Source organism: Amblyomma maculatum, chromosome 1, assembly GCF_055883805.1.
Source record: "Amblyomma maculatum isolate TAMU_Amacu chromosome 1, ASM5588380v1, whole genome shotgun sequence".
NCBI lineage: Eukaryota > Metazoa > Arthropoda > Arachnida > Ixodida > Ixodidae > Amblyomma > Amblyomma maculatum.
This window is the reverse complement of record NC_139344.1, coordinates 209,998,843-210,120,709: the sequence shown is the minus strand read 5'-3', so window position 1 is coordinate 210,120,709 and position 121,867 is coordinate 209,998,843. Positions and strand designations below refer to the sequence as shown.

The 121,867-nt window shown below is 46.7% G+C and overlaps 1 protein-coding gene across 2 annotated transcripts; it reads left to right on the top strand.

The window, feature by feature from the left end:
• The first annotated feature begins 11,834 nt into the window (after positions 1–11,834).
• Positions 11,835–105,384, top strand: LOC146205496 (T-box protein H15-like). 2 transcript variants are annotated; one of them, XM_084590214.1, is made up of 7 exons: positions 11,835–11,991; positions 73,725–74,169; positions 97,382–97,655; positions 99,400–99,570; positions 100,314–100,390; positions 102,487–102,596; positions 104,258–105,384. In XM_084590214.1, exons 1-7 carry the CDS (start codon positions 11,835–11,837, stop codon positions 104,707–104,709), a joined length of 1,686 nt encoding a protein of 561 aa, XP_084446340.1. In that variant the 3' UTR covers positions 104,710–105,384. The 2 variants fall into 2 exon arrangements, with proteins under 2 accessions (XP_084446340.1, XP_084446339.1); XM_084590213.1 differs by having other exon boundaries at positions 104,255–105,384.
• Positions 105,385–121,867: the final 16,483 nt, after the last annotated feature.

The following is a 121,867-nucleotide window of genomic DNA, read 5'->3' as shown; positions in this document are numbered from 1 at the left end:
ATTCTTCCTTATTTCCCGTGATTAAAGTCGAAGCCTATGTATTGCAATGCTTCAAAAGGTCTTCGTCGCTCGTATGCTTAATAAAACGTCAGCCTCATATTTCACCAGTTAAAGTACAAGACATTGTATTCGGCCAATAAATGAAAGAAAAAAAAACCCAAATGATTTTAGCTGGTTCCAACTGGTTTCAGTTGGTTTCACCTGGTCCCAGCTGGTACTAAACTGGCATTAACTGGCTCCAGATGCCTACCAGTTAGAAGTCAGCGGGTGTCAGTTTGTTGTCGAGTGGAATCAACGGGTTGTAGCTGGCTTTCAGTTGTAAGTCAGCTCGTACGAGCAGGTAAAACAACCTTTCTCGGCCATTTATGCTGTTGAGGTCAGCTTTGTGTTTTATTAATCTAAGCGTAAGCAGTGAAAGCTGTGACGAAAGCAATAAATGTTTAGTTAAAGATTGACTGCTCATAGCTGACAGCCGACTCAGTAATTTTTCGCACCGGGAGTGGAGGCGCGTGATTCTCAAGTTGGTCAATGTTGATCTCATCAAGAAACCCCCTCAGCTAAAGGCTCGAAAAAGCTTAGAGAAACGTAAATGTCTTTAATGACTCGCATAAAAGTGGAGGGGAAAAACTAGCTGACGCGCTATACGCGGATACACGTCCCACTCAGAAGTTGAATTCCTGTGAAATATTAAAATTTATTTTCATCATTGTGTAAACGTGTGATGTTCCTGTTAAAAATTAGAAGGGCACTTAAGCTTCGCCTTGTACTAGACGCTATAGTACGGCTTAAGTGTTCACCCTATTTTAAAGGAACGTGCACTTACACGAACGAGGATCCGCAAGGGGAGCCGGCAAACGGAAGCCATAAACGCTGTCCCATAATACACTTAACCACCACTGTCGATGGCAGCGGTGGCTTCCGGGGGGAACGAGCTTTATAGGTTATTTCGCAAAATGTAAGTTTATTCTGAACAGTGAAAGCGGAAAACGCGGTAAATGCAAAAGTGCATCTTTTTGTTTTAAATGTGGAAATTATGTGTAAAATGTATACATAATGCCTTCGTAAAGGGAGACAATCTGTATGAATGCGAATATTTAACATGACTTTTAAGCTTGTTAGAATTCTAATTTTGCAAAATTTCGGCAGCGATGTCATTTTGTACAGGCGCCACCATTTCGAAAAGATTTAGTAACCCGCAGTATGACAGAGCTCGGAGTAATAAGCATTATTTTCCGTACTTCAAGTCAGCATATATAATATAATATCGCAGTTTCTGTATGAACACCACCGTAGGTGAGCTTCGATTAGTCTTGGTGAGTGAATTCACAAAACTATTAAATTATTGGTAGCGTATTTACGATAAAAATTTTCAAACAGCTTGCGAACAAGACCCATCTTACACGTAGCCAATCATACCTACAAGGATTCAGATTCAGCCAAAAAAAGAAAAAAATCACTCAAGAAATGTATCCATCACGAATGCGCAGTTTGATTTTTTGAACGAGGATGTTGTGTGTCCTGTAATTTCCTGAATCATTCAGTCTATAGATGCCAGTCTGCCCGTGTGCTCTACGGCAAGTATATGCTCAGGTGATGTTCATAAATGGCCCGCGGAATCTTCGAGAAAATGGGGCGTGTGTCTCTAGGGCATTCTAAAGTGCTTCCAATCCATAACAAATGGGGGGGGGGGGGGGGGGGGGGGCAGGTAGAATTAGTCTATAGTCAACTTTGGTGGAGGGTTTAGGTCCCTCTTAACTTTTTGGAACCGGACCCCCATATCTGTTAATCCGCCCCTGCTGTCAGCATTTCAGGTATTCATGGCTCTAGTCATTAAGTTATTTTCTTCGTTGCTGTTGTCTGCACGAACAATATTCCTTCCACTCTACTGGGATGCGTCGTTGCAGCATGAGATATAAACCCCAGAAACTCTTGGGAAAATTCTAGGAAAGAGTTTCTGAGCAGCATTTGTTTACATATGGTGTAGCTCCACAATACCATTCAATATATCTTTAGATCCTCCCTCGGCATAACTGTAGCTTTTTGTTAGATATTTTTAAAAGCGGACCCCATTTTTTATGGCCGTCTTAATTACTCGTTGCGAGCACAGGACGAATTTCAGAATCGAAATTTTACTGGGCATGGGAAACTTAGAGCGTATTAGTAATTCACGATATTGTGCCTCAATTTATTGCTAAAAATGCGCCCTTTGATTTTTTCTAGCAGTCTTAATTGCTCTGTGTGAGCGCAGAAGCTCAGAAGTAAAACTTAATTCGCTACTTATCGCGGAAGCTTAGACCATTTATATCATTATGTTCATCAAATTACCTTACAATATTCCGCAGCTGCCTATCAATAATTTTTAAAATCGCAGCCCAATGAATTTTCAAGGCAGATTTATTTACTCGGTGTGAGCGCCAGAACAACCTTAAAAACAAATTTCTGCTACTCATTGGAAGGTCATTACCACCCACATGTGCATAACAGTACCTGACAATACTCAACAGTTGCTTCACAAATAAATGGCGTCCCGAAAATCTGTACTTGTCAATGTGACCAAGACGTCTCCAACGTGTTGAAAAATTCGCAGGGCATAGGTAACTGTCAAGGGAAGGAGGTATGGTTGATCAATGAATGATAAAGACGTTACAGAACACTACATAGGGCAACGCATAATCAGATACAGATTCATTTCCTTTGAATGTACAGCGGAGTAGAACTCAAGTAAGTTTACTTCGCTTAGTCCAGCTAAGTTCCGAAAATAATTACATTCGGTGTACACTCTCGTACAGGTTTCAACAGGTCTGCATGTGGCGCAGATTAAAATAAATCTTCAACGTAGGCAGAAAGGAACCGCCAAAAGAAACCTGCTCTTAAAAAAAAAAAAAAAAAAAAAAAACTGTCACATCAGTAGAATTTTGGGGGCGAAGGAATCACCAACTTCCAGCCATTTCAAGTTGTTTGGCAGAGAACCATTCCTGGCGCTGCCAACAGTGACGCTATAGCTTATACGATGCATATGAAACCATGTCGGCTTGAAAGTTTTGGTAGCGAAAAAAACCCTTCCAAAAAAACCCTTCTTCAAGTGCTGATCGCATCAAACAGTCTGGATACTTGCAGGTTGTTTTGTACAACGAAATGGCTCTTGACATTACACTACCGGCTTTCTCGCTCGCCGGAATAAAATATTCTTCGATATCCCCTGGGTCACCTGTCCTTGTTTAAAGCAGTGGCGTTAGGATCCTATACGCACCAGTTGCGGTCAAGTGGTGCGCGAAATACTTGGGACCTTTTCGATTAAGAAGAAAGACAGCGCATGGATTAGCAACGCGGCTGCAACTCTTTAGAGAAAATAAATTTATTTTCTTGAAACTTTTTGAAGACATGTAGTAAAGAAAAATCATTTTTTGCCGTTCTTAAGCCTCGGACGCCGCTAAGTTGGAGCTTTTTGCTGATTATTCTCTGCTGCTACATAATTTTATTCTTTTTGTTTGTTTCTGTATTTAATTTTAAAGCTGATTTTGGTTTGACTGATTATACTGTATTTTACTTAGCCATGCCTGACACTTTTTTTGCTAAGAAATCTATATTATATTTGATCAGAAAACGGTAGCAGTGCCTTATAAGCGCAGGGGACATGAAGGGTTAACGGATTTTTTTTTTTTTTTTTTATCTACGGGTTCGAATGATATCGCGTTCCCGGCGGAGTTCGGAAGGATATTGTGAAGGAGGAACTGGTAGGCTATAGTTGGTTGCACATGTCTACGCGATCCAATCTCACAAAAACACAACTCTTTGTGGTGGCTTCACTGCCTGTCCTTTCTTACTGTGGCATGCTGTGATATTAGATATGATATTTCACGCGTAGGAGCTTATTGTGTATATTTATGCCTTTTTGTGCCAAATAAACAGACGGTGGTGTGCGCAAGCGTTATCTTGAGTGCGTGTGTGCGTGTGTGTATGTGTGCGTGTGTGCGCGTGTGTGTGCGCGTGTGTGCGCGCGTGTGCGCGCGCGCGTGTATGTATGTATGTATGTATGTATGTATGTATGTATGTATGTATGTATGTATGTATGTATGTATGTATGTATGTATGTATGTATGTATGTATGTATGTATGTATGTATGTATGTATGTGTGTGTGTGTGTGTGTGTGTGTGTGTGTGTGTGTGTGTGTGTGTGTGTGTGTGTGTGTGTGTGTGTGTGTGTGTGTGTGTGTGTGTGTGTGTGTGTGTGTGTGTGTGTGTGTGTGTGTGTGTGTGTGTGTGTGTGTGTGTGTGTGTGTGTGTGTGTGTGTGTGTGTGTGTGTGTGTGTGTGTGTGTGTGTGTGTGTGTGTGTGTGTGTGTGTGTGTGTGTGTGTGTGTGTGTGTGTGTGTGTGTGTGTGTGTGTGTGTGTGTGTGTGTGTGTGTGTGTGTGTGTGTGTGTGTGTGTGTGTGTGTGTGTGTGTGTGTGTGTGTGTGTGTGTGTGTGTGTGTGTGTGTGTGTGTGTGTGTGTGTGTGTGTGTGTGTGTGTGTGTGTGTGTGTGTGTGTGTGTGTGTGTGTGTGTGTGTGTGTGTGTGTGTGTGTGTGTGTGTGTGTGTGTGTGTGTGTGTGTGTGTGTGTGTGTGTGTGTGTGTGTGTGTGTGTGTGTGTGTGTGTGTGTGTGTGTGTGTGTGTGTGTGTGTGTGTGTGTGTGTGTGTGTGTGTGTGTGTGTGTGTGTGTGTGTGTGTGTGTGTGTGTGTGTGTGTGTGTGTGTGTGTGTGTGTGTGTGTGTGTGTGTGTGTGTGTGTGTGTGTGTGTGTGTGTGTGTGTGTGTGTGTGTGTGTGTGTGTGTGTGTGTGTGTGTGTGTGTGTGTGTGTGTGTGTGTGTGTGTGTGTGTGTGTGTGTGTGTGTGTGTGTGTGTGTGTGTGTGTGTGTGTGTGTGTGTGTGTTCGTTACGCCGCCGTTCTCTAGCAATATGCACCAACGTATCCAATAGTCGTTATTGTGATGTACTATATCGATGTTCAAGAATGTTAAATAAATATGTCAAAAGCGAAACTTTTATATATCTGCTCTTAAGCCTATCGAATCTGCCTTTCATATGTTCGCATGCACGCTTATATATTTTGCTTCGATCGTGTAATTTGAAGACCAGCACTTTTTAAAAGAAAGTTGTGGCTCACACAGACGCGAGAGGATGGAATACAAGCTAATCTGTGATGATATAGAATATGCGAGCTTGCCAATAACAGGCTAAATGAAGGCATCGGCGGATTCATAGGTTACTCTTGGAGGAGATGTTCAGGGATGCAGCCCTGAGCATATGCATGCATGCATGGTAGTCCCACTTGAACTATTTATCGGAATGTTTGGTGAAAAAATGGGTTCAGTGTATAGTTTTCCTAAGTGAACTTTCTCGCTTGAGAAAGAAAGGGCAGACCTGCCATAGTCTCCCCCCCCCCCCCCTAATCCACCCCTAACTGGATTCTAATCCTAAGGCTTTTGCTTCTCTTATGAATTCCATATTTTCACAACCATGATAGATAGGTATAAGTACCTTTGGACAAGTTGCAATTTATTGCTTCAGAGAGATCTACACATAGAAAATAACATGTATTGGCCAATCGCATACCATCTTATATAACAAATGTTTTACACTCATCTCGTTGTATACTTAAGAGCGTAGACAGCGGATTCGGTGCATTTATTGATAAAGCGCGATTTTATAGGTGGATCGCTCTGCAGTAAGAGAACACTGAATATTTTTGTATTTTCAATATTTATGTGGGAAGTTGCCGCACATATAGCTGTCGACGTGAGATATTGGAACACGGGTGTTACTGAACCTATTTTTATCCGCTTATATCTGGCTCGTTCAACATAATATTTCTCCCCTTCCAGCTCACTACAGTCGGCGTCCTTGCCGCGCGCTTTGTCTGATGGAGGCACTGGTTTATAAAGTTAGTGCTGCTTTCAGGCTTTCTTCCAATGACCTCGTGCGCCGCTTGGCGTTGTGGATGGCGATACAGCAGAAATGATGCGCTAGGCTTGCATTCCGAAATATACCATGACGCTCCTGAGGCTTGCCTTGAGAGATTGTTCGTCGTGTACTGTGCCCAGCCTCACGTCAACATGCTCCCCTAAGCGGCGAGCGCCATTTTGGCCGCCAAGCGTTCGCGCAGGCCTATACTTTGGACTTGCCGTGAGAAGTTACGGGCTGCTCTTTGTGATGAGTTTGCGTTCCCCCTTTTCGCTTCGCAAGGTTTCTAGTCGATCCCGCACGATCGCTTTCCTGTCTTCTGGGTGCTTGCGCCATCGTACGTCGCGCTCATCCGAGGAAGTCGTCGGCCCTGATATAGCGACTTCTTCGTGGTGGCCGCCTCAATATAAAATCACATCGAGTTGATAGCTCGTGCCCGGCATCTTCTCGGGCTGGCTCGGCGCTGCATGTCGCGCTTCTTGAGTTCCTTTTTGACGGTGAATGCCGCTATCATTCCCCCCGAGTTTGGATACCAGTGATCCAGGAGGCGATTAGGATTATTTGCACAGTAAATCTGCTCTTTAACTGCATAATCAAATTTTCGAAAGATTGCTATGTATACCCTAAAGAGCGCAGCCTATTTGGAGAACTAACGGTTTGCGTGAGCTATTGCCCGATGAGGATACGGGCCACCAATATAAGCAAAGAAGGGCTTATCAGTTTACACAAAATCCATAACAGCCAAAAAACGGAGCCCTTGAAGATATGAGCTGCGCTTTCATGTGTAGTCAGATAAGACATGAATAGAGGGCGCTCAAATACCGTTGTTCGGAACCATAACCACGCCTCGCAACAAAGCTGCTCTCTATTCACTGCCCACGAACGTAAGCAACATAATTAAATAAACAAATAAATGCAGAGTCAGACCAGTGCTGCCTTTGTCATTCCTGAGCGTCACTATATCGCTCTTTTATACATCATCCGTGCCCCTTACAGCATTTCATGTCACCTTCACGTGCGGCTCGTCGCTATATATAGTAATAACCACTTATTACGTCTGAAATCAAGTTGAGAAAACTACTAAAATGTCGTTTGCACCGACACTTTTAAACTTCCTGTAGATATATAGATACCACGAGCATTCAGGAGAGGTCTCTAAATAAAAGAAAAAAAGAAAAAAAGAAGTTGCCGCTCACATCAAATATGGAGACGGTCTTCATTAAATATTTGTGACCTGATCACTCGATATGAGAGAATAGGCTGTTTCGGTGTCAGAACACCCATAATATTTTCGTAGTTCGGCATCCCCTTCCCTCTCCTCCCTCCCTTAAAGGGCAACTCCGGGGGTTTTTTCACATTCGAATATTGTAATAAAAATTTTACTGTAGATTCTCCTCTTCGTCCTGACGCATTCTACAAAATTTGGGCGCCGTACGATAATCCGTTCGCGCGCAACACGACTTTAAAATATGCTGTTTTTATGGCTTAAGTTGAGACTATTTCTGCCGGCAACACTGAGTTTCTGACGTCACAAACAGTATACCAGCATTACTGTCCCCTTCCCGCATGATTATGAAATTGTGAGGCTTATATTGAACTACCTCAGACATTTTATGCAATGCTTCATGATGTCCATACTTTATTTTCACCATCCAACGCACGTACGAGTGTTTCTCTAATACTGAGTGTGACGTCACCATTTCGCCACCTGGGACGTCGTTTCTGGCCGTAAAAGCAGTTTCGGTTTCGATTTGATGTTTTTTCTCTTTAAAAATACTTGTAATTGGAATTTCGAAAAACGGTTTTTTGTGTTCGAGTCAGGACGCGCCGAGGAATGTAATTCAACCAAAAACACAGAATGATGGAAAAACCACCGGAGTTGACCTTTAAGGCCTTTATTTCGCCTTTTTTTTTTTTTTTCGACCCGCGGTGTATGCATAACACCCCCTGAAAATTATTTGTCGCTGCGCCACTGCTATACGAAGAACCCCAGGTGGTCGAAATTTCCGGAGCCCTCCACTATACGGCGCCTCTCACAGCCCGAGTCGCTTTGGGGCGTTAAACCCCGTAAACCACACCAACCATGAAGGGTAGTATTATAGTGGCTGCTAGCGAACTGATTTTTATTATGAACAAAATTCGATGCGATAACAGACACGCTTGGAAACTGAGCCCATCTGTGAAGTTAAATCTCTCAAAAACAATAGTCTGTACCACATTGCAAGCAAGCGCAGCAGGTTGTGTCTACAAGCCAATAATATATTATCCAATGCATTAATCTTTATTATATCAGAGTCGCGCATGTAAAAAAAAAAAAAGGAAACGAAAGAAAATGTATGAAGTTCTCGTGCGTGTATGACAGTTCATTTAGAAGGGAGGTTTTCACAGATGGCAAGAAATTATATGCAGGGGCTGACACATGTGTGCGCATGTCTGACTTTGTGCCTGGGGAGGTGCTATAGAGCTCTATAGAGCTATACCACTCCCTGAAAAACAATCATTTACCCAGGCGTCTATTGATGAACGGCGTTCTATCAAATTAATATCAAATTAGGATATTCTTTCCTAAGACTTTGGCTCAAGGCACTCTCAGAGACTGCATAATTGATAGTTGCCTGTATACATGTGCCCTCTGATAAAACTGCAACCGTATAAGCTTGATTGCAGAAAAAAAAAAGTAGAAGCAAAACAAACAACACAAAACACGTAAATACGTGGTCCTCAATTCCTGTTTAAAAAAAAATTTAAAAAAAAAGCCACAGCACACATCTTTGCACAGGCCATGTCCAATGCTTTTAAGCATGAACGAGACTTTTCCTGTTGAGGCAAACAAGCCGATGGTGCCTGTGAAGCACGAAAGGAAATACGCGCAACAACGCCTGAGGGAGGCTAATGCTGTGCATTTAATTTTACCAACTGCAAAACCAGTTCGCGAGCCAATGTAGGCCTACCTATAGTTCAATCATATGCTTAACAAAATATTATTTGTGATTAAGTTAGCTGCACTGAAACTGCGCACGCATGCATGCGGTAATGCAGAAGATGGCACGGCTTGCAATAATTGTACATAAAATTCTTCTACACTTTAATGAAGAGTTTCAGTTAATTTCGAAAATTCTCGGAATCATCTAACATCCCGGTTAAAAATCATAATGAACAAGAACAAGAAAAAGCTTTATAAACGCTTTATGATAAGAACAAGAATGTAGCGCATACCAAAGAACACCGCAGGCTTTTCTTAGGCCCGAAACCTTTAGTTTTAATTCCTGCAGCTGGTACATCCACTGTATGCAATGGTTTATTCTTTCAAAACGTAGAGGTCAAAGCGCATAGAACTTGCTTTTTTTTTTTTATCATTCGAAGCCTAGAAGGTGACACAATTTCAAATGTGAGTAATGTATATGTGGCCAGCACCAAACTGTTTAAGTCTTTAAGAAAAGGTATATGTTTTACTCCTTTCACGCGTCTAGTTTAGGCAAAAAGTTGGAGCGATACGAACGCTCCTGTTTTTGTTCGAAAAAAGGCAAAGTAACCAAATGAACACTGTATCTTACGGATCGTTAGAACGTCAACAACTGAAGAAAAGCTTTCAGGACATTTGTACTGGCATTAAAGCGTTAGTTTGTTTTTCTCAGCCCAACATATAGATAATCTTCCGCATATGTGCAGCTCATGCTCTAGTTGCGAATGAAGATTGAGGCAGGTGTTTTTCGGGCCACTATCGGTGGAAGCCACCAAAGGAAGCGTCGTTAAAATGGGCTGAATTAATTCATAACGCGAAGGCAAAGCTATTGTGCACGAATAAATCGGTTCGTGTATCGATGCAGCAAAAACGGAGTTCCTTAAGGCTGCATCTTCGGGAACATCAATTATGCCTAACTCCTCCAAGGCATTAAAATTAACACTGTTCCGCTCTAACACAATACTGCCCTTACATGGTTTTTGTTCTTCACCCCTAAAGTTGCACAATAAACGGACAAGTGCTCGCATAGGTCCTCCCTGCAAGGAATTGAAAGTTTCTTTCGAAGCGGCGGCGTACGGCCAAAGTGAAAGAGGCATTGTGATGTTGGCTTCAGATTCGTGCATGCATAATAAAATGCATATTTATGTAAACACTGAAGGAACTCTGAGACACGAATAGCCCAAAAAAGCCTATCGTAAATCACTGCTTAAAATTACAGAACTTTTCAAATGCGAAACATTAGCGTTGATTAAGTTTACGTTGCTCCAACTTGCAAGTGGGGTCGTCATTGCGCATATAACAACAAAAAGCTGCCAACAGCGCCAATCTGTGCGCTCGCTCCTCACGCGACTCAGTACAGAAAGTGTCCATTGCACACCAGGGAATATAAACTACAGAACGCCAAAAAAAAAAAAAAAAATAGAGCACTCAGTCTGGATAAATGTGAAGAAGGTAACAAACGATTATTAACTTTGCATGATTGATTTTCAGTGTTCCCTATGCGACCATGGAGGGTGAAAGAAATCCAGGGAAAAAAAAAAAAAGAAAACAAAGCGACACGAATAATTTGGTAGAGACATATATATATAAGATTGTAAAAGAAAAGAGGAACGAGCTGAAAAATAAAATCCTCCGGGAGCAAACAACTGAGCACGAAAGAACAATGGAGCGAGCCTTCCGAATCGATACGGCACAGACGTATAGATCGTTAAGGAGCTGACTGGGAATGAAACTGCAAATGTGCGTCTTGAAATCCCCTCTGTAAACCTTCTTTGTATACTTTTCATCGACAAACCGAGAATTGATTTTGCATTGAAGTAACAGAACGAAAAAAATAGACAAGTGAAATTACGGGTCGTGTAACACATATCGTTGTGAAAAAAAAGAACTGCCCTCTATAACTGGCAGACTTTAATGCTGTTCTGGTGGTGTGAAACACCGCAGTCAGATAACAAAAAATATGCTGTTGAGTATATCTCCAGGTGAGTTTCCATTTGCAAGAGACAGCGAGTTTTAAAGAATACGAAATATTAATTCTAACTCACGTGAATGCCACAGTAGGAACGCCTTAGATGTCATACGCACACCCGCAAAATGGAGTCGAAACCCAGACATTGTTTCAGCCTTGCAGCCAGCAGTCTTGTAAACAAAATTCGATTATTACCGATGCTGAAGCTAAAATGCGGTAGTGTAATGAAATATGAGTTCACTCAACGTTCATTACACCGACGCATGTTTGGCTGCATCATTTTCTTCAGCTTGAAAACTGCTACCCTGGCAGTTTATTCAGAACTGTGAAAGTTAAGACAGATGTGGGACACAAAAGGCCGCTAAATACTGAACACCACAGTGCACTTCGTGTAGCTTCTTACTAGAGCCGATGGTTTAGCATATGAAAAATACAAAACAAAAACTAACGTTAATGGGGGCGTAGGTGTCTGAAGCCAAAGCTGATGGCCAATACTGGGCTCGTGACAACGTTCGCAGCTGCATGGCAGTGGGACCGTTCGCCCACCGGGCGGAGGCGGAAGGAGCAAGTTCGAGCACCACGGGTGGCGCGCGGTGCCAGAGAGCCGCGGTCGACGATAGAGACCGCCGGCGCGCGCGCGCACGTGGTCGCGCGCGGCCTGCGGCGGAATCGCCGCCGGGCACCGCTGGCGGCGGCTTCGATCAATAGAGCGCGGGTGGCTGCGGCTGCCCCTGCCGCCAGGCCAAGGGCCCCTCGCCATCGTCGGTCCAATGGGCGTACGCGGCGGTCCGCCCGCCCCCGGCGGCGGGGAGGGGCGAGCGGCGCGCGCGTCCCGCCAGCTCGCTCCCCTCGGTCTCCGGCCGGAGGCGTTGCCCAGAGCCGCTTGGGGCGCCACAAGCGGACCCCGGCCGAGCCCCGCGGCGTCCGCGCACGGATACGAGTCAGCCGGCCGCCGGACTCTATGGTGGCGGCGCACATGGAACCCGCCAGAGCCAGCCCCATGTCGGCGCGGGCCAAGGACTTCTCCATCGACGCCCTCATCAGCCGCCGGCCCTGCGACAGCTCCAACGACGGCTCGGACGCCGATACTCCCGGACCGCCGCTACTGCTCGACGCCGGTGAGTACACGCAGCAGCTGTCAGTGACCGCGCTCCCCGCTGGGGGCTCGTCGGGGTCATGGAGGCCCAAGTGGGGCGCGCGCGCCGGAGACCACCCGCGCACGGGTCCTGCGGGAGGGCCTCTCCCACGTGACCTCGACCTGTCGTCTGAAGACAGGTCGCGGGCACCTGCGACAAAGCCCGCTCGGCGGGCCTGGGGAGCGCTACTGGCACCCCCCACTTGGGAGCACTCCATCGGATTGCGCTAATGACGCCTCGGTATGGGTCATTAAGACCTCTCAACGCAACAGGCAGGCAGGCTGGATGGCCCCACGCGTTTTACGCGTCGTGTTATTTATTGTCAACAACAGCAGCGTGTCATTACGCCGACGCTGTCAGTTTATACGCGGTGGTACGAACGCGCGCCGCCTTGGCTTTTGTATGCCTGCCTCTCAATGCCTACCTCACGAAAAGAGCAGCAGGAAATAATAAAACGAAACACTCGCCAGCGGACTTCACAGTTTACACAGGCGTGGACTTGTGCATTACGGTTTCGACAACAGGAGACGTTTGTATGTCGGCTGACAATACGAGCATGATAAAGATTTCTTGGCACTTTTTCTTGACAAATGGACAGCTGTAATATCGCGTATACTTCTCGTTCAAGGGCTGGTGGTACTCGATTCTTGATTTGTCGCAATGAATGACTAAAACGCGCATTAAAATGGTTCATGAGCTGCCCTCTTATCTTACGGGCAGGTCGTCCGAACCGCTCGACAGGAATACTTTTTGTTCAACAAGCGTGGAACGACAGACTCAAGAAATAGAAGAGACCGTGCAATGCATTTGATAAAGCTTGCATGTTCTGCCGGCTCCCTGAGGGTTGCATGCAAGACGAGGGCTTCGTCCTAGTAGAGAAAAGAAAATGTACAAACTTAATGTCGGGTGATTTGAGACGTTAGTTTATATCCATGGGAGGATTTCGTTTCGCGGTGGGACGCGAAGCTTTACCCGTGCAGTTTGCCAATGATGCAGCTTATCGGCTTAGGGTGTCGCGGGTATACAGCTCGAACCGTAGTTTCTTTTCGTGAGTTCACTATGGTAGCATCGTTTCTGTCGGCTCCGATAAACATAAAATCGCTCTTTCAATCCCGAAATTGAAGCTGCAGTATACTAACTTTAAGCGCGAATTATGTGCGCAAGTAGAGTATGAAACATGTGTTTATTCTTTGTCGTCTCTGAATGCCCATGGAGCATCAGAAGTAATGCGGAGGGTGTAATTTCGAAGAGCACTATTTTATGAACATACTATATATATATATATATATATATATATATATATATGAACGGGGCCGCGTGCGAACTGTCCTCCTCACCCACTGCTGTTATACGATGCTGCCTTGTTTACACATACAACCTCTCTCCCAAACTCGGCCGTATACGGAGGATGTCATTCTAGTCTGCATGGCTTAGGTTTCGAAGCTCGTTCTCCAAGGCGTTCGCTTTGCTACCGTTCATTGGAATATTTCCCCGTTCAATCCATCCGCGGCACAGCTCACGCGCATTCGCTCAATAATTACACGCCACAAAATTGTATGCACGCGCTGTACATGACAACCTCTGTTGTCATTTTTATTTCGGCGTTCGTTATCCATACCGTACGAGAATGGTCTATATATGCATGCAGTCCAACAAGCATATATACGGCGGTTTCTTTTTTTTTTTTTTTTGTAATTACAGTGAAAATAACGTTGCACGTGGTGAAATTCTGCCTATATAGGTAAAGGATGCGATTTCGTGGTGTGTTTACTACCGTCTTGTTGCGCCCGGTCAGTCAATGATCAAGTTATGTGTGTTACTTTTTGCCATATATGATTGTAGCTGTTAATTGTCACGGGCAAAATACGTTTTACTCACTACACGCTGGTAAGTGAAAAAGTTTACCTGGTGGGCCCTTTATATACTGTTGGCACACCTGCAGGTGTGCAAAATGAGGCGAAAGGGACAGATTAAAAAAAGATGAAAAACGTTAATCTGTGTGAATTTCGTTTTAACGATAAAGCAGCACTGAGTGGTAAAATTGGTGTGGGTACTAATCCAGATTAAAGAACACTGGGAAATTTTATGTAGTTTAAAGGAACGCATAGCATTGAACAGTTAATCAGGGTACTAACTATGAAGCTATCTGGTCCTGTACAAGTCTGCCCGTGCACATGCGTGGCAAAATTACTTTTGAAAAGGAATTACGTTATATTGCTAATTACTTCGCTGAAAAACGCAGGAAGGTAATTAAATTACACTACTCATTACTGCTCCCAAAGAGTAATGAAATTACATTGCAATTGCTTCTGCTGAGTAATTCAACTGCTTTTAAATTACTTTCTAGTTTCCATCCATGCAAAAACAAAGTAAAGCTAGTAAACTAAACTTGTTCTCCAGACGCGAAGCACGCACATTCTTTCATCTTCCCGCGAAATTCCGTCTGAGAGAGCTATTCCTTCCGTCTTTCCTACAGCGCTTGCCATTACAAAAATAAGACAATCGCAAAAAAACAACAAAACAGAAGCATAGTCGAATGGTCGTGAAATGAGCGGCGATCCCAGCGTCTTGCTGGCCCGTATATATTTGTCTTCACCATTTGAAGGGCCCGAAGAAGCTAGGTTATTTATTGATTCCGCAGTCCCAAGAATCGACGTCGGCACCTTGCACTCAGTAATGTTCATGCCACGGTGGCTCACTTCATGGACCCTTCCGCCTGTCTCCCCCCAGCCACCCTCCCTCGCCCCGTGGTGACGAGTGTAACCAGGCACCACTGTGCCATAGCCGACGCAACAGGGAGTGCCCCTGCGCCGCGCTCCCAACTAGTTTTCAACTCCGGCCTCTTTGCACCATCTGCCCCTTCGGTATTCCCTTGGCGCCCTGTATATACTGCTGCTTGGAGAATGGTTGCCATGGGATAACCGCACTAAGTGACCCTGCTGCACAGAAGGTTTCAGACGCACTGTTCTGCTCAATTCTGTCTCCTTTTGCCGATCCGTTACGCTGGCTTCGGTTTGCCGCACGTCACTCCTGCTTTCGCGGCACTCTACTTTGTTGTCTATTGAAGGAGTAGTGGCGCACTTTAGTAACTTCGAAAGTTACTTTTGCTGCGAAATTACTGTCAAAAAGTAATTCATTACATTACAAATTACCGGAAAAAGTAATCAAATTACAGTAATTCCATTACTGTAATTCCCTCCTTCTGTGCAGCAGCATCACTTAGCGCGGTTGTCCCATGGCAACCATTCCTGTAATTCAATTACTGCCATGTCTGCTTATGCAGAACAGTCTTGGTTCAAAGGAATCAGCTTGTGCATTGTCTTCTAAGACAACAATGTTTCATGAAGCCATCGAAGGTTGGTTGCACAATACATCGGTTTGGTTTGTGTGGTTTAACGTCTAAAAACGACTCAGGCTATGAGAGACGCCGTAGTGGAGGACTCCGGAAATTTCGACTACCTGAGGTTCTTTAACGTGCACTAATATCGCACAGCACACGGGCGCCTTGCTTTTCGCCTCCATCGAAAAGCTGCCGTCGAAGCCGGGGTTCGATCCCGAACCCTTGGGAACAATAGTCGAGCGCCGTAACCACTGCGCCACCCCGGCGGGGCCACAATACATCCTTCTCTATGCATTGTTGTTTTCACTGACTGCAGCATACAATACGGGTGCACAACAAAATGGGTGTAATAAAGAAAGAGGTCATATTACTCGGCATATGCTGTGCCATCAAACACGATATCTTTTTTTTTTTTTTTTAATGCTCTTTCTGAGAGACATCTGAAGAATAATCGGGGCTTCCTCAACCCAGCTGGCTCTATCAGTTGTCATACAGTGCACTATAACAGGACTCACGCTGATAAATATATCCGTCTGTCGGATTTATCTCGACATCTCAGGGCTCTTGACGACGTTTAAAAAAAAAAAATCTGAGAAATTCCACTTTGCACTTCATGCTTCAAGCACTTTTCTTGCTCCTTATCTGCGCTTCACGCGGGTTGTATCATTTATCGTATTTATTGTATCGTGAAGGCATGCATTGCGCACACAGGCTGGCAGAGGCCTTTCCCATAATGATGTTTTCCCTTAGACCCAAACATATATATATATATATATTGCATGGATCTTTCCCTGGAGCTCCAGCAATTTGAAAAAAAAAAAAAAAGACGAGCATTTTTGTATAAACATTCCGTTTTCAGCAATGTTTTTTTATTTGTTTCTTCTAAAGTTTTCCGAATGGAATATCACTGGTATCGCACGGGTGACTACACCATTGTTGTATAGTTTCCATTTCAACCACTTTGACGCCTGACCTAGTGCTGCACACGTGCTTTTGTGGGAAGTTGCCATTTTAGTGTATGTTTTATATTTATGCCACATATACCCACCTCGCCTCTTTTGCTTTTCGCTGCCATTTTTGTCATTTTTATTACCCTGACGGTTCTGCCCCATGAAAAATCATAAGAAACTTATTCAGCATAAAATGCCTGATTTCAAAGATCTTATTCGCACCACATAAACATCGGAGGAGACCAAAAGTTATTTCGCATTTGTCGCGCTTGTAATCAGACGGTCAGGAGAATCTGGTTCACATTGTGTGTGATGTCCCTCTGTGATGCCTCGAAACTTCGATAGCTGTCGTCAGTGCACTCTATCCGAGCTTGCTACGACATTCTGTATACGGTGTACTTGAAAGAATACTGCGGCATGAATGAGGGACATTTGTTCTGTGCGTGCTGTTTGTTACCGGCGACCCACAAACGCCAAACGAGACAGTTTCGTTTTTGTGCGGTCGTCGCTGCTGCATGCATGCCCGCGTTGCAAGGTGCAGCCGAGCATTGTGCACAAAACGTCGCCTCTATTCCATGCAGCACCACAGCGGGCTCCGGCTACTCTGTTGTGTTGCAACTCGGTGACTTCTGTGTCCAATACTTGCTCAGTTGCTTGCTCTATTAATGTAAACATTGCAGAGCGTTGTGTAGAAATGCGCTCCCTTGAACGATGCAGTCAGCAGCGACCCGGATTCACTTCTTGCCGCGGCGGCAGTGTCACAATGGAGAAGAAACGCAAGGCGCCCGTGTACTGTATACGCGATGGCAGTGCGCGTTAAAGAACTATAGGGGGTCGAAATAACCGGGGCCCTTTAGTACAGGTTCCTCATAGCCGTTGTTGCATTGGGACCTTAAACCCAAGGCGCCTTTCCTATGGCCTTAAATTCATGCAAATGCGCCCGCTCCGTGCATCAGTATCAGGCGACTTGGCCGCGAGTTATCACTGAAGTACCTGAGCACACTCGTAAAAAGTTAGCTGACGGCTGTTCAAAATTTCATGAACTCTGCCATGACCAAATCGGTCACATGAATAGATGGCTTCCATTTTAAGATAAATCTCTCAACATCATGCTATAGCTGTTCGCAATGCATCCTAAATCAGTCGTCGTTATGATCGAGTGGGGCATCAGTGTAATTAATGCAAGTCCTACCTTGCTCACATTGGACGCTTACACAGAAACGCTGGTGCGCTATAGCTTGTGAACGGCTGGGCATCCTGCTTGCTTATAACCTATTGATATGCATTTATCTCATTCCCGATTCCGTGCTGCATTTTAGGGGCGCTTGCAAAGTGATCCCTATATTTATATGCACTGCATGCGTAAGTCGAGAGATGCTTTTTTTTTTTAAACAAACAGCCAACGAACGCAGTTTTATACTGCGTAAAAGAAGCTTTTCGTAAACCAAACAAACCAAGGTATACGAAAAAAGCCATCTGAAGAGCACCTCCGAAGGCGATATGCCTCTATATGTATTACAGAACTATGTATTACAGAACTATGTATTGGAAAGGCCTGTGTATACAGACGAAAGTTTCCAAGATCATCACGGATAAGCTCGAAATCCACGATGTCAAACACTCAGAGTAGGTCGTTTGATGTGACTGACTTCAAATATCCCAATGTATTTAAAGAAAACCTTCAAGGTGGAGTAGATTTCAACCAGGAACTAATTACTAATTCGCGTTCTTCTCAGCAGTCATATGGGTACAAAAGAAAAGGGAAGCTTTCCTTTACGCATGCATGGCTGCGCTTATAGGTGCACGCTAACGGGTAATCACTCCCTAATTTACCTTAACTATGTTACGCAACTCCTCCAGTGTTTCACGCACGCATGCTGTTTTCTACAGCGCTGTAATGCACATAACAAGCAGCCTAAACACATAGCTAATTTATGAAGGCCAAAGTAAAACACTAGGGCGCGAAGAGTAAGGATAAAGGTGTTTGGTTCAGTAGGGCAGGACATAATAACAATAGCATGTACGTACAGAGTTACAGTTGCAAAACCAACATACACCGAATATGGCCTATAAGAAGGACATAAGGGCTCCCAAAACCTCCCAGTGTACCCTGTTGATATTTCACAAAGCATATTCTCAATGTGTATTGTGTATGCTTGTATTACCTATACTTAGTTTATTTTGTACCTGTAAAATGAAATGTCACTTTCTATACTGTGCTCTTGGCAATGGTAAACTTGCAACTTGGGCACCACGGGCCAGAACAGACTGAAAAGCACTCAGCGGTCGGTGGCTTGGGAAATGGCGGCTGTGCTATTTATGCATAAAACACTTCGCCCTCCTCCGGTCACAAAAACTCCCCCAGAGACAACTACAAGGACGTCATCAGCCACAGTTCTCCTTGCTGCGGACAAGTCGTTTGTCGCGAGGATTAAACTACTGCAGTTAGCCCCATTTCACCCGCACTTGGCGTTTAGAGTGTGGCTCTTGAAAAAATCCGCGCCTTTCTGTCTTGTGCTATATATAGTGCCACCTCACACATTTCCTGCAGCGCAATACAGATATTCTTGCGTGCATAAGCCCGGTGAGATTTCATTCAAGTAGAAAAGCTCCCAGTTATTCGTACAATCTCTTGCTCGCAGCAATATATATCTATACATATTAAGGTAATGCAGGCCTTCCAGCCTCACGCACGTTCCCGTATATCTATATCTTACGCACGCAGAGACACCAATTGGTGACAAAGCAACAGAAGAGATAATACTTTTTGACCAATTTCAGCGTATACGTCTTCGTCGCTTCGACGCACACGGGTCTGGGAATCAGCACAGTGGAGAAGTTCAGACGGGGATGTCCTGCATTCCAGCACAACGAATATGAGATGCAGTCTGTTCATCGGTTGGCAACGCCGTGAAGGCGGAACGCGCTTGAACCGATGCAGATTCCTCAAAGTTGATTACGAAATGGCTTATCTGACGTAATGTTAGCCGCCGTGGGTGATGCGGTGTCGAGGACCGTATACACCTGCGCGCGTGGACCATTTGTAGACGAACGTCGCCGAGCGCGTACAGCCGAGTCCTTTGGTGCCGAGTTAAAGGGGAAAAGAAAGAAGAAAAAAATGGAAACAGGCAGTGAGGGAAAACCGGAGGGGACGCTCGAGGGATACAATGGCGACCCGCATGCATGTGTGCCCCCGTGACGAGTCAAGGCGAAAGGAAGCCGTTTGTCGCCTCTTCTCAGCGGACAATGCTTGCCGGGGATTGGCGAAGCCCATATATATGCCGGAACTGTCGTGTCTTAATAAGGCCTGTATTCACATCTTTCGGGGGATGCTGGCGAAATGCGCTTCGCCGCGGCGCGCGCCCGTGGAAGCCCGTTTCCCAACGCCGGGGCGCCGAAACCCATGAATATGCACGCGCTGATCTAGCCAGGTGCCACGCGCTGTACAGCTGCGCGCCTAGTGAAGCATGCGTAGCTCGCCCAGGCTGATTACAGATCGGGGACAATCGCGCAGACAACAGGATGTCGCGCACGGGGGCGTGCATGCAGATACAGGCGTGTACGCGGCGAGAACGAGTCGCGGACACGGCTTCGGCGCCCTGTTGACACGGGTTTCGCGCGCCGTTCATTACGGACGCTGGGGAAGCGTGGACAACGATGACGGCGCCCCCGTAATGGGCGCTGCCGAGCGTGCACCACCTATCGGGGCATCGATGGCGTGTCTCGCTATCATCTCACCTCTGCCGCCTCCGCGGCCTCTTCACGCCCAAGTGCGTGGACCTCAAGGAGTCGCGTGCGGCTCATCCCGCCTTCCGAGACAACGGGCAGCCACTGCGGCGTGCGCGCAAATTTATTACCACAGTCACGCAGGCGCCGAATACACAGCGAGGAGTAGCGGGCCTTGACTGCTTGTACAGGTGGCAGCGATGCCAATCCAGCCATCCGGGTATACATACACTATGTAATCAGGTAGTACATGCAGAGTCCGAGTCGCGTGCAACACAGAGGCGGTGACATCGGCGCGTGCGAGTTACGTGAACCGCCCCTTTATGTATGCCATATCGCCATATATAGCTTTAAAGCCTTTTGAGTGTCCTCACCGAACCATATACTTGAGCACTATCTCTTGCAGAACGCATACAGACCGAGAGATTTGTGTGGGGAAACGAGAAGCGCTCGACATTCTGTCGTTCCCATTGAGACGTCTCGGTTGTTGAAAGTAGAAAAGGATGGGCGTATATATATGCGTTCTAGCTATTCACTAAGATTGGACCACATACTTCCCCACTCCTCAGTTCCCGTCTCTCTTGAAGAAAGCTAAGGTTGAGATTTTCATTTGGAAAGCTGTCCGAAAGAGAAAGTGTGCACAATGGATATATTTTTGGGCAACGGATGAATATGGAAGATGTTCTCAGGCGTTTCTTCAGCAGTGACTTTTTTTTTTTTTTTTTTGTACTAGTCTTGTCGCTATCACAGTATTCTCTATAGGTGTCTTTCAAATGCATAAAGTCGCATGAGCTGAGTTACAGGATTCAATTCAATTTATTTGCTATCGTGGTACAAATTATGGCGCCAGCCCAGAGTAAAAGCCGTCGTTTGACAGCTCGACAAAGCCACGGGCCCCCACTTTGACAGCAGTACAGTACTGAAACATATGGACAAAAAAAAAAGTATGGGGCTCAACATAAGATCTGAGAGTTTGACTGGCGCAAGGTACAAGTCTTACACAGCGTCTGCAGGTCTACCGTTATTGCATCTTCTTCAAAATGCTGCATTGACAGAAATATATCCTTCCGATGTTTCGGTACTGCTCATGACGTCACCATACTGACGCTGTTTATAGTAGAGTGTCTTTACGCAAGAAGTGTAGGCAAACTTCAACTAGGTCCATCCATGGCGCGTGTAAGGATTAGGACACCGGAGATGCGCGGCCTGCGCTGAAACCGACACACTGACACTGTGGAATAGGCCTCTCGTACTACAGGGCTTCTGATTACTGCCTCTCCGTTCCTCGCGCAACATCATGTCGAAGGTTTCGTGAGCTAAAAGAAGTGCTACCACTCCACCCTCTCGTTTCGACCTCCCTCAGGCAACAGGAAGTGTGACGTTTTCCACGGCGCACTATAGACCTTGTCACGCAGTGAGACCGCAATGTCCGTTCTTCCAACTTTTCTGGAAACTGATTAAGAACCTCATCTGTTTTTATCTCTGACTTCGACATCGAACTAACAGTAATGTACGGCTGCAGTGCCCTATATTTTGGAAGGCGTCCGTCGTACAAAGAGAAATCTTCTAGAGTATTCGATACTTTGGCTCTCTTTACGGAGTAACTGTATATGGGCTCACGTTTTCTTCTCGAAAGGGACAGCCGATGGGAGGCCGATGAGTCAAAGTGAGATCTCATAACATAGGAGGATTCATCGCTCGCTCTTTGAGGGACTGGTTGAGGGGTGTCCACTTCAACTATGTTTCCGTTGAACTTTTATAACCGCAAAATGAGCTTCAATATGGTTTTCCTACGGACAATTTCTCGCTTAGGAGGAGGGAGGGGACTGTTAATCTTTCTCATCAAATGCACGCTAACTCTGGTGTAAACTCCTCAACTCCCCCCCCCCAACAACAATCTCTGTAAAGGACTATACGCTCGATTGTTAGTAAGGGCGGGGGGGGGGGGGGGGGGAAGGGGGAGGGGGGCGCGAACCCAACCCAGAATACACTTACCTTATTAAAGTCTAGTACCCGAAGTACATCATCCTGGCAGAACTTCACGGACGTGTTGCCGCTTCAACATATACGCGTCATGCCGCTCTCCATGGAGTGAACATACTTGAGTGCATGCCGCTATACATGCAAGGACGCAGGAAAAAGCAATGTGCAGGTGAACGCTAGGAGAAAGGCAGGAGAATCGATTTTTTTTTAACTGTCACCTTCGTAAGGAGGGAAGTCCGATGACCAACGTTCAGGCGAATTGGGCTTGTCTTCGTCATCTCGCCAATATATGACCAGCAGACTGAAGCATGCCTCCGTCCAAGTTGTTCAAATCAATAACGTACTTTTGCTCCTCGTGTTACTGCGCCACATAGGAAACGCTCTTGTACCCATACAAATCGAAAGTTGCTATCTTTTAGCGTGAGCAATGGGGACAGCATGCCGAAACCGTAGACAGTTTCTGAAAAGGTTAACGCTTCTTTACTGCACCGCAGAAATTGTGGCATACCGTTCTCAAGCCGTGTACATATTACTGCAAGGAACTGTAATAGGATGTAGTATGATGTCAACATATGCTATGAAAAGCCAACAGTTTCTGGTCAAAATGTATGACTTAAAAATCTGTGAGGAAGCTATATGTGAAAGAAAAGAGGAAGCTTCCAGCCAGCGTCCCAAAATTGACTTCTCATTTCCTGAGAAATCTTTTGGGGGCACAAAAGTACAACTGTTGGATAAAAATAAGTTTTTCGGCTTGTATATATGCATCCGAGTTAGTTTGATATCTTTTTTTTTTTTTTTACACAACTCAGACTGTGCTCAAAACTGGCCGATTGTTAGTGGTGTAACTAATTGGTAACATGCCGATTTATAAAATTTTAAGGACGCTGGAACAGAATTTTAATAATGCCTTTCGAATGTGGGGATATCAGCTAGAACACTATGGCAGCATTTATTTATTTTTTTCTTCCATTCGTTCATAATATCTGCATTAAAGGGTTAACGTCGCGCGTGCCATGCCACGCGGAAGGGGCTACACTTGTGAGGCAATTTTATAACCGGCATATATAGCAGAACGTTCGAGGGGATAACACCGCCCACTTTCAGGACCGCAGAGTCGAGAACCACTCGCCGATTAACTGCGTCTCAGCGTGTCAGCCTTCATCGCCCAGCGTAAATTTCGATAGAGGGCCGAAACCTTCCCAGCAGCGCGAAGGGCAGCTCGAGGAAGAAAACGGCAGCGCACCGAGCGGTGCGAGGAAGCCGCTTTGGCACGCGAGCGATTCTTGATGATACACATTGCGCGCCGGGGCGCGACCTGGCCTGCCGTGCCGCCTGCGACAGAGTGCAACGTGTGTCAAAAAGACGCTGCCAGCCGGACAGGCCGCTGGACTTGACCCCAGTTCGAAATGACTGTTTTTCGGGCTTGCACCGGGCCGCGCTGCGAAACCTGTCGTTGGAAGCCGCCTCGCCGCGATGACCGCGTGGTATATTTCACAAAACTGTCTGCGATTGCCTCGAAAAGCTTCGCCGGGTTGTCTCGCAGAAAGGCCGACTCTGTCGGCTATTGACCTGCGAGCGCCTTGGGTCTCGCTCAGCAGAAAAGGCGAGAGGGAGAGCCCGTTCGGCATTTTTTTTTTTTTTTCTTTTTCTCCTCCGTTTCTTTCCCCTTTGGGCTTGCGCGCCTCGTCTGCCATTCCGCCCTTTCGTGTTTTGCGCTCCCGGCAGCATCTAGTTTCTGCGACCGCCGTCTTCGGGAGGCGCTACCGAGGGCTATCGACAGTTGTCCCGGCCGAGCAGCTGCCTCATCGAAGCAAATCTACGAGCTCGTATAAGCGGCAAGGAAAACGCGCTCCCGCAATCGCGTGATGGTGTTGAACTGTGAGCGGTATTTCGATGTGACGCGCTAAAGCTGCTGTTATTTTCGGCAGCCTGAGAAATAAATGTGGCTGCAAGCGTATGACGCGGTTCTCATAACATGCGTGAGGTCTCCGCCGTTAGTGTGGAGGGTGCGCTTTAATTATGCGTTCACTGTGGGCGCCGATATTAGCAGCCGCTGGTCACATTAAGCGCAGTTTCCTAGAAATCGTTTCCTCGGAGGAGCGATCGGGTAAAATTGAAATGCCTCTTTTATGTCAGTGCACGTTAAAGAACCCCAGGGGGTCGAAACTCCACAACGCCGTCTCTCATAGCCTAAGTAGCTGTGTCGCTTTGGAACGTTAAACCCGATGAACCAAACCTTCTTTTCTATTTTCTCAATCGTAGCTAATTATATACGTAAAAAAATGCTTCGGGAGTATGAAGCATTTGAGTTCGGCTTAATTCGCATTGACAGAAGCGTGCGTTCCGGGTCTCTTGCACAATAGCTGCTTTGGGCACTGTTTGCATTTTTATTTCCAGTCATACTTGTTATGAGGCGTGTTTGCATTTCTTTTTCGTATGCTTTTGCTTCTGTTAGCGCCAAGCATGATTCCGTTGGTGCCTGCGCGCGCCCGGTCCAAGATACCGTGTACACGAAGTTTCAACGCACCCTTTTGCAGGGTCTGTCGCATAATGCTGACCTGTTGTAGCTTTGCGTCCATTACCACTGATGCACAGTTCAACCGCATAACCTGAGCCCATCTAGTAAACGACATACGATACCTTGTGGTTGGCCACAGCGCACAATCGTAAATTTTTACCGCCTTACGAAGATGATATGTAGAAGATGTTAATCGGCAGACAACTGACTCACTAAATCATAGTACGGCTCATTTGGCCATGTTAGGGCGAGCATAAAAAACAAGCGTCCGGCGATTAAAGCAGAGTGGTGCTCGGCATCACGCTCGGTATCGCTTATGGATGCCACGAAATCCCTTGCCCCATTATACGGCACTTTGAACTGTTTAGCAGCAGAAAAAAAGAATAAAAACACACACACACACACACACACACACACACACACACACACACACACACAAGAAAAACAAGATGTCCATAACAAACACATCAGAAGCATGGAGGTAACTTTCATAACCGCCCAACAACACGAGCTCAAGAGGCCCGCATATCTCGGCTCCGTTTCCAACGCAGTTTGGCGCAAATGCTCGGAAAATAAGGGGAGCTTTGTTCATTCGGAACCCCTCGGCAGGCAGGGAATTCCTTACCAGCCATCTGCGGCGGAGGCGCCGCGCCCCTCCTTTCTGGGTGCTCCTGGCAGCGGGCTCCGTTTTGCTCCCCACCAATATCGAACCGCACCGAGCCGGCGACCGACCACCGCTGCCTCGCGTCGCTTTTGAACTGCAAGCAATGCTAAGCAACGTGGTATGTGGCGCCACCTGTCGCCACGCTGCCACACTAACCGCTCCGATGCACCACTCGTCAGGCGACGTTCCTCGACCGAAGTAACTGAAGCCAGGCCGGTCAAGTACTGTGGGGTGCGTATTAAGGAAAAATAGCGCTGAAGAAAAGGAAGTGACGTAATTTCTCTTCGTGTCTTTACATTTGGTCATATTCTGGAACAGGTGCAAGATTTTCAGCGTTTGCTTTCAAAAAACTTGAGTATGCGCGTGCATTTTGCGCCGATTAACGACCCGCAAATTACCGCCTTGAGTTTCTGAGGCTGAATCGCTCACTTTCCGTTCCTGCCAAGGCTCTGTGGAGCGCCGGACACAGAGCATGAGCAAAGGCGGAGATAACTTATTACGAAATGCGGACAGCAAATAATTATACACGCCCTCCTAACGGCACCGCACCATTAGCCCTCAATCTCTTTTTACTTTTTTTTTTCTGGAAAACCACCCCTTCTGCGGCGTAACTGTGTGGTTGATGCCCGTAACCGCCTACTCAGTCGCTGCTATTTCAGAGGCCCGTCCAAGACAGGGGCAAAAAAAAAAAAAAAAAGTCAGTCCAGGTTAAGCCCTTTGTGAACACAAAGGGCAGATGAATAAAAGAAAGTAAATAACCCGCTTCCCCCTTTTCCTTATTCAGTCTGCGATCGACTCATTGATGGTAATATTTGTGTGTTCGTGCGGTATATGGTCATGTTCAGAACAAACTGAAGAAAGTTTGATAAAGAGCGTTTGGAGGAAACTTGCTTTAGTGTTTTTCGTCTCTTAACAGCTTCATGCTCCATTCTGTGGGTTGGAAGGCAGAGAGAAGGCACGTCGTCCTCCAGCAGTATAGTGAGATGCTATAAGATAACTAGCTCAAAGACCCTCTTGTCGAGTCTGATTCCCGCTGAGGTGACAACTCCCTCCCCTTCAGAAAGAAGCTGGTGCACGGGTATACGCATATGCAGCCAGGGTCATTTAGACTGGCGTGTTCGTGTCACGTTTACTGACTGATGCAGTCAGTGGTCACCTGCATACGAACAGCTTTGCACGGCAACTGCATGCGAGCAGGGCAACCGTATTTCCTTTCTCCTTCGAGGCACCCTTCGTTGTAGCGCGCGCGCCCAAAGGGCATAGAAAAAAAAAAAAAGAAAAGAACAGGACAGAAACGGACGGGAAGCCGAACTCGGCGGTTGTTTCAGCTACGATGCAAACAAGCCGCGCGCTTTGGTCCGCGCATCTCTGTGGCGAGCATAACAACGGGTCCCTGCGCGCACTTTTCTCGTCGTCCGCGGGACGGTGTCATGGACGCAGATCGGTCACTGCAGCCGCGCTGACAGGCCGTCAGACTGACAGCGCCTAGCGGGGCCTGCTTCTGTGCGGCGGCTGACCCCGTGCACGGTGGGCGCTGGCTGCTGCCCGCCTCGCCACTCGGCTTTGTCTCAACTCTGTCAGGCGGACAAGGCGGCTCAGGGGCTAGCCAAGCGCGGGCCATGAATCAGCCACTGGGAATGCTCGCAGCCTTCTTTCGCTCTCCAACGGTCAGCAGCGCGCGCGTGTAAACCTTGCAGAAGGCTCCACCGAGTGTTCTTATACCTTCTCGTACTTAATACAATGTACTCTCGTCTATTCGAACTCGCTTAATTCGAATATTCGTTCAATGTTTACTGATCCTTTGGTCCCGTTATCATCCAGTGTTTGAAATACTTTTTGCTTAATTGGCAGCCACATGAATCAAGCAAACTTTTTTTTTTTTTTTTCATGTTTCAGTTTGAATTGTTGTCGAGATCAGACTGCCCATAAGGCCCTCTCACGACACTGCATTTTTCACCACTGAAATATAACGCGATCATTGTCACTGACGCCAGTCATTTTAAACGGTAATAGTACCACCGTTCAGAGGCTCTGCAATGGCGCCATCTCTGCTGCAGCTTTGTATTTTAGTATTTAATGCATACATTTATAATATGCCTACAGTTTCCGTTCTCGTTACACGCGCATATTTGTACGCCCGTCCTCGGATTGGCGCGATTCACACTGGAAGGTGGAGAAGACAGATTCCAATGTTACACAGCCTAAGCTTGGCAGCTGATAGCCAAGATAAGGGGGAAAAAAGGGGTCGATCGCAGAGTCTGAAGTACATGCTTATTTAATTCACACGAACCTTTGAGTACAGCCGCACTTGATTACATAGACCGAACCGAAACTTGAGCCACTTGCAAAGCTGAGAGCTATTTGCGCCCATACCAAAAAGTTCAGTCGGAAGAATCTGCTGGAAAAGCTGCACAGAAAGCCTTTCTCTTTTTTTCTTCTCTCTCTCTCTCTCTCTTTTTTTTTTTTTTTTTTTTCAGCTGTCTGAGGCTCGGTATCTCACGTGCTTGCAAGAGCTTATCGTTCTGCTTACGTTGAACAAACACGAAGATGGCGACATTTTTAGATGATTTGATGTCGTCCCTCAGTCTTCGACGTCTCGTACGTGTATGTAAGACATGCTCTATTATCCTGCATGATGCAATACTAATTCGTGACGGTCGAATCGAGCCAGCGATTGGAATAAGTATGCATATACGAGTATATTATCGCACCGTACACATGTGCTCAGCATCCCATATCAAAGCGCAGAGAGGCAATCTTCATTTCTTTTTTAACTTTTCAGATAATCGTGTAGAGGTCAGTGATATAGTGCCAGCGCCCGGTGGCGGTGATTCCTTGTGATAATACAAAGGCTCACGGTATCGACCGAAGCCGTGAACAGGCGTAAGTTGATGAGTGACGACTGGAGTACAGTGTACTAAAATACTTTGGTATTCTAGTACACTGTAACTGGAGCGTTTTCAGAGGCGACATTGCCTTTGTTGCAGGCCTGCAAACAATCGCGCTGCGGGCATGGGCCCCCCTGCCGAAGGTTCCATGAGCGTTCGAACTTCGCTACCGGACAAGTTAGTGACGCCTTTGAGCCCCAAGACGGCACGTCGAGGCTGCCGGCCAGGCCCGTGTAGAAGAAAGAAGAGGCATGCACTTGCTGGGACGGAGTTCGTTGCATGCCGTTTCGGCAACAAAAACGGGCTCATTGGGGCGAAAGTCACCGACATGACAGATTTCGGGAGGACCGGAGTGCCAAGGCGACGGCGACTTATCGCGGTGGCGCGAAAGAGTTACAAATTGACGTTGACAACCGTAGCGTTGAAATGACCAGGTGCGATGTCAGACGGTATAGGTGTAACACGTGCACGGAGGAAGGGAATGCAGTGTTCTCGTGTGTGATTTCCCCCTCTCTGCAAAAGAGGGTTTTGCATATGGCGAAACGAAGAGGCGTCCGTGTGCTGTGCGATGTCAGCGCACGTTAAAGATCCCCAGGTGGTCGAAATTACTCCGTAGCCCTCCACTACGGCTCCTCTTTCTCTCTTTCCACTTTCACTCCCACCTTCCTCCCTTCCCTTACGGCGCGGTTCAGGTGTCCACAGCTACAAGTGTGACAGATACTCCGCCTTTCCTTTCCTGTGAACCAATTATTATTAAATGCTGTGAAGGTTATGGCACCGAATGGCTAATCTGGGGGCCCTATGTCGTTCGTACGTCGTACCTAGTTGGACGCTCTTTTTGCTATATGTACAGCCTTTGTCAGTAGAGCCCGGGGGGTCTGCTTTTGAGCAATGTAGCGGCGCTGATTTAGCGTTAGTGGAGGTCTTTCCAGATGGAAAGGGTGGGACAAAAACTCTTCTTACCATCAACTGATTCTGAACACTGGAAATTCATTACATGCCGCAAGAAGTGCATCAGAAGCAGACCCCCTGGGCTATACACTTTTGACAAAGACTGTAGATCCTGGGAGAGAGTTGGTAGTATTAGTTAAGGCGAAGGGATACGTATGGCAAGTAGCAAGGACCTGTCACGTTGATGCTTGCGGCAACTGGACGTGCTCAGACTGGGTCCCGAGGCATGAAAACTACGCCCGAGAGCCCAGTCGACCGTTTGGAGCTCTGCATGGTTTGATGTGTACATGATAGGCTATGCTGAGCTATCAGAACCATGTTTTATTTTGCACAACCTTGCTGTAAATATTGTATTTGCACATAAACTTCAGTCAATGTCTTTGTTCCTCGAGAACTGCCGCTATCCTTATTTCATCGTCTCTCATCCCCACCTCGGATGAGGCGCACTTCTGGTGCAAGTTTCTACTTCTTCGAATCATCGATCGAAAAGAACCTATACTATACGCCTCGAAAGAGTCCGAAAATTGCTTACTGCTTTGTACCGCACACAAAACTGTTGACGTCATAGTTCAGTTTTAGCCCTGAGGCTATACTGTAGCTACGGCGGACACCATCAAGAGACAGAAGGCTTCAATTAGTTCGCATGTTGTATTTGCAGAATTGGAGCTCGTCCTCTAAATTGTAAAAAAAAAAAAAAAAAATGTAGCGCTGTAACGCGCATCACAAGGTTCATTTATTACTGTTACACTGTGTTACTGTGTGGAGTTGCCTGTCTGGGTGACATTTAAGTGACCCAAACAGGCAACTCCGCACAGTAATAGCGCCAGAGGGCTCGCCTGGCGTAAATCACTCGGCCAATGAATGATTTTAAGGCCGGACTGCAAGCGCAGTGACTGTGTGCACGCATTGAGTACCGGCACGGCGGCTATCAGCGAGACCGCGGTCGAAGCTAATTGGCCAGCAAGCCGCCGCGCGACCGTCTGGCACTGAGGTGATGCCAGCAGTGTGACGAAATCGCTAGGTGGAGCGATCGACGTCACAGGCGCTGTGTTACTCTATGAAAACGCCTAGCAGGGTGACATTTTCGGGCCTTGTAACGAGCGCTAAAAGTTTTTTTTTTCTTCTTTTTTTAATTTTCGTTTCGCGGCGCTTCCAATTTGGAGGACAAGCTCCAATTCTGCTAAAGCAACAACTCCTAAAAGGAAAATTAAAAGTTAACTAACGCATTTAGTGTATTAGCAAACTAATTCAAACATTCTACCTCTTACCTGGTGTCCGCTGTAACCCCCAATACACTCCTTGGGCTAAATCTATATATATCAAATTACCTTTGTCTTAAAAGTTTGGATACGCGCGCACGTGTGTGTGTGCGGTGTGTGTGCGCGCGCAGTCAATGATATCAATACAAGAAAATTTTTGCGGAGCCAGATGTTTTGAGCTGCGTGCTGAAAGTTAGCACATTACTGCTATATAAAGTTAAGCGCAGATATAGTTCCATACGAAAATTGGCTGCGCATATATTTCTATTTATTTTCTGTGCCTTTCGATGGCCGAAACGTGTATTTTATAAAAAAAAAAAAAAAAAAAGATACGTTTATACTGAGGGAAACTGTTTATAGAGGCAAACTGGTGGTATGGAATCAGTTTGATAAATCTGTTGTCTCCCTGAATAACTTTGAAAAATTTGTTTCTGCGATTGTAGCATGGCATGATATGTGTTTCTTTTTTCATGTCATGCTGGATCCTTATGACATTTTACGATAGTTTGTGCTCAGCTGCTTATAGTACTACTATATTGTCACTTTTGATATATTTGTTTTCATTTCTCTTTTTTTTTTTTTTGTCTTGTAACAATGTATTTCCCACTCTGCTCCTTCAGGAGTTCGCAGTATTGTAAATAAATAAATATCATAAATTAATAAAAATTTCAGGGGTGCACTTAAGTCGTCTTAGGTGCAGTAATGCGAGAGCATTGCGAATTCTGCCACGCCGCCTGTGGATTTGCCCGACACTACGCTAGCGGACCTTGACCGCGCTCGTGACAGATAGCGTATGTGTATGGCGTATTTACCTAGGCTAAATGAAGGAATTCGGCGCAGATAGAGCTTTATGAAGACAACGATGTCCACTGCACAGCGTGAGACTGTTTTGCAGTTGGAACAATTGACGACGATGCTTACTACACAGAGAGAGATAGTGTTGCAGTTTTACACGAGGCGTGATCGGCTGCGGCGATAATATAGTTGCCTCGTGCCTGAGCCAACACTATTAATCTGATTCCACATACATGTTAAAAGTTAAAAGTGGAACTTCCACTTACAACTGGAACATTTTAACACGTACGTGGATCTGGATTAAGAGTTAAGGAAGCTGATCTATTCTGGTGGTGATTCGATTCTTGGTGGTGACACGGTTTTTCTTTCTCAGTGTCGCTTCTTGCCGACACTCTCTGGTGACAGGGGTTGATGACGGGCTGCACACGCCACTCACAAGCCAAGAAATGCTTTCGCAGTATAAAACCGTGCTACGCAGAAGCGAACATCAACATGCACTAGGGAAGTATTATATAAAGGTACAAATTAATATAGCTCTAGTTCTGACCGCACCACAAACGTTGCTTCCGTCTGTGTTGCAGTATACAAGTCTGACATCCAGCGAATGTCCACATTCAATTTTCTCCTTGCCATTTTATGAGCCGCTTTCTGTCTCTCACCAAGAGGTCTCTTACTTGGCAGCATGGTGATAGCAATGCACGTGCTTGTATGCGAGTGCCTTTTTTATTACGTACGTATTCTGATGCGTAATTATTGGTAGTGATACGAGTTGGATGGCGGACGCGCACCTATAGAGCGAGCAGTATATATACCATGCATCCCCGCATCATAAATGCCGTCCCGCGGGGCAACCAGCCCTTTTTGGGCCATCTTGGACCATTTCCTATATATCTCGGCCAAGGATGCCGCTCCCTTTTACATGCAGCCCAGCCTAATTAGCACCGATTCGTGCATCCCCCCACTTTCTTACGAAGCGTGTTATGCAGCAATCCGGCATAAGTTACCCATGGTAGAGCGAGAATGAAGAGAAATAATCGAAATCCATTTCCTTTTCCGAAAATTGACTGTCTTTTCAGCCCGCTCCACCTCCACTTCCCTGAAAAAAAAAATGAAAAAAATACAAAAAAAGAGTCGGCTCGCAGTAAATCTCTACCCAATTGCTTTCGCAGAAATGCCGCATCAGCTGTACGATCATTTCGTAGTCGTCTTCTTTTATTTTTTATTTATTTATTTATTTTTTTAGCTAGGACACTCACGGCCTGAGAACAGGTCATTCATTGACGGCAGACGATAAATGAGGCGTTACAGAGCGTTCGCACACATCCAGTACTGTATGCTGAAATCTTTCGTGAAGCACCTCTCGAATTACCTGCCCTCCGAATTCAATCCCCGCACCCGGATTCCCGCGTGCAGATACAGTTCTCCGCATATTTGTGCGCTTCCTTCGCGGTGCACTGCGTGGACAAAGTGAATCCCTCCAGTCGATGAAGAGCGGCGCCTGCATGCCCATGGGAGTGACGCTGCGCGCGCACGCGGCGTGTTCCGGCGGCGCGCACGCGCCTCGGCCGCGAGCGGCAGTCGCAGCGCCGACCGCACGCTCATCCATTCTGCTGGTTTGTTCCGGAGCAATTGGCGTAATGTCACGAAACACAAAGATTCGAGCGTGGAAAGCGGGATGGGCCGATGGCGTGACGCAGGTGCTTGCCGAATCGTGGGCTGGCGGAAACAAGCGAACATCCTGCGCGCCGCGGGGCCACTGAGCTTAGGGCCACGCTCCCGTGGCTGCATGTGCGCCGCCGCCGAAAAGCTGCGCGAGATGGCCTCGTCCACTAGAGAGGGATGTGGCGCTGTCGACCGACGCATCTTGACGTTGCGTAGTACCTGCAGTCTGTGCCCCGTATATATGGAGGAAAAAACGAGGCTATAGTGTCCCTCATTGTGGGATGCACAATGCGTCCAATTTGACTAAGCTTATCGCACAATGCGTATTCAAGGCATGACGAAATAATTCCTAGATTGACGGCTCCCTACTCGCTCGGGTTAGAAAGGTTTAACAAGAAGCACTAGTAAAATTATTCAAGGGCACTGCTCAGTGAAATCTGTACTGCCGTAGTTCTTGTCTTCAAAGGATAAATGGTGCGTGGAAATCACATTTTGATTTTTTTTTCCCCCTTTCAGTCAGTTCGCTCGATCTGCCGCCTCTTTCTCTTTGCTCTGTATACTCTGCCTAGCTTTTTTTGCGTTGAGGAGTACGTGCCTGACGTTCGTCGACCCCATAGTAAACCAACTAGTATATTCACTCGCGTTGTGCATTTAAAAATTCCAGTTTAGCCAGTTTCCGTTAAGGTATGATGTATATCAAAGGCTGTCGTAACATTTTAACCTTTGTTTTCTGTCATTCCCCATTCATATACACCGACATAAATGAACACAATATTTAGCTGATCTCCTTTTACTGCAACCAGAAGCTAGCTGGTTTCGTAACTCTTTATTAGTGTATGCGTCGGGCTGGAGATAAGCCGGTATTATGACCCGTTCTCTCTTCTTACACAAATGTAACGGTTTTTCTTCTCTTTTTTTTTTACGAATTTTTGGGGAAGGGGGACAGCGCTGAAACGGTTGCTTGAGTATTTAATCTTGCCGTTTTGATTGGAGTGATTGCCTTTATCTGTTACTGAACAAAAGACATCCTTAGCATAATGGCCTACAGTCTTGTTAACAACGAATTTATCTTCGATAGCTGGCGCACAAGATAGGCCTTCCTGAGGTTTTTGTGTTGACAATACCCGCGGTATCAGGAAGCGATGAACTGTAGACCTTGACAAGAAGAGGCCGGAGGGCGCCGCCCTATTCGACACAAGCTGCGGGTGACACCTGTTAGCACCTGCTCATAAAACAGAGGAGAGTTGAAGCGTAAAGCTTCGCACGCTCTCCCCATGCATAGCCCTAAAATCCCAGCTACCCCGAGGGCCATGAAAATTTCTATTTCTTCGTCTTTTCGTCTGGCGATTTCGCTCAGTGATAAGAGAAATCGGCCAGTTCATGCGTGCTATGATTTCGCTTTTTAACAGCAAAAAGAAATGAGCGCAGGCACAAACTGCGACACAGTACAAAGTTGATGTTCTGCGAAAGTGCCGTCCTCGGCGGCGCCCCTGCCGCGTCGTGAAGCGGCTGCATGCAGTTCCTGCGAGGAGGAAAGCGCTCCGCACCATCCAACGGCGGCGCTGCGCGCGCAAACAGAGAGCATCAAAAGCGCCGGGGCTCGGCATGCGGATACGTGCGTCGGCCCCAAATAAGCGCGCGCGCCGAGGAATAAAAGGCAGCGCTGATTTATCTCGGCGCAGCGCCCTTACAAGCGCTGGGGCCCCTAACGAGCAGTGCTCTACACCCGTCAGGCCCATGTATCAGTCGTCGCTGGAGGCGTCCGGGGCGCTCGTTACGAGACAAAACATAGGCGCGCGGCGTATGAGAGGACGCTGAGGGCACCCAGGTGGCGTCGGTGGGCCACAGCCGCTCATTGGCCACATTCCAGAAAATAACAAGTAAAGCGGAGAGCACGCGTCGGGAGCTAAAACCCGCTTATCGCGCAGTCAAGCGGGCCGGCCGCCTGGCTATCGGCGTCGATAAGGGCCTGCGGCGTCAATCCGGCGGCCGCCAGGAGGTGCCCGCAATTAAGGCGGCTGACGGCGCAGGCCGCCCGCCCACGGCGTAGACAAAGGCCCCTCCTCCGTGTCCCAGAAACTCGTCACGTGCCGCCCAAGAAACGCCTTCCCGGTCAGATCGCGCACCTACCTGACTGATAGCCGCTGCGATGGCTCCGTGGATTCTCGGTGCGCAGTCTGCAAAGGCCACTCGTCGTTCGACGGAGCACCGCTGAGCCGAGGTATAAGTGCAGCTACACTGCCTTGCTCGCGAGTGGGGGACGCTGCTGTCCCAAAGTGCGGAAAGTCAAACGGTGAAGCCACCCCATCGTAGAGAGAGGAACTTTTCGGTTTACGTGGCCTGGCCACAAGGCAGCCTCGGCGAAGTGGATGAAATCGTGCATGACTGCTGCAGGTGTTGTTGAAAGCGGTTATGGACTGACGCCGTCCTGCTGCTGTTCTAGGCTTTTTGGGAGCATGGTCTGGATCTGAAGCGCCGGCGAGCAAAGCGACGGCCGCGCCTTACGTGGAGGAAGTAGACCCGGGAGTGGAGCCAGCGCGCCTGTCGCTCGTCGTTTCTTGAATTTTGTTTATCGACGGCGCTTACATCGCGACACAAGCATCTGTTGTTGACGCTCCGTGAAACAAACTTCGGGTCATCTACGCTCAAGAAAGCGCCTCAAACCGGATTTACGTGCGCCCAGCTCGGCAGGCAACATGACCGAATGCATACTGTTTAATCACTTTCCTTGTTAAAGAGCCATTTTATTAATATCTCGTATATTCATATCAAAAAGTACCTATTTCAAACAATCGGTGCGTTGCCATGATCCAGACGTTCGTTACCATTTCCGTTTAGGTATATATATGGTGTCGCAGCTGAATAATAACCAAGTTTTTAAAGATTGTGTATAAGTTGAGCCCTTGCCCCAGTGAAACGTGCTGTTCAGAGTCGCCTACCATAATCTGTGTGTTTTTTGTTTTGTTTGCCAAATTTCATTAATTAGTACAGACTAATTCACTAACTTTTTAAACACTGTATTGAGGAAGAAAGTGCGAATGAAAGGGTTGTAGATGGCCTCGAGAAACTGCTAGCTATGTTGTTTCCATCACTTTATATGATTTACGTAGCGGCCTTCACAAAACGCTGCCACGTAAACAGTTACTAGTTAAAATCACTCTTCCAGTGCACACGCAAAGCTTCATCGGAGAGAGCGACCCAAAGAAACACGGATTTTGTAATCTGGGACTCGTCTCGCGACTTTGAAGGGGCACTGCTGTCAGGGGGAAGCTTTTTTCCTTTAAATATTTTGCGTAAATGTTAACATAATGGAAACAACGACGCTAGCCGTTTTTCGAGGTCTATAAAGTTAACATTTACAGCTTTTCCTCAAGTCAATAAATAAAAAACTTAGGTAATTGGTATTTACTAAATGATTTTCGCGAACGAAAAGAATACTGCCCTTACAAAAAAGCTTAATGAGTTTCTGATTAAATGTTAATTACATTTCTCATCATGCACATTAACATTTCTATACATTTTCTTGATGCATATTTAATGAGTTTCACAAGAAAGTTGGCCACCGTGCTTCTGGTTGGTACCTAATGTGTGCATTTCTTGTGTGTTGACCAATGAGCGCCTCATGGCTTTCACTTTTGGATAAAAAGTAAAAGCTAAAACATAGCGAAGCCCCTCAACTACATTAAAAAAAGCTAAAAAATAAAAAAAAATGAAAACTAAGTGAAAAAAAAAAATAACTGCACCTAAGGCGCGATTCGAACTTGGTACCTCTTACTCCGTTGCTTTCTACGCTAACCACTCGGCCACTCGAGAACTGGTGACGTTGGTACCGTACTTGCTTCTTATGTCTGGACTGCATTCATAAGATTGGGACTTAATGTTTCGAAGCATGTTTCGAAGTGTACAGGCCATTGGGGCTGCTCTAACAATTACAACTTCTTGACCATTAGAACTTGCATCTAATGTTCTGGATACCTATGCGTACTATTTTGTCCACTGGAGTCATTTTAACATGTCGAGTTTGGCATCGCTGGCAAATTTATCAGCGCTGGCTCTTCGGTGGTTGCTACCTTGGGCGTAATTTTCGCTGAACACGGAGCTGTAGCACGAACCTTTAAGGAAAAAAAGTGCGACCAAGCTTCAATACCGGCAAGCGCAGCAGCGCCAACACTATTTTACTGGTAACTAAATCTTATTTGTATCTAAACATTTCGGGAAGCGATGCGATGACTGAGGGCTCGGCTAATCTATACGCAGAGCAAGAAGGAGCTCGAAAGCTTAAGAAACACGCAAAATATCATGCATTATAAAGAAGGCATTGCTTCTCGTGCCCTGGTCGCGCACATGCTCCCAGGACGGTCCAGTTCCGAGTCAACGAACGGCTCGGGCTACGTCCGCGCGTCGTCGTCGGCGCAGGCCTCTCCAAAACGGCCTGCTCGCAGGTGCGAGGAGGCATTGGAAATGGAGCGGCCTTGCGTCCGTTTGCTTGGAGGCGGTGTGGCAGTGCGTCGGTTCGCGTACACAACAATATCCTTGCCCGTAACACCCTCAAGCATATTGTCCAACCACAGCACCCATTCGCTTGGCAAGAAGTGATTTGCAATGGCACAACCCTTACAAAAATGCTTAATGAGTTTCTGATTAAATGTTAATTACATTCCTCATCATGCACATTAACATTTCTATACATTTTCTTGATGCATTTTTGATGAGTTTCACAAGAAAGTTGGCCACCGTGTTTCTGGTTGGTACCTAATGTGTGCATTTCTTGTGTGTTGTTCATGAGTGTTGACCAATGAGCACTTTTGGATAAAAAGTAAAAGCTAAAACGTAGCGAAGCACCTCAACTACATTAAAAAAGCTAAAAAATAAAAAAAAAATTAAAACTAAGCGAAAAAAAAAACTGCACCTCTGGCGCGATTCGAACTCGGTACCTCTTACTCCGTAGCAAATTTCTACGCTAACCACTCGGCCACTCGGGGATTTTTTTTTTTTTTTTTTACTGATTACGTCGGCAACATATTTGCTTCTCATGTCTGGACTGCATTCATAAGATTGGGACTTAATGTTATGAAGCATGTTTCGAAGCGTACAGGCCATTGCGGCTGCTCTAACAATTACAACTTCTTGACCATTAGAACTTGCATCTAATGTTCTAGATACCTATGCGCACTATTTTGTCCACTGCAGTCATTTTAACATGTCGAGTTTGGCATCGCTGGTAAATTTATCAGCGCTGGCTCTTCGGTGGTTGCTACCTTGGGCGTAATTTTCGCTGAACACGGAGCTGTAGCACGAACCTTTAAGGAAAAAAAGTGCGACCAAGCTTCAATACCGGCAAGCGCAGCAGCGCCAACACTATTTCACTGGTAACTAAATCTTATTTGTATCTAAACATTTCGGGAAGCGATGCGATGACTGAGGGCTCGGCTAATCTATACGCGCAGAGCAAGAAGGAGCTCGAAAGCTTAAGAAACACGCAAAATATCATGCATTATAAAGAAGGCATTGCTTCTCGTGCCCTGGTCGCGCACATGCTCCCAGGACGGTCCAGTTCCGAGTCAACGAACGGCTCGGGCTACGTCCGCGCGTCGTCGTCGGCGCAGGCCTCTCCAAAACGGCCTGCTCGCAGGTGCGAGGAGGCATTGGAAATGGAGCGGCCTTGCGTCCGTTTGCTTGGAGGCGGTGTGGCAGTGCGTCGGTTCGCGTACACAACAATATCCTTGCCCGTAACACCCTCAAGCATATTGTCCAACCACAGCACCTATTCGCTTGGCAAGAAGTGATTTGCAATGGCACAAACACCCAAGACGCAGGGTGTAAGCGTGTTTTGAATGAAACAAATGTCCAAAAAGTTGTTTTTGTTTTTACAGTGCATGCTAAACAGAAATGAAAACATAGTAAAGAATATACATTTGCTTAGTGATGTATAATTTCCCTCATTTGAGAAAGTCAATGTATTTCCACATTAGCTCCTATACAAAAATACTGTTGTGTTTTCCAAGTACAAAACTTCTTGCGTAATCTCAAATGAAAGTCTGTTGCGGATCTCATGTTAAAACACATAAAAATTGTTTCTTAGGCAACATCCTACATATGCTAATCAGAAATGAAAACATAGGGCTCTGAAAGTGTGCAGTTAACAAGGAAATAATATATATTCACTTAGTGATGTATACATTTCCTCATTTGAGAAAGTCAGTGTATTTCCACATTAGATCCTACCCAAAAATACTGTTGCGTTTTCCAAGCACAAAACTTCATGTGTGATCTCAAAGGAAAGTCTGCTGCGGATATGATGTTAAAACACTCTAATCTTGAATCTCCTTTGAGTGGTTGATGACTCATCAAAAACACATTACGTGGGTAACAGAAATTCAATATCCATTTTTGTAAGGGAAACACCCAAGACGCCGGGTGTAAGCGTGTTTTGAATAAAACAAATGTCCAAAAAGTTGTTTTTGTTTTTACAGTGCATGCTAAACAGAAATGAAAACATAGTAAAAAATATACATTCGCTTAGTGATGTATAATTTCCCTCATTTGAGAAAGTCAATGCATTTCTACATTAGCTCCTATACAAAAATACTGTTGTGTTTTCCAAGTACAAAACTTCTTGCGTAATCTCAAATGAAAGTCTGTTGCGGATCTCATGTTAAAACACATAAAAATTGTTTCTTAGGCAACATCCTACATATGCTAATCAGAAACTAAAACATAGGGCTCTGAAAGTGTGCAGTTAACAAAGAAATAATATATATTCACTTAGTGATGTATACATTTCCTCATTTGAAAAAGTCAATGTATTTCCACATTAGATCCTACCCAAAAATACTGTTGCGTTTTCCAAGCACAAAACTTCATGTGTGATCTCAAAGGAAAGTCTGCCGCGGATATGATGTTAAAACACATCTAATCTTGAATCTCCTTTGAGTGGTTGATGACTCATCAAAAACACATTACTTGGGTAACAGAAATTCAATATCCATTTTTGTAAGGGTGTAGACTACAGGGTGACCAAAAAGTACTGTAACGCTCTTTGTAAGTTAATTTTTTTGCTACTTTGTGAAAAAATCATTTTTGGTGCCTCTTTCCAGTCTAAAATTGATAGTTTTATTGTCACTGCAAGGTGCGACGTTGTGGAGGAAAAATGGAAGAAGTGCATCATCGCCACCTCCAACAGGCTGAAAGCGCCGATTGTCGAGGTCGTATGCAGAGACGTTGAAGTTCCGTGCCGTAGCCTATATATATATATATATATATATGTGTGTATGTGTGTGTGTGTGTGTGTGTGTGTGTGTGTGTGTGTGTGTGTGTGTGTGTGTGTGTGTGTGTGTGTGTGTGTGTGTGTGTGTGTGTGTGTGTGTGAAGAAAAGAAGCCAACAGTCGGCGCGGCCAAGGAAAGCGTTGGGGATTGTATTTTATGTCTTTTTTTATTTTTACTTGGATAATCACAGAAATTAGTAATGTAATCTACTTAGGGGGAAGATAATTAAACACAAAGTAGAAGAAAAAACAACGTGCCGACGGTGGGGACCGAACCCACGACCTCCGAATATCGCGTCCGGTGCTCTTCCAACTGAGCTACATCGGCCGCTGTCCCCCCTGCTACTTTCTTGGGTATTAATGTTTGTCTGTATACGAACCTTGAGAGTGTTCACCAGCGCCACCCTCAGCCATAGCGGCGGACGTGGAACGTCCTGTGTTACCGCCAGCGTCACGTAGAACGTGATCAAGAGCGAGGGCGAAAGCTGTGCTAGAACCCTCTTACGCTACCTATGGCTTCAAGACTGCCAGAACCGAGACCCCCGTAAGCTACAAGCAGATAAATGAAGGGGGAATGAGGGTGCTCGTTATAATACATGAAGAAAAGAAGCCAACAGTCGGCGCGGCCAAGGAAAGCGTTGGAGATTGTATTTTATGTCTTTTATTTTTAATTTTTACTTGGATAATCACAGAAATTAGTAATGTAATCTACTTAGGGGGAAGATAATAAAACACAAAGTAGAAGAAAAAACAAAAAACAACGTAACGTGCCGACGGTATATATATATATATATATATATATATATATATATATATATATATTCAGAATCCATGGCTGTCTCGAATGACGCGAAATTTACAGCTCACGACCGTTGTTACAAGTGCATAATCGATGCTGAATACGGCTAGTAACGTAACAATTTGGCTCGGGGTAAATCGAGACAGGCATTCATAGGCCTTTTTGGTCCGTGAATGAATGCACAATCTCTATAGCGGAATATGCGGAGCAACGAACCAAAAAGCGTGTGAGAATGGCTCCATTGTAGTTCCGCGTATCCATGTATTTCTGCCTTTCCAAACTCCCAATTCCTTTTTCTGCCGAACAAGCAGATGCTATATGATGTTTTGAGAGCATATACGCATATGTCTATAGTTAACAAGCATTTCAGATATACACCACACAGTGCATTCGCATTGCACACGACACACGGAATTCTGACAAATGCCTCGAACTAGAACAAACTATGGGCGACAAATGCTTCGCTACAGCTTGCCTACATTCCTACAATCTCTTGAAACTCTATAGGCACAGGTATTCTGAACTCAACAGTGACGTATAGTTGAAATTCTTCCTTTACACTCAAATCATTTCTCCAACAGTCTGTCGTAAGAAGTGAATGTCTGATGCTTTTTCACTTTTTTTTTTTAAACTTCACTCTTGTGTGGAGAGCAACAGTCCCGGGATGTTTTCGAATAAAAACCGATAATCTCGTTTCTTTCTTCGGCGTGAATGTTTCAGTGCTGTAATTTATCATTATGTATTATAGCCTAAATTTACTGGGTGTACATGGTTAGAAATAGCCATGTAAAATAACAAAAACATTGTCCTCACCACCCTCCAAGACCATGCGTACATCGCTTCCGTAGTGTTACTTGTAAGGGGGGTGGAGGTCCCCGCCTCCACAAGCTCTAATTTCACCTTGCAATGCAGGCATTTTTCACGCCTTGAACTTCGTCAGCCCATTTGTCGGACGATGCATCTCATCATTCCATGTTATGACATTACTCGATGATGCACCCTAGTACGCATTTAATGACAGCAATCTAAATCCCCCTTCTTTATTTCAGTTCTTTTCCACGCCGCTGTGTTTCCGTCTTTCTCTTTTTGATTCCCTTTCCCACGCAGAGTAACGTGTAAGCGAATTCTAAACGCCGGATAAATTGCCTGTTTTTCATTAAAGCCTTTCCTCTCTCTCTCAAGCTGCTTCCATGCAGCTTTATTTATTTTTTTTTTGTCGCCCCTCTATATATTTACGAAAATAAACAATTGAATGTGTAATCTTAGGAAGTGTGAGGTCTTGTGCCATGCGGTTTTGTTCTTCTGGCGTGGCAGCTCAATTCTCAACCTATTCTTCATGTATACCTGCAGAATTAACTGTAAAATTAATACCGGCACGAGCATTCCCGAGCAGTCAGAAAATGGCCAAAAAGAATTGAATGTCACGCCTTACGGAATATCTAAGTGAGCATCATTAATTGTATACGATGTGTAACATATACCTCGATCCCTCTTTGAGCCATAACACAGCTCCAAGCTCCAACACATAACTCAGCTTCAAGAAAAGCCGAATTGGTCGGTTTATGAGGTTTATCGTCCCAAAGTGACTCAGCCTATATGAGAGACGCCGCAGTGGAGGGCTCCGGAAACTTCGGCCATCTAAGGTTATTTACCCTGCCCTGAATATCGCACAGTACACGGGCGTCTTGTTTTTCGCCTCCATCGAAAAGTGGCCGCCATGGATGGGATTGAACCCGCCTCTTGGGATGAACAGTCGCCACGGCGGGCCGAAGTCGAATACCAGTGCGTGGTGGTACCAAATGTGTACCATACAACGAAAAAAACAAAAAAAAAAAACGAGCAAGACCGCGCAGATGTATTTCTCTGAGATAATTCTCACGTGCCAAAAGAAAGGCAAGCCATAATGGAAATGAAGAATTTCGGGGCCCGTAGTTCTTCATTTTTATTATTACTTTTTTTTAATGCACAAGGGAAGTCTCGTTACAATTGCATTTTTTCATTTGGCTGAAATGGAGCCTCAGCGGCCGGGATTTAATTTGCTAACTCCTGCTCAGCAGATGAAACTGATTGATAGAGAAGAACTGACTACAGGAGGTCATTCTTTTAAAAGCCATGCAGCTGTTCCTGGCGCAACTTTAGTATAAGTTTTGATCAACGAAAAAGAGCAAATGATCGTTACGCTTATGAAATTGGGATAAAATTCCTATGCATGCTTGGGGTTATGGTTGGGAGATCGATACGCTCTCAATAAGAACACACAGGATATCCTGTCTTCGTAATATATAGCGTCCTGATGCAGGTGTGTGAAAAATGAAAGGGCCAAAGAATTGTTGAAGTGCTGTTAAGAAAAAAAAATGCGTATTACTCTCTCTCTTTCAGAAATACAGCACAGATTGTGTTAGATATTGTCTTTTCTATTTATTAGAACATGTTATTAATACTAAAATTCAAGTACATTAGGTCAAAAGTACTAGAAACGCATCAGAGCACGGAGATTTCACGTCGTCCAAAGCATGCCACAATTACCCACAGGATTGCAATGCTGATAGCGAACTATATTACCTATTACCTGTCACGATTTCTGGCCATTTATTTATTTATTTATTTATTTATTTATTTATTTATTTATTTATTTATTTATTTATTTATTTATTTATTTATTTATTTATTTATTTATTTATTTATTTATTTATTTATTAGGAACTATAGCGTTATGGAAATTATGCAAGCAAGCGTGTCAATAATACTTGGTGATACTTTTATTCGTGTCTTCAGAAGAGCTTAGTCGCAGCTGGGCCAGACTTGATCAGAAATATCGCGGCGCCACGGTGCTTATACTGCATTCATTGAACGTGTCCAATCCAGCATTCTGCTCAGAAATGTTTAGCGGCCCATTACAGCGCATGGATTGCGCTTTCAGGTGGCATTTTTTAAACTTTGCGGGCATTCACTTTTGAGGAAAAAAAGGGCTTGCTAAGGCTACTAATTTGGAAGCGCCTGGGTCACACCATTTTCGTGGCGCTCGACAGCTTTCCTATTGCAACTACAGCGTTTACAGTCATGTTTAAAGTGTTAATTACTTAACGACGGCTAATTGTCCATTGGGTGTAACTAAAAAATAGAGCCGGTACTTTCGATAAATCATACCAACATTCGCTTGAGTTCTGTTGAGAAGAAGCGTTAGTTTTTTATTAAAATATCAGTCCATGTTACTGGGAAACCCTGTACTGCGCACCTAACTTATAAAGGCGACGTGATCTCCCTAGCGGCCACCCTATCGGCGGCGCGGACGTCCAGAGTTGGGTAACTGGTGGAATTTTGAGCATGCTACAGTGAGTATAGTGAAGTTCGTCACGGAGGTTTTTTCGGGTACCTATGGCCCCCAAATAAAACTATCTAACTGCTGTGTTGCTGCTTTTTACAACGCTTATCGTATTTCGCTGTGGACCAAGAAAATGAGATCAGAACGTCGGAGACGCTGAACTCAACTTGTCCGATCTTTGTCTAGATTAAGCTCCAGTTGTAGGCATGGCTGGATTCAAAAAGCTTAAAGCCATAAGTCAAGATTTCACCTCTAAAGAAACTTGTCAGGCCACTGACTGGACGAAACTCCGCTGCGTTTAGAAACACAAGGGGCACTGCGCCGTAAAAAAAAAAAAAAAAAAAAAAAAAAAAAAAAAAAAAAAAAAAAAAAAAGTTTTTGATATTTGGCTATACCAAACAAGCCAGGCGCATCGAAATTTTTGTGGTTACAGTTTGTTACGATGGTAGCTTCGCATTTAGGCAACCAGAAAAGCTTCAACAGCGGACTACTTTCTGTCGCGGAGGAATTGTGTAAGGCGGTTATTGTACTGTTGAATTGTTCCGACAAACGTTGTATCCGATTGTATATGGTGCACTCGGATTTTCTTCTCAAAGGGATCATATCACATGTACACTGTGAAATCATGAAAAAAAAAAAAAAAAGTGGCTTTAAAACTTTTGTCTACATGTATTCCTATGGGGCACCTTCCTGCTCTGGACGCAAATCTGGCGGCACCTCGCGGGTGCGCGGGGATTGCATAGTTCGCGTTTAGAACGAACAGGCATTGACAAAAACTGACGAGATGCAGGCTGACGGAAGGAAATTTGTTTCTGCGCAGTGTGACAAATCAAATCAATATAAAGCATAAAAGCATGAGAGACATGCGTACACCGTCTGCCGAAATGAATAACAGCTGACTGACTGGGCAACGCAGAGTTATTTTTGCTTTTCGCGAACCCGCATCCAAGCTGAAATTTTGTCTGTGACTGGACGCAGGTAATCGAAATTTTGCAGGGTTACTGTTTTTTTCGCCCGCTGAGGGCACCTCCATCCGAGAAGCACCGATATGAAATGGTTTGGTTCGGTTTATGGGGTTCAATATGAGGGGCGCCGTATTGGAGGGGTTAAGGTAATTTCGACCACCAGAGGATCTTTAACGTGCGCTGACACCGCACATTACACTTGAGCCTTGCTTCTCTCCTCCAACAAAACGCGGACGCCGCGGCCGGGATACAACCTGGTTCCCCCGTGGCTCAGTAAAGTCTAGTGCCCTGACCACTGAGCCACCGCGGAGGGGTGGCCAACGAGGTCTTAAGAAAAAGTTTGCAAGATGAGATAAACTGAAGAGAAGCATGGAAAAATAATTGAAACAAAAACAGAGCGCAAGGCGGGACGGAGAAGTCTAATGTTTTTTTTTTCTTTTCTATACTGAAGTGCGCACATGGTTTACAAACGGCTCGAACGAAGACAAGCGAAAATAATTTGAAAATGAGTGGAATTGGCAATGAGCAACCGAAAAATGCCGGTTCTGTTATCGCTCAGTGGTGCAGTTCTTGGCCAGTTGCACAAAAAGCGCGAAGACACACACACACATTTTAATAGCATCGTTGAACCAGGTGGCTGCTATGCTTCCAGTATATCAGCAAGAGTTTATTATTATTATCATCATCATTATTATTATTATTATTATTATTATTATTATTATTATTATTATTATTATTATTATTATTATTATTATTATTATTATTATTATTATTATTATTATTATTATTATTATAAAAATTAGCTGGCTACCCAGCATTCACGCATCAGTCTACTACCGAGGCTTTTGAGTATTTTGAAGTACTCTATCTGGCGAGTCTTTCCAGGCGTCCCTCCTCGGGCCCTTAGCCTGAACGAAGTCTGTCGATAAAAAAATCCGCACGCAAACGATCCATCGTCTGCATACGAAGAACAACTCCCCTCTGAAGGCGGTCATGCAGATGTCTTCGCGACAAGCGCCCCGAGCGAAACTGCAGGTCGCGGCGCCACATTGTTCGTCCGCGGGGCTCGTGAGCGGTGCCCAGGCGCCGACGGGAGTCGCGCCCTCCGCGCTGCATAAGCGCCAGCGCCGCGGGCTTGACGCCTGCAGGTCGCGTGTCTGCCGGCTGCTCACGATAAGCTGAGGCGCCAGCGACGAGGGCTTCAGCACACAACCGGCCTGTCCGTCGAGTGCTGCCCCAAGTCGTTGTTGTTCTCGACTTTTCGGCGGCGGCGGTGGAGGAGGAGAGGCGCCGGAGAAGAAGAAAAAAGAAAACGTTTGCGCAAGATACGGGGAGATAGCGCGCCGAACGAATATCGCGCACGCTAGTTGACCGAGAAGCAATTAGCGGCCGCAGTTGGCCTCGAGAGACGCCCGAACGGCCCATATATATATATCTTGGCGATCCTCCCAACAATCGATCGGGAGAATTCTTTTTTTTTTTTTTTTTTTTGCTTTCCTCTTTCGCGCATGTGTTCGCGCGTGAAGTAACGCGCCTCTTTGAATGATACGAACGGTATCTCCGCTAGCAGAATTTATCGCGTTCGAGTAGGTGAAAAGGCGCAGCGGGACTCGCTTTTCCTCTCCGGCAATGCATAGCACTTCAGCGGCTTTTGCCTGGGGCTGCAGATTGCAGTGCTAGATTAGGTGTTAAGTGTATGGTGGCAGGCATTTTTTCTTATTGTCAACTGGCATATGCTAAACAGGCTTTATCTTCCGAAAACGACCAGAGTTCGTCGTTAGGACTGCTGTTGGTAAACGAAGGGAACTAGTTTCGTGCACGCGCTGGGAACTGTTGGCCATGCTCACCCAAGCACTGGACATATATGTCGCTAACTGCGCGCGGCCGTATAAGCTGCAGTAACAACGACGCAACTGGTTTTTCACTATGTGCGCCATATATGGTTCAGAAGCGAAACTCGACAACAGAGTCAATACTGCGCGGCAGATAACTTCGCAGGGAGGAAACAGCTGCAGTGTCATTTCCCATCTGCTCAGCTCTTTAATACGTTCCAAGTTCCATCGATGAAAATTTCTTGGCATTTGCGAGTAGCTTGTTCGAGGGAGTTTTTCTTCTACAACGGTGTAAGGGTGTAAATGAAACGGTATCCACGTGTTTACACCGTCTTGATAAGGCGCATAGCTGTTCGTTTGAAGAAACCTCGCGTTCAGCAAGTGCTTGGTCCTGTATCATCGAAGAACTCCTGTCTCTCAAAACCATCAACTATAGAAAAGTAATTTAACAAAACTTGAAGATGGACTAGATGGTGCATTTCAACTTGACGAAAGGTAAAAGCGCGCAGGAAGACACACACTCGAGTGAAGACGGCGCGCTGTGTCCTGTGTCGCCTTCACTCGAGTGTGTGTCTTCCTGTGCGCTTTTACCTTTCGTCAAATAGAAAAGTAACTCTACAGATACAAAAGAGAAGCCTTTAAAAGACGCAATGTGCGCACTGCGACGCTTCCCTGAGCTCCTTTCTTGTGCGGTAAATTGAGAGGGCGGAATCACGGAATCGTACACCAGAAAGCTGCTGCCGGTATCCGCGTGTCGCCAGACGCGGTTGCGGGCACATCCAGCGCCTGCAGCACCTGTATAGTGTTACTTGCCGCGTTCAGCGCGGTTAGCGGTGCTCCCGCGATGCGTCCGTCATTATGTCTCGCTCGTCTCGCGGCGCTGGTGAATCCGTTCATAGCGATGGCTCGTCGTCAGCGCGTCGGCTTATCGCAGAGAGGGGGCTTGGCCAACGCTGGCAGACTGCGACAAAAGGGACGAGCACTTCGTCTCGGGCTCGTGTTTGCGCTGCTCGTGAGCCTGTCGTCGCCTCGGTATCATTGGAAACTGTTCGCACGAAAGCGTCGCCCTCCAGCAAAGGGTCCCGGTATTATCATAACATCGGGCCAGAGTGTCGCCACTAAGATAAATGCCGGGAAAGCGGAGCTACCGTCCTGCTGGCGTTGAGGGCGGCAAGAGGGGAGAGATAAGAAACACATACAGAGGCAACCGCAACCCTCTCTACACCCCTTCGTCCTCGTCGTCACATTTAGACAGATGTCAAGGGAAGAAACGGGCATCGCTGTATAGACAATGCGTGACCACCGCGCAGCGTATTACACAAACGAAGCGACAGTCGTTCATGCAACGCATGTGATAGCGATAGCTAGAAAGATGAAAATTTTATTAGATATAATAATTAGCAGGAGGTAGATTGTTTTTTTTTTTTTTTTTAAGTTTTAGTGGGAAGGCCAAAAATTACTTAAATGTCACTGAAATATTATGAAATTGGCTTGGCTGTTTCATGGGAAGCCATGCGTTCAACGTTTATGCATATTATATACTGAACGACCGTGAATCTATTTCGTCAGTTTTGTTCGTAATCGACTGAGAGTTAAATAGTTATCTACAGCTATACGCCGTAAAAACTATGCGCGCTTGAAACGAAAAGGCTAAATTCAAGTTTTCGTACACACAAGGCGTTGCTGGTTGGGAAAATCTGCACAGAAGTATATTCCCTTGTGTGAACGTGGCGACCAACATATATGTATGTAGGAATGCCTCGATGCGCTGAACAACAACAACAAAAAAAAATCATGCATTATCCATGCATGCAGCGTCGTGAACAGTGGACCGTCTGGAAAAATAAAGCGGAGACGGCATCATGCATGGGGCGTGTATAGTGGCTGCTGCTTGGTGCGAAATTATCGAATAGCAGCACTTTACACCGACCTTGGCTATACACGAAGCAAAATAAATAATAAGGTATCGCTAAGACATTTTCGTTATTATTTGGTGCTCTCACATAACGCCGACAATAAGCCCTGCAGTACACTGTTTTGTGCAGAAGAACACGCCAGGCTAGACAAAGAGTACGCGAAAAGCAGGAGGTTAACACGCCGCAGCCCTGTTGTGCATAATTTCAATTAGGAGGACGCTTAAGATTCGTCTTAAGATTATACGCGATAGCGCCTTTAACGCCGCACTTTAGTTCTACGAATTGGTGGTTCAGTGGTTACGGCGCTCGACTACTGTTCCCAAGGATGCGGGATCGAATCCCGGTCTCGGCGGCCGCTTTTCGATGGAGGCAGAAAGCAAGGCGCCCGTGTGCTGTGCGATGTCAGTGCGCGTTAAAGAACCCCAGGTGGTCGAGATTTCCGGAGACCTCCACTAAGCCGTCTCTCATAGCATGTGTCGCTCTGGGACGTTAAACACCATAAACAAAACCGAATTATGAAATAAATCTTGCTTAAATTTTTGTACTTTTAAACTTATTATTAGTCTAACATCAGTACACATCCCAAACGCACGTTAGTGTATGCACCACAATGCGTTCACTACAGTGCCCCTCTAACACGTCTGGTGGCAACGGCCCTTCGTGGCCTATGCGGTGATTGCCCGCCTACCTTGCTGCCTATTCCGACAAATGTATTGCATTGAATTGCTTTTTTTTTTTTCTGACACGTTTCTGGAGTACCGCAATCACTTCTGGTCTGAATCTATTGCGTCAGGACGGATAAGGACTTAGAGTGAGAAGGATGCACATGAATTTCACCTACCCAGAAGAACCGAGAACCTTTCTATACAAGCGGCTCCCGCTCAATACTGTTGACGTCAAGTGTCGCATAGGAGTGTTTCGTGGCTTTCCGCGGCTGATGAAATGTGGGCACCATTCCCAGAATCTTGGGTCCGTATGCAGTCTATAGTGTGGCCAATGCGCAACCTGCGATATGAAGTTTGCCGAGAGGATAACTGCGCCACAGCCCCTAACCTATAACGGGAAAGGCCCAAGCATTTTTGCACTCGTATACACTGTATATGACTTTTCTGCGCCACCTGTCTGCGCTTATATATGTATAAGATTCCACGCTCTGTCAAGTAACACGTGGCTTCCACCAGCTATAACTGGGCTGCGTCGAGAGGCAAGTAATTGATGTTGTCATCCAAACCTATGCCTCAACAGATCTCCCCGGATGAGGTCTCGGATTTTCCGCGATTCAGGCCGCTAAAGTCAGCAATAGAGGTTGCAACTAAGGTCAAGAATGCACAAGCGACGACCCGAGTTTTCAGAAGGGTCAAGCGCAGCAGAGTACGTGCGGCTGAGTGCTTTTTACAGGTGGATTAAGTCCGCGCTCGCATATTGGTGCGTCTGGTAGCTGCTTCAGTGAGGTCGTCGCCGATAATTGTGTTTTGTGACACGGTGGCATTCGGAAAGTGATACCCTGTTCCGAAAACACGTTGGTGATGTGATTAATGGAGCCTCATATTGGGCCAGTAGAAAGTTTGGCTGTAAGTGATGCCGCGCTGGGGTATGCCGCGCTAATTTCGACCACTTGGCGTTTTCTCAAGCACAATAAAACACCTGCAAACATGTATGTTTTATTTTATAACTGCTTCATGAGAATAGAGGTGCAATTATTAATTACGAACGGCTTATATACACAATTATGTTCACATTTCCATTATCACTCATGAAATTCACGCTGAGAGCTGTCATGTTTTCCCTTCTTTATGATGAAATACAACAATGTTAATTTCTTGGACGTCTGATGTATATGATAAATGTTTTGTTAATGTGTTGTGTTCGGGCTTTGTTTATGATTTTGTTCGAAAATGCGAACTTATACCGAAGTTTATACTGTGACAACTGTTGCCTTGTATGGGCCTCCAGGCACTTTTCGAGCTGTCATAAGACAGCTTTTTATCGCCTTTCGCAATTCAATTATAAACTAGCGTCAGGACAACTGGAATTGTTAAAGGTGTGCAAAAAGGACATCAGAATGCAACAATTCAGAAAAGGGGCACGAAACGAATATTCTTTTGACTACAGGAACCACTATAGGCATAAAACAGGTAAGCTTTGTTTGAGGAGGTGAGAAAGTCACAGTCTGTCAATTAGGCTAGTTAGTCTCTCTTAAAAAGAGAAGAAGTGCTTTGTAGGCTTTGAGCGCAGATGATTTTTGTGGCCATGGTCCCAAGATCTTCCCTTTAATTCCGCTTCCCCAGTGCAGGGTAGCCAACCGGAATTCATTCTTTCTGGTTAACATCCCTGCCTTCCGTCCTCCTTTTCTACTCCTCTCCTTGTTTGATTTAAACAAGCAACTAGTGAAAACGTCAACGAACTCATTATTATTTTTATTTTTTATGCGACGGTGGTTATCAGATTGAGGCCGGGGTAAGAAAATATGCAATCAGTGCCCCAAAGAGATGTCTTCATAAGCACGCAGTTTCCCTCGGACATTGGCTACAAACCAAGGCAGTGAGTTCATCGCGAAAAAAAAAAAAACAAAAGTATTCAATTGGAGAATTTTTGATAGGCGCATTATAGAATTGTAACTTTGAGGTTCTGATCTTGTATAGATACTTCTCATACCAAGCGCAAAGCCTCGATGCCCATTGCAAAAACGCCGATGCATTTTTGGGTCGATCGATGAGTATATACCGATGGGCCGCTGCTCCATGGGCTTTTTCGGACTTCACGAGGAAGCCTTGAAGTAATCGTGAACTTTTCTGCACACACATATTGCATGCGTGCCTGTCGAGCGTTTTGGTGCATCGAGCTTGTAGGGAGCTAATATAATTATGCGAACGAATTTTAGTGCTAAATACAGCGGCTCGTAGATTGAAAGCCCAGTTCGTGCGCTCACTATACAACATCTTAAGGAATGAAAGAAGTCGTATGCACGGTGAAACTCGGGTCATCCCTCTCGCTGGCATGGCCAAGTTTGAAACAGCCGGTTCCGCAAGCTATAATCGCACCGGGACCGTTTGCTTCTCGAGTGAGTGGCGCGGTACGGTATAGCGTTAGAGTCACTCGATAGTAGCGTATACAGAAAGCGACTCTTGAGGCGAAAGCCCTCTCTCCGGAACTTGGGTTCTAGTGCTCTTTTGAATGGGCTTCATTCACGGCACCCGGGGACGCAGTTTGCACGAGCCGAGGACGTTCACTCTGGCGTCGGAAGCAAGACGATAGAGCTGCCGATAAGCCCAGCGGCCCGTGGGTCCGCAGCCGGCTCCGGCGCGGAAGCCCTGTTTTCCTCACAGTCATAAAGCACGTTTTCGCCGCGACGGCGCCTGCCGAGAGAAAAGGAGACCGGAGAGGGGTGATAGGGACGGCCTCTTACGCGGCCTCTGTTCCTGGCGCCCCTGCTTTCCTTTGCTCCGAGATAGCACTGCGGCTGATAATTGCACGGCGACCCAGTGTGCGAATCAAAGTTTATTCACTCACTCAACCGCTGCCGCCGGGGCTTCCCCCCTTCAGGTTCCAGCATCGACCTGTTGACACACATAGTCGGCCATCGCTGCATGTTTTCATAAGCAAGTAAGTTGCCGAAGCAGTTGTCCTTGGCACTTGAACATCCTCCTACAAGGTAATCTACTACAACTTGTTGTTGGGCTCGTCAGTGTACCATTCGGGTAACAATTGTAAGCAGTACAGAACGTTACCGCTGGGATAAAAAAAGTCGCATAAAGGCCATTTGGGTTCAAAGGGAGGAAATATGAAAACAGCACACCCTTTTTTGGTCTGTGTACGCTATCACAAAAGCATCCACTTGTCTCAATTCACCACGTCCCGTCCCTCTGTTATTCCAAAAATTTTGTAAACGAGGTTTTACTTTTCTATCCTCGCGAAATACTCTCCTGATCCTATGCATTTAAGTGCGAGGTCATAGGTTCGATTCCTGGCAGAGGAATTCACGGCGATTAATCTGGCGCCCTTCGCTACGACGCCCCCATAAAGGTCCGGGTATGCAGTTCTGGCGCGTATCGCACATCTTTTTTCTCTTTTCCTTGCATACAAAGAATTCTCCCGTTTCATGGTTTCACAATACATGCAAACAAAGGGAAAATAACGAGAGCCTGCAATTTCCACATCGACAAGCAAATAACGTCGTCTCCGCTGTCACAGGATCCATCTATTGGTCGGTTTCTCAAAAACCAGTGTCACCCATAAGAATTTTTTCTGCCTTGGTAGAGAAAATTACACAGTGGGGTCGACTATTATTTACCCCAATGACATTCACATTGTTTGTGCATTTCCTAACTATAATCTAGCTTGCGTCACTTGGCTGTGGTAAATTATACTTCGATATTTATTTACTCTATTCCCCAGCATTTCCCTATTCTTATCGTTAATTTCTTGCCTGTCTCCTTTCTGCTCCATTTTTTTTTTTTACTTCACACCAGGCTTAAGTACAATTGTAACATACTAAACAATTTCCCGGTCCATTTCTTTGGCGTTTATCACGTTGTGACGCTTGTTGACCGTATCGAATGAACACGCGATTTGTTGCCTGCATTGATTTCCTTTTGATGACAGATACACACGAAGTGACAGAAGCAGTCATCGTCGTGTCTGACTGTTTTTGTTTTAACAGCGATTGTGAACATCTAAGGCCGCAGTGTGCATTGATGCTTCGTGAAGTTAGTTGCTCTGTACACAGGACAGAAGCGGTTAAGAAACAAATTTTCACGACACGAACGTGTAGTCGAGACCCATAGCATATTCAGAAAAGATACACCGAAAATATCACTGCTGGCAACGCCGATGTGAATGTGCGTTTCTGACTGGCCATCATCGAACTTCGGCACCGTTTATCGCAGCTCTGGTGGCTCTGGCACGAGCAAGAGGTGAACGGGTATTCTATCCTGACGTCACGACGAATGATCGTCACGCTTTGTTGTACCGTCGTCGTTTTCCGACTTCGCGAACCGTTTCGCGGTCCGCCGGGCGAATCGAAGGCTCAGCGCGCGCCCCGATCTGCTAGCTAGCGCAAACGAAGGGGCGAGCGTCCGTCTAGCTCGTCAATTATTCCGAGCCAGCGCGGCAGAACCGCGCGGCGCGCACACGCCAACCGCGCGGTGGGCGCAGTTGTGCGTTGTCGACGCATAATCGCTTATCTGCGTGGCCACAACGGGCGAGCTGCCCATTGCCGGGATGTCACCAGGCGAAGCCGGCACGCGAGGCGAGCCATCGATCGCGCACAACAGCGGCCGAGCCCAACGGCGGCCTCGATCTTGCTGCGTTCCCATGTTTGCATGGAGATTAGCGGGCATCGTGGAAGCATCACGCACGCCGGCAGCTGCCGCTCGTCAGGTGGAACCGCGCCTTCGTCGTAGCGCCGCGTGCGTGACGCGCTCGACGGAAGTGGTGCATGGGAACCGGCGCGTCCCAAAGAGTTGCCGCCTCCTAGCCGTCTCGGAATCGGCACACGCTCAGCATCCGCTGCAATAATTCTTTACCTGCCTGTATCTGCGAGAAAATAACTGGTACAGAACATGAGAAAAAGTGCGTCAGATGGCTCCCAGAACGTGGAGCCGCGCTCCAAACATTCTTGCGCCGTGCCGTTAACAGGAAGACAGTATAGATAACGGCTTATCTCGGCATACAGTGCGTGGAGGACCCCGACACTCGTCAAACAGAACTCTTTTTCAAGCAATTCTCGTCCTCGTGGCTGCTTTTTCTGCCCATCGGGAAGGAGGGGGTGCGCACGAGGGAGAAGCGTGCACGTGGAGTGCGAAAGAGGCATGGCGTTCAGTGGCGCCAGATGCATCCAGCACCAGGGATGTGCCAGCGTCTGAAAGAGGCATGCTCGGCGGATGCCTCGGCCACAATGGGCGCGAGAGCGGAACGGCCCTAACGGTCCGCTGTGGGAAAAGTAAGGCGCTGACAAAAGGGAGAACTCAGGCTGACCACATACCCAGCTGGTCCGCTCGCCGTGCTTGGCTGGCGCATCCCGCGGACATCACGGAAGCGTTAAACGCCGCCGTCCGCTGTCCTTGGCAGTGGCCAGAGGAAATGCCACCGCGGAGCCTTCTGCTCGCCGGCATGCTTCTCGCCTGAGCACGTCCCAAATCGCATCAACCGCCGCGTCGGCGGATGCTTCCACGTCTGGTGACGGGAGCGTCATGCCGCTACGCTATAGATTCTTTTCTGCAAGTGATCCAGACGCCGCGTGCGTGGTCAGGCACGCATCTTACAGTCATGGCAGCGCATGGTGACATTCACATGCAGGGCAATGAGCTTCGACGGTCGAAGCGAACGTCATAGTGGCGAGGCAAGCGTTGACTGAGCACCTGCTATGAAATAGCTGCGCAATGGCTTTGCTTTCGTTTTTCTATTTTTTTTTCTATATCATGTTCTTTCAAAAGTGTCATATTAAAACAACTGCGGTGAAGGTCCTGTTTGGTGGAAAATGTAGCGTCGGGGCCGTGTTGAGAAAAATCTTGACTGGTTGAGAGGAGCGTGAGCTCAGAGCAAAACAAATTTACTGAATAGAAAAAACCTATTGGTCAGGTGCTCCAATCGAACCTCTATGTTCCCTGGTCACGAGCCGGGCGCTTGGCCACCAGGAAACGCTGGTCCGTAACATTAGTAATGTGAACTTCAGTGTCCCACAGTTTTTTTTTTTTTTTTTTTTTTTTTTGTTCCCCTTCGTAACCTCAAGTAAAAAGATGTATTTTGTGAAACAGATAATCTGCGAGTCTAAAGCCCCCCCCCCCCTTTTTTTTTTGTTTGTTTATAGCCTCGACTCCAGCACTATCAAGGTTTAAAGGCCATTTAGTCGCAAAATAAAATCTGCTGCGTTCAATCGACTTTAACCAGAAGAGCACGTCGATTACACTGGGGCAACAAAGTGAAAGTTATATATCACACAGGTGAGCTGCTCGACGTGCTAATGAAAGCAGAGTTGCTGCGGATACCAAGCCATCAGTTGTCTCCCACCTTGCACCGGTGGAGTATGCCTTGCCTTCAAAACCAGTCTATCATCCCAACTTTCAGGTACATGGATTCCGGCTCCGTACCGCCCTCGGCTTCGTCTTCTGCATATTTCATTTTTCTCTGGCTTCCAATTAACTATACACTCGTATATCAGTGGATGGTGCACACGTGTGTATGTCACAATATTTGGTGGGTCAGCGACTAGTCGCTGGCCATGCCTGTGCCGTGCACCTTTCCCATCTGCATATCTACCTTCCAGGGTCAAAGGCTGAGGATGGTATGTTAAAACACCCCTCCGGTTTTCTGCACTCATGGTCACGGAAACCTTTTCTGTGCTGTGGCGTGAAGAAATTCTTTAACGGAGACAACGGGCGTGCTTTATCATCAATTTCCTATCGGCAACAACCTTCGCAACAGGTATAGGTAAAACCCGTCCGCCGCGTCAGCAACAAGTCCGCATGTGCTCGGAAAATCATGCACAATAGTGTTATGAAGACTGTGTGTTCCTTAGCGAACCTTTTGGACTGAGACTACACTCAGGTTCTGCACCGTGTTCGACACAAACGCCGATCCATCTATAAGTCATGTGAACGCGGTGCGGCCGTCAAGAGGAAGCAGGTCACGGCGTAACTCAAGAAGTCTCAAACGCCTTGCCAGCTAAGTGAGTAACTGTCATACGGTAACAGTTCGCCGCGGACATTAGTGCAAAAACAACTCACTTATAAGCCGCGCGGTTAAATCGGCTCATGCTAGCGTTCTGAGAAGCCGAATGAAATGCTACTTGTAGCGGAATCAATACGTGGCGTCTGTTACGTATATGCAAAGCACGATTTCTTCAACTGTGGATAATTCAATTCATTGCTTTCCTGCAGTGGGCTTTGCATTCTTTTTCGTTTTTTTTTTTCTTTTTTTGCAAGCAAGTTTGAATTTTTTATTTATTTATTCTTTTTTTTTGTGAAGCATATTTGCATGCATGCTGTTTTATTTCGCATATTGCTGGCGTTGTCCCTCCATCTCCTGTTTTAAACAGCGCCCAGAGAAGCGCAGCTGCGCGATGAACAACTTGAAGGCAGCATTAACAGCTATAAACGGGAGCACCACTTTGACTTTCGTTCCAACTGTCGTGTAAAATGTCAGTGCCGACTAAATGACGTGAGTGCCATGTCCGCTTGATGACACCAGCCGCTTTCTGCACTCCGAGTCAATGTTCACAGAAGCGCATAGCGCGGCTTCGAGGGTTCTGGCATCAGAGACCTTCGCAGCTTGGCGAACCAACCCATGACGCCGCAGCTGATGTTATACACCAAGCAACCTCTGAAGTTTCGATATCGCGGTTTCGGATTTGAGCATTTTGGCGTTTTAAAATTATTACCTCGTTGCTTTAGAAATTTCGGAATTGCAAAGATTAAAAGGCAGGTTCTTATGAAAACGCTAAACTGCAGCTAGCTCGGAAAGGTATAAAAATCAACGAAGTTGCCTTTTAAACGCACTTAATGCCCGAAACGCAGTAAATACAAGAAAAGTTTTCCATGTAAAACTTCTTCAAGGATCTTTCAGGCATAATTATGCACAACTACAAGTGTCATGATATCTGCCTACGGGGTTTTCAAGCTACAAGCTTTATTATTAGAATGTAACGAATTTATCTACCATACCTGCATGGTGTATATATCTTATCCGAATTCGGCATTGCCGGTTCCATTAGTGATCACAGCGCAAAACAGGCTCAAGCAGTCCCTACAGGGAATAATATCTCTGGAGCAGTGATGAAGGCGACGGAGGTGACGGTGTCACTGAGACCGTTAATCTCAGCAGTAGATCGGCCGACAGAGGTGACCTGCTGCGGTTAGAATTTGTGGGCCATCCCACTGCGTGGTAATATGGCGAAGTCGGTGAGTTAGCCCTTCATCCACAACGGTATACATGGTCTGCACTGATGTCAGCGAGGACCGTGGCGCCGCAGTCGTTGATAACTACGACAGCAAAAAAGCGACGCGCTCTTCCTCGGAAACAGGAATGAAATGATTTCTTGAACTTGGAAAGGCTATCAGCTCTGAAAGAAAAGGTCCAAATTTACAGATTAAGTTCACTGAAGAAAACATTTGTAGCAGTCCAATAACGCACAAACCTGCTCCAGTTTGAAGACCTCGCAGAACAACGTCAGCCTTGATCAGGCCATTTTACTGCACCGACCACACTACCTGGATGTGGCACCTTGTGACAAGTACTTCTTCGGAACGATGAAAAATGGTCTCAGTCATGAAACCTTTCTAGGCGCTATATAGCTCTGAAAAGCAAGCTCCCATTGTTTCACGATGTCCACGTATACGTCTACACCAGTGCGTCCGCTATAATGTGAACATCACCATATGTGGTAAAAAAAGGGGGATCAGGGCAGGAGGAGACAGACGTGAGTGAAGTGCCAGTAGTTGAGGCGGATCAGCAGGCTGAAACGTCGTGTGCTATCACACGCATGCCACTGATGTCGTCGACAACCAATAGCACGCGTGCGGCATTGGCGCAAAAAGACGCGCTATATACCGCACGGCCCGCCGGCATGCCAAATTATTTGAACCAGTTCAAAGACCCAGTGCGCCAACTTTTCAGTGCATGCAGTCATAACGAAAACACTGAGGCTCGAGATTTGAGGGTCTACATATCAGCCTGTCCGTTACCGCTTTCGTGGTTTGCAGCGCGAGGCCCACCAGAACCTATAGAATTTCGCGCTTGCGAGGAGGAGGTGCGTGGAAACCCGAAGACTCTTTCTTTGTATGCATGATTCAATAAAACCTACTCGGAATTCCACATATAACAAGCTGGTGCTCACGTGGCGTTCGTTAATTCCTTCCTTTTTTTTTCCCACGATCTCTTTTCGTGCACGGTAAGCAGCAGGCCACTTACGTTGATTACGTTGGCTTACGTTGACTCAGACTATCATCAGTGAAGCACAGAGGCTGGAAAAAATGCACTGCCAATGATGGGGACAACGTAAAAAAAGAAACTGCTTCACTTTCATGTTTCACCTCGACAAACTGTTCTCGCGCTGCTCACTTTGAAGGAAATTGGCATTTTCAATGAATCGCGAGAAGGCATATATTCTCCGAGCAACCGCAGTCTTGGCAAGCCCATAAAAATAACGCGAGCAAGGTACAAATATTTCAAGATCCGTCCGAACAGTAGTGGTGGAAAATGCTAGCTTTTTTTAGGATTAAAAAAAAAAAAAAAAGAAGGAAGAGGGTATAGCAAGGAAGAGAACCTTTCACAAAGAAAAACAGCGGTCAGTGATCCCGATAACCTTCAGCCGCCCTGTTCCCACGGCGAGCGTCCCGTGGCGGATTCCGCCTCGTCTCGATGTAGCACATCTCGCGATGCGTTAGGCCCGAGGCATACAATTGTTTCACATTGCATCGTTGGGGCAAAAAATCGCGTTCTGCACGTCCCTCGAGCCAAGTGCGGAGCCACTCGACACTGGGAAAGATTTCCGTGACCACCATCTTTTGCGCGCTCCGCAGACACGCATGCATTCCGGCGCGCATCCAGTAGCCACGGAGGATTCTCTTCGGTGAGCATCGCGCGCGACACAGGGCGCGGGGAGAAGTCGCACCGGGCAGCTCCGATTCCACGGCTTGTCAGGCCCTGAGTGACAACGTCGCGCGGATCGTGGGAATCCTCCTTTTCCATTTGGGCGCCCATTTTTTCGCTCTCCGTCCCAACGGCACTCGGTGGAGCGTCGCAAAGCGGCCGTTTTGCCGAACGTGCGGCTGAGATATGAGAGGCGACCAAATTACAGGGCGGCCTGGCAGGAGCTGCCGCCTCGCCGCCTGTAATTTCGACGTCCCGATTCAGCAGCTCGCCCTCAGCGTCTAAAAGGGTTTTCGGAGACATCTCCTCAAGCGCTGAATACTAAGAATGCTGTTGGGAATGGCATTGAGGCGGAATTCCGCGAGGCCGGCTCCAGACCGCGCGGCACTTCATTACACGCGCGCAGTAAATCTATCGGGCATCAAATTCCGCTCTCCCGTTTTCCTCTTCAATCGCGGCCATTGGTCGTGTTTGACGAAAGAACGCTCGGGGCCATCCCACTGTTCACAAACATCGCGTGCGCACAACTCTTTGTCGTGCTGAACTGAGGTATCGCTATTTATATACGGCCATCGGGCTGTTATTTTCGCTCTAAATTTCAACAGAGTGACGCTGACAGGCTGCAGTTTACTTTTGTATTTGCCATCCAAGGCTGTTTCGAGTGAAATAACGAGTTACGGTGCAATAAATAGCCGGTAGCCTCATAACTACGATTCCTAATTAAATACTAGCCGCAAAATCTACGGCATTCCTAGCTGCTCTGTTAATTCCCCGAAGTGTCCCCAAGGTATGAGATGGGATTCGTGCAGTGTTTGATAACACGAAAGGAAATAAACTGAACCAACGGACGGAATACACTTCAAGCTACGCAAAACTGAAGAAGTAATTTATATCACCATCATCCGAGTTGAATATAACTCCTAATGGCCACTAATTATTTCTTCCTTGCGCTTGCCGAATGCTCGTTATGCAAACTGATTCCCGGAACGGACTACTACGCCCCACCTTCGGCCGTCACGTTTTCCTCCTTTTTGGTATAGCTACTGTCAATTATACACAGTGCATTCCCTGCTGGTCAGTGCACTTTTGTTCTTTAATTTCAGCTAAAACATCCCCATCAGCCATAACTGCGGCTCTAAAAACACATTCACATTAGGAAGCCTCGTGTACACACAAGACGAATGCTGCATAATATGAACGAGATTCCATAGCGCTGCAGTTTTTTCCCAAAGCTCGTTTTACCACAATATCCCCCTAACTCGGGCTTCCTCCCTCTAATCATGCTGTTCTCTCTCTCTCTCTGTTAATGTCACATCTGCTATTTTCCTTTCCATCGTTGGTTGTACTGCTTCTATTCGGCTTTCTAGGCTTTTTTGTTGTTTTTTTTCAGCCTGCAAGAAGTGGCCTCGCTAGCGAGTTGTGGCAGGATACATCGGTCAGGTGCTTTCATTTTTGAAGAGTTCAGTTATGCTGTAGCCTTCTATAATACATTACAATAATCGCTGCTGCTCGAGTCATACAGCTCCAGTTCACTCCGAGGAACAAAGAGCGGTCTGAAGAGGATGCTGCATGGTGCATGCTGAGATGAAGAATCTGCATCCCAAGATTCATTTTAGTCGACGCGGACACGAAAGGCAGCTCCCCCCCCCCCCCCTTTTTCTTTTTTTTCTTTTTTCTGCCACTGCGAAGAGAATCGGCAACACCACACACATTCAGTAATCAGTCTCTGTGTAGACCATCGAAGCCTTAGCTTCGTTCCAAGCTGATTTTACGGCAGCTGCCACAACACACACGCACTACTTTTATGGATAAAATGTGCGAAATAAGGCGAGAAGTGAATCGAGCAGAAAATCACACACGCAGAAAAAAACTTTGTGCGTACGCTGGCGGAAGGGAGAGGGTTCGCGATTAGCACAACAAAACCACGCCTGCTAGAGCACCGCGGCTGTGGTATGGGAGGCGGCGGCCGAGCGTGTCCAACGCGCCTCGTCGGCGCTCTCACGCGTGCGCTGGCTGCCTGCGCTTTTCTGATGCTGCTGCTCGGCCGCCTCCATCACCGGCGGCCTTTTTTTCTGCGCTCAGTTTGCACATCTGAACGAGAAATGGGGGTGTGATGCGCGCTTTCTCTTTCTTCTTTGCCTCCTCCTTTTCTATCCTTGCTGTCTTAGCCAGGGGCATCGTACGGATCTCCGTTATAACGCTGCGGCGTCGCAGAGGTGGTGGTGCGCTATAGCGTCGACATCGGGTCTGGTTAAAAAAAAAAAAAATAGTTGTGGTTTACCTCTGGTAACTCTAGTTAAACTGCGATAGCAACTGCGGAAGCTTCTTTTGCCTGCTACATTATTCCCCTATCACGCCCTATCAATGTAAGGTGCTACATTACTGGGGACACGTAAGCTCATCCTTTAAGAGTATGACTCGAGAGCGTAAGTTACCAGTCTTCTTCTTCTTCTGCTCCTCCTCCTCCTTTTCCTCCACGGCTGTTCAAGGTCAAGCGTGGCCTCTGCCGGGACCACGCAACGGCTCGAAACCTGGCGCTAAGTTCAGCTCTTGGCGCGCGAACCTTGCCGGCTTTGCAAAATGCCCGTTGGCATTCCGCATTTCGCTGTTCAACATCACACGAATCCCAGCTGCATCAGCGTTCTTAACACAGTCAACAAAACCTATTAGCGATGACAACGGATTATGGGCTGAGGGAATTCGAAGCACAGCGCACCACCCGAGCGACGGGACACACAGCGCCCAACAGCGAGGCGAGGGTATTTTTGCGCACCGCAACAGTGCGCGTGTGACACAGTCATGAAGGAGGTCTTCTTGCGATCCGAGGCGATATTCGCACGCTAGAATACGTTGCTATAGTTTGACACTCAGTTTAGTTGCGAGCTATTATTTACCACCGTTACCCGTTGTTGCTGACATTTCAGTGAAGCTGGCTCCCGTTTTGAAGTTGCAGTTGAGAAAGGCCGCGCTGGCAGCTCATAATCTATGTGCGGCTTCTCGGGATTTAGTTGGCTCAAAATAGAGGTGTGCACGGGCCGAAATTTTGAGTCCGAGCCCAGCCCGTCCCCATGCTACAGATCCGAGCCCGGCCCGACTCTGAAAGTGACTAAGCCCGGCCCGGCCAGACATGCTATATAATTTCAGTTGACGAGATGAAAGAGAAGAAAATGACCCGTTTATCCAAGATCTTGAAATATTGAGTTCTTAAGTTTGAAATGACCAATTTGCTGAATGTATAGAGGCACAGCGCATACGTAGAATTAAGTTATTGTGTAAAAACAAGTTTACATTGAACTGAGGAATATGCGGCGTTCCTGGATAATGAACCCGGTAGCGCCGAAGTTCCTTGCTACAACTTGTGGCTTGAATAACTAAGAGTGCGCTAGCTCTAAACCTAAACAAATGATTGATTTTGTGACCAAGTACTCGGTGAGCTCGCCTGGCTCACCGTATGCCTTTCACCTAAACATCAGCGCCTGTGTTAACAAAGCGGAGATGCGATTGGATTGCAAAACATTTATTTCGTCAGAAAAGACAGGAACTATACAATAAATGGCCCACAAGCGGCCCCTCTGCTCGGTCACTGACGGCTACCAAAGGTCCGTTCGCGGCGAGGAGGCGGGGAGGAAAGGCGATTCGACGCCGGGAAAGAACTCGGAAGCTCTCGCGGGGGGAGAACGCAGGAAAATGCTGTGCATTCTAGATGCTTATCGCACTATGGCCGCATTCGAGCTTTCGAAAAAGTTGCATGTGTGCGTGATCAGGGTGTCCGGCCCGGCCCGGTCCGCCCGAGACAAATATACATTTGCCCGGTCCCGGCTCAGGGCCCAGGTAGAGAGCTTCTGAGCAGCCCGAGCCCGTGCACAGCTCTAGCTCAAAATGCCTCTAGCATAGGCTGCGTGCACTGCCACCGCACTACGTGGATTACTCCGATTAAAATATGCTCATTGCGTTTTAGATATAGACATGAAAAAAAAATGAAAAAAAGTTTTAGAGTAAAGCGAATTTACAACAGTGAAAGCAAATGCCCACTGCTTATTAAAGGACTATAGACATCTAATTTATGAGTTCGTGTATTATCATTTGTAATGATGATGAGGACGTTACTGTACACGGATCACCACGTCACATTCGCCTACGACTCCTCAATATTTTATAATCGAATTTCTTTTCTCGCCTGTTTCGGTTTCGCTTTCAACAGCCGAGCGATGGCGGAGGCGTCACAGTCAAGTCTAGGTCACGCGAGGGAGGAATACACAGCAATATAATCATTGCTGTGTCATTTGATTTCACTACAATGATAAAGCCAGCCTGCCTCAAGAACAGGAAGTGAAGAATAAGCGATTATATCGCTGTTTTTGTTGCGCGCATAAAGACATGATTGTGATGTCACAGCCTTCTCTCGGCTGTCTAAACCGAAACTGGTGAGAAAAGAAAATTCAATTATAAATTATTTAGCTGTCGTAGGCGAAAACTGCGTGCGGATCTATATACAGGAATGACTTACGCATCATTAACAAGAAAAATGCCACCAAATTTTGGTGTCTATAGTCTTTTAAGGCTTTACTTGCTTCATGAGTGGCGTGATCATAAAGTGTGGGCAGGAAGTGGCAACAAAAATGTCGCGTGCTTTCGTACCAAAATTGTGACGCAATCATTCTTTGTGCTGCGTTCAGGGTGGTGCCATATACCATTTCGCTTCCCACATAGCATCCATCTGCTAGTCAAGTTAATTTTCTACAGGGATACCAACCGACGACATAGTTACCTTCATTGTGTGCCGCTAATTGTAAATGCAGGTGTCCATCGAGATAGGAGACACATACCGTGCCTTCCTTTCGCGAAAAAACCAAACCAACTAAAGACGTTTAACGTTGTGCCGAACTCTGTGCCACTATCAATGCTTAGCCAGGAAAAACCATGCCAAAACATCTTAATCGGTTTAGGTGGAGTTAAAGCCCATATATATATATATATATATATATATATATATATATATATATATATATATATATATATATATATATATATATATATATATACACACACATTTTTTTTTTTTCATTTTTTTTTTTACGTGAACACCCGAACAAAGGGCGGCGCTTAGATTGTGGAGCTTGTTTGGTGTCACTGAAGCAGCTATAAACCAAATTCAATCGAACCTGTGTGTGATGGTGAGAATTGCTTCTACGCTTGACAGGCATTAGATCAGAGCTTCCAAGTGCTCGGAATATACTTTATTCCTTGTCGCGCATCTTAATGTCGCCTATATATAGTTCAGTCAGCTACAACTTAGCCTTCGGCAATCAAGAGATTCCCGCACGCGGAACTTTCTCCCAAATTGAAGGCACGCCTCTTTCCCTGTAGTCGGCTCTGTAGTTCAGTTCCGAGCACACCATGGCAGTACTGCGATTCTTGATAAGCTTGAGAGATCTAATGGCACACGAAAGACGTCGAAATTGAGCTCGCAATAGAAGCGAAGGTTACTCCCCTGGTAGGCTATATAACATGCTATAATAGGCAGCATCGCCCTGGACAGTTTCGAAAATTATTTCGCGTTTCTCTCTTTCAGCCATCTATGTGCGTTAAAAAAAAAAAAAAGAGCAGGGCAGAAGGGATGTGCTAGTTCGGCAGCGCTGACGCGCCCTCTCGTGTCGGCAGGCAAGATAGGCCTCAGTCATGTCGCTACCTCTCTGTTCGTCGTATCAACGAGTTCGTGAACTTGCGATCGCTGTCAGTGGGTCTGGTGCCCAGAGCACCGCACGTGTATAGTTACCCTGGTCGGGGCTGATTTTTCCGCGTAAGCTCGATTGCAAAAGCGTCCACAAAAGAGCGCCCCCTCAAGGCGCGCAAATTGGCCGGCACTTCAATTAAAGTGAGCGGAGAAGCAGGTACAGCCGCCCTGTTGCACCGCCGCTCTGGCAAGGTATCTCCTCCAGCGGGCGGCCCCCCTCGGCCAGGAAGCGCGATACGGCCGCAGGCGCCCGGCGCTCATTTTTCGGAGTGCCGCGCGGGAGCGCGCAGCGGCGTAATCGGCGCGCCAAACAAGAGCAGCGTGCGCGCCTGCAGCACCCGCGGCACCCGGGCGCGGTTCAACCCCTTCGCGCCTTCCGAGATTTCACTATCACGTCTACGCCTGTATATTACACAAGGGCCCGGACATATCGCGTCGGCTAACCTAATTTCGGGAGCGCGCCCGCGAAAGCAGCAAAGAAGAGGAGCGGCGCGGGATGATCCCCATCAGCGTATCACTTTACCCTGATGGTCTGTAAACGGACCTGTTTTATGCGGCGGCCCTCGCCGCCCCCCTCGCACGAAGCGTCGAAAGCGCGCCTCTCGGGCCGCAGTCGCACTGTTGGTAATCCGATTTTTGGCCGATTGATTCCGCCGTTCGCTGAAAACGCGCGCGGTCTGGCATTATTAAATTTCAAAGCCGTCGAGGCTCACCCCCGCACGGAGACGGGCGTGCAAACGCTATCAGGGAACGTTTAATTCCCCCGAGACATAGCCCAGTGCCGCGCGCAATGGCTGCCAACGGCGAGCTGCGGCGTTGGCCGCCGTGTCATTTTCTGCAGCGGCGCGGTTTTCTGTTCGCGCCCGGGATTCGTTTTGTTTCTTCCAGCTCGTTTTGTGTCCATTACTTCCGTTTTTGCGCTTCCTCTCTGGCTACGCTGATAATGTTCGGCACCCGCAACGCGCGCATTATACGCGGGGAATAGAGTGTCGAAGTGGCGCTGCTTACACGGCAGATACGGTGCTACGCCCTGCATCTCAACGGAGCCCATCGCCGCGCCCGAACGCGCGAGATGTTTGCGTCGGCGTCGAGCGTCGACTGGAATTGCCGGGTCGAATGGCTGTGGAGAAAAGAGAGCGCGTTGACGGCTGCGCGCGCATATACGCGAACGCGCTACAGCGAGCGCCGCAACGTGCTGCCAAGCGTCCCCGTGTAGCCGGCTTGTCAGATTGGAGCTCCAAACGAAACATAAATTATCGATCCGGCCCGGCAGACTGCGCAAAACGATGACGACGGTTTCGGAGTGCCGTCTCGAAGCTCGGCCGAACAACTGTCCAATCATGTCTGAATCATGACAGACGGCCCCGCGCTCTCTGTCGATAGAGAGGGAGCCCGGCGGGTAGCGAATAACAAACTCTTCGGGGTCCATTAATAACCGCCATCAGTGGAACTGATCAGACGATTGTTGGCGAGTGCGCGCGTACGACTGGCGCTCTTGGTTCGTCTGGAACTTCGCGAGCGCCGTGGATCTGTCGTTAATCGCTCGGGTGAATTATACGCGGGAACCGCTCGTCCAGGGGGAGGGGGGTATTTGTGTGGCTTCGCCGCCGGGGGCATATCAGGAAGTTGGGAGGAGCTCTTCTTGAATAATCGAAGCACTCCGCTCGAAATGAACGTTCGCTAAGCGCATGAGCGTGATGCTGTATTTCGCGTGCCACTCATTGGGAGCACGAGCCGAAATCGACACTCTGCTTCCGAGTAGGCACGTGCGCTTAGGCAGCTCCCTTGTTCCGACCCGATAGTGGGACATGATAAAGGAAGCCAGCGCGCAGTTCTGGGGGAGGGGGCTTCTTCCCCGACCATCTGCTCAAAAAGATATGCCCAATTTGATAAAAAAAAAAAGAAGAAAATTAGCCAGGTTTTAACACCAATTAAAAGGTGCGAAAGCACTGTTTAGCATGATTTTTGGTGGCTGAGCAGAGACTGGCACAGAGATTGGCAGTGTTGCCTTATATTGCACGGCATACAAGTGGGGATACATATGTCATCGGTTCTAATCTCTATCGCAAAATAATAGACTCCAACGTAACTATACCATATGGATGCCAAATGGGAAGACAAATGGTATGACACCACCCTGAACGCTGCATAGCGAACTCTTAAGTCAAATAGAGGTTGGTTAACGGACCTGGACCTCAACGCCGCACGACCAAATGGCATGTGGGAGGTGGTAAGGGAAGGGGGCCCTACACAGTGGCATCTGTAGTGCATGCAGTCGTCCCATTCGACGCCTCACTGGCTCGACAACGCCTGGCTTTACAGTTGCTGTAGCAACTAGCTAGGCAGAAGCAAGGTTTTTGTTGAGCTATGACGATCGTGCGAGCGCTTTAGCACTAATATACAGGTCAGCAAAATCACATGTCCCAGTTTGAAAAAAAAAAAAAAAAAAAAAAGAGAGCTTCGGCAACAAGGAGTTGCTTCGTTATGGGTCATCAGTATTTAAAGCATAACTGCGACGTCGTCCTGCCCGAATTTACTTTTTTTTTTTTCGTTTTGAGCTTATGAACAGTCTGTAAGACCGCAATTACAAGGAGTGAAGTTTTCTTAAAGATTAGCACATCTTCAATCCACTTATCGTTACTGAGATCAACTTTCTCTACCTCTGACATCTTTATAAGAAACAGGATTTTATTGCTTAAAATGCGCTCTCATGTCTGTGAACACTGTTTTGCGTTAAAATCCAGACTTGCAATTCAGTGCTTCTCGCCTGACCATGTGACGCTGAAGATGTCCGCGCCTTTTTGCATGGCGCAAATGGTGCATCATTTAGAGAGCTGCTAACTGCATTGTCTTGAGAACAACTTGCCCACAGTTGTTACTATCATCGGTTGATGGCAGTGTATGCGTGCTTATTGCGCCACCGTTTGTACCACGAAGCTTCAGGGTCATGGTTATGATATATGTGTTTTGCGGTTCTTAACGCCACTAAGCCATGGTGCAGCGAATTTATTCGGAAATTCGTTCGTCGCTCCTCAGGTGCTGTGCCACCTTTTGAGCTGTGCCAAAGCTAGACGTTCAGCATTCCCTTATGCTCGACAGATAATAGTGATGATCCGATTGCACTTGGGGTGCGCCTCAGGGACGGTGTACGATGCCGCGGAGGTTCCTTGCGAGACGGTGTAGCGAAGACGACTACAGAAGGTTACTAGAAGAAACTGAAGCTTTATACAAAGAAGATTTACAGTATTTACGTCAGAGATATATGATGGAACTGGCTAAAAAGGAAATATTTCTTCCTTGGCATAGCCGAAGATGCGGAGCATCTCAACCTAGCCCAGAACGGCGAATTGATCTTGGGCTTGGTTAAATTTAAGCCACCGGGGTCCAGTGGATAAGGTCTAATCGCCATGACAGCTAACTTAATTGATTCGTGGCTGTGGGCAACTTTCCCCTTCAACTTTGACAGTGCTAAACCCTCTCTCCACAAAATTCGCACAGTCGAAAAATCATCAAATTGATCACATAATTGCCAAAGGTGGAAAGAGTATAACCAAAGTGATTGGACTGTCTGGCAGGATTCACACTTTGGCAGTGTGAATAAGACTCTTTTTTACTGAATGAGAGAAAAAAAACGCAAAACACCAAATGCCGCATGCTGCTCATATTCTACTGTACCATTTGAGACTCACGCTAAGGCCAAAGTAAATGAGCAGCTTCATTTCCCATGCAGCGGACTGCTTCCCGCTTGCTGACGACTTTTCCAGGCCTCCCGAGCTAACACGTTGCGCCGGTCGGTTCCGGCGATTCGCTGCACATTCCTGTCAGCATTCCTACGAGCCTCCATTCACACTATAGCCAAAACTGCCACGAGGCATCTCCTTGGCTCCTGCGCTAACCGTTGAGCCCATCGGTCCCTTACAGGTAACCTTAAGCGAGGTACCTAGTCTAGCCACAATGTGGCATAAAAAGTATAGCTAAAATCCTCGCCTGTCGGCGTTTTTCCTGGCGCACTCAGCATGGTTGCATTTTGCAACACTGCAAGTAGGGAAGTGCATACAAGGGGCCATACTGTATAGATCTTTTCGGCAATGAGACATAGTCTCTCCGGCATAAAGCGTAAATCCCCCAAAATGTTTTTAGAGCGCAACTCTCATACTCCCGTTTGGCTGTTGAGCTGTGTCGATGCCAGTGTAACCGAGCGAAAGAGAAAGAAGAGCCGCTCGCTCGTGGCCCTACTTTCTCTTCTTCTGGGAAATTCTCCCTAGCTCGTGAGAAAAATTAAGAGTGCTTTATAACTGTACAGTGAATGCAAGATTCTAAAATTAATGACCGCAATATATCCAAAAATAAACGTTTAAAAACCTTAAGTCAAATTTTGCATTAGGGAGTATTGTAGTCGCCCTTCCATTGTTTTCTCTTTTTCACTACAAATGAAACTTAATTCTAAATTGAATATTGCGGGGTTTGACGTGCCGAAGCAACGCATCAGCACAACAGGACGCCGCAACAGAGGGCGCCAGATTAATTTCGACCGCGTTGGGGTTACAACACACAGACGACCGGGCTGAACGCCACAACCATCGAGACACGTTGCAGTCATCGTCATCATCATCAGCAGCAGTAGCGAATTGACTTGACTAGGACCATTCTGGTCCACCTGGTAAAAAAGGGAAGCCTCAGTACCAATCCAATCCAATCCAACCCACAAGACAAGCTGGGACTTGTCTTTGTCATACGAAGGCAGGCCTCCTTATCGAAACATTGACTTGGCTTTGGGCACTGAGACTCCCCCTCAGCCCTTGTTCAGTTCTTTTTCATACACAGACGCCTGTACTCGATGCAAAAGCAATGCGAGCGAGACCTTGGTCGGTTGCGAGGAGCAAGTTAACAAAAGAAAATATTTGCGAACTATAGCATCCACGCAGAAATTTTCATTTATTAAGACCACATCTATATGCTGCAGACTCCCATACAGCCACCGCGGCGGGTACGCCATATTGGAAAACGACGTGGCACCGAGCACCATATCAGCAGTGTTGTGCGCGTTACAGAAATTAAGTGACCGATTTTTTATTACTACACGTGAAATGTAATTGATTACAGTGGTCAAGTAAAGCCCCCGAAAATTAAACAAACAATTATAATTAAGTAATCAGTTACTATTGCGTTTATTTTCACCAAATTTTTATTGATATAACACAGGTGTACTCGGACAAGAATTGACTATAAAAAAATTGTATGAGTCACAATAACCTCATACAGACTTCTCATACTAAACTTAAACATATCTCAATAATTCTCATATATTTCTCATATGATAAATGAGTGTAGTATGAGATTATATGAGATTTGTATGAGTTTAGTACAAGTTTAGTATGAGAATTTGTATGAGATTATTGTAACTCATAGGGATTTTTTACTAGGGATTTCTTGGCATTTTATTACCATTTAATTTTCAAAAGGTAGTTCTTCAGTGTTGTCGCTAATTTTTCCACGTTTCCTCTTCAAGATATCAGAAGCTGCACCTAACACTCTCTCAATGCAAGGAAGAAGTATATATACTATAAAATATGAACACCCTGCGCACCAGCTCGTATAAACGAAACTCTCCATAGTAGTATAAATACACATATATTGCTGTTTTCAACAGGATAGTTCCTTTGCGCGCCTTCTTGAGACGGATACGTGCTATTTGTGCTATGATGTTGAGTTTAATGTAGCGGGATGAATGTTGCGACGACATCTTGAGAGTGCGGGGAGCACTTCGTATATTCCGTACGTGACGGCGGTGACTCGGTTGAGGCCTAAATATGACAGTGCGGAATGCTTCTACGCAGCTGGTCGGTTGTCGCTCTGTCACGAACGAAACTTCCCCGTTAGCACCCGTATTATTTCGATACGTTGCATTGGAAGTACGAAAGTGCGTGGAATAGGACTGAAGTGCTGAAACTGTCAGAATAAAACGACATCGTCCGTAGCGATTTGTTCATCCCGCGCAGTAAATTATGCACTTGCAGTCTGATTCGCTCCATTTTTTCATGTCAAAGCTGACAAATACGCGCGGACCATTGTGGCAAATAACCCTCGTGATCGGAAGCTGCTCATCGCTGGTTCAACGACGCGATACCTTGCAACGACCTTAAGTCGTGCAAACAGCGTATACACGAAAGCTGCTATAACGCTGGCCACATGGTGCGGACCACGATAATGCCGGCTCCACAACATAGCTGCGATGACCGTGCAATGAGTCACATTTATTAATGCGAAATCACGAAACCCGGAGTCATCCAATAAAAATGACGTCCAGAAATCGGTGACGTTGCCAGTACTCATCAGAGTCAGTGGGTAATCATTAACAATTGTTAATCATAACGGGCATTAATGAAATGGAAAAGGAGGTTCTGAGGGTCATTAATGAAATCTGAAAGGCTTTAGATTGAAAGCCTTTAGATAATGACCTTTAGGGTGAAGGCTTTGATGTTAAGGCCTTTAGGTTGAAGGCTTGAATAAAAGACCTTTAGGCGGAAGGCCATCGGGTAAGGTGGATGATTTCGCATTTACAGCACGTAAGTGGTCTTAAGTGCCCTCTAAGTTCTTCACTTTTTCTTCGTTCACCGTAGTTTCTCTCTCGGCTCCGGTAAAAACTTCACCGGAAAAAACGGCCCTGAAAAAAAAAAAAAAATCCCCAGAAAATATGTCCTCAGTGGCAAAGACAGAAAAACTGCCCCTAAACGCCTCGCCTGATGCCCTGCCTATCTGCGGCGAATCGTTTTAGTTTCACCGACTTTGAAGAATTGTACCTTACGTCTTCTTTTATGGTTTTACTTGAACCTTATTTGTATTTCCTGTTTCCCGCCGTTTTTTGTTTGTTTGTTTGTTTGTTTGTTTGTTTGTTTGTTTGTTTGTTCTTCTTTCCACGGGCTACAATTCTTCCTTGTGCGGTAAGGCGTAGATTACGTTTCCCTTTGGCGAGCTGCAACAATGTATGCTACCGCCCTTCCACCTATCGGCTTGGATGACCAAACGCTGAACTGCTGTCTGGCCTCCATATTAAAAAAATAAAAAAAATGCTGGCTGCACATAGTTACAGCGCCTCGTCTTCGCTTTGTTTGCGGGAGAAAGGCCGCGCTAGACTCGCCTTCGGTGGGCCGGACGCTTGGAGCGATAGTTTAGATTATTGGCCATGACCGCACTATAATATTACTAATCCGATCAGACCTTTCTTAACAAGTGCTTAATGAGCTACGAAACTGGGGAAGATGCACTGCACAGAAAGAGGCAGATGGTATGTTGTAGCGGGCTTTCAGCATTCTTTTTCCCAACGCCTTCTGCAGTGCCTGTGTAGACATGTCAGGCACACAGAGGGCCCGATCCCAAAGAATGGTTGCATTTGTTCTAAAAGTCAAGAAAGTATCCGATAAAAAGTGCAGTTTTTTGCGAAGGGAGTTCCGGAATAATTTATTCTTTCAGACATTTCTCGCATTGGGGACGGACGTTTTTTAAAGCAAAAACCTTCCTTGGCTCATGGTCAAAATCTCGCGCGTACGATCTGTTCGTAAAATGTGTTCTGTTCCTACCATCTGCAATCCAACACTTGAACGCGCTCTAAGAAACGCCACGCGACAGGCGCGACAGTGTACCGTCCAAATTCACACTGGCTGGAGAAAGTGACAGATAATCCCGCCTTTCCTTTCCTGTAAACCAATTATAATTATATATAACACTGCAACGAATGCGCGCCAAGGAAAGGAAATTTCCACTTACGAGGCTAGCAAAAGGTCCACAAGGGGCGCGTGATATAAAATGTGCAGCAGCAGCAGCAGCAGCGGCGCTCAGGCTTTCGCATTTCTCCAGTGAAGATTCTGCAGTGCTCTCTGAAAATTTTCCTATTGACCGCTTCCTTAGGGGCCTTTTTCTTCCGAGCGCGTTTTTTCCGGGACCGTATCTTCCGAAGACGTTTTTACCCTTTATCTCTACATGCTTTGATTGTGCCCAAGCATTGCGTCCTCCTTTACGATGCATCGCTGAAACGATGCTCTCCCTTTAGTGACACCTGGAACCTGCGCCGAGAGTCGCGTGAAACTGAGATCATATGTGATAAGTAGTCGCCATGTTGCTCGCACATCCAGCCATAAGAGTCTAGTAGCCTTCGGCATCGCCACTTACCGCCCCATTATCGAGTATACTTGATTTGATATTAACAGCTGCACCAGACTGCATACCCGACTGCTTAGGCTTGGAGATCGCGGCGTTTTGATTTTTATTGTCACAAGGGCAGCCTGGGTCAAATAGTGTCAAGGCTGATGTGTTCTTTGGTTTGCGCGAGTTTGGGTGAAAGGTCAGTTTTTCTAAGAATTTTCTTCCAAGAAAGCTGAGAGGCATTGACATGAAACCGCGCACCTCTAGCACTGGGGGCAGATGCTGAAACCACAATAGGCCACCGTTGCGGTGCATACTTGCATTCAGCGTAGACTGTTAACACTCTCACAGTTTGTCGCCATGTCTTTGTTCTTGAAAGTGTGGCATATGCCTGACCCGTGGTTTCGTCCCTTTCGCAGACAAGCTGTGCGAGCCGAGCAGTCCGCTGCTGCTTCGCTCCCAGAGGCGTGCGGCGTCCTCTCCAGAGACTGGGGCACCCGGCTTGCAGTTCCTGGGCCGCTTCGGCCCAGGCTCGGCGGCAGCGCGGCTCGAATCGTCGCCACCGTCGAGCGTCTCGTCCTTGGCTGACGACGAGCTGCCAGACGCGCCTAGCGACTTTACCCCCGCTGTGCGCCGCTCAGAGAGTGAGCCTGGCTGTGAGTCCAGCACTCCGGTTGCGCCGCGACCCGGCGTCAAACAGCGCGAAGGCGCCTCCAAGGGCTCGGCCAGGGTAGAGAACCCGCAAACCTTGCCCCGCTGCAACTGCGACGAGCTGAGGAACGCCGACGCGCACCTCGAGACCAAAGATCTGTGGGAGAAGTTTCACGAGCTTGGCACCGAGATGATTATCACCAAGACAGGAAGGTGAGCGGGAGCTCGTGCCTGTTTTTAAGTTGTGTTTACGCTTGACACCCCGGTCACGTGCGAACAGAAGCGTAAGCGTCGTTGACGAAGCAATCGTGCAAAATCAGATGGGTTCGATCCCTGTCGACAGTTTCGTGCCGGTCGCCGCAAAAGCGCCTCTTTCATGGTCGTATATACGGCGAGTCGCGATGGTCGCAAAACATGTCGGAAAGTTGGATTCACACTGACGACCGTGACCGTCATACACGCAGGATTTCTACAGCTAACGTATCTGCACTGTGTCCCTGCAAAATTCTAAAAACGGCATTCATAGCACGCACCTTATTTCGCCATCCTTCCCCGGAAACACAACTTCCTCGGAAGACACACACATAAGCTTGCGTTCGTTAACCCCCCCCCCCCCCCCCCTCACACACACATACACTGCGAAGAACCCGCTTGCGACACCACTGTCCGGCATCTAATATGGACGCGCCCAGGAACTTCGCATATGCGCAACACCATTTTACAACAAGCTGGACTTTCACCGACTAATGGCTCTTAATTTCCACTTATGGATAACGAACAACATTTACGCACGCAGTTTATGTGACTTCTTGCACATGGCTGCGCTCCACACATTTCTGTGACTCCACCACCACCTTTTATGCCGTGTGGCAAACTCGGCGCAAATAAATAAATAAATAAATAAATAAATAAATAAATAAATAAATAAATAAATAAATAAATAAATAAATAAATAAATAAATAAATAAATAAATAAAGAGGATAAGGCAATGTGATGCTACTGTCTTGTGTAAGCTCTGTAAATTTTGCCTTCACTGCATCTATGTATGTATACGAGGGAGCTTTTCCAGATTATGCTTTTTTTTTTGTTGATACTTTTTAATTCTGCCGTATACAATTGCCTTAACTTGCTTAAATTTATTTATTTCCATTTTCTGGCTTGCCTGAACTTGCCGTTGTAAGTATTGCAATGTAAGAGGTGGTTGCGGAGTGTACTAGTAGTCTGCTTTAAAACGCAAGTATAACACACCAGTCGTGCTACACCGCTTTTTAGCGCCGAAACATTTTTTTTTTTCGATTTTAGAAAGCCAAAAATATCAGACAAACTAGGCAACGCCCTTTTTTTTTTTTTTTAACCATTAGGAGCGAGCAGCACGGCTTTTCTGGTACCAATCTTGTCCTAAACGGTCGCTAGAGGTCCGCCCCTTCAGCGAACCGCTTTCAGCCAATGTCACCTTGGTAAACAAGACCTGCTCATGGTCTCTCTCCACACGACTGACTTGACACAGGTGGCCGGCGTCTCCGCTGCGGTGGCTGTGGACGGTTGTGTGACTTGCCTCAGACGCGAAAATTAACATTAGCAACTTCTTCCATCTTTTCACGCCAAATGCTTCTTGTCACGTCTTCGCAATTGCTCGTTGCGGCTCTAAAGAAATGCAACCACGATCGTCCTTGTCGCCAGATTCGGAGCAAGGTCACTCGCTGTCTCTGGTTTACTCAGACGCCAATGACATCACTCTCGCAGACCACAAAAGTTTCCCTCGCACATTTTTTTTCCCGGCACGCTAAACACATTGAAGTGGCTGAACGACAACGGAGAATGTCAACCTACTGTCGTGCTCCTACCAGGCGAATCAATCTGACAGACACAAAGTGAAAGAATCCTTTTGCGAGGAAAAGGCGCAACGGGGCGAGAACAAAGAATACAATAGAGCGGTGGTTTACAGATGGGAACTAATTCGAATGACCACTCATAATTATACAGCCAGCAGCTTTCATGAAAAAAAAAAAATGACAAGGAAACAAAAACCTGAAATCCGGGAAAGAAGTACACCCACGCATTGATAGCCCTGCAACGTTGCCAACAAGGCGACTAGAGGTTCAAGTAAAAATAAATAAATAAAAAAAACGCCTCGAATAGAGATTTATTGCGCTCTAACTCAAATACAAGCATAAGCAATGGGTCTACCACAAAATAAAGTAAGCAAGTTCGTTCTTTTTTTTTTTAAGCACGAGGGCACACAGAGTAATCAGACTATAAAGCTAGTACGGAGCTTCAAGAATTACTACTCTCACTAAGCAGCTGCAGAAAGTTATTGACTTGTTGCCCCGCTTGTGCATCCAACCGCACATTTCACCATCTACGTCTCATGTGCAATTATAAAGGTGTGTAAAACCAACCTATTCAATCATCTATATAGCTCAACAGCTCTATATATAATGGACCTTTAATGCAAAATCTAGAGCGAGGAACCAGTTCATTCTTGACTGTTAAAAGAATTTTAATTCTGTCAGTTTTGTGAACGCCAGTTCCCAAACTGACAGAATTATCTATGCTTGGCTGCATTTTTTAATTATCCAAAAAGCACGCTTGCCACCCAAAGCTTTACAAATAACTGTATGTATGACAAGTTGAAGTCTCTTTAGGACGCACGCGTACGTAGTGTTTCGCGGTGTCAATATAAGGGCTGTGAATGATTAAAGGCCAGAACCTGCAAACTATACTGTAAACAAATCCAATGAGTGCTTAATATTATCCTTAACCGGACTACAAACGCACAAATACGAGCAAATATACATGTTTCAATTATCGCAGCGACTACATTTATTCGCAAGTTTTTCACACAGGTGAGAGAAAATGTACTCCCGGATTTCACATTTCCCAATGCAACGCACCGTGAGCGGCTCATGGTGGCGTACTCTGTTGTATTTCGTCGCATGCTTCATGAACACATCTGGGTGGTTTCAAAGCCTCAAACATTGCACACAATCTAACCTAGAAGGGAATGTTACCTAGCACAATTCACAACTCAGTGATTCGTGGATATCTGACCATCACTCGCACATATCCCAACGCTGCCTACCGTCGGCGAAAATTAGGCCTATACTGATCGCTCCGTTGCTTGCTGTGAGGAAATGCCGATAAAAATATTCAGGCAGGTGGTTTTAAAATATGCGCAGAATCTTTGTCCGTCCAAGGTAACAAGCACAGTTTCGGCGACCGAAGCTTTCCGGTGTGAAAAAAAAAAAAAAAAAAAAAAAAAAGGCATGTATAAGAGCGTGCGAGCACGAAACACGACCCACAGCAGAAAGTTGCTGGCAAGCGCGACCGTCATGTCGTTCCCTAGATGCGGCTCGAATTTCCCCTAGCACACTCCTGTCGTTACCGACGTACAGACCAGGTCAACAGGTCTTCTTACCAAGGTGGCATGGCATCAGTGGCATTGGTTCAGCTGCGGTCTGCAGCGTGCCCCTATAGCTGTCTGACCGCGCGCGCTTGTGTGTGTGTGTGTGTGTGTGTGTGTGTGTGTGTGTGTGTGTGTGTGTGTGTGTGTGTGTGTGTGTGTGTGTGTGTTGTGTGTGTGTGTGTGTGTGTGTGTGTGTGTGTGTGTGTGTGTGTGTGTGTGTGTGTGTGTGTGTGTGTGTGTGTGTGTGTGTGTGTGTGTGTGTGTGTGTGTGTGTGTGTGTGTGTGTGTGTGTGTGTGTGTGTGTGTGTGTGTGTGTGTTTGCGCGCGTGCGCGTGTGCGTGCATGCGTGCATGCGTGTGTGCCTGTGTGTGTGTGCGTGCGTGTGTGCCTGTGTGTGTGTACGCACAACGGCGTTGACCATTAAAAAATACAATATTTATGGCCTTCTTTCCAACGATGCCAGAGGAAATGCTAGCAAAATATACCTCTCATAATACAAGAAGCCGGGTGTAAACAATGTTATGAGCCAGGCGTCATTCCCAGCGCAACCGCTGACTAGATGAGGAGATTTACGACCTGAAGTCGCCTTGCGAAAAAAAAAAAAAAAGCATTGAGCAATTCTCCGATACCGAACATGGATATCGAGCGTTAGTTGACCTCGGTTATGACGAAGACGCATGCATCTTCGTAATAACCGAACTCACATGTTGGTGTTCGTCACACGCGAAGACACCTGGTATGCATGCATCTTCCTATAACCGAGGTTTTTTGTTACATCCGAGATCATGTGATATGCATGCATCTTTGTTACGTAGAGGTTCGTTATAGGTCCAGCTATCATCCTTCAACCAAGTTTTACGCACGTTAACCATCGGCCGCGGCCGCAGTCGCTGCGGCCGCTTCGATCTTGGCTCTCTTAAATCTCTCGTAAGGACAGCTAGACGGCGGCTAGCTCGAGCCCAGGGTCTGAGCAGCGCAGCACGGTCTTCCAGAGTTGCGGCGTCATTAGGCTCTTCCCGAGAGGAAAGAGGCAGTCACAGATGATGTGTTCGAGGGTCGCTTTCGAGTCACAGTTTATATAGAATTCTGACCAGGAGCGAGCGTGGGAATGTCCCAATCTGGAGGCGGCGCCAGGCGACAGCCTTCCTGCAATTTAGGGTAGGGGCTGGCCCAGCAGCCACCTGCTTACCTATTTGATAGTGCTCTAGAATTTCGGTGTACGATTTGGCGTACTCCGAAACAACATGCAGCGCAGGAATACGTTGCTTCATCTGTGGAACGCATGAGGTACTAGGTCCAGGAATAACGTGTGGAGAAACAAGATTAAGTTTAGAAGACGAGCGCGACATTAACATGCGCGCTCTGTTTGAGGGCAAAGTAATGGTAAATAACGCCACGCCCTGTCGCCGCCACGCCAATTGGTTCCGAAATCATTACCCATGCATAAACACAGTATTCTTTCTAATGGCAGCTGCTGGCTATGGAGGCCTCCGGTATACATGGGAAGCGTGATGTGGCGCTGGATGATTTCTCGGTGCAGGTGGGTTGGACAGCAAGTTTAGCGACATATGACTTCGGAAAAAGTGAGCGAAGTCACAGTCACGGAGTCGAAAAGCTTGTTCAGATTTAGCTTGCCGGAGACGTAGTCACGCAGGCGCAGTGACCGCAGCTGCACTCACCCCTGTCAATGCACGTGCGCAGAAGGGGTCCAGCAAACCGGTATACGTCTACACTATACTTCGTCTCAAGCGAGCTAAATTTGACTCCGATACAGTAGCGAATCGAACAAAACCGGTCGCGCGATCTTTGCGATTTGCCGGTGTAGACGCGCCTTTCTGCGTTCAGGTGATGAGTGCAGGTGCAGAGATCGGCTTGAATATCGACGCCGTATTTAGTCCCCCACATATCCGTTGGAGGAATGGATGGACGGACGGACAGACGGATGGATGTGAATGGATATGGACGGACGGATGTTATGAGCGTCCCCTTTGGAACGGGGTGGTGGCAGTCATCACAAGCTCAACCTTTCTTTTCTATGCTTTTTAACTCAGATAGCCCTTCAACTTCAACGACTTTACTTTTAGATACAGGTTATCTTTAAATATCATTGTTTAATTTCGATTTCGCTTCCATGCGCCCCTTCCTGCTATTTATCCACAAATCTTCCAAACGTCTCTTGCTAACTTCTATACCACCGAGTCGTTCACGCTTCCTTTGTTACCTCTAAACCCTAGGGCTTCGGCTAGAGTGACTATGTCCGCATCGACATCTGGATGGATACTGCCACAATCCAGGATAAGATGTTCAATTGTTTCTGGGCATCTACCGCACATAGCACAAGTTCCATCTTCTTCATTAGATTTCCTTCTGTAGCTTCGGGTTCTAAGACATCCTCATTATAACTTCAAAGAGAAGGCCGCTGCCTTTTGAGTTGTCATAGGAAATTTCCTTCTTAATCCGAGTTTTTCCTTTTCTATATATGCCTAGGGTCGTCTACTTTACCACTGAATTATTCCAGTTTTTAGCCTCTATGTCCTTTACCTGTCTTTTAATGTTCTTTATTTCTCCGTCCTGCATTCCTAAATACTTACTAGTTAATTTTTTGGTCCTTTTGCGCCACTGTCAGTCAATTTCATTTCGGTATAAGTACTTAAATATTTTAGCTGCCCATCTATTGTCCATTTTCCTGAGGCGGTCTTCGTAAAATATTTTGCTCCGAGTCTCTCGTGCCTCGAATGACGCCCAGCCCATGTCTCCCTGTACTGCTTCGTTTGTAGTTTTGCCGTAGGCTCCAAGTGCTGACCTTTCCACAGATCTCTGATTCATTTCTAACCCCGACTGGACTTCTGCCCTTAAGCACAAAACCGTGTTCCCGAAGATAAGCCCTTGTATCATTATTCCTTTCCAAGTGCCTTTAAGTACTTCATATCTGTTGTACCCCCATAATACCCTGGGCTTCACTATCGCGGAATCCCTTCGTCCCTTCGGCCTGGTGGCCTGTTCACGTTTTTCCATGTATACCTATCCTTCGTTTATTCATACCCCGAGATATTTATATTCTGCCAGTCTTGGTATCTCACCCCCTTGGTAATGTAAGCTTTTTATCAGTGAAATCATTTACGTAATCACGCTAAAGGTAAAGCCGATTGCATCTCTCTCGTATCACAGTCTTTCCTATCGTCAGTGAACTGTAGTGGCGTGACTAATTTATTCGTATGCCTTGGCCCGGGCGCCGCTAAAAATTCGTTCTAATATTAAAAGAGTGACGTGTGTGCAATACGCTGCTTTGCGGTATGCACAGCCGAAAAAAAAAATCGCAAATACTTCATTCAGTATATCAATTCTTGCTCCCTAGCCTAAAACTAAGTCGGTATACCCTCTAAGCTGATCGGAAGAAAGCGTCACTGAACGCATTGGTGTTTTGGTATGTTTCGAGTTGTTCGCCCATCGCGTTTGCTTTCATAGCTTTCCCGAGCAACATTATGTTTTTCGTGCTCCTAATGGGTAATTAACCTTAGTACAAGATAGTTCTGCACTGTGCTTCCTTTTTTATTCGAGCCACGCAGAACTGTACAAAAAGGATAGAAAAAATATCTTCGATATTGCTCAAATATGCAGCAACGTGCAGAAACTTTTTTTTTTTTTTTCTGTCTTTCTTCCTTTTCTCTTTTCAACCGGTTTCTGCTTTCGCCAGTGCCTGCGACGACAGGTTACAGCGCGACTCAATTGGAGCTGACGTGTGAACGAGGCAAGCGATAAGCGTTATGAATATTTAAAGCGTGAACGGAGCCTTTTTCTTCTGCGCGTGTTCGGGCTTTTGTTTCTGTAGTTTCGTCGGTTCCATGCTGCTTATTGGGCGCCGAAGCGCTGCACTTCGCCTCGCTGTACGCGCGCCGTCGCCGGGGATGACGGCATGCATTTTAACGCGCCATGGCTTTTCTCCAAGAAAAGCTGCATTTTTTATAGGCGCAATGAAAGAGTTACGGAGTCGCGCGCCTTGTTCCTCTTGGCTTAGAGCGTCGCTGCGTCTCAGCCATTCAGAGTGGAAGACGACGGTATGCGAAGAGCGGAACTGCCAAACTTGTTGATATCAAAGTCGCCCTTGTTCGATGCGAGGCAGAGGCATGCTCATTGCGGGGAGCCGTCGATGTACGTCAGCACGGCAGCGGCGGCGTACCAGCGGCGAGAACGGGTCGGCTGCTCGAATGGTGTCTCTAGAGCTCGGATTTCCTGAACCTTCCTTGTTGTCTTGATAGCCTTAAATTAAGCGCATCTTATTCCTGGGCACCGTGTCTGGTATGGATCGAACGCTTACCTGCACTGAATTAAGCATCGGATTAAGTGTTTTTCTGATCTGTATACGGTCGCTTTTGTTGCGCTACATCATTGCTGTCGTCACAAGCCATCCGGTTTCGGTAGCACACGGGAAATTGCGTTGATTTTAAACCGCGCGCCAACATCACCTCTTCTTTTGCGCGGACCCACAACTACTGCGCTTTGCTTATAGTACCACTGACATACATACTGAAAATCACAATCAGAGCTGAGAACTATACTGCATACCAAGTTTGCTACAATTTTGGATGATGTGATGCATAATGGATGTGCTCATAGTGCAGCTTGCCGAGGCACTTGACAGTGACATGCGCTGGCAGTAGGAACAGATGTCATCATCATCACCCGGACTATACCCACTGTAGGGCGACCTCTCCCACATCCCTCCAATTAACCTGGTCCTGTGCTAGATGCATCCACCTGGCCCCTGCGAACTTCTTAACCTCATCCGCCCGCCTTACTTTCTGCCGCCCCCTGCTACGCTTTCCTTCCCTTGGAATCCAGTTTGTTACCCTCAGCGACCATCGGTTATCCTCTCTTCGCACTACATGTCCTGCCCATATCCATTTCGTCTTCTTAATTTCCACTAGAATGTCGGTAACTTGAGTTATTTCTCTGACCCACTCTGCACGCTTCCTATTTCTTAATGTTACCCCTGCCATTTTTCGTTCCATAGCCCTCTGGGTTGTCCTCAACTTAAGTAGAACTCTCTTAGTTAGCCTCCACGTTTCAGCCCCATAGGTGAGTACAGGCAAGATGCAACTGTTGTATACTTTCCTCTTGAGCGATACCGGTAAGCTGCTAGTCATAATCTGCGAGTTCTTACCAAATGCACTCCATCCCAATCTTATTTTACTAATTATTTCCCTTTCATGCCCTGAATCCACGGTTACTACCTGTCCTAAGTAGACATATTCCCACACTACTTCCAGTGCTTCGCTACCTATTGTAAACTGCTGTTCCTTCCCGAGGCTGTTGAACATGACCTTAGTCTTCTACATATTGATTTTCAAGCCTACCTTTCTACTTTTCCTGTCTAGGTCGTCAATCATTATTTGCAGTTCATCCCCTGAGTTACTTAGCAAGACAACCCTAACTGCTCCCATTTCAAGTCTCTGAATACTTCCTCTAAGCAAGCTGTGAATAGTACTGGGGAGATCGTGTCTCCTTATTGCCTAAAACCTTTCTTTTGTGAGAATCTTGTTCCTTTATTCAGAAAGATTGTTAGCACAAGTTCCACCTTGTCGAGGTAGGTCAAATGTGGTTGTGTGCTAACAATTTTTAGACAGCATGGAAAAATCCCATTTTTTACCCACGAGCTCCCTCTAGACGGCAGTCTACAGTTTTTAGACGTTAAACTCACTTTTGAAAAGAAGCACACTAGCTGGATGTACAAACTTAAGGTCGAAAAAAGATCTGCTGCAGTATGATTCCGCTCACTCTATAGCGCCACTTCGGTGGTCGCTTCTAGAACAACCGAGCGAGGAGAGGTGGAAATGAGGATGAAAGCGTGGGGAGATGAGAGAAAGTGAGTCTGTTGCGACGCAGCAGCGGGCAGTGGCTCACTTTGCGCACTGCCTGGAGCGTCCAGGATTTTTGTTATGAATACCACGTATTAGTGTGCAAAAGTTATCCAAGAGAAAATGGTGCATATATATATATATATATATATATATAGCCAGCTGGAGATCGTCGGCATATAATGTCCGCCGTGCGACCGAAAACGCACACGAACGACGCTAGCCTCCAGTGCGTTTTTAGCCACGTAAAAATCGGCAGCGCTGAGTGTCCTGCACGTCGCAAAGTCGGGAAAATGCGGGCGTCTCGGTTTTAATGATGCGTTGTTGCAGGCAAGTAAGGTCCTCCGAAGTCATAGCATGACGCTGAAAGCTGCATTGCTTCGCTTTCTTCTGTAATATGCTTGGATTTTAATTAGGCAGGCCGAACCTAAGTATCATTCACGTGTGACCATATCACGTCAGTGGAGTAGGTGGCGTCCTCTTATGTACATTCGTGATGAGGCTCCTTCAGGGCGCTGATGCGGTGTGATGCGGAACAATCTTCTTAGCGCGCAACTGGTGCGTTCAGGGCAGTGTGTTCGTTCCTCGCTTCTGTTTCTACGCAGTACCGCTTCGGAGCGATCAGAGATCGTGAAACTCAGCACCAGCTGTAAAATATCGCTTCGTTTGTTCTGCAGATGACCGCTGCTATAGTGCTTCGAGACAAGCTTGCTCGCGCCTGTGAGTTGCGACGCGAACTTTGGGGCGTCTCTTCGTGAAGGTGCGACGGCCCCAGTAGTAAACGTGGGCTTCTTCTCCTGCTTTCACTTGCCGGTAATCCGACTTCATGGCGTGGAACGGGTGAAGTGAGATTTACCGTGCCGAGCGTGTAAACTTTCCCTTTGCAGGCGAGTTAACTCGGTCTACCTCGCCGCTTTTTTTTCTTTCTAGGCTGTATAGAATGCGATCGTCTGTCGCCGTTCTTCTTTTTTTTTTTTTTTTTTTCACTGGTCTGAATGTAAAACACGTTGTTGGGCTATAGCTGGTGCATTGCGAGAGGATATAGGATGAACCAGCCAAAAAGACGCACACAGGAATCCTGTCTACTTCTGTGTTTGTTTGTTTGTTTGTTTGTTTGTTTTTTCCTGTGTGCGTCTTGTTGGCGGGTTCATCCTATCGTCGTGGCAAGTGTGTAGTGCTTCGCGCATGCGCATTCGTTGTCGGCAGTCTCACGGGGCGCTTCAGCATCGTGTCTAGTATCGTGACGTGCTCGTATGTCGGCATATAGGGTGCGTGGACTAAAAAAGCGCACTCTGGAGAAAAACTTCGGTCCCGCGAGCGTTTTAAAGATTTGTCAAATGCTTTTGAAATATATAATGAGCTCTTCCTTATGTCATCGACAAATGAGATCTAGTGCAAACCGCATATAGTTAAAAATTTGAATGTGGGTGAATAAGTGTGTGTGTGTGGGGGGGGGGGGGGAAGCAAACAGGACCCATTAACTCTGTCGCGCCATACCCTTAAGGCGTATTCTTAAATGTCCCTCCTATTTTCTTTTAGAGCGTTAGCTCTACTGGACCGTATTCTGAGTTTGCGTCGTTATCAGAGTGTCGCTATCTGACGTGACCTAGAGTCCTCTGATTAGTGGAAACGCCGGAACATGATGTTGCCACCTCTTCCGGTTCCGTAGAGGCAACACCCGGTTTCGGCGTTTTGACCAATCAGATCACTCGAGGTCACGTGAGATAGCGACACATCGATAACGACGCAAACTCGGAATATGGGCCCTGTTCACTTGCGTCAAGGTCGCGTTTTTCCGCGAATCGTAAACGAACGGCGGTCACCATGGCAACGGCGAGAATCCATTGCATAGCAATATATAGTCACATGAAGGGAAGGTTAATAGCGCAACAAAAAGACACACTATGCACCAACTAGCTCAACAATCAGTTTTGAAAGCAATATATAGGTTTGCTATGGGTGGTGCAAAGGAAAGGCATAGTATCTGTCACATTTCTGAGCGGACACCTGAACCGTGTCATAAGAGATTTTATGTGCCAGCCACACTTTGAGCGCACAGCGGCCGCTAAATTTATCAGGCCGCTGCGATTTTCCGGAGCCCTCCAATATGGTTGCTTTCTGTCTCTTCTTTCAGTCCCTCCTTCCCCCTTCCTTTTACGGAATGGGTCAGGTGTCCACCCAGATGTGTGACAGGTACTGCGCCTTTCCTTTCTTCAAGGCCAATTCACAATTTTACTAATCAACATAGAAATCGCGGCTGTTTACTACAGTGATCACAGGGCTCTTTCGTAATCGTTACGCGCGAAAGGAATAAATGAAAAATTCACAAGGCTGGTTTCAACAGAGCTATTGCACGACATTCTGTTAAGCAACAATGAACCCCTCATTTTTTTTTTTTCTAACATCGTCCGCAAAGGTCGTCATGATTTATTCGAAATTTCTGGTAATTATCAGAAACTTATTCAAAAACTTGACAACAAATTCAATTCGAATCATCTGGAGCATCCACTGACTCATCGTTCGAGAGTCAAATGGAACAAAGCGTGATTTGATATTCGGAAGTTTAGAAAAATCGCATTTGGCGTAGCCGCAATCACGCACTGCTTGCCGAAAAAACATTATTAAATATACCTGTGTGAAAAGTTCGTATCTGGCTGCTTTATATAGTGTTGTTCAGCGTAAGTTTAGCAGGAAATAAGGGGCGCGGTTGGTGGAGGGAAAGGGGCGGGGAGTGGGGGGGGGGGGGAGGGGGTCAGGTATTACTTCTCAGTGTTACGGCACATTTACTTACCCCATTTGTTGCGAATATTCCCAATTGAATCAAATATTTCCTTGCGGTCAATGGTCCCCGTCCTAAGCGAATCCCATACTCGCCGTGAACGAGCGAGAAAAAAATAGAGACAGCTTGTTTCATATCTTTTCTCTGTTATGTGCAATCGCAATACTAAAATTACGCCTATTATAAATTAAACTAAGTTTGCAGGAACGTTAAAAAAGCGTCTTGACAAATACGTATTGTCCCGCGATGGATCACTAGAACTTGTTCAGAGTGATTCAAATTACGCGTTTAGTTTAAACTGATTAACTATTTTTTGTTAGATGTCCTGTGCATAACGAATATAAATGCTGATGTGCCCCGCCGCGATAGCTGAGTACTGCGCTCGAATGCTGAACGCAAGGACGAGGGATCGAATCCCGGCCGCGTCGGCAGCTTCTCGATGGAGGCGAAAAGTAAGGCGCCCGTGCGCTGTGCGACGTCAGTACACGTTAAAGAGCCGCAGGGGGTCGAAATTTCCGGAGCCCTCCACTACGGAGTCTCGATAGCCCAAGTCGCTTTGGGACTTTAAACCCCATAAACCAAACCAAACCACACATGCAGCTGCATGCATATTTCGTGTCTTTTTTTTTTTTTTTTTTTGACGCTTAGTTAGACATGCTTATTATCGTCAACTTACTCGACAAGCTGTGTTGTCAAAATAGAAGCCTAAGGAGAGCGTTTGTTTTTATATATAACCTAGTACTAGCGGCGTAAACTTGAGTCTGTCTGAGAGCGTAAGACGACTGAAAACGAAGTCGCGTCATTTCGTCTTCCCCTAGCTCTCAGGGGCAAAATAACGGCATTGGATCGTAATGGTATGATAGATGCGTTCTTGGTGAACATGTTTGTAGCCTCTGTTAATGAGCACTATACAATAACGAAGCACCGTCTGAAAAGTGCACGAAAGAAATAAGCAGCTTACTAATTCCAGCCAGCGATTCGTTCTTATCCGAGTCTACTACCCCACCCGTGTTTAGCAATAAGCATCGCTCGTTACTGGAACACAGGGATTTCTTTTCCACTTCCTTCTCGTACAATGACGCCTTCGACTATAATACCACGTAAGTGCAGCTAATCTTTCGGGACGTTGAGTTGTGTTGCCGTTCCGCGATACCGGTCCTCAGTGAGACGGGGTTCGTTTGGGTGCGACACTTTGTAGGAGGGAGGCGTAGAGGTTCTGTTTGACAGAGTCCAGGTCGGTTTATTTACAAACTATTACGCGCTTTTTTTTTTTTTTCACGTTGATTAGGGCCGCCTCAGTTATGAAACTCAATCATCAAAATGATGCGGCTGCATTGTTTTTGTATGTTGTATACTATTTCGCTTTCAACTCGTATACGGAGAGATGGCTTCAATACTGGCCACTGACGCAGGGCGCTTGAGTTCAGGCACCATCTGAGCCCTCTTCATTCGCCCCACACCAACGGCATCCCTGCGAACTAAACTAAGAGGCCGCTCGTGTTCGCCGGCGCATGGCGCATGCGCACTCACTTCTACACAGTGTCATCGTCAAAAGCTGCCCGCCCTGAATAATGCACACGAAGAGAGAGAAGACAAAGAAGGCGCCCGCAACCGCCGACCACAAGAAAGCGTTCGCAGCGAAAACGCGTGCAGCCGAGGAAACGCGCGCATGCTGCAGCCATGCGTCCCAAGGCACGCGCCAGCGTGTGTGTGTGCGCGCGCGCGGCCGCAACACGTGTGCGTTAAACTCCGCAGGTCTCCAGCGAGCACTCAGCGTCAAAGGCTGCTTTTTCTTCGTGGCGAGATAAAATAAAAGCGCGCGCAGTATAGGACGGGGGACGAAAGCGCGCGGGACGCCGTACGGCGCGAGCACTCTCTTTATTTATACTTTTTTTTTTCGGCAAACGCAATGTGACGGATATGCATATAACATCGTGCGCACAAACGACGACTCGGGGGAATAAGCGCGGGCAAGAAGGGCGGCTCGCCCGCAATGAAAACACAAGCGACGAAGCGAAAGCAACACTTAAGCAAAAATTGGCGCTGATGGACGACGTGAAGAGATCACGGTTGACGTGCCCTGCTCGCGCGCCTGGCTGCACTGGGTGCCTGCTTTTGTTATTGTTGGAAGATCCACCGGCCGGGTGTTCTTTCTTTTTTCCTTTGCCGCTTTGTTCTGCTTGTGTGCCATTTAATGGCTTCTCCCGCACCTTCCGAGGCACGCTGGCCACTTGCTCTTCATGATGATAGCACGGGTACGCTGTCGAAAGGCCTTGTCTCTCAGCAGAGTGTCAGAATTCGTTTGCACACCGCGCTGCCAAACAGCAGCGAAAGGAGCGAACCGTGGCGGGGAGAAACAAAAGAGGCGCTGCTTCTATGCCAAACTCCTGGTTCGCGTTGGCGTCGCTCTTACCTGCGTATACCTGCACTGCAATAACGCGCAAGGAGCCAAAGTCTCAATTAAGTGGCACACCTCGAAAGGCGAGCCTTTTCGCCGTGGTTCCCTGCTGCAAAATTTGTGTCAGTGCGGTTTCGCTAGGAAATACAGCATGTTTGCGGCTAAGCAATAAGCAAAAAGGAAAAAGAAAAGGCCGACCCAGTGCTCTGTATTATACTACACCGCTTCAACGCCACCACTGTAGAGCGCCGGCAACCTCAGCGCGCGGTTCAGGCACTGAAAATGCGCCATTCGGGAAATCTGCCACGGTGGCTTAGTGGCGTTCCATGAGCCCCGAACACGGCACCGAATCCTGGCCGCGACGGCCGAATTTCAACAAAGGCAACGTGCAAAACTACTAGCGGGACGTTGTGTAATATAAGTCCACATTAAAGAACACCAGGCGGTGAAAGCCGCCCAGCAGTCGTTTTCGAAAGTCTTTCCTTGATAAGAGTTTCCCTGGCTCCTCATGCCGACGTTCGCGGCGGCAAGTTTGATTGTTTTTCCGCTCCTAACGATACCTTCTACGGTGGCCTCGTACCCTTTGTGTAGAAACTGAAACATTGATGACGCTGCAGTCATCGAACCAGAGCTCAATGACCAGCTGCAATGTTGAACCCAGCTTCATTGTGCATGGATATGGTTCACTGGCGCTGATGAATATAATTCAGCAGGAGAATTGGGTGTTCGTTTTGTATTCTTTTTTTTTTTATTCACCCTTGCCTTTGCTTTTCAAGCACATTTAATGTGCGCATACTGACCCGCCTCCACTCAGTGAGCCATTTTCGGCCGTCCGTCAATACATCGTTCCAGCAAGTTCTTTATATATTGCTTCATCCTCCAAATTCACTGACTAATGCAATGTCGTTAAGCGTTGCAGAAAATCCGGCGGCGTCAGCGTCGTTATTGGACTGTGAGCGAAAAATCCCGATGGAACATTAAAATTCGGGTAACAGGTCGAAATGCTCGAAATTGATGTTAATTTTTTCAAGGAAGTTCCTGTAACGAAAGGAAACTAGTTGATCGTAAATGAAAATTGAGTTAGTTTTCAGTGGGGGTGGAAGTCGATCCCAGGACTTGAGGGTTACGAGACAAACACTCATAGGCCCACGAAAGCTCGCTGGTTCAAGCTGAATAAAAGAAGACCCAGGGAATGCGCGATGCGAATGAGGCCCGACAACACAGTTACGCTCTGGTCCGAAAATGGGAAGCTTAATTAGTTTATTTTCTCGAGTTTTAAACGGCTCCTTGACAAATAACAGTTTTGTGGATTTTGCACAGGCCGGGATCGGACGGGGTCGTGAATGAGCCGGAGAACAATTTTTGACGCCGTTGCGGGCAGCCGGTGGCCACGTATCTACGGGCCAGTTTGATGAGAGACGCCCAGCAACCGGCAGTGACTTTGTAACATTGTCCAATCACCTGTAATAAAAAGAGGGGGAAGCAGAGAGTAAGGCATCATTACGAAATCAAGCACTCGTGTGAAGTGCTTGTGAAGTAAAGATGGAGGATGGAGTGTGCGACATAGCAGCAATGCTGACGGCAGAATCGAATAGTAAACATTGCTAATACTAATGGTAGAGACTTTTCTGCTACTGTGTAAGGGTATTCTGCTATTTTCTGCTTTTATTCTCGACTACTCCCACAAAGTTTGGGAACCGAAATTGAATTCTGCCGCAAATGACTTTTAAGTTTCGTTCTATCGTGGCCTGAGTTCATCTTATTTCTAACAACACTGCATTTTCGACGCTATTACAAGCATTGCCCGCACGTTGAGAATCGTTCCCCGCTTCGCTGACACTTGTTATAGGAGTTTTCGTGCAATTCATGAAATGACTCGTTTTCAGTCTCTACTTCAACCGTGCATAGAGCTTACGAATGTTTCCTGGTAATTTTTGTGACGTCATCTACAAGTCAAGCAAAGCATCGTCCCTGGCCACGGACAGGTAAAGTTTCGGTTTGCTGTTTTTGTTTTAAAACGACACTGCCCCGCCGCGATGGCGCAGTGGTTAAGGCACTCGACTGGTTTACCCAAGGATGCGGCGGCGGCCGCTTTTCGATGGAGACGAAAATTAAGCTCAGTACACGTTAATGAACTCCGAGTGGTCGAAACTTCCAGAGCCCTCCACTACGGCGTCTGTCATAGCCTGAGTCGCTTTGCGCATGAAACACCATAAACAAACCTTAAAATTATACTACTCGGTATTAAATTAATTTCTTGCCCGGAGTTCTCTTTGCGAGTAGCGAAGGGCATGCGAACGGCGCTCGCCGTTTACACTTTTAAGGGCGACCTGCAGTTCGCTTTCCGAACTGGTCTCGTTCATAACGCGAGTTTTCGATCTCTACTGTAACCTGCAGTGATAGGCATGGTTTCACTCCCAGGGCGGCGCGATTGGTTAGCGTCCTGCAACTCAAGGGCTACGCAACAGATGCCAGTCCTGTCTCAAGATGATTGGAACATCGATTTTCTTTTCGCTACGTTTATAACTATAATGTAACTCCCGGCTAGGACACGTGAGCTGTGACCGCCACTTTCGAAAGCGAAAGCCAAGCCACTACCACAACCGTCATAACCACGCTTTCATTACGGTTCAAGACCCCGCCGGGGTGGCGCAGTGGTTACGGCGCTAGACTACTGTTCCCAAGGACGCGGGATCGAATCCCGGCCTCGGCGGCCGCTTTTCGATGGAGGCGAAAAGCAAGGCGCCCGTGTGCTGTGCGATGTCAGTGCACGTTAAAGAACCCCAGGTGGTCGAAATTTCCGGAGTCCTCCACTACGGCGTCTCTCATAGCCTGAGTCGCTTTGGGACGTTAAACCCCACAAACCAAACCATTACGGTTCAAGCCAATCATCTTTCCAGCGTTGCTCATAAGTGAAGGATGGAGATTTCGGTTACGACAGGCGACACCAGTTACGTCGTACAGAGCCCTCTTAGCACCTCGACCAAGTCGAACTGCGTTTTGACTGGCCTAAGTGTGCCACCCGCATGAGCATCGAAAGGTCGCGACTACCAGCGCTTGGGCATCTTGGGGCCCCCAGCGAGTCCTAGATAGCAGACATACTTGTCGTCGTCGTCGACGCTCTTGGCCTCGCAAAACCCGGAGCAGTCCCCACAGCTGTCCGCAACGCCGGCGGCGCGGGCGGCAGCAGGCTCCTGCATCCCCTCGCCCCTGGCCAAGGGCTCGCCTGCCTGCTCCTGCTGCTGCTGGTCAGGAGGCTGCTGCTCCTCTGGCCGCTCGTTCTCGTCCATGTTGGCCCCAGCGGCTGTCGGCTCCGAGGCGACGGCCGGTTGTCCCGGCTGCCCCGGCTGCTCCTCGTCCGGTGCATCGCTGCCCGCCAGCAGTACGGGCACGGCCACCGCGGCGAAAAGAATCACCAGCGCCGACAGCGCGGTCCACCTCCGGCAGCTCATGGTCCCCGTCACCGTTCGGCTCGATCGAACGCCCGCTCTCGCGCTCCGAGAACACGAGCCAGCACTCGCCTCGAGCCCAACTTCGTCGTCACCACGTCTCGCCCGCTTAAGCAAAGCTCAGCCATACAAGAAAGACCAGCGCCAGTGGATAATTTTAGAAGTAACAATATGTGGCGATTAATGAAAACAAAGTAGCTTTGTTTTGTTCTGCTAGTTTGATAACTGGATTGTTAAATATATCCATGTGTGCTCGTTGATGTCTTTATGGAACCCTGATTTCAGCGTGAAAAATCAGTACTACATATATGCGGAAGAAAAAAAAAAACACAATGCTGCTACAAAGGAAACAGCAGGATAAATATGACGCACAAATAACATTACTGAAAGACGAAGCGTATATTAGAATGGAAACAATGAATGAAAATTGTAAAGTACAACTAACTGCTTAAGGTAGCAGTACATATAATATAGTCGTGTGAGCGCGCGGACGCCTAGTGACACGCGAATTCCAGAGCGGACGCATCGAACGAAAGCAAACAAGCACGGACAGTGGCAACTCCCGCCGCCTACGCGATAACACGGGACTCTGCAGCAAGCACAGCAGGATGGCCTTGGCTCTCAGTATAACTGTAACAAGGATTGCACAAAACAGCACTGCCGCGCTAAACATCCCGATACTGTTGGCAAGGCCAAATGTGGACGCTAAATGTGAAGCCACGACGGTACATGATCTGTATTCCGAGTTTGCATCGTTTTAGTGCCATTATCTCGTTTACCTCAGGTCACCTGATTGGTGGAAGCATCGGAGCCGGAAGTGTAACTGTTATCCGGTTCCAGTGTTTCCACCAATCACATAACTGGAGACCAAGGAGATAACGGCACATGAAAATGATGACTCGGAATACGCACTCGGGTGTCCACCGAGAAAGTGTGACAGATGGTATACCCCTTTTCGTTACTCTAAACCAATTACTAAAGCATCAGTAGGCTATGTAAAAATAAGTAATGACAATAAGTGATGATGGTAATTAATAATAATAACAATAGCGTAAAAACAAGAACAAAAGTAACAAATAAAATAAATTAATAAAAATTAAAAGTAAAGAAATAATAAGTAAAATAACAGAAATTACAAAAGCTTCGCGGCAACGCTAATGCTTTCGCTTTCTCCCGATGCAGTTTCTGCAGTGACATCTTTTTTTTTTTTTTTTTTTTTTTTTTTTTACAGTGCGTCTATTCTGAACCGCGACGACAGTGCTGCGAAGAGATTCGCCAATTGCAGATATTTATTTGTGCGTCCGACGCGAATTAAGCGCACGGATGGGACATACGCGGAAGAAATCAAGAACAAAGCAAAATTTACCATTTCACATTTGATTACACTGAAAACGTCAAAATCAATTTCTTTCTTGACAGACGCACATGCGGGCACTTCCTAATACTCATCTTCGGCTCTGCTCCCCCGATTCCTCTCTTCAAAACGAGCCCCGGCCATTAACCGGGGCCTATATATTTCACATTTCTGTATCTCGTATACGTTTTCTCGACATCCCCATAGAATCGTGGGAGTCAGTGTACAAAGCTCTGCGGTACGTTCCAACGAGATGTGCAAATAGAATTTTACAGACACAACCGAGCCTAATTATATTTAAGCCCTAATATGTTTTACGGAATCAGCAGCACATTTATACTATAAGTCGAAGCCGTCAATCACCTTGTGCTTGTTTACTTTTGGCTTTTGCTGTAAACGTGCTGCGTTTCTCTCGCTTAACGAGTCAGTGCCCCTTGATTATCCTATCGAAACGCTAGCAACAACTTCTGTAGAAACGCCGTGGATCACAAAGACGACAGCAACATCTGCAGCGGGGGAGTGGGGGGGGGGGGGGGGGGGGGGGTAGTTTACGGACGCACTGAGTGCTCTTTTCACAATCTCTTTTAGATTCATGGCGATATGTCCATTGTGCTTGGCGACGTCAGTATGCACGTACATGTAGTGTACAACGGAAGAGTTGGGAAAAGTTGCTGAATTATGGGACACGGAGCGAGGAACAGCGCCCACACACGAGGAGAAACGATAAGCAGCGTCCTGTATCTCTGCTTGTTGTGCCTCGCCGTCTCTCGTACGTGCTTTGTTTCTGCATAACGATTTGCTCGTCTGTCTAATTGCCCTAGCCTTCCATCCAGATTTTCGCATGTTTTTATAATCCGCACATTTTGCGATGCGCATACTACATACTAAACGTTATCAAGAGCATTCAGACCCGCTACTGAGCACCAGAACCATTTATTTTAATTTATACAAATATTGCTGACCTACCTATTTGTCATCACGACGAGATAACATTGTTAATATCCTAAAGTTTGCACTGTTTTGTGGCGCCATGCAACCGGCGCGCACGCGCACGCACGCACGCAAAAACACACACACACACACACACACACACACACACACACACACACACACACACACACACACACACACACACACACACACACACACACACACACACACACACACACACACACACACACACACACACACACACACACACACACACACACACACACACACACACACACACACACACACACACACACACACACACACACACACACACACACACACACACACACACACACACACACACACACACACACACACACACACACACACACACACACAATCCCCTATGATTTCCTTGGCGTTAGTCTCTGACGCTCTTCATGTGTATGCTCCTCATTTCCCTATATTTGTTTGCTTATCAGCCTGACAAGCACCCCGAATATGACAGCATGCATGACGTCATAGGCATAAGAGGCTTATCGCCATGCTCATCGCATAGCTCAAGTCCTCCCCGTCAGATCAAGTTTCTCCGAGTTGGCCTGCCTTTCAGAAGTGTCGTTATCTTCGTGTCACCTGATTGGTGGAAACGCCTAAACTAGAACTTGTAGTGACGTCCGGTTCTGGCGTTTTCACCTATCAGACGACCGAGCTCAGGGATAACGACACTTCTGGAAACTACGCAAACTCGGAATACGGGCCCACACCGCCATGAACAATTAAGAGCGCCGCGTGAACATTCTCACGGACAGGTCACACGCAACATGAGCATCTGCGGGAGTAGAAGACTGAACAGCCATCGCCGTAGCCCAGTTGGTAGAGCACCGGACGCGAAATTCGTAGATCGCGGATTATGGTCCCACCGGCGGCATGTGGTTATTTTTTCTTCAAATCTCTAATCAATTATCTCATGATTACATTACTAACGCGGAAAGTGTTAACGCCGTATCCTTCAGAAAATCCGGCATAGGCGTTGTGAGCAATGTATGTATGTATGTATGTACGTACGTACGTACGTACGTACGTACGTACGTACGTATGTATGTATGTATGTATGTATGTATGTATGTATGTATGTATGTATGTATGTATGTATGTATGTATGTATGTATGTATGTATGTATGTATGTATGTATGTATGTATGTATGTGCGTGTGTGTGTGTGTGTGTGCGCGTGCGCGGACGTGCGTATGTATGTATGTATGTATGTATGTATGTATGTATGTATGTATGTATGTATGTATGTATGTATGTATGTATGTATGTATGTATGTATGTATGTATGTATGTATGTATGTATGTATGTATGTATGTACGGACGTATGCATGCATGCATATATATCCAATGGAATTTTTATATTAAATGCGGATGATGAGGAAAACGTTTTATCGAACGGAAAAGGGAGGGGAATTTATGGGAAGAAATGTTTTCACGAGGAAAAAAACAAATCGTATATTACAAGAGATAGAAGAAGTCGTTTTTGAAAATTTCGTAAAGTTTAAAGTTTTGAGCGCTGCTGCATGAACGCTAAAATTTTGTCGCACGTCATCAGCATTTACGCATTACGTACAGTAGACTGCTACTCTCAGAAAACTGAAAACAACTTTCTTCGCGGTGGTTTTTTCGGGGAAAATTGATTGGTTCATAAGTTAAGCGCTGCAAAAATAAGTAAATATTCAGTCTTATCAATTCTGACAAGATATATTAAGGTCTTGCCGGTGAATCTTTTCCTCGGTACTTTTCAGTTTATGTAAGTCTTTATTTCAGGCAAAATTGGCAGGTCCAGACCATTATTTTTTTTTTCTGTACAGCGCTTAAAAATTTGCCGAAATCTAAGGTGATCAAAAAATGGATAACGTTCATTTGAATTTAAGGGGAAAGCACCTTCGATGTTTATTAACATCTCCCTGAACAATCATCAGCGGTTCATAAATATAAGGTTTGTCTCTGTGCGCAAGTGAGTATGTGCGAAACAATCGATGTACAGATTAATGAATTAGTGATTGAGTAGCAAAGTGCATGTGCGTGAACGAGGATCCGGAATGGGAGGTGCAAACGGGAGCCATTTTAGCTTGCCGGAGACGTATTAGCGTAGACCTGCGGAGCCGGAATTCGAAACAAGAACACACACAACGCATTTGCGGGCGTCCAGAAGCCTGCTGCAGGGAAAGGAGATATTTTTCTTATACACGTTTCATATTCGCGCGCCGTATACCCTGCAGCCATATAGCGTGGGCATTCATCCAGAGCAAGCGACCAGCATCAAAACTGCGCGCACTGCACAGCCATTATCGAAGTTGAGTTGGGCATGCTGCGCGAGATCGTGAATATGGCGGGGCTTCAGTGAACCCGACTCCTTGCTGAGGGTCCGGGGAAAATAAGAAGCATCCAGACGCATTTTCCCTGTATGCGTGACGTGGGCACAATTGGAGGCGTATTCGTTCGCATAGCCCACACCTGTCCAAAAAATATCGGTTCAACTTTGCACCTTCTGAAGATACCGTATAGGCCCGTGGTCGTCGAGCGGTCAGGCTGCGTCATGAGCGGTTCGGTTAAGGTTTCCCACACGCACAAGGTGGCCTCGCGCCGTGCTGAAAGCGGTTTATATAGTGACCCTGGAGGCACTTATTTATAGGTTATTTTAGGAGGGGGGCAGTTCCATTTGAACTGTGGAATTCCAGAACATTTTTTCGAAAAAACAAAATTGGGCTCAACATGGTTTTCTTGTGTAAAATTTCTCACCGGAGTGGATCTCTTCTTTAATTTCGCTCCTGAAATATGAGTATGGCACCTGGTTCTGACGCGGTGAATGCAGGTGAAGAAATCAATAGCTATACATACTAAAAAGGACTGTGTTGCCGGCTTATATCTTTGGATCGAGCATGCAGTCCTACTGACGCAAAAAAAAAAAAAAAAAAAAAGAGGAAAGTCGACCCCATCGGCCCTTTGTATCCGCAATAGCGCTGGCCTTTATTTCTTTTTTTTTTTTTTTTTTTTTTTGCCCGGCAGAGACACTCTACCGCGAAACAACTCTGCTGGGGCCCATAACCTCGACGGACGGTTTACATACACCTGCAGGTTATTGTGCGGTGTGGGACTTCGCATAACGCTCTTCCTAATGTGTTCGACGTGTTCAACGTGTTAGACGTTTTGCATCCTGAATTTTTCGCACATACCTTGGTTCTGCTGCAGGAGGATGTTTCCCACGCTACGCGTTTCTTTCAACGGCCTGCATCCTGACGGGCGCTACGTGGTACTCTTGGACATCGTCCCGGTGGACAACAAGCGGTACCGGTACGCGTACCACCGCTCGTCGTGGCTGGTGGCCGGCAAGGCGGACCCGCCGTCTCCGGCGCGTCTCTACGCGCACCCCGACTGCCCCTTCACGGGGGACCAGCTGCGCAAGCAAGTCGTCTCCTTCGAGAAGGTCAAACTCACCAACAACGAAATGGACAAGCAGGGACACGTGAGTGATTTACGCCCTCACTCAAAAATTGCTGGGGCACTTCAGGGACTTCGTGCGGTTAACTAGAAAGCATTTTGTTGTGAAGTCAAATAACGCTGTCAGTGTTATAACTGGTATCCATTTAGCGTTCATAATTAATAATAATTACAAATAGTAGTAATGCTAATTGTGGTAATTATGTTTTATTGCTTCGTTTGTCAATTATTAACTATTTCAGGTATTAATCGGTTTTAATTAGTGACTGGATTTAATTAGTGACCCGACAACGACACCAGCTAACTTTAACTCCTTTTCGCGTTCGAAATAACTGCTTTAAATACTCATTCCTTCCACGAACTATTTCCGATTGGAATAACCTCAATAACAATGAGGTGCTGCAGCCATCACTGACGTTGTTCTCGCAACATATCACCTAGTTTCTTTTTATTGCATTTGTTATTTCACTGTGTTGTATATGTTTGGTTCTATTCCTAATTTTGCAGAAGAGCTTTCTCTTGCACTGTAATTATTGGTGATTTTTGCCTGTTTTGTTAAACTGCTTAGTTTGTATTCCCACCCTTCTAAAATCCCTACACTGGGATAGCAGTATAAATAAATAAATAAATAAATAAATAAATAAATAAATAAATAAATAAATAAATAAATAAGTATCGGCACCGGTTGTCAGTACATTTTGTTATTAGTTATATCTTGGTTGACCTTGTCTTGAACTCGCAGACTTTGTGACGCCTTTTTTTTTTTTTTCTGCGATGGCGGACTTTTGTTGCGGTGGGCCTTATATATGCTTGCACATTAATAACGTCAGCGACTTGACGCGACACCGACATTATAGCACATGCGCTCACACTAAGAAAGGTTAAATGCGCGACACTTGCTCTGGTGAATATGCAAGGCTGTCCTCATTCGGGAAATGGTTGTATCGCGGAAGAAATCACACAGAGAACAGACTAGGGGCTGAATGTATTGGCCAAATGAGTCGTTTGTGTAAAAGAACGGCTAAGGAAACACTAGCGTTCGATAACAAATAAAACAGGACCTAATTTAGCCCTGCATTGCAGCGACTGCTCGAGGGGGGCTCATAACAAGTCATGCCTGCATTTGGTGAAGAGGACAAAAATCCTCAGGAAGAGCCGTGACCAATTGGCGCATGGCGTTGCCGAGGCCTGTTTTATACGCAAGAGAGAGGATGGTATGTGAAGCGATACGTGTGCCATCATGTGTCGTAAAGAAAACAGTTTCTTGTCAGGTAAAATCAGTTGCGAGTCTGCGCCTGCCCTGTCCCCGTCTCTAAAATGTTTGTTTTTCACAGTTTTTTTTTTCTTATTGGCGTATACGGTCTATTCGCTCAATAGCTTGCTCCATTCTTAAGAAACAGACTGTTTTCGACGAGAAATTTTATTTGGCATTGAAGTATAGCTGCCGAGAGCCTTCTGCGCCCAGACATGCTATCTTGTGAAAATATACGCTTGTGGAACATATCGCCTCGCTTCCGTGGGTTAGTGAGCATGCACCACTGAGAAGGCCGGGTCCCACAGTACAATACGTATAACACGACAGCAAACCTCAGGTATGGGGCATAACTTTCACGTCTGGGTCATGCACACCACAACAAATATGATCTCAAGAACGTTCACCAGGCACGCTCTTCAGAAGAAGGTCTCCGGAGTGGGCCTTCGCAGAGTATTAACGCAGTTATATCCTTTCGTCGCAGCTATATGTGAATTCGTGCTTTTGTCCGTTCTAGATCGTACTGAACTCGATGCACAAGTACCAACCACGGATCCACTTGGTCAAGCTGCGGCCGGATTGCTGCTCAAATCCGCCAGTCATAACAGACCTCGAAGCTGAGCAGTTTCGCACGTACATCTTCCCGGAAACAGTATTCACCGCCGTCACAGCTTATCAAAATCAACTAGTAAGTGCGCTCCTTTTTTCGTCCTATGGCATTAATTGGTGGCGCTAAAGAGGCAAATGCGACGGTTTCACAGTTGCTGTGTTGGATATTAAAGCATACAGAAAATGGCTGCAAACCACTCTGGACTTGGAACCCATTTCGAATAATTAAATTTGAGTCTTTCTCGCAATAAGTTCATATAATCATTAGCGTCTTCATTTCCGGAAAAGTAATTCAATTCATATTGTGTCGAGCGGCATTTTGCTGCGGCTTCTTCTAACACACCACACAAACCGCAAATAGTGCTATAGCAGTCGATCTATAATCATGCGCATATATATATATATATATATATATATATATATATATATATATATATATATATAGAGAGAGAGAGAGAGAGAGTGAGAGAGAGAGAGAAATGAAACAATCCCTACCGCTTTGTTTGGTCTCGCCGACCGTTGGCTTCTTTCATTCATGTATCATAACGAGGCCCTCATTTCGAATTCACTTTTCTGATGTGTGCCAGCTATATATAGCCGACATGTGACGAAGCTTGAGTTCAGTAGAGTCGTCCTTCGTGTGCGACGACAACTGCACATAACGCGGTGGTTCGGAAAAACTCGCGCGAGAGATGGGTGGAATTGAGAAAATGACTCTTTCGGTGTCGTGGCAGCGATATTTCGCGATGACCCACCCAAATTTCTCACGCCTTTTGGGACATGTAATAAAACAGCGCTCCTGCGTTTTGTTCTGTTTTTCAGATAACTAAGCTAAAAATAGACAGCAATCCATTTGCAAAGGGCTTCAGAGATTCGTCAAGACTGACGGACCTAGAAGGGTAAGCTGCACAAACATTCATTCCTGTGAAGGTGCTCCCATGCAGTGCATGTTGTTTGGCTTGAACAAGTTTATACTTCGTTTCTTTAGCAATGCATACCTTTTTAGGGCGCTCTTGCGCGGTCTTCATACTCAGGGGGAAATGGAATTATGTTGATCTTAACGTTAATGCTATTTTTATTGCGAAAGCAATACTGCTTGCACTTTCAAGCCTTCAGCGTAGCGAGGCGGTGCATACCAACGCGGCCTAACTCCCGCTCCTTCCGCGAGGAGCGCTGCAGACGGAGTGACGTCATGCCATCTGCCGCAAAAACCGGGGGCCCAACTCGCGCCGTCAGCCATGCGAGGCGGTGCACACCAACGGCGGCCTAACTCCCGCTCCTTCCGCGAGGAGCGCTACAGACGGAGTGACGTCATACAGTTGGATAAATCAGGCCCTGGCTCGGGTCAGCCATACGAGTCAGAATCAGCCTGCTAGGACCCTAGCATTCACGCTACCCCTATAGGCCACTAAGGTGCGTTCATACGGCTCGGTTAAAGCGGGGCTTTATACGTGGGCTGAGGAAGCAGAAAAAGAGAAGAACGTTCGGTCCCCTGCAGCTGATGCTTTCGCTCAATATTTGGTTCAGCAGCGTTTAACTCTTGTAAATTTTTTTTTTCCCTGAAGAAAGCTCATCTCAGGTTTTGAATTCAATGCCTCTGGCAAAGAGACCCAGGCGTAAACAACGCAATGCACATTCATTTTATTTTTCTCACAGTTAGATATCACTCAAACGATCGCAAAGACAGAGCACCCAAAGACGAGGTAAGAAGGAATGGGGAAGAAAATTACTGTGGGGACTACGAGCCGCTTATTCATTTCGGTGCGGGAACAGGGTAGAAAATATTAACTATAAAATGACAAACAATGCGTTCCCATCAAACCTCATAGACGCAAATATATCGGCAGGGCGCGGAGAGAAATTCTGAGCCACTAAACTGTTTATAGTTTATAGACTCTGGCAGCCGTGGCCAGCGCGGCTACAATGCGTTTGTTAGGAGCCTTACATGTGTGACTGATGGCTCGCCTGCACTGTCGGTTCACGACGATCATAGGAAGGAGGGCGGAGGGTCAGAACCACGTGCACGACATTCGTGGTCGTGGAAGTGATGAGCGTATGCTTCGAGAATGCTGCTCGAGAAGCAAGTCGGTGCTGTTCCATGCATATAGCTGAAAATTATCTTGCTATAAGGCTAGAGAAAGCCTGAAAACATTTAACCCTGCCGCAATTTAGAAAATTTCTGCGCGTTTCCTTGCGTTATATTATGGCTTTTTTTTTTATTATTCCGCGCTTTTTGTCTCTGTCAGGTTAAAGGCCAAAGTTCAGGAATTCGCAAAGTACTACCGGTTGCGCATGTTTGTGTTTTCTTTTCTGCGCTCGACCACGTATTTAAATAGTCAATGGCGAACCGTGAGAGAAGTTGTTAGCCATCCACTTTCGAACTTCATCAATCCATAATGCCCTTCTTATCAAAGCTCTGAAAGTGGTCGGTGCATCGCACAGGTCGACATTCTAACTTTACGAACTGGAAAAAAATATATATAATAAAGGTACCAGTGTCATATATATAGGTCGCTGAACGAAAGTGGTAAGCCGCAAACTTGCGAATGGTGCGGTAATTGGCGCAACGTATTGAATCTGGTTGGTGCAGTAGCGCCATGAGAAACGCGCCACCAAAGACAGGGCTAGGCAAAGACAAGGACGCCCGAGGCTCCGATAGGATGACCAAAGTACATAGAACTGCCTTCATTCTGTTCTGCCCAGAAAACAGCCTAAACGTGCCCGCATCATCATCTATGTCGCGCATTAAAGGCAGGAGCTTACCGAGGCAGTTTGTATCGCCTTCAAAAGAAAAAAAAAAAAAACTCCATTATAAAAATAGTCTCAAAATTCTCTTTAGTCCGAATCTTTGACCCAATATTCCCGAAAAAAGGGAAGATTTTGTGAATGGAACGTCACTGAAGCAAATAATAACAGCGTCATATTTGAACGTACATTTATCGGAGGTTAATAAAAAGAATCACCAATATACCTCTTTTTTGTTTTGTTTTTTCAGGGAATCTGTGGAGACTTTGCTCCGGGAACATGCTTTTCGACATTCGCCGTTCAGGGCCTTTATGACCGGAGACCTGCCGCCAGAGCACCAATTCCTTGCAACTGCTGGAGGTACGTGAACCGCTTATGCTCGACTTACGAGTTCGCGAATCGAACACAACGCACTGATCCACCTCGGACGGTATGTCCATTACAAGAAACTTCGAAAGCGTCAAACTAGTTACACTATGAGGGGGGGGGGGGGGGGGGAAACAACAGAAATCGCACCCTCTCCCATAAGCGAGAGCAAGTGTAAGCATGAAATCGGTAACGGCGCCGTCCTGTCGTCTGGCTCCATTGCTCGGCAGTTCTGAAGGCGAATTAAAAACGTACGGCGCTTTCTGCTTCGGCATGTGTCTACTTTACCAGAGGACTGATTAGTCTAGAAATTTTCTCGAACGATTCAGGAATTAGAACTTGAAGCAAAGACTAAAAAAAGGAAAAAAAAAAAGCATTAGGCTCATTATTATTCATGTCATAATTTCTTTCGCGATGAAGACGTTTAGTTTTATTGCATTTTCGCCGGTACATTGTTGAAAGGTCGATGCAGCTAGCACAGGACCGGGTTAATTGGGAGAAAATGGGAGAGGCCGTCGTCCTGCAGTGGTATAGTCCGGCTGATGATGATAACGATTATGATGACGACGATGATGATGATTGTTAAAAGGACAGTGTTAGCGTGAATAACTTTCTGGTCGATAATTTCATTTAGATATCTAATGGGCTGAACTCGATGATTTTAGGAATTTTTTTCACAGTATTCAGAGGCAGACAAACGACAGATTTAACGAAAGGAGGCTTAGGGACATTCAAGCAGTGCGTCTTGTTGCTTTTGGTAAAGCTCTTTCCTCCACCCACCTCATTGCTCGCGTTTTCACCATATCATTGAAACGCTCGGGCATGTGATTCATACAAGAACGAAGTAAAAAAAAAAAAAAAAAAAGAGACCAAATACGAGTAACTCTCATCAAGTTTGCCCTTCCGAGCTGCAACTTTTCCAAGTAGTAATAAGCGGCCTTTTTACAAACCAGAAAGGACCCAAAATGTTTTTGCCAACCGTGACATCTGCTATCGTATACTGAAGCTCCTGAGCTGCGGCCAGCTGAAGCAAAGCGACAGCGAGTAAATAGTGAGGGGAAATAAAAAGAGGGTAGCAATAGGGAGAAAGGACAGGACGTCAAGCGCGCATGTACAGCTTATGATTATTAGTGAGTGTCATTTCTAAGTAAAGGAGCTGAGAAATATGCTACATTCAAATGCAAGGTTCAGATGTCTGCTTTCCCAAGAGCACATAAGCTTTCGATGTCGTCTTGAACACTGCATGCACCTTAGGTTTTATGTCATCACCAATCTTATACGTTTGCGTTCGGAGGAATGTTTCTCCGATCGACTTCTCCACCTTTTCTGTCACTGATATCCCCTCTCTCTCCTCATAAGTGGCAATGCTGCCGTATAAAAATGAGAGCGGCCGCTTTGCTTCGCCCACTTTAAAGCTGCAGGGTCTCGTTCTGTCGGGCTTCTGCTCTCCCAAGGAACACAGGCGCGCATCGTATACGACAGATATGTCACTGTTGTAGCCTGCCCTTGGTTTTCAACAGCCGCCCAGTCTTCTGTGGCGGTATGGTCTTTCTTGCCCCCCTCCCCCTTCCCCCAGAAACACGCACACGATTACTGCGGTGCCTTGAGAGCCAAGTTGCAATGTGGCACTGAGCGTGCGCGCGTGCGTGCAGCAGCACTGGGTCGATTGCCGACGGGCAGCGAGCTGCTGTTGTTGGCCAACGGCGCGTCCCCTTGGAAGATGCCCCCCATGCCCATGGCCATGGCCGACCTGACGGCGCTCATGAACGCCCAGCAGCAGCAGCTGCACGCGCTCCCTGGCCTCTACCTGGGCTTCCCGCGCACGCTGTTCCCGCCCTTCCCGATGGCCGGCGCGGCGACGACGGTGCCCGTGCCGCCGGCGCGCTCCCCATGTCCGCCGCCGCCCACGTCGCCCTCGGCGACGGGCCGTGCAGCGCCCAGCGCCAGCTCACCTGGGCCGCCGCTGTACCCACCGCGCACGGCGGCCTCCGCCGCTTACCCGGGCCTCAAGTTCCACCCCTACTTCCACCCGAGGCTGCTCGGCGCCGCCGCGGGACCACGCGAAGGCAGCCCCGTCGAGTACGACGCCGCCGCACCGCAAGTGTGAACGGTGTGCGGCTACAGCAATCAAGTGTGCCCGGTGTGCGCCAATGTGTGCCAGTGCAATGAACAAACGATAGTTCCGCATCTGTACAGCCATGCCCTTGTCAAGAACTTGGAACTGAACTGCCCTTGACAATGGTACATACATGATGTACGACGTGTTTCCCAGCTCGCAGACACGGCGTGATGTAAAATGATGCTAACGATACGCCGCTGTTTCCGAGTTTGCCGATATCCAGAACCTGGCGTCGTCGGCTGGAATCACCTCGATTTTTTTTTTTTTTACTGTCTTTTGTGCACAAAGTAATGTCGCGTTTTTATGCCTCGGCTTCTGATAGCTTGGCACTGTTACGGGTGGACTATTATCGGCTCACGCGCCGTTTTAAATTTGACTTTGTGATGACATTTCCTTGTTTGTCCCTGAAAATGATGCTTGATGCTTGACTGCCGGCACAAAAAGTGCGTGCTTGTTATGCGTCCTGCCTGAAGGAACGCCGATGTAGCGTCTCGAACTATTAACTTCTCAAAGACCTTTAGAGACCAGAGCTGGTGGACATTGGATTAATTTCTCTTCTTGAGCGGTGGAGGTCGCGATGTAGATGCCTGCTGGGATGTCCATGCCAGTGTGGCGCACACTTTCCAGCTGCCGTAGCTTCCTACGTCGGGGAAGAGAGAAGCACTGAAGGAGCTCTGCATGTCCTACCAAGATACTTTGTTGGGCGAGTTGGTAAACATCCATTGTTAATCAAAACAGCGTGTCTTCCTGTTCGCGCTGTTTTTATTAACAATGTCTGCATGTCTTGTTTTACGTCAACAGAATGTCCTGGCTTCCATCTTCAATTTATTTCGCTCGGGCGTCTTCGCTGCCTGCTCAAAGCCGAATGTTTGGGAGGAAATCGAAATCACAATCCTTCTCTTGCTTTAGCTTAGCATGGAGTTTTCGGATCTTCTTTGCCTGCGTGTTTATTGCGTTGCCTACTTGTTAAAATCAATATGGTGGAGAGTGGTGCTACAAGTGATGAACAGCAAACTGTGGCTGTTAATTCAAGCGGCTGATACATGGGCTGAGTAGTCGTCGCTTCTCATTTGTAAGTCCAAAGCAAAAGTAGTTTCAGTTAGGCGAATAGCTCGAAAAATGGAGTGCGTACAGAGTTGTTGTCAAGAAATAGATTCTACTACCTTTTCACAATCAGGGTTAGCCACTGAAGGCGCCGTCTGTGAGCTATTTCCTAAAACAGTGCATACCTGACGTCAACAGCAGCCGTATCAAGAACTGTCCTAACTTTTATTCCTGCAGCTGCAGAGATGTATTCTGCCGTCGGCAGGAAATGCTTCAGGTGAAGCTGCTGAGTTATAGGTGGGGTCCACCAAATTCATAAGACAAGAGCAGAGGAGGCGTTACTCTATCCCAGTTACTAGCCCTCTTCGCGCTCGGCAGTGCTGGAAGCGACAAAATTACCACTTTATTAACAAGTTTTCCGAACCTGGTTGCGCTGCCTTTCAGTTTTATTTTGTTTTTTTTTTTTTTTTTTTTAGGAAACGATTTAATAGCTGCGTTTTTCATTTTGCAGTCAACCATGCGCTATCGCTATAGCACTTGATTTCCTTATGCATACATTTATGCATGATTAGCGACAGCTGGGCCTCCATTAATCAGGCTAATCTCTAAACTTATGCTCATTAATTTCTTTCTCCCCCCCCCCTCCCCCATGAAAACGACTTTAAACCTTGCTTTGCGCGGTAATTTATAATGACGCTTCCCGTACGAGTCAGATCATCTAACTTGGGCAAATAAGTTTCACCGCTTGACCTCCAATCCATCTTACTGATCAGTAAGGCTTTAGTTTCCAAGGTCAAATGATAATAAGGGTGCCACATTGACGGTGTACATCCTCATATACGAGAGGAGCTCGGAAGGGGCACCGGCTTGTCGCCGACAGTACAGGTGTACATCACTTCGAAAGGTCTGAGTCGCATGCACAAATCCCGAGTCACGTCTAAGTTCAGCTCCCACCAGTTTGTCAACAAGGAAGGCGTACAAATGAATACCAGGTATACACGGGAGTATACTCCAGCTATCTAACCGGCACTGTAACACAGTTTTGCTTGTGCCAGCCGTCAAGCTCGGTATTCGATATAGCGTGCGGAGGGGGACATTCTCCTTTCACTAGTCAACATGTAGTTGGTCGCGCAAAAGACCGCTTCCCGGGAACGCACGAAATGCGACGTGGCTGCGCCGCTTTTATGTCGTCACACTTAATAGCAAAGTTTCGTCCTGTTCACACATAATGACCGGCGGCGCCGGTAGCCGCGGGAAGGAAACATTCCAGGAAAATCAAAAATGTTAAGCGCGAACGGTGAGACGACATGCTCAAGCTGTGCCACAGTCAGTCGCATCACTTGCGCTGTACTTAAGCAGAATCCCCATATAGGTTAATGCAAATATATAAATACATATATATATATACATACACGAGGGCAGTTTCTCGGCGATATGGCTCGCCGACGGGACGCACGTCTGTTATAGTGTTTTTCGGAGCAACTGTCTCGCATGCGGCTTTTTTTTTTTTTTTCTCCTTTCTGCCTGCGTGCACTAACTCTTTTCATAGAAAATCGTCGACCACTGCCTTTGCTTCTGAACATCTTCGTCAATCTCCACGTGGACGTTCTCTTCGTTTTTTTTTTTTGTTTTTTTTTTTTAAATAAGACAAAAGACGACAAGGGTCAGTATCTCAATGAAGCAAATGCAGCCAACCCTACGCCTGCGACCGTAGTGCACGCATGCGAAGCAAATCATCCCAAACTGAGTGGCATCTGAAATTTACGCTGTTAGTGATAGTAAATAAGATTACTTTGCATTCCGGATCTGGCGATATTAAGTAAAGGTTTGGTAGAAAGCAAAAAAAAAAAAAACATTTGCGCGGACCGCGAAGCCTGTCGAGCACCGATCGCACTGAGATTATTATTTTCTTGTCACGCTCACCAACATATACCGCACCTGGTTTGCGCAGGGAAGAACAAATGCGCGGCATGAAACATGGCGATTCAATAAAGGGCCGTGGCAGGGCTCTAATGAGACATCGAGCACGTCCATAGCGCTTTTGATTACTTTTCGCGGAAATATCAGACAAGTAGTGTCCCCAAATGCAATATAAGGAAAAATAGACTATATTACACCCGATGAAGCGGAACTGGAAATAAACACAGTAACTAGAGCAAAGAACGCTCGTAAGACGTTTTCGAACAACTACTTGAAGGTCAGTGTACTGAGAGGAACTAAAGAGTGTAAAAACGGGGACTGTATTCTGTACACGCGTTTTTATGCGTTATCGGTGGTGTCACGCGGTGGTATCGAAACTGGCTTCTCTTTTCGCCGCAAACCACAGTCAGCGACAATGGATGCATTTGTAAAATATTATATTTTGTGAATAGTGTTTGTAGATGTGCCGTCTTTTCCGATTATGGAAGCATACGGACATTACAGGCGCGCAGTCTGTTTTTCATGTCAAGGTATAAGCATTTTTTAGGCACCTGTTGACAACATGGAGCAGAAACACTGTGACATAAGAAAAAACCAATAAAACATGTACTTTTTCGCAACGCGCACTCTTCTTTCGCTTTCTGAAATTACCCTCGCATATGCGTACACACCTACGCAGCGTTGCAGAAAAACTTGAAATTAACAGACTTCGCTTCTCCCTCATTAAGCTGCATGCAATGAATGCTTAAGAGAAACAAAGCTGTCCTCAGCGAAACTTGAGCTAGCTGGTACGTCCTGCAGTCGTGAATGTGTTCGAAGGGAGGTGAGTAATATACTCGGGCTACGTCATGGAGATAAATCTCGGTGAAAAAAAAAAAAAAAAGGTAAATTGGTTCATAAGAAGGCAAAGGCGCAGTATCTGTCACACTTCTCGGCGGACACCTGAACCGCGCCGTAAGGGAAGGGAAAAAGGTGGCATTGAAAGAAGAGAGAAAGAGGTACCGGTAGTAGACGGAGCACACGGACGCCTTTGCGTTTGGCCTCCATCGAAACGCGGCCGCCGCGGTCGGGTTCGAACTCGAAAACTCCGATTCAGTAGCTGCCTATTTTGGCATGGCACATACCTAGGAGAAGAGAGGGAGAGGGAAATGTATATTTACGGGTTCCGAAGAAAATTACGGCATACATTTAAAGGCAAAGGCAGGCTTTACGCGTATATGAGCACGACTAAAACAAGGAAAACAACTGCAAGGGCATAGAAGATTATAAAACGTCCGAAATAAAATAAAAAAAAAACAGAGACATGACATAATGTGGAACAGTTTAAAGTATACTTATGAAGGAAATCTGTCGTTTGCAATGACGAATGGGTAAAAGGGCAGGAGAGAACTAGAACCGATAAAGTAACCCCTATCCTTGCGAGGGATATTTCAAGGTAAGTTTTCCCCTGAAGTTCGTACCGCAAGGAGACATGTAATGTTCTTCAATTTCTCGCATATTCGCCCATACCTATATGGGTAAAAATTTAGGTGGGGTATTCTGAAGCACAAGAGTCGTCGGCGCCCGAGTTGCAATGAATTTTTTTCGGGCATTGTTTATTTTTCTTTCGCCCTTACTCGAACTCGAAAACTCCATGCATCTAAAAAATGTATTTCAGTCGCTTGTAACTGAAATCACCCCAGATTAGCTTTGCTACTGAAACCTGTGATAACGACAATAAATAATAATGCGATAATAATATAAGACCGTATTCGAATCAGTTATTGCCCACATATATCGCATCTACGTTTGCTCGTGAGTGCATACCAAGCCGCGCGTGCATGTCGTATAGTTAATCGCACTTAAGATGACGTGTCACGTGTGCGGCGGCAGATTTCTTCTAGGATTTCTCACGACATTTACACCATTTGCCATCAACTGTGGCTCGTGTGTACACAACTACGCTGGGTAAAAACGGACACAGCCGATACAGAGACTTCGAAAGCTGTAGGGAAGCTCAGGAGACAATTGGGTGCAGTGCTCTTTCAAGCACTAAATGAGTTGTTTATCGCGTCTTTCAAAACAATAAGCAGTGCATTTTTTGATGGGCAGTGAAATTTGAACAGCAACGGTTCGGCAAGCTCCCGGGAGCGTGATATGGCGCAGTGAAATTAAGTGGCAAATATTCCTTGTTACAGCATCAGGGTTTGCCATCGAGCGGATTTATTGAAGCAAATCTGACACGCAAACAGCCGAGCGCTGCTTCAACATTTGCATTGTTTTCAAGACGAATGCCTCACTATAGCCCCATTAAACGAAACTCCGTCGGCGACCGTTGTTATAGTTGATGCCGGGATGGCCCCGAAAAGATGGCGCATCGCACCGTCCTCTGGCGCATCACAACAGCGGGCGCAGTTAGGTAAATACGCAGACGCGGGCGAGATACGCAAGCGAAGGAATGAAGCTCGGCGTGCAAAAAACTGCGCGGATGGACTCAGTATATGCAAAATGCTCTGCGTACCATCTGCCGAAAAAAAAAAAAAAAAAAGGGAGGCCGCGGAGTAGTTTGTGCGACGTAATGCACACGCGAAAAACAGCCAGGGAGGTTGTCTTACTTCATAAGGGTGAGTGTCTACGGAGTATTCTGCCTTGAAATTTGTACATTTCCGTAAATTTCTATATTTTTATAAAAAAAAAAAACATTTGAGCGTATTTCAACGCTATCGCGTTGAAATCCGGCGCCGGCGTTGTGGGCGAAAAATCATAAGCATGGCAGGCAGTAGCTGACAGCTGACATGGACGCGCAATGGGTGAACGTAGGGTTGCCCGACCTCACGTTCGGCAGGAACTCCCAACTCGGGTCTCTCCTTTCGTATGTGAGGGTAACATCAGAATTAGCCTGTCAGGATCCATGCATTCACTTAACCCCTAGGCCACGCATGCAGGCGCGTTCATGCGGCTCGGTTAAAGTGGGGCTTAAATAGGTCAAGTGGTAGCGTACGCTATCGCGTCTTACCATTAACGGCGGAGCTTATGTGCCCCCCATAACTTTTTTTTTCCACATATTTTAAAATCCCGATAACAATAAATATATCCGCAAACTTCTAGCTTTTCGCCATTTTCAAAAACGTGACCAGTTGGCTTTCTAAGGCAGTTTTAAATACTCGCTTCGAGCGCAGGAAGAACTTTAAGAATACCATTTTTGCCATGCATCGATATTTTAGACCATTCCTATCAACGCGATAATAACATTATCTGACGAAATCCCGCAATTGCCTCGCAATTAAAAGCTGTCCCTGAGATCTGTGATGTGCGTCACTTGTTGTGGACGTGTCCAGCAACGGCTCCAGTTAGACAACGGCTACTCATAAAGGTGGGCCTGCGGTGGAACCGCGATTGTGATTACGAGAAATGGACAATGAACAATCACTACACTGCCGACCTCTGCTAATACCTAAGTGCAACTGGACTTTACTCCGTCTTTTAACTTTCTATCTCCTTCATCCCATTCCCCCTTTCTCAACTTATGCCTTGTGGCAAACTTTCTTTAAAAAAAAAAAAAAAAAAAGAGCTGTCCCAGAATCCCTGTCCATAGATGAAGAAAATACTTGTCGTCGCTCACTACCGGCGAATACTGGACAGGTACAGGGTCTCATCAACATTGCAAGCGCCTGAGAGCTGCTCACCTGTGCACGGCGGCTTCAGCGAGCAGGACTGACGGCATAAAACATTTTTGTGCAATAGCACTTAAAAGAGTGTGACATAGACACGTACTTTGGATTGCATGTTTTATGCTTTATAACGATGATTAATGTGTTACTATACACGAATCATCTCGAGCTATTTGCTTACCACCACTAAATACTTTATAATCGATGTTTTTTTTTTTTTTTTTTCCCTCACCTGTTTCGGTTCCGGTTTCAACAGACAGGCTGCTGCGCCAAGTCTAGGTCAGGTGAGGAGAGCAAAAACTGTTTTTATCGCTCCTTCGCCGCTCCAATTCACCACATAGCAGAAGCCAGCCTGTCCCGAGAACAGGAATCGCAAGTGCAGAAGCATCTATTATATCGGCTTTCATCCCTAAAGAGACAGCAGTGGCTAGACGAAACCACTGTAATGTCATGCAGACTCCCTTTTGATGTCGTAGCCATCCTTTGGCTGTTAAAGCCAAAACCGGCGAGAAAAGAAAATTTTATTATAAATTATTTAGTGCTCGTAGGCGGTACACAGGTGGTTATTAATATACAACAACGCAAGAAAAATGCCACCGAAATTCATCGTCTATGCTCCTTTAAAGGGACAACGGTATACACTCCACTGAGATAGTTATCAGTAAGAATTCACATTCTGGTTCTTTCTGGCTATGCCGACGTTTGTCCAGACATTTATCGCCGACAAAACTGGATTAAAAATCATCCCGCCAGTTGATTAAAACTCGTAAAGTACACAGCTAAATACAGAGGGGCTTCATGCATTACGAACGCCTCGTGCAAAGCGACGGCCACGCCGCTGGTGGCGGCGTTGATAAGTAAATCCGGAAGCGGAGTTCTAGCAGGATCCAAGGTTCATTTTATCCAAGGGGGTGCGGCGAGCGTGCAAATGGCTTTCAGCGCTTTCAGCGCTGGTTATAGTTAGTTCAGGTTTAGTTCAAGTGCAGCGTGACCTTAGCGCACTTAGCGCCGCTGGCGCAGCGAGTTTGCTGCAGTTGGCTAGGACACTGTAACTTGGCTACAGTGGCTAGAATAACCTGGCAACCGGACAGTTCAGAGTGCAGTGTGCCAGTTCAGAGGTTCGGTGAACTCGCGCTGAACTATAGGCCCGCACCTTTGCAAAAGAAATAGCAAGGTGCAGAGGTCGCGCGCTGTACTGGAAAAATGATTACGAAGGTGCTGCACTCATGATCAAGTGCAGCTAGTTCAGCCAAATCGAGTAAACCTAATCGCGTCATAAATTTGTTTTCCAGTGGCGTTTGGATCGTTGCATAAACAGCATCCGCTGCCAATGCACTGCGACCCAGACTACATGACATCTCCAGTAATAGTTTTTCCTAGGGTCCTAGAGGTGGCGCCACCGTCACTCCGGTAGTGTGGATCGGCAGCCGGCGGCGCTCGCAGAAACGCACGCGGCGTAGGTCTGCTTCCGAGTTTACGGTGGGTTTGTTGACGATGAAAGCGTGTCTTGTGCAGTATTTCTGCAATATTGCAGAAAGAAATCCGAGGATTTCGCCAATGCAGTAGAAGAAGAGCGGATTTTAGGAAAACAAAGCACGCAACCACCAGTCTTCTAGATTTACTTTGCACTTTTCTTGCGCTGTACCGTGCTCACGCGCCTAATGCTTGGGCCTGCCTAATGACAGCTTTGTTTTTCTTATCGACTTTTAAACAGTTTGCGCGTGTCTCATGCGAGTGAGACCGGCGAATTTAGTGTCAAGCCCACGCAGATACAAGGTTCGTGCTCTGACCTGCAGTAATTTAGATTGGATCGAGAAAGCCTGGTTGATTATATCGTACTTGACTCGAGGATTAAGCAGGTTAATGTAGCATTGGCAGCGCACTGCATGGCGAGTTGCTTTAGACTGAGTGCACATCCACTCTGGCCCCAGACAACCACGCACAAGTATTCCCCAAAAATGAGATCACGCCAACACTATACAGGAAACCTCGCCGCACAGGAAAGTTGATTGTTCACGTGTACAGCGCTGAGTGGATTGAATTTGCCGAGATGCTTTTTGCGGCCACTGTCATAGAATGTGATAGTGTATTACTGCATGCGCCACTAACTGTAAATGATTTCCTGAATCCGAGGAAAGTATAAGGGGTTTCTGATGTGTGTGATGTTAATATATAACGGTAAATTAGTAGTGTAATTATTTTGTTTTGCAATGCGAATAAATTTCACCGTGTGAGAGAACTTTTACACACTTGACAGAATTTACAATAATCAGCGATTAATTTTCAGTAACGTTAAAGTGCAAGCTACGAATTACTCGCTGCGAAGATATCGTTATAAACTGCGCATGGGCACTCTCATGTTCTGGGAAGCAATTTTACAGGCTGAAAATTTCTTTATCACTTGTTATTTAGCAGGGACTAAATATTATGCGAAGTAAAATATAAGGGTTCCTTCCAAAACAGATGCCGGATATAAAACTATTCCGAAAGAAATGGAGGCCATCTTATCATGCGACTATAAAAATGTATTTATCCCCGAACTAAACTCTGATATTTAAGCCCGCATGAAGCTGTTTTACTCCCCTTGTCAGAAATGACGAGTTTTGTCGGAAGACAGCACTTGGACGAAAAGGGATTATAATGATCATAATAGGCTACCAGTATTAAGTACATTGATCTAGGTGTATTATGTAATATTTAGGGTAACAATTAGGTGCAGGGAATATGTTTACGAAACATTCGAGGCTTTCTCTAAAGCAAAATGTGCTCACTAAAACTTTTACGGATGCACTGAAGCTTTCAACAAAAAAAAAAAAAAAGAAAAGAAATGCATATTCGCCCGGGTGTAACGCATGAAAGCGGCATTGGCTATGACGGATGATTGCAGAGGCTGGTTTTGGTACGTTTTTTTTTTTTTTTTTCATTATACCCACCACATTTACCAAGTGAGATTGTTTATTGTGCAGTCAAATCCCACAGCAGGGGAACGCCTTTCGAAACGGTTGTGATTGAATCCCCCGTTCTCGAAATCAGCAGTCGAGCGCCCTTACCATTGAGACACCGCGACAGAGGTTTAAAAAAAAAAAAAAAGTACTCACACAACTCTATCGTGCATACAGACGGCATAGTAGGCATAGAGTGGTCTGTTCAAACTGCATTCTGCTATATGAAGCAGAAGCAGTTTGCGGTGGCATATGTTTTAGTAGCTGCGGTATTCCAAACAGAAACGGGAATATGCGATTCCCGAGCGTTTGCATTAACTTTTATTGACGGCAATGACCTTTTTTGCTTTGACACGGCGGTAACGACAGTACCACTTCGTTTGAGACATTGCATGTCAATGGATCTCAAGCGCCGAAGACCGCGATGGATGATGTCCTTATCCAAGCATGACATGCTCGATATACGGACAAGTATATATATTTTTTTAATGAAGCGTGGGGTTATAGACTGTTCATATTTATTTTGCAAGAGGCTTATAGGTAAGCAAAAGCTCACAGGAACTGCGAAACAAACAAAAACACTCCTGTACACGGCGCACGCGCGCGTAAATCACTGCGGGCTGGCACGCGACGCGAAAACGCATCCACACTGAGTAGGTTTCGCCGCTGAGCCGCAAGGTGGCGACTCTGCTCGATCTCGAGGCCAATAACAAACGAGCTGGAGACTGTTTTTACTCGTCCCAGCTTGGCAAGCAATACTACCGAGAGCGTGCTGTTCGAGTTCACATCGCGTCAACAAGCCACATGCCATTCCTGTCTTATTTTCGGTATGAAAGCACTTGAAAGAATATCGGCGCGTCATCGTGAATTTTCTGACGATCACTCATTCGCTTTTATGTACAGAAAACAATATATGTTAGTTACTGCGTAAAGTTAATTGTAATAGTTCAATTATTCAGTGCAGTGCTGCATATATTTGTGGTGCTTAATTTTTCAAGTCATATCATATACGCCCTGAGTGCGAAGTAGACGGACATGATGAGCTTCAGGTACTAGTGATTTAAACACGGTGCTCCAAGCGTGTGGTGCATACATTTAATGGCCTATAAGCGGTGCTTGTTAAGAGCCGCATGTCTAAGCATTCGGTTCTTTTTACCTAAGCGCATAAGCTTTTCGAAGCGTAGGTTTACCGAAAGTTGTAAGCGCTCGCTTTATCGAGTTTCACTCATTTCCGACTGTACACGACGGCGCTTAATTAAGCACCACCTATTACGATCAGAATGCCATTGCGTTGTCGGACTCCGTCCACGTCATAAATTCAGTAAGTCTACCTTCAACCAACGAGCCTTTGCGACTTATGAGCGTGTATCTGTCTGGCAACATGAAAGTCCTGAGTTCGACTTTCGCCCCCACTCAAAGTTGACTCAGTTTCCATTTCCGCTGAATTATTTTGCTTCCGTTACGGAAATTCCTTCAGAAATTTAGTGTCAACCTGAATACTTACAACTGCTCCTGAATTTTCGCTCGGGATTTTTCGTTCATGGCTAGCGATGACGACGCCGGATTCCCTGCAACACGGGATCCTTAGAGGATTTAGACACCTAACTTTGGGGTTCGTGTTTTATCATTTGTAATGATGCCTATGGCATTGCTGTGCACGGATCACCACGTCACATTCGCTAACGACTGCTGAATAATTTATAATCGAATTTCGTTTCTCACCTGTTTCGATTTCAACAGCCGAGCGATGACTGTGACGTCAAATTCAAGTCTAGGTCATGCAAGGGAAGAAAAATACAGCCATATAATCATTGCTGCGTCATCTGAATTCACTACAATGATAAAGCCAGCCTGCCTCAAGAAAAGGAATCCCGACAAGTGAAGAATGAGCAATTATATCGCTATTATTTTTCATGCTGCGCATCAAGACATTATTGTGACGTCACAGCCTTCTCTCAGATGTCGAAACCGAAACTGGTGAGAAAAAAAAATTCAATTATAAATTATTTAGCGGTCGTAGGCGAAAACTGCGTGCGATATTCAGGATGACTTACGCATCATCAAGAAGAAAAATGCCGCCAAATTTTGCCGTTTATAGTACTTTGGCGAAATAGCATGTCTTGTACATTCAGCCAATGAAGCGATATACTCACAAGAGAGCAGTGTTAGCCCGATGTAACGGCGCGTGGCGTCGCCGCATGAACACATATGAAAAGCGTTAAAGGTCCCCTGAAAGGGGTCACAAAGAAGGGTAAACAACGCCATAACACTGATAGTTATTGAACCACCCATCATTTTCCCGCAAAAATTTTCGATCTAGCTTCTGCAACACCAGAGATATCGGCGATTAAAAATGACCCTTCCAATTTTCCCTCTCAACTCGTCCGCCAAAGGGAGTCATAAAAAAAACAAAGAATACAAGCAAGTTCAAAGCTCCGCCCAGACATACGTCACTTCGACGAACTTCCGGTTGCCGTGCGCTCGCTCGCTGGCGTACTCGCGCCAACCCATCCTCGCTCGCACACGCCTGCGGAGTTCGCCAGTTCGCGCAGCGACGGTTAAGGGCCTGTCACACTAGCACGACACGACGCCGACGCAGACCCGACAACAACACCGACGGTCGGCCAACTCGTCGACCGACCGTGTCTGCGGCCGACCAAGCTGTCACACTAGGTCGACGACGACACCAACACGACCGAAAACCAAATGTCTTCCCAGTGTGACAGGCTTTGAGGCTGGAGACACCGACAAAACCAGTCTGCCGACTGTCGGTAACTGAGTCTTTCCGAGATCGGCCGCCGAGCAAAAACTTTCTCGAAACGCAAAGCCGACTCTGTACACCACGTCGACGGCGAATATCTTTCAGCACTAATATACGTAAAAAAAGAAGAATCAACGCCTAATCCCTGACCAAAACGCAAGCGTGAGCCGCCAAAGTATCCTCGGGACCGCCGAATGCGCGTGGAATATCAACGGCAGTGAATTCGGGGCGCATATATTTGCGGCACGCGTTGGGACTGTGAGCAATCTTTCCGCGTTTTCGAACAGCACAGAATAGTGCAAAATGAACATAGTGCGTGGCAAAGAAATTATCAAAAGAAGCGATTATTTTCCTGAAGCCAGCCTAGAGCTGCCGATCCTCCTGCGCACTTCGACCGTTGTGTTTAGTCATAACGTCTAGTCGCTGCGTCGCTACCTCACAAGCCTATTTCAACGCTATATTACGCATCACGCAATAAATTCTTGTTCCATAATTCAATGTGTTTCAAGAATTGTGTGCGAAAAAGCGCAGAACTTGCGTTTACACTTTACAACAGAACCAACAGCAGTCGTGGTCCCGCGGCCAGCCCTGTGAAATCCACCTAAGGTTTTACGAAATCCGCCGAAAGTTTTATCTGTTACTGCACAACACGGCATGATTCAAATTATCCGTAGTTTACTCTCAGCAAGCTGTACAGTCAGTTAAGCGGTAAACGCTCCTACTGCCTTCGCAACTTTCTCACAGCAAGACAGCATATTAGCTATCTCAACCTCTGAAAGCACTGGTTAGGCCTAACTTTTGTGGTGCAGTGGTTAGCGCAGCTGTCGTGAGTTCGATCCCAGAGTAGAAATTTTTTTTCTTTTTTTTTTCAGCTTTTAATATACACTGTCTCTTATTCACCGTGGACAGCTTTTATTTTTCGAACACTGACGTTCTGATCCGGCAACCATAGCCGTAAAATACTGGGCACTATTCAGTCTCGGCCCATAATCACGACTGTTGAGGCGCTTGTTTTGGTATGGTCGAATATATGAAATAGAATTAAAATTAAGCGTTCCTTAATTTAGTAGTTCCGAGAATAAACCAAGAAAAATAAGATATGGAGTAGCTACAGAAAGGAGAATTTCGAATGGTAGAAAAAAAATAAAAGGATTAAGAAAAGGAACGTATAATGACACGAGAAGAGAGAGAATGAAAGGGCCTAGTCGGTGGGGAGGTTTCGCAGGTTGTCTGGCTAGTGTGACATAGGAGTTGGGCGACCGTCGGCTGACAGCCGTCTTGCGAGCGACGCGCCGCCGATACCGACTGTCGGCGCAGTGTGACATAGACGCAGACATCAGGAAGACGCGCTGTTGGCAGACTAAATCGGCGTCATGTCGTGCTAGTGTGACAAGCCCTTTAGTGCAACCGCGAACCCGTGGTTATCCTATGTTTCACGGCGGACCAAACCATGGTTGCACCACGAACCGCGGTTACCGCAAACCGAGCTTGACGACTTCGGTTTGCGTCGTTAACCGAGGTTATGACGGCGTCTGTTGACGGAAGCTACTCGTCGGCGCCCGAGTGCGCGAAACGTATACGAGCGGGTCTGCTTCACAAAGTTATTCATTTGCCCACTGTATCACGTTTAAAGATCGATGTATAGATTATGGTGCCGCCCGACGTCTTCGATTACGGCCGACAGCGCAGCGACTGCGTACTGTCTTGCCTACAGTATCGTTTGAACGGCTTGTTGCTGAGCAGAACGTCAAAAAATACGCGGCCTTAGCTATGAAAGTACACTAGTTTGCATGCCACGAGCAGGCTGGGGTACGTTACACAATTACCGCGGGGGTGGAACGCGCGAGCGCGGCGAACGACGGCGCCGTGCGTGACCGTCCCTAGTCGTCGCTAGGCCTAAATTGTTTCGCTTCGAAGCCGCGGCGGTCGACGCTTTGGAACATCATCAACGCTGTCGTAAATCGTCTACTTATGAAACTGCCTTATAGTGATTCCTATCCTGCCATAGTAAAATAATTACAGGATTAACTCTGCCGACGCATTAATCGCAGAGATAGTACGAGCAGATCGGATCAGCCGAAATGCACCAGCGGCAGCTGGCTTGAGCAGAAACTAGCTTGTATCACGGCTATCGCTCTTACCAGCAATTTGCTGCTGGTCAGCGATCCTCACGAGGGCTTCATACTTGATATTCGGCTCAGTATTCCAGACGCCACCAAATTTTATCACGCTTTATTTCGGACATCGGTGCTAACGAACTGCCATGTCGTTCGCGAACGGTATGCGGAAGGAGGGGCCACAGAGGCGGTGTTTACGGCGGTCGAGGAGGTGCTGCCATCGTGCGGTGCTTGACCGTGCTGTTGACGCCTCGTCGGACGACACTCCATACTCCTGAAACCACGTTATATAAATAAGATATTTGTAAATGCAGCTTCGTTCTGCCGATCCCTGCGTCGCTTCGGTTGTTGCACTTAATGGGCAATGGCCACCTAACCGATAAGGGCGGCGAGCTGTGTGACAGCCCGCACAGAGTTCGAGCAGCGCACGAGCAGACGACTTTCGCAGCTACCGGAAGTGTGTCCGTGACGTCATGGTTGCAGTGACCGCAGCCAATGGCAGCTTCTAGCAAGCCTTGCCAGTCAACTGACCCGTGACGTCACGGGTCAAGGAAATAGTTCCATGCGACACCGCCAAGCGACATTCCCTCTGCCCGCGAATTTCAAAAAACGCTGTTTTTTTAAATTAATAATAAATCGCTGGCTTTGTTCCAAGGAGTTATACTTTGCGTTAATCCTCAAAGGAATGTGTTCTACACACTGCACACGTTTATCAGTGGCTTCTTGGGGGCCGTTTCCGTGGACCTTTAATTGCAAAGCAAGGCAGGGTCAAAATAAAGAAAACAGCGAATAATCTGCTGAAGTAATTGATCAGTCGATGCAACATACAGGGCTCAACATTGCAGCTGGACATTTAGAGATTTTTTGTATGAGACATCCGGCTCGTGTACGCATTAGTTTCTCCCAGGCGGTTCTAGCATTATCAATGTTTTTGTTGCAACACAAAGGGTTACCTCAATTTTATGCCTTAGCGCGCGTAGTCGGAAATTCTCGCAGCGATGCATGAGCAGCGGCAACTCGTATCCCGGAAGTACTTTTGAAAACGACTGCTAGGCGGCTTTCAGTGGCGCGACATGCGCGCCACTCGCGGTGGCGAGCGCGTCCCTGTCTTGAAGGCTAGAGCAGGCGACAGCGCCCGCAGTGCTGTGCGCGTCGTCACGAATGAGCTCTGCGCCTCTTTCCCGATCACAAATGCTGCATAAAAACAGCCGGAAACACTGCTGTGTTGAAGGCTGCAGCAATGCTTACATAAATTCGTCTGCTGGAACAAAATTTTACGACTTCCCAACGCGGCATTGGGAGACGGAACGACTGCAGCGTTGGATTCGCCTTGTCCGTCGCGAAAAGTAAGTTTAAAGGCCCACTGTCCACCCTCCGGTCGAAAATATTTTCTTCCCCGGTAACTGTGAGACTTCGCCCTTAGAACGCAAGGCCGCAAAATGTTTTTGAAAAGAGTAACTAATAACGCAGTTACAGCCACCGCAATCACCCGATTCTGTCATGCTTCTCTCTTTCCGTTCCCTCGCAAAGGTTTTTCACTCTCCTGCCCGAGGTCGTCTAGCCTCCGCAAGACAAATTCCCCTTCCTCCTCCGCGTTTGGCGGGAGGTGGGGCGTGGCACTCCGCGAGCGCGAAAAAAAAAACGGCCGAGGGAGCGCGCGCCGCTGGATTCAGTCTGGCTGTGGCGAGGGAAAAGCGCGCAGCGAGCGGTAGACACCCATCCTTCTCCCGTCAGTCAGCGAGACGGACCAATGGACGTCGTTCGCGGTACGTACGTCATTATTGTGGCCCGTCGGGCCAGCGCAGGAAACGGGAAAACTGGCTTCCCAAAGGAGAGCATGAGAGAGCTTTGAATTGTATTTTCGATGCTTTGCGGCGCGCGTGTCACTGTAGCATTTTGCACAGACTATCTCCGGCACCTGATCGAAACACTGGGCTCCTTTGCTTAAAAGGGCCTTCCCTGGACAGTGGCCCTTTAAGCTCCGTTCTTTTTATTGCGAAGCAATACTACTTTAGCTACCACCTCAGCCTGTCAAAAGGCGCGGCGGTGGCAGCCACGCTTGACCTTTAGCGTGACCTGGCTGTATGACGTCATACCATCTGTGTAAGAGTGGGGGCTCAACTCGCACCGTCGCCTTGCGCGGTGGCAGTTACGGCCTGACTCCGTTCCTCTCACCAGTGGCGCTGCGTGACGTCATACCATCTGTGTAAGAGCGGGGGCTCACCGTCGTCTTGCGCGGTGGCAGTTACGGCCTGACTCTGCTCCTCTCGTCAAGCCATGAGATGCCGCCTACAGTCAAAGCGCTTAGGCAGGCTGCAAAGAGGAAGCAAAAGCGAGCCACAGAGACAGAAGAAGAGCGAGAAGAACGGCTTTACAAACGACGAGCGCAAGAAGCAGCTAGGCGGAAAAGGCGGTCAATGTCTTCGGTAGCAGAATCGACGACAGAAGCAGGAGAGGAAGGTACGAATTTGTTCGATAGTTTGGAACGTGCATCTACTAGCAGCACTACCAGTTCGGCGACTAAAGTAGTGAAAGGCGAAAGCCTGAGAAGTCTCACCTTGCCTAGCGTTCCTGCCAATCCCACACTTAAACGCGCGCCAAGGAACGCCACGCGACAGGAGCGATGGCCTACAATCCAAACGCACACTTGTCGGAGAAAGTGTGTCAGATACTGCGCCTTTCTTCCAGAGTATGTAAAGCCATAGCTAAACA

Coding starts and splice junctions, on each gene's coding strand:
- LOC146205496 (XM_084590213.1), top strand. CDS start 11,835: ATGGTGGCGGCGCACATGGAACCCGCCAGAGCCAGCCCCATGTCGGCG. Junction 11,992..73,724: donor GCCGCTACTGCTCGACGCCG/GTGAGTACACGC, acceptor TCCCTTTCGCAG/ACAAGCTGTGCGAGCCGAGC. Junction 97,656..99,399: donor AAATGGACAAGCAGGGACAC/GTGAGTGATTTA, acceptor TGTCCGTTCTAG/ATCGTACTGAACTCGATGCA.